This window comes from Dromiciops gliroides, chromosome 4 (genome assembly GCF_019393635.1).
Source record: "Dromiciops gliroides isolate mDroGli1 chromosome 4, mDroGli1.pri, whole genome shotgun sequence".
In the NCBI taxonomy this organism is placed as follows: Eukaryota; Metazoa; Chordata; class Mammalia; order Microbiotheria; family Microbiotheriidae; genus Dromiciops; species Dromiciops gliroides.
Genome location: NC_057864.1, coordinates 492,111,639 through 492,239,139, shown reverse-complemented (window position 1 = coordinate 492,239,139; position 127,501 = coordinate 492,111,639). Strand labels below are relative to the sequence as shown.

Below are 127,501 nucleotides of genomic sequence, written 5' to 3'. Positions count from 1 at the left end.
CGAACGGATTCCCGGTGCTCTCGGGGGCAGGACGTGGAGTGAAATTTCTGGGCAGGCTGGCTCCCAGAGGGGGGCCCTGCCTCGGCAGGTCCCCGCAGGGCCCCAGAGTCAGCTGCTGGAGCAACTGGCCCGGCCCACAGCGGGGCCCGGCTTCCCAGTGGGGCCTGCTCCCTGCCCCTTCCTTCTCGGCCGATCACATCCCGTGGGAGGCAGCAGGGCCCTAGGAGCCAGTTCCCAGGAGGGGAGAGGGGACCACTTCAGCATCAGCATCAGCTGGCAGAGCGGACCACCTGCCTGACCCAAGAACTCAGATGTGTGGCGGGCCTCTTCTCCACGGGGAGTTCATTTTGGTGTGTCCGTTGGAAAGATACCTTTGGGATGACGCCCCTAGCCCCAGCCTCGGAGAGACTGCACTGCCCTCCATTCCTTAGTGGTTTTCTATTACTCTAATTTCAGTCTGTAGGTAAACCTTCATTAAGCACCTGTTAAGCCAGGCATCGTGCTAAACCCTGGGGATGGACACAAAGGCAGAAGCAGGACCTGCAGGGAACTCACGATTCAATGAGGGAGACAAGCAGTGAATAAACCCGTGCAAAGGAGCCTTAGACAGGATCAATGAGAAGTGATGTACAGAGGGAAAGGCCCTGCAATTCAGAGGGATTGGAGGAGGCTTCCTGAGATTTTAGCTGGGGCAAGAAGGAAGCCTGGAAGCCAGGGACAAAATGAGGAGAGAGATGTTCGGGAAAGGGGACAACCAGAGGGAACGCCCAGAGATAGTGTCTGGTTTGAAGAACTGCAAGGAGGTCAGTGCCAGTGCATCATACTGGGGGAGAGGGAGGAAGGTGTAAAAAGACTGGAAAGGTGGGGGTGGAGCGGTCAGGAAGGGCCTTAAATGTCCAACAGGGTTTTACATTTGATCCGAGAGGAAATAGGGAGCCACTGAGTGTAAGACTTTAAGATTTGCAAACCATTTTTAAATGTAGTCTCATTGGAACCTCCTCCCAATCCCGGGAGAGGAAGAAGAAGAAGAAGAATAAACAAGAATAAACTTATATAGAAGCTGCCATGTGCCAGGCCCTGTGCTAGGTGTGTTGTAATTATTGTCTCCTTGAATCCTCACAATAATCCTGAGAGGTATTATCCCCATTTTAGAGATGAGGAAACCGAGGCTGAGAAAGTTTAAGTTTTCCAGGGTGACACAGCCAGTGGGTGTTTGAATTGGAATTGGGACTTGGGTCTTCCTGACTCCTAGCCCAGAGCTCTTACCCTGGTAAATGCATCAATGGTCACCAATATATGAAGGATCCAGAATGGATAGTACTTCAGAGAACTGAGAATCCAAAAGATGATGGAGTAGAAGTCATTCCCCAATTGAAAAATGGTCAAAGGATATGAACAGGCAGTTTTCTGATGAAGAAATCAAAGCTATCTATTCCCATATGAAAAAAATGCTCTAAATCACTATTGATTAGAGAAATGCAAATTAAAAAAACTCTAGGTACCATCTGACACCTATTAGATTGGCTAAAATGACAAAAAAGGAAAACAATAAATGTTGGAGAAGCTGTGGAAAAATTGGAACACTAATGCATTGTTGGTGGAGCTGTGAACTGGTCCAACCATTCTGGAGAGCAATTTTGAATTATGCCCAAAGGGCTATAAAGCTGTGCATACCCTTTAACCCAGCAATACCACTCTTGGGTCTTTTTCCCAAAAAGATCATGAAAAAGGGAAAAGGACCCACATGTACAAAAATATTCATAGCTGCTCTTTTTGTGGTGGCAAGGAATTGGAAGTTGAGGGGATGCCCATCAATTGGGGAATGGCTGGACAAGTTTTGGTATATGAATATAATGGAACGATGAGCAGGAGGAGTTCAGAGAAACCTGGAGGGTCTTACGTGAGCTGATGATGAGTGAGATGAACAGAACCAGGAGAAAATTGTGCACAGGATCAACAACATTGTGTGTTGATCAACTGTGATAGACTAGATTCTTCTCACCAATCCAATGGTGCAAGAAAGTTCCAAAGGACTCATGATGGAAAAGGCTCTCCAAATCCAGGGGAAAAAAGGAGGAACTGTGGAATATGGACACTGATTGGACCATACTATTTCTTTTGTTTTTGGTGCTGTTGTTTTTCTTTTTTGAGGTTTTCCCTTTTTGCTCTGATTCTTCTCACATAATGTGACTGATGCAGAAATATGTTTAAAGTTATATATATATATATATATATATATATATCCCATATCAGATTACCTGCTGTCTGGGGGAGGGGGGAGGGAGGAAGAAAAATTTGAAATTGGAAATCTTATCTAAACAAATGTTGAAAACTTAAATAAATAAATAATTTAATTAATTAATTAAAAAAAAAGATGATGGAGTAGAAAGATCCAAGAGACTGGAGCTGACCATGTTGTCAGCTCTGCCACCAGGTAACCCTGGGCAGGGCTTGAAGCTGTCTCTAAGGTCCTTTCAATCAATTGATCAATTGGACCTATAAACAGGTCCAGCTCTCCACGTATCCTTGATCCTCTCCCCTCTCCTCCCATCTTCTCCAACAGTCACCCCTACTGTCATCACCCTTGTGTAGTTTTCAGTCTCTTCCTGTTCACTGAATCCTGCCCTGATTCCTATAAACAAGCTTGTATCTCTCCCTTCTTCAAAAAAGAAGCGAAACGAACCTCTTCACTTGATTCTCCCACCCCCTCAAGCTATCATCCCATATCTCTCCTCACCTCAACTAAACTCCTTGAAAAAGATACATCAGGGCCTCCACTTCCTCATCCCTCTTGTCTTCTAAACCCTCTGAAGTCTGGCCGCCTCCTTCAGCTCTCACTTTCTCTTTAATTCTCTTAATTAAAGCCAAATTGAAGGACTTGTTCTCGATTGTCATCCTCCCTGACCTCTCTGTAGCCCTCTGACTACTGTCACAAGTAGGGTCTGACTTTCTCCCAAGTTTCCCTGGCAGGCTCATTGTCCAAGTCATGCCCACTAGCTCTGTGTGTTCTCCAATGCTCTGTCTTAGGCATTCTTCCCCACTTCTCTCACTTGGCTAACTCATCAGTTACCCTGGGTTCAATGATCATCTCTGAAGAGAACTGGGCTCCCAGATCTCCATTTCTCTTGTTTCTCTCCCAAGTTCCCACATCAGCTTCTGAAACCAAACACGTCCAAAGATGGGATTCTGTATGTGGGAGACATACTCCCCAAACTACTCCCCTCTCAAATTTCCCTAACACTGTAGAAGACACCACCAGCCTTCTGGGCCTCCAGGTTGGCACTCTTAGTGGCAAGGTCCAAGGTCAAGATAGCAAATGTCAGCACTGAGATTTGATCCCTCAATCCAGCAGCATTCTTTCCACCATCCTAGGCTGCCGCTTGTTGTATTCCATTGTTGCAAAGATGAACGCTGATTTCTCTTGGCACCCAAGTTACACTTGGGTACACTGACCTCTCTCAGCATCAGTTATATATGGTGCCTGCAGAAGCCCCAGCATCTTCTAAAAACAACAACAACAACAAACCAAACCGAAACCAAAAGGTAACGATTTTCTTTGTCATTTTGTCATTTTGTCATTTTGTTTGGAGCCTCTCACTCTGTAGACCCTCGGGAGACTCTTGTGTGCCATAAAAACTGTGGGGAGTTCCTAAATAGGGTGTTGAGGCCAACAGACAGAACTTGAAGAAGCATTGGTTGCCCCAACCACTGATCAAGTCTTCCTTGCTGTGTTCCTCTCATCGGCAGCCTTCCCCTCAACTCTGAGATGTAACATGCTACCAAGGCCTATCTAAGAACCGTGTCCTCGGTCTCCAGCTCTCCCGGTATGGGACATGCTGTTTCTTTTCAGCAGTAGCAGCTCCCAGCTCAGCCTAACTGCCCTTTGTTTTGTTTCTTTATTTCTTTATTTTATGCTGTATCAACTAGCTGGTAATTCTTCATAATCAGAACCCACTTGGATGATACTGGAAATTCGGTGGGATCAGCCCCTGCATCTTCCTGGAATTAATTGCTCGTGGTGTATTGTGAATAAAAGTGTCTTTGATAAACTTTAAATTAAAAACAAAACCCATACTTTTTTTCTTCCACAAACTGGGCGCTTCTCCACCCAATCAGGAGGTGATTTCTCTGCCCAGACCTTACCAGATTGCAGGGTGGATGCTGCTTTCCAGACAGCTACAATACCCTGTAAGGGAGGTGCCTCGAGGAGACTGGGGAGCACCCCAGGACACTTGGTAACTGGTGTCGCTGGTCGCAAGGAGCCCTTTGGCTGCACAGCCACAAATGGGGGTGAGCAGAAAGGCCCAGGGAACTTCTTCCCCCTCTCTTCATGCCATTCAATGACTCCTTCATTCACGGGGTCAGTGATGGGGGGCTCTGGGGTTTTCTCCCCTCTGTGGCCAGGGGACCCTGAGAATCAGGCCACTGTCCCCGGCCCTCGGCCTTTGCCATTGGCTGTTTCGAGGGGAGGGAGAGGAGCCAACCTGCCTGAAGCCTCTGCTGGGGGGGGATAGGTGGTCAGGCCATTTTGTGGCACATCCAGATCAGCTTCCTTGCAGCCCCCCCCACCACTAAACCAGCAGAGAATGGTCAGAAGTCTCTACAGATCACCATCTGTGATGACACCCAGCCCTGAACAGGCCAGGGACGGGAGGGTTCAAACTCTAAGGGCCTCTGAAATCATCTCCCCTAAAGCCCTTCATTTCATAATAAAGAAACTACCCATAGGGCAGGGTGTCTTGCTTAAGGTTACACACTGAGCAGAAGGCAGAACTCGCACCCAAGCCCGGCTGGGAATCCAGGCCTCTTTCCGCACCCCAGGCTGCCTTGCACTGCTGGGAGCTCTGGGGCTAGATGCCCCTTGGTGCTCAAGACCTTGGAGCTCCCCTTCAGCTCCTTTACCTGACCCACCTCCAGAAGGGGGATTGACCTCCCTGCAGAGGAAAATCCTGCTTGCATTTCATCTATAAAACCGTGAGCCCAAGACAGGAACCAGACACTGCCCGGGGCCTGCCCAGAAAAGGCCTGCTCTGTGTCTCTGGGGGGGGCGGGGGGGTTGCTGTCCTGTAGATCAGAGGGTCTGCTGAGCAGGCTTGCTTTCATGTAATAGCATCCAAACAAGGAAGGGCCCTGAGTGTTGGAGAGAAGTTGCAGTTTGTGCATCTGCAGCAGCCTTGGACCCTGCACTGTTGTTTTCACACCTAAATGTTCTCCCTGAGTGTCCCTCCTCCTTCTCTTCTTCCTCTTCCTTCTCCTCCTCCCTCTTCTTTCTCATCCTCCCCCTCCTCTTCCTCTTCTTCTTCTTCCTCTTCTTCTTCCTCCTCTTCTTCTTCCTCCTCCTCTTCTTCCTCCTCCTCTTCTTCCTCCTCCTCTTCTTCTTCTTCTTCTTCTTCTTCTTCTTCTTCTTCTTCTTCTTCTTCTTCTTCTTCTTCTCTCTCTCTCTCTCTCTCTCTCTCTCTCTCTCTCTCTCTCTCTCTCTTTCTCTCGCCTTCTCTCCTCCCCCCTGCTCTCTTTCTCCCTCTCCCTCTCTCTCCCTCTCTCCCCTCTCCCTCTCTCTCTTCCCCCCTGTCTCTGGCAAATGAGAGACTGGTACACCCCACAGATGCCTTTAGGATTTGAAACCAAACAAAGCAGAAGTGGCAATGATTAAAGGCACCATAGGCCATCCTTTCAGCTTGAGTATGGAAGGAAAATTCCCATAGTCATTTTATTTAAAGCTCCCCAGAGGCCTTCAGTGTAATATTTCTGCACTGCCCTGGGATCCAGGGAGGTGTCAGCAGAGGGACCCGCAAATCCTTCAATTAGGGCCATAAATCAGGAGAGAACATGCAGCAGGATGAATCCACTGAGAAGGGGGCTGGCATTCACAGCGGGCCTGAGCCAGTCTGAGCCACGATTCGTGCATTCAGTGGACGGCGGGGCAGCGTGCATCTCTTAGGTCTGTAGCTGCTGATGCTTGTGCGGAGGGCAGCACAGATTGAGGCATGGCAGCCACAGTACTCCGCCCCCCCCCTCACCCCCCAGCATCCAAGTTGGTTCTATGAGGTGAGGGAAACTCATTGCCACCTCCTCCAGGAGGCTTTCCCTGATTCCCACCCCTGCCCCAGTTAACAAAAAATGTCTTTTGCTTGGAAGATAAAAATATCTTTTCAAAGATCAAGGGAAGGAGACAAAGACAGATTTTTGTTTGAGAAAGGAAAAGGATGAATGATGCTATCTAGCATTTGTATTACGGGCCTCCTATGTGCCCAGCACTGCGCTAGGTGCTGGTGATACAAAGTCACGGTTCCTGCCCTCAAAGAGCTTACAGTTGAGTAAGGGAGATGCTATTCAGCCACGTGCGCGCACTGTGGGCAGAGGGTCAACGCTCAGGGGAGGCGCTGGCTACAAACAGCATCGCGGCTGCTGCTGCTCCCCCTCTCTCTTCCGGGGTGCTGGTTACCCTTCCTATGGGGCTCATCTGGAAATTTGATGAGTTTGCAATCTATGGATTTATCTAAATCGTCAGGGAGTATGTTCAAGGATCCCGGGCCTGCAGTGGAGACCTCCAGCCGCCATGACGGTGAGCCATGGATGACCGCAGTCTAGCCAGGGGCGAACCTAACGGAGCCTGGGGTGCTGTGCTCAGGCCGGGCCCACGCGGGAGGAAGGGCATCCAAAAGCCCAGGACAGCAGGATGGGGAAGGCTTCCGGCCCTGAGGCAGGAGACAAGGAGAGAGATCAGCGCGAATAGCGAAAGGACTGTCCCGTGGGGAGCTCTGAGACCTCGGGATCCACTCAGCTCCAGGGGCCAGAACTAGGGGTAAGCATTGCAAAGAGGCAAAGTTAGCTTCCTCCCCGTGCAAGTCATGCCAAAGTGGAAGGGCTCCAATGCTGTGGCCCGAGGGGCCCAGGCTGACTGAGGGCTCTGCCAGCGCAGCCCAAAGTCCTACCGATTCGCAGTCTGCAGGTCTGTCCTCAGCTGCAGGTGAGTGGAGATCAGAGCGACCACAGCAGCGCACGGTGTGTTGTTGGTGTCGTTCACACAATCTGTGATGACCCGTCAGCTGAGGGAGGAAGCACCTGGGACCCAGAACGGCCGGCTGGCTCATTAAAGTGATGCTAACCCCCTGCCCTTGCACATTCTGGGTGTTCTATAAGGCCCACAATAGCCTCAGTGTCATTAGGGCTTTGTGAAGTAGGGGAAAGAGCCAATCACTTGGGGGCAGAAGCTCTGGGTTCCAGTCCTACTACCTAGCTGTGTGCCCCGAGGCAAGTGGATTCATCTCTCTGGGCCTCAATGAAGTAGGGTCATGTTGGGGAAGGTCCAAAGTTTGGCCTCAGAGGCTGATTGGTTTTGGGTCACTCTTACCTTTGATTTCTGTGTTTCATAGAGGAGGAGAGGAGAATTCTGTTGCCCCTTTGCTGAGCTTCCTAGGAGGGCGCTATAGAACTCAAGGGCACCTCGGAAGTATTCAACGAAGGGCTTGGTGCTGGAATGGCCCTTGGGGCCCAGGAATTCAGCACCCCCATTTTACAACCAAGGAGAAGAGGCCCAAGCTCCTGAAGTGACTCCAGATCACCAATTTGAAGTTGACAAAGATCTCAAAGGCCAGATGGCCTGACCTCCTCATCTGACAGAAAGAGGAAACTGAGGCTCAGGGACTTGCCCAGGGTCACAAAGATAGTACATTACAGTGCTGGGATTTGAAGTAGTCTCGTTTTGTTGTTGTTTTGGGGTTTGTTTCCCCCCCATGTATGAGGATCTTGAGACCAAGGGGTTAGAGTGCCCCCCACCAAGGACATACCGTGACTTACAAAGAAAACCAGGCTAGAAGTGGGGTCTCTTCTGCTCTTTCTAGGAGACCAGAGGGCTTGTGTCCACTTTTCTATTCTGTCCCAGGCCTACCACATAGCAGTGTTCGGCAAATGTTTATTTTTTCTATTATCATAGCAAAGAAGTTCTAGCTTTCGCCAAAGTTAATATTTCTTTCTATGAAAGATTAATAATGCCTCATATTTATACAGCCACATTTTCCTCAGGAGGCCAAACAGAGGGGCTTACACACACCAGCTCATTAATCTTTATAATACCTGAGTGGCATAAGGAGGGTTTGGTTATGACACCGACTGAAAACGAGCATTCCTCTTGACCTGGAAGGGCTTTCTTCTGTCTTGGGGGGCACTTAGGCTATGTCTAAATGCCAAAGTAAACTGAAGGGCCCACTTGGACCAAAGGTGGAATTGGCTTCTAGGTAGACATGAAGTTGGGGTTAGATCAGAGGTGGGCAGCCGAGTGGATGGAGAGAGTTTTCTTCCAGAATTCCCATGGTTTCTTTGCATGGTAGTGGTCTCATATTTCTCCTAAACATCAGCATTCCTGTTGACCAAGGAATTGTGTGAAAATCAGTCATTCATGCCTCAATGAATGTTAGTTTTCTCAGTGTGGTGAAATAAAGGGATCATCTTGAACAATCTGCCTTTAATTTCATTTCCAGATAACAAAAAATGTCATTTGCCTGGAAAATAAAAATATCTTTTCAAAGATCAAGCGAAGGAGAAAAACACAGCTTTTTGTTTGAGAAAGGAAGAGGATGAATGATGATATCTAGCATTTGTATTGAGCTTTAAAGCTTGCAAAACTCTAAGTATTCCCTCCAGTCTTCAGTGGAGAAATTGGAGGTAAACAGAAGTGAATCGATTTTCCCAGGGTTGCATAGCTAGGGAAGCTCTGAGGCAGAATTTTAATTCAAGCCTTCCTTATTCCAAGTCCTGTGTTCTCTCCTGTGCTCTCTCACCTCTTTGCCTACAAACAAGGAAGAAAAAAGGGAAGAAGAGGGAAAAGAGCCTCCCTAAGCAAGAAGAAAGCAGATGAGAAGGAGGAAGAGGAAGGTGTAAGAAAATGAAGGGTGGGTAGGAAAGAAGAGGAGGAAGAGGAAAAAGAGAGAAATAGGGATTGTAAGAAGAGGAAAGAGAAGGGAGGAGAAAGGAAAAGAGAGAGGAATAGGGAGTGTAAGAAGAGGAAAGAGAAGGGAGGAAGATGGGAAGGAGTTATGGTTACTGAAGACTTCATTTAGATTCAGTTCCCATCCAAGGCTGGCCAGTGCCTTCCTGAAGCCAAGCACCACCCCAGGTACCCACAAGCTGACGCTGCCCAACACTGCTGGGTGTGAGAACAGAAGGTTTTGCTTTCCCACTTAGCAGTATAAAGCTTCAAAGTGGGCATTGGATGGCAGATTCTACGAGTACATTCTCTTATCAAGGCAATGTCCTGAATGAAGGGCATGGCCGATGGTTCCTTCTCTTTCCTCATTGCTGTCAGGGCACAGGGTCTGATTTTCCTTACATAGCATGTTACAGAACAATAATAATAATTTGACATTTAGAAGATGTTTTCAATTTGCAAAGCATCTTATGTACATATCCAATTTGAGTCTCACAACAGCCCAGTGAGGCAGGTACCACAGGCATTGTTATTCTCATATTACACATGAGGAAACTGAGGCCCAGTCCAGTATTTATTTCACTAGGCCACACACTGATCAAACTTGTAAAGCTATGTGAGAGGCAGGAAGGACCAAGGACAGCACAAAACTGAAAAGAAGCGCCTACTTTCATGGTTTCGTTCTAACATCCGAAGCACCCACATTTGCCTTCTGTGAAAGCATGTATCTGGGAAATGATCTGGAAATGATGGGATGGGTCAGTTGGGGGTCCACTGTTCTCTGCAAGAGAACAATACACAAGAAAAGCCCTTGCTGAATGCCATTTGCCTCAGTCATCCCCCAAATGGGCGGGTGTCCCAAGGAGGTTGAAGACAGACACAAAAACCCAATGATGGGTGCAACAGTCTCAGTGAAACAAGCATCTGCCTTTTGACTAGGAAACAGCTGAGAAAACTGTAGAACACCAATATCGCGAATGTTATTGTGAAGTAACAAGCACTGAATATCAGGAATTCGGATCTACATGGGACAGTTTGTATGAACTAACCCCAAGAAAAGTAAGCAGAGCCAAGTGTTCAGTCTATGCATTGACTACAACAGTGTAAATGGAAAGATGACTGAAAGGAAGTCAAACTGTGAGTCACTGAAAAGCCAGTGAATGTCGCAGAGAAAGGACAATGAAAGTCCCTCTCTCTTTTGGGTGGGGGAAGGGGACAATAAGTAAGGGCACAATCCTACATAACGCCGACAGATGCTGGTGCTGAACTTTCTGCTTAGTTGGAAGGAGAGATTTAGTTCAGGGGGGAGAGGAAATAATATCCCCCAAATGAGAGTGATATAAAAGAAAGACATCATTGAACCTTATGATTTTTTCAGGAGGATGACCAGATGTAAAATAAAAGAAGACCAAGGTTGAGTCCATCCAAAATCACTGTTTTACTCTCAACATCACCTCTTTGGAAATATACCCGGGCTGTTAGTAGAGCACAGTCACCTCCATGGAGTGTACTGAGAGAGGCCTTTTGTCTCAGCAGGCAGGAGACCAGTAGAGAATCGACAGAGTCAAAGCTTGCAGTGGGTTGATTTTAATTTTGTCCAAGGACATCGCATGTGTTTCTTATTACAATGCCTTAATGCCACACAGCTGCCAAATCAATACACCTAAGGTAGAGCCCCTGATCTGTCACCTCACCTACTCACAAATCTTCAATGAGTTCCTATTGCCTTAGGGTATAACACAAAGACCTCAGCCTGGGACCTAAAGCCTACAATATGGCTTCCTACAAAGGAAGGGACCTTTGCCTCCTGAATCATTCCGTTCTTCTCCCCCTGGCACACTCTCCATTGCGGTCAAACTAGAATTCTAGCTGTTCTGTTTGTGGAACATTAGATATCGATGCTGTTCCTTCACAAAAGAATCCCTTGATGCAAGGGCACCTGAGTCTGAATCCCAGTGCTGCGACTTTCTACATGTGTAACCTTGGGCAAGTCACTTCAGTTTCTGAGCCTCAGTTTCTTCGTCTGTAAAATGAAGGGATTAGACTAGATCAAAACTTCTTAAACTGTAACTAAACTTGGGGGTCGCAACAAATTTGGCAACAATAAAAGGTTCTATTCCTATTTTATATACCTACATATCCAAGGTCACATAAAAATTTGCGGGGTTAAAAGGGGTTGTGAGTAGAAAAAGTTGAAGAAGCCCTGGACCAGATGACCTCTGCAGACTCGCCTTTGATTTAATGATTTTTCCTGATCTCCCCCTCGTAGAATTCTTAGCTTCCTTTGGGGCACAGTTCAGGCACCGTCTTCTACATGAGAATTTCCCACTGCCTGCTCCTGCCTCTCTCTTGAAAATACTTTGTATATGTTACCCCTCCTCTAGCAACATTTTCACCCAGATCGGGAAAGACTACTGGCTAAAGTGTACTCAGACCATATAGGAAACTCTGAAATCCTTCTTGTTCTTAATAGGCTCGAAAGGGGCGGGGTTCTCCAGCTGGCCTGACCTGTGTCTTACAACTGACTCAGATGACCCTGGAGGAGAGAGTGAGGCTGATGACGTCACACAGCCCTGCCTCACTTAAATCCAATTCACTTTCAAGACAAGACATCACCTTCCTGATGTCATTTTTCCTTTTTGACAATGAAGAACAACAAAAGGCTTGAAAGGTACTTCCAGGAGAGATTCCATGCAGCCAATACAGAGGAGAAGGAAGAGGAAGGTCTAAAAAATTTTTTTAAAAAAGGAGGAAGTCCTGATTCCAGCCCCCCTGAGCTGGCAGAGAAAGGGAAGTGGGTAGTCTGATGTTGAGAGAGGGGAAGCTAATCCAAAAAGGAGAGTGAAAGGAGATTTTTCCCAAATAAGACTAGGGCAGGAGGCAATGAGCTCATTAGAGAGAGTTTCCTATAATTTTAATTGTATTGCACTGCCTATTGAAGCCCCAGCTTTGAACCCAGAGAAAGATTTAATGAGGAAACCAGCCAGGATTAATAAGAGGTGGCAAGTGGTATGGCTTTAGAAGCCCTGCACTCACATTGTAGAATCCTAGAGCCCAGAGCTGGAAGAGCCACCAGAGGCCACCTGGTCAAACCTGGGTCTCGTCAAGACTCTCCCATACCCACAGATGGTCCTCCAGCCTTGGGTAAAGACCTCCAGGGAAGGGAAATTCCCCATCCCACCTTTGGGTAGCTCAGATTGCTGGGAAACCTTTCCCCTTCCCTAACCTGAAATCCAGGTTGGATCCTTCTGTAGTTTCCATTCTAAAATAGTGAACAAGTCGGTGTGTCTGATTGTCTTCCACGTGAAAGCACCCGAGTCTCCTTTGTTTTAAAGATCCCAGCTCCTTCCTTCATACTGATATGGCATGAGCACTAGTGCCCTCATCCAAAGTGCCCCCTTCAGAGTCCCTCTAATTCATCTATGTCCTTCCTGAAATGTTGCATCCAGAACTGAGCTCAATTTTCCAGGTATGGTCTGACTTGGCCAGAAGACAGTGGGATTGCTACCTGCCTTCCTAGCCCTAGGAACTGCCTCGCAATTCACTCCAGCTATGAAATTATCTTTCGGGTTCCCTGATCACATGTCAGTGAGCTTGTAGCCCACTAAAACCCTCAGATTCTTTTCAGACAGATTACTGTCTAACCATGCCTCCCCATTTTACAGTTTTTAGAACCCTAGCATGAGAGCTTAAAATTTGTTGGTATGAAATACATCTTGTCAGCTCCATCTCAGTATTCTATTCTGTCGACAGCTTTTTGCTCCTTGACTTTGGATCTTCCACTGATACCCATACCTTCCAGCTTTGTGAACCCTGTTAATCTGACAAACTCACCTTTATGCCAACCAATGACAGGGCCTTCTGTAATTAAGAGAGGTGTGGAGGCAGCTAGGTGGCACAGTGGATAGAGCACCAGCCCTGGATTCAGGAGGACCTGAGTTCAAATCTGGCCTCAGGCACTTGACACTCACTAGCTGTGTAACCCTGGGCAAGTCACTTAACCCCAACTGCCTCACAAAAAAGAGGCATGACCCAGAAGATTGTGTGCCGTTGAGGGCACCACATTTTAGGAAGGGCATTGATATGCTGGAAACCGCTGGGGACATGTACTCTGAAGAGGAAGGACTTTTGAGGAACATGACAGTCACCATGTGGAGGAGAATAAGGGTCTTGGGCTACTCAGCCCCAGAGAGCAGAAGTAGGGGAAGGGAGTGGCCAGAGGTCGAAAAGAGGCAGATTTAGACTCAACATCAGAAGACATTTCCTAACAAGGAGAGGAGCTGTCTCCAACGGAATAGGGTTGACTTTATGAAGGATGGTTAGTTCTACTCCATGGCAGGTCTCTTCGAAGAGGCTGGATGCCCACTGGCCAGAGATGTTGCAGAAGTGATTATTGTTCAGGTCGGGTTGGGCTAGGGGGTCTCTGAGGTCCTTTTAAATTCTTATCTGTTTTAAGATTCTACAATGTTCAACCCCACAGGGCCCAGCCCAGAGTCCCTGCACACTCCATTTTCCCAGATGTCATTGGGTCATTCATCACAGCCTGGTGAGCTTGGTCATCTAACTCTTACCAAAGCCACCCAATGATGGTCTCCTTGGTAGAGTGCTGCATTGGGTTCAGAGGGTCGTGTTCTAATTCTGTCCCTTGTAATCTTGACTTTGAGGGAGTCTTTTATGGTGGAGGGGGGCTCTGCTTCATCACCTACATGACAAAGATTTAGAGGTGCTGTCCCTCCCAACTCTCCTAACTATGATCCCAGGACATCTAAGGTTGGTTCTGGTTCCAAAGGCTCGGTGGACAGTCTAGGGGCTCAGCAGGTCCATAGACCTGCCCATGAGCGCTGCTCCTAAGGAGGGTATCAGGCAAGCAGAGCCCAGCTCCAGTCCTCTGGGCGGCCCCAGACAAGAAAGGGGGTCCTCTGAGGAACAGACAATATTCCTTTTGTTTCCCTCGATTTCTTTCCCAAAGTTATTTTCTTTCCTCCATATGAAGTGACGATTTCTTTTTACAACAAGGGCCTGAACCCAGCCGAGAAATCCCCAAATAAACATCCAGCCATTCATGGAATTCCTGGACTCTTTCATTCTGTCTCCACTTATCAATCAGACCAGCCCAAATCGAGGAACCGTTTTCTCCTCTCGGGAAGACAAATCTATTTCCAAACATGTCCGGCCCAGGCCTGGTCAGAGGCTATTGTAGTCCCGATAACTTAAGAGGAGAGAGTGTCTCATTTTATAATTAATCAATATTGGCATTAATCGAGTGAAACAAAGCTGGCTTTCATTGCTTCGCTCAGTGGTCCATTTGGTGAAGCACTTAAGCCGGGGCCAGTCCAACATACACATATAACCCTTTTAATTACATCCTGTGAATTTATTTTTCCAGGGAGAAAGATTTCTCAGGGAAAAATGTCGATAAAAGTAACTTTAGAAGCCCTGTAATTTTGTGTGTGTTTCCTATAGGAAATCTGTTTAGTTTAAGTCCCAAGTTCGAACACAACTTCTTATAAAGCAAAGGGGGCTTTGAATGGAGCTGCTGACAGCCAGGGAGAGGCTCGCAGTCTTGGCGGAGCCTGGGGCGCTAGCTCCACTGGGACCACGCTGGGATTCAGCCTCTCGATCTGTTCCTGTTTGTTTGTCCTCCTTCCTTTGGCCTCAGAGAAGAAATGAGGAAATGGACCTCTTGCCCTTCTTTCAGAGGTGGGGACCTATGGGTGCAGAACATTGCATATGACATTATTCTATATATTCTATATATAGTGTATATATATATATTATATTATTATATGCATATTGCCAGACTTAGCTGATGTGCTGGTTAGTTTTCCTGAAATACATCTTCCCACCTCCCTCTTTTTATTCTTTGTTACGGTTCACTGGGGAGAGGGAAGGGGAGGATATACTCAGAAATTTAGGTGGTACAGGAAAAAATAGAAAAAAATTAAATGAAAAAAGAAAAACAAGGACTAGGTTTTGTCTTTCTTTAAAGAAGTTTTTCTTGCCTTTGGGGGCCTTAAAAATGACTTCCATTCAACTGAACAAGCATTAATTTGCTACATGCCTATGACAGACCAGTCACAAGTTGCTTTTAAATATTAAACATTGGATTTAAAGGTCCCAAGTCGGGGGTCACTTATGTGTACAGGTGTGTGCCTGTCTTTATGTGGGGACGGAGATTTCTCATCCTGCTCTGGAAACACGGTTGTCAATGGGACTGCTGGATCCTGACACCGATTTGAAGCACTCTATGGGGGTTGGATATTTAAAGACTGAGACATAAGGAGAAATTTTTATCCCAGGAAAAGAAAACACCAGAAACCAAATCCTGGGCAAGGGGCACCAAAGCTCTTAATTGTCGGAGGGGAGGGAGGAGAAGAGGAGAGGAGCTCAGCGCAGCCCAGCTGCTAGCTGCCTGTTGTGACTAATTAGTCTCCCTAATTATGAGCTAGCTCTCATTGATTCTTGTTCTGAGGGATCTCAGGTGAGCTCTGGGTCAGAGCTCTGGTCTCCTTGCCCTGGTTACTGCTCTATGGGAAGGGCACCTCCCAGGTACCCAGTCCCAAAAGAACTCTCTCATGAGAGGTCTTTGGGCTCGAGTCGTTCTGCAATGTGCTTCTTTTCCTCTAGGGCCCATCTCTTACCCTAACAGGCCACAGACACCAGTTTGGAAGGACCTCCGAGCTTGACAGTTTGTGTCATGGACTCCTCAGGCAGGCTGGTGAAGCTGATGGGTCCCTTCTCAGACTCACTCTTTCAAAGACATAAAATTAAGTACATGGCCTTATGAAGAAATTAATTATGGAAAATACAGTTATCTCTTTTTTTGTGGGGCAATGAGGGTTAAGTGACTTGCCCAGGGTCACACAGCTAGTAAGTGTCAAGTGTCTGAGGCTGGATTTGAACTCAGGTCCTCCTGAATCCAGGTCTAGTGCTTTATCTACCATGCCCCCTAGTTGCCCCCAAAATATTTTTAAAAGGTCCCTAGACTTTGCCCTCGAATCATCCCTTCACTTTACATCTGAGGCCAAGAGAGGCTTGGGCACAGTAAGGTTTACAGCGACTGCTTCTCACAGTGACCCTGGGACATTAAGTGTCATTGTCTTGATTTTACCGATGAGGACATTGAAGCGCACAGTGGTTAAGAGACTAGTCCCAGGCAACATAAATGGCGATCCATCAAAGAGCATCTGCTGAATGCCGGGCACCGCGTCGGGTGCTGAAGGCACAGAGAGAAAAGCCAAACAGACAACAATGACAAGCTCTGCTTTCAGGTGGCTCACGTTGTCTTGGAGGAGGGGGCAGGACACACACGTACATCTAGGGATGGACACGAATAGATCGAAAATAAAGGTGCAGCAATTTTCCCAGGGGGCGATGGGGGCCTCTCTCATTTCGAAGGGAAGAATGAAAGGAAACCAGAGACTCTGAGAAGGAGTGGGGAGGGGGGAGAAGAGCACCCAGGGGAGGGGAACAGCCCAGGCAAAGTCATGGTGATGGGAGAAGGCTGGGGGGGGGGCCCTGCCTTGGGGGTAGGAGACAGCTTTCGAAGGCCTGTAAGTGCTCGATGGAGGCGTTCCTGGCAGAGCCATAAGAGTCTCTTTTATACCACCTCAAGGTTGGCAAAGCAATTACAGACACGGGAGCAGAAAGGCACCTTAGAGGTTGCCTAGGTGAGCCCCTTGTTTCCCAAGGGCACAAACTGAGGAGCAGAGACACCAGGTGACTCACCTGACAGGGCCAGCAAGTAGGAGAGCGAGGATTTGAACCCAAGCCTTGTGACTCCAGATTCAGCATTCTTTCTACTTTAGCAGGCAGTATCCTTGTGATCTCATGTGAGGCTTCTGGAGTTCTGCATCTCCCTAATTCTAGGGAATGTGTCTGATCTATAATCATTTATCTAAGCATGATGCAAATCATGGGATGAGATCATCAGGGCTAGAAAGACCCATAGAGGGAAAGTCAGTAGAATATAGAGGGGAAAGTGCTAAATCTGGAGCCAGAGGACCTAGGTTCAAAACCTAGCTTTGTTAATGCTCCCTGTGAGACCTTGAGCAAGTCAGTTTCAACTCTCTGGGCCTCAGTTTCTTCACCTGTAAAATGGGGTGGGGGTAGAAATCTCTCTCAACTCTAAATCTGTGATCTCGCCAGGAGGAATGAGAGACCCAGATTCATACCCACGTCCCATGTCCCAAATTTAGTGTCCTTGCCAAAGTCTTGGCACTTGAACAGAGCTGAGGAGGGCTTTTTGTGCTTGGAGGGAAACGGCTTAAAAGCCCCCCTGGGGATATAGGAGGCTCAGGGAAGGATCTGGGCAGGGCCTGGCTGAGGAGGCTCTCATATGGAGCATGGCTGGGCACCTAGTGTCCTCAAATTTGGACCAGTGATTCTTGTTGTCTAGGGGCTGAGCCCTGTCATCCCTAAGCTCCTGAAGGACTCCAGTGCTGTCTGGGCCTGATGGACTCAGGGTCCTGGGCAGAGCTCCACTCACCACACCCTAGTTACGGATCTTTGCCTCCTTGATCTGAAGAAGAAAATGCCAGAAGCCTTAAAATACTTGGCATTCTAGAAGCCCAAACAAAGCATCTCTGGCCTGGGGCCACTAAGAATCTTGCCATGGGTATCAGCCACCAAGTTTCCGGCCGGGAAGAAACTCAGCTTGTGTCTCTACACCTCCTGGATAACACTTCCCTTCCCAGCTTTGCTTCTGGCTAGTCCATCTTCTTGTTTAGTCTTAAATACATTTTATTGGGTTTTTTGTTTTATTTTTACCTCACTAGCATTTTCCCCAGTGTCCTTCCCATGTAACAAAGAATACTTTTAAAGGAAAAAAGGAAAATAAATAAAGAAAAAAGGAAGAAGGGGGAAACAGTAGATAGCCTTTCTATGGATTGTTAAGGTGTGCAAAGCATATCATATATGCTAATTAATTTGATCAGACAAAAAAGAAACATACATTGAAAAAGACTGAAAATCTATAGAAAATTCCCCACAGGTGGACCTCCCACCTCTGTGAAGTCATGGGGGGAGGGGAGCTTGAGGGGAGGGAGGGGTGTCTTCTCTCTTATTGGGGGCCAGGCTTCTGTGTTGTTTTGCTGCATTCACTTTGGATAAGATGGTGCATTTGCTCTTTTTATTGACATGGTAGTTATCAGTCTTTTTTCTGATTCCTTCTCTCTGAATCAGATCATGTAAATTCATTGATGCTTTTCTAGGGACTTGGGAAATGCCATCTCTCCTTAATTAGATTCAACAAACATTTATTGGGTCCTTCTATGTGCAAGGTACTTTGCCAGGCATCAGGGAGATAAAGATGAACACCAGTGGCCTGGTAACTGGGCTTAAGGAACTTATAGCAAATTCTGGAAAGAATAAATGGAAGGAAATACCACTGGGCCTTAGACAACTGAGTGGCCAAACTCAGGTGACTGAAATGTTCATGGGGGTGGGGAGGCATTCACAGTGTTTGGGGCAATTGGGGCTGGTCTTGCAACTTCTTTGACTCCAGTACCTTGGAGAGCAATCTCTTCTTGGACTTCCATGGGCAAGTCAATCAATAAACAGGCAATTTATTCAGTGTCTACAGCGTGCCAGAAACTGGTGATACGAAGAATGAGTCCATCCTTATCTCCAAGAAACTCATATTCTTCCTTTTGGTGAAGACGGCAAGAACATCGATGCACAGAGCACGAATAGAGTTAATGAGGACAAACACATACTGGGAGACAAATCCAGCAGCTGGGGGAGTTGGATGGGCTTCATGCAGAAGCTAGTGCCTGAACTTCATCTTAAAGAAAGGGAGATGGTGGAGGGAAGGGGAAAAGGCCTTATAGCTATGGGAGAGGACCCGTACAAGGCAGAGGCGGCAGATAGAGTAGGAGGAGAAATGGAGAGGTCAGTTTGGGTGGAGGAGGGGGAGTAATGCTCACTGAGACAAGAAAGAAGAGTCGGGGCCAAGTTATTAGTGAGTCAGTCAATAAACATTTATCAAATACCTACTGTGCGCCAGGCACTGTGCTAAATGCTGGGACACAAAAAGAGGCAAAAGAAAGTCTCTGCCCTCAGCTCTAACGGGGAGACAAGCAGCACACAGGCATGTACAGAGTCGGCTACACACGGGGTAGATGGGAGATCATTAATGGGGGGAAGGTGCTTGGATGGACAGGGGCTGGCAAAGGCATCCTGTGGAAGGAGGGGTCTCTGTGGGAGGTCAGCAGGTAGAGCAGACCAGGAAGAACGTGCCAGGCATGGGGGCAGCTAGAGACAATGCCTGGAGCAGAGATGAAGCCTGGCTCCCTGGACCCAAGAGCTTCTTCAGGGAGTAAGGTAGAAACTGGGGGGGGGGGGCAGGTTATAAAGGACCAACCAGAGGGTTTCACATTTGATCCTGAAGGCCATCGGGAGTCACTGGAGTTTATTGGGAAGTGGGGTGACGTGGTCAGACCCCCTGCACTGTAGGGAAATCAGATGATGGACTTAAGCCACAAAACAGCCATTTCTGCAATACGTTAAGCTTCAGAGGTTTTGTTCGATATTCAGGTCACTCACCAAGAGAGGTACAAATCCCACCACAACTAGCCATCTGGCCTCTTCTCCATGTGCACCCAGGAGTACCAAGGGCTGAGCCTGGAGTCAGAGGATTGGGCTCAAACCCCAGTTCATGCACATTGTGGCCTTGGGTGAGTCACTCGACTCCTCTGAGACTCAGTTTCCTCATCTGTCAAATGAAGGGGGAGGCTTTACAAGAGCCCCCAGTTCTCTTCACCCAAATTCTCTTTGAGCTTTACATCTATTATTTAATCCAATCCCCTCGTTTTACATATGAGGAGACTGAGGGTTAGGGAAGCTGTGTGACTCATGGGGCAGACCTGGACTCCAGACTCAGCTTCTGCGTCTCCAAGATCCACAATACCCACTGCCTTCCTGTTACTACCTGCAGTTTAAGGATTTCAAGCTGTCAAATCTCTTTTTGAAAGAGAAGCCCACTATTTGTTTTGAAATTGTCCCAGAGACTCCATTCTCCATAATCCCTGGAAATAGGAAACAGACCAGAGGAACCCTGAATATGCGCCTCTGCCTCAGTAAGTGTTTTTAAATGGCTGGAAAGCTAAGGCTTAATTAAGCTCGCTGTGTCCATAGGGCCAAGAAGGCACCATCTGCTTGGGGCTCGATATTGGGTTAGTACCAAAGTGAGGGGCAGATTTCTGGCCCCCCACCTCTGTTCATCTGGGCCATGACAATGACATGGGATAACATGCTTCCTTTTTCAGTCATGCTAAATGTGTGACGGTCAGTCAAAAGGCTCCTCCTTGTTCTTGTTGAAACATGTCCCTTGCATCTGGGTCAGTCTTTTTGGTGGCCAGGTAGGATTCCCAAGAGTCCATTGTTTCTTGTGAAGAGAGGGGTTGGGCTTGGAAATTTATCTTCCTTGGAATGAGGTCCCTCAGTCCTACTTGTCTTCATGAACATGGGGAGGAACCCCATACAACAAGGTCTCCTCTTTTCCCTAAAAACCAGCCTCTTTTCTATGAGCCTCAGTTTACAGATGGGGAGAGTGGGATAAAGTGAAACCATTTCCCTAAGGAACAGAATCATAGTCCTACCCAAGCCCTACTTCTGCCTGCAACCACAAGCCCCAGGAATCTTTTTAAGGATACTTTGGACTAGAAGGCATTGTTGCAGAATGCAGAGAATTCTTGACTTTGAGTGAATACCTAAGTTCAAATCCTGCCTCTGGCCTTATATAACTATGTAAATTCTCAGAGCCTCAGTTTCCTCATCTGAAAAATAAGGAAGACATATCTGTGTGAGAAGCACTTTATAAAAGATAGAAGACCTGCCTTAGAATCAGAAAGACCTGAGTTCAGGACCAGGCTCTGCCCCATCTAGGCTGTGTGACCAGCATGAATCACTTTCCCTTTCTATCCCCCCAAGAAATCCTCTCATATTGAAAGATGAAGAAGAGGTATAGGGCAGCCTTGGTAAAAGGAGTCTTTTCACTGGGAGTTTCCACTCATGAAATCTCGGGTCCCTCCAGATTGTCCCTATACCACCCCCCAGATGGTCAGTTGGTGGTTGGACACAGTGACTTCACAAGGTGATTGGGAGGCCCAAATGAGATTCTGAACCAAAGCTGACTCCTCATTCTGCAGAAGTCCCAGAGTTCTTGTTTAGAGACTTTTAGAAACATGAGGTGCTGAATAAATGCTTGTTGATTGATTGACTGGCTGATGGCAGTCCAAGCAGAGACTGCTATCCAAGATAGTCAAAGAGGTTTCAAAACCAGTCCCATCTGCTTCTTCTTGCACCTTCCTAGTCTCACAGCATTGTAGTGATCTGGGTGATTAAGAGGCATTGTGGGATCTTGGAAAAGGTGCTGAATTCTGGACACAGAAGACCTGGCATTAAGTCCTGATTCTAAAATCAACTTAACTGTGTGATGTGGGATAAGTCATTTGGCCTCTCTTAGTCTTAGTTCAAACAGCCAATCCTGCAAGCTGTGCCTAGAGTGGAAGTCTGTGCACCAGGCACTGTGCCAGGGGCATCCAGAGACCAGAAGGAAGCCACCCTTGCCCTGCAGGGACTTCTATTCTTCCCAGTCAGCTTTCTCAGGGGTACAAGGAGAATAACGTTGTGACCTCCCTTGTAGGGTTGTCCTGAGGAAAGAATTCTGTAAACTGTGGAAATTTGTGTAAAGGTGAGTTATGATCACTTTGTCTCATTGCCTCTACTCAGGTCCAAGCCCCTCAAAGGCAGATTGGATCAATCCCTCATGTTGGGATCACTCTTCTCCTGTCGAGGCCATAGAAGGTTTCTATGAGACCACAGAGGCAAGTGGACCAACTCATGCCTGACTCCAACATCCCTGCCAAGGGACCATCCAATCTTTACACAGACTGGGGGGGGGCAAGGGGTAGGGGGCACAGGGAGAGGTACTGAGTCGGGGTTCAGAAAACCAGGGTTCAAGCCCCACTGCTGTAATTTACTAGCTGTGTGATTTTCAGCTTCTTCATCTGTCAAATGGCTTCTGATGTCCCTTCCAGCTTTCCATCAAGGATGCTTTCCTGTCTAGTGGTAGAGAACTCACTAACTCCCGAGGAAATCAATTTCATTTTTAGATAGCTCCTTAGCTAAGTGGTAAAGTGGATAGAGCACCAGGCCAGGAGCTGGGAAGACTTGAGCTCAAATTTGGCTTCACACACTTACTGGCTGTTTGGCCAAGGGTAAGTCATGTTACCCAGTTTGCTTCAGTTTCATCATCTGTAAAATGAGCTGAAGAAGAAAATGGCAAACCACTTCAATATCATTGCCTAGAAAACTCTCAAAAAGGATCATGAAGAGTCAGATATGACTGAACATGACTAAATGATAATTATTAGGAAGAGTTTCCTTAGGAAGTCAAAATCTGCCAGCACTCATCCATTGCTCCTAGTTCTGCCTTATGGAGCCTAGTAGAACAAAGCTAGCCCCTTCCAGGATTACCCTTCAAGTGGCAGAATTTCAGGCCCAGGCTGAGCTTTAAACAGTGTTTCACTTCTCAAAGGACGGTCTATACCTATGTTGCATTCTGAACAAGAGGTCAGAAAGCCAATTGTGCTCAGTTCGAAGCTCCTCGGATGACGAGGGCCTTGGTTCTACTTGGCCCCCCAAGGGAAGAACCTTGAACAGTGGATGAAAATTGTCAAGAAGTCAATTCACAGGGAATGTCAGGGAAAACATCTGAACAATTAGAGCTGTCCTCCAAAACGGCATGGTCTGCCCTGGGAGCTGGGAGGTTTCAAACAGAGGATGAGTGACCACGTGTTGGGTGGATTCCTTTTTTTATGTCTTGGGCTGGTCAGCCACTAAGTCCTTCCCAAGTCTCTAATTCTGTAATTCCCTCTCATCTAATCCAACAAATAATTGAGCATCTGCTACATGGAAGACACTTTGGTAAAGAGCCCCATGGGATGCAATGGCACAAATGAAATGCTGCCTGCCCTCAGGAAGCTTACATTCTCCTGGAGGAAGTGGGGCATGGGAGGGAGGGGGGGCTTGATGATACATCTTGTAAACAGATGTGGATGGAGAGGAAGAGAGTGTTAATAAGACTGGGATCTTGAAAGGGTCTTCACTTTTACTCTGCGGGATTGAAGCTATTTCCAAGCTCCCTGCCAAGTAATTCTGCCTTAAGACTGAAGTGCAGGGTGGGCCAAGTCCTTAATAAGCTTGGTGAGTGTTGGACACATCTATCTCTGAATAGAAATTGGCCCTGGGTTGCACCAGACTTTTGTGAGATCCCCAAAGGGATGTGAGCCCCCTAAGGGTGGCTCTAAACCAGATGCCTTGAAGCTAAAATAGGAAAGTTGGCAAATGCCTTTATTCCCAGATATTTGCTCCTAGACAGGCATATCCTGTAGGAAGGCTTTGGTGGCCCCAGACAGTGAGCATGACCTACAGCTGTCTCTTAGCTCCTTTCTAATTTCCCTAGACTATGCATTTTCTGGAAGGGAGAGAAAAAAGGATTCTGAATAGCAATTTCTCTTAGAGAAACAAGCTCACTTTAACCACCCTCCAGGAAGGGCAAGCCCACTTTGCGAGGAAGTGAGAAGAGGACAATGTCCCGGTATTTCCAGGACAAATTCTTGGCACATGTTGGCAGCAAGAAATAGGCGCAGAGTTCCCAGAAGGTGATCTATTGGCAATCTGCAGGGGATCCTGCATGATCACTTCCAGCACAATCCTCTTGCCATGTCCTGTCATTATGAAATAATCCATGGTCACCACTTCCACCAGAGAATCACTGACCCTCAGAAGGAGAAACACACAGGAAAGGAAGACCTTGGAATATGCTCTCCCCCCTCAAAAATGAGAGAAGATTGTGCTTTCACCCCTGGGATCCCAACTCATTTTGTGAGGATTAGTACTAATAATGAGAGATATTAGATCCTAGCAGTTCAATCAAGAACACTTTTAAGTGCTTCCTAAGTGTCCAACACTGTATCAGGCCCTGGGGTTACAAAGACAGAAATGAAACAGCCCCTGTGCGCAAGAAGCTCACATTCACGAGTATATAAACTGTATCCCTAGGGCTCCCTGAGCCCTTCTGCCCCTTAACACCTTGGGACATTCCAGACAAGCTTATGGAAGCATGAGAACATGCGTGAGGGAAGGATCCTTCCCCTTCTTACTTCAGAGAAGGGGCAGATCTCCTCAGACCCCATCCTGGTGGCTGTTTGTAGCATGCGATGCATGATGAATAGCGTCTTAGTTGGCCGTGACCTTGAACACTGTGGTTATACAAAAAGGGCAAAGATGGTTCTCTGAATTGTCTAGATGGTTTGGCAGAGGGTGCACTTCCCCTTCCAAGACACAAGCCTTGAGCTCACTGCCTTCTAGGCAAGCCTGTGCCTGGGATGGGGATTCTTTCCATTCATGCCTTCTTTCCTTGGGTACCAAGCTTTGTGAGATCTTGAAAGATGATGACTTGGGGTCTTCCCCTTCCTGAGCATATGAGGAGCAAGGTAGAGTTGACCAGAGCAGAAGCTGACAGACCACAAGGGAAAGCATATACCCCCCTTAGAGAGAGACAGACAGACAGACAGACAGACAGACACAGAGAGACAGAGACAGAGAGAGAATGGTTGGCTCAAGGTCACATAGCTAATGAATATCTATCTGAGCTATAATTCGAATGCAGTTCTTTCTGATTCTGAGTGCAGCACTTTATCCACTACACCACACTATTACTTATCTAAGCCTATGAAAAGTCAGTGGATGAATGTGTCAATGTGTCAATCAGAATGGATTTTGGAAGTGCTGTTTATAACCACTGACTCAATACAGATGCTGTCTTTTTTTTTTTTTGCATATTTCTCCCATTAGGCTATGAGCTCCTTGAGGGCAGGAACCTTTCTTTGCATCCCCTGTGCTAGGTACAATGCCTGACACATAGTAGACCCTTAATAAATGATTGTTGACTGATTGACTCACTATGGGCTAAAGAGAAGTCAGCACAGCTTTGTCAGGGAGAGGCTTTCTGGTCACTGTGCCTAAGTGGAAGTGAGTTGAGTGTTCAGTAGATGGCCCTAAGGAGCTGAAACTCACAAGATGGCAATACTCAAAAGCTCAGAAACCAAGAGACTGGTGTAGAGTGTCTCGGAAGAGATAGGACACCTAGCACAGAGAATAGAAAGAAGAGATTCACGATGACACTGAAAGGGAACAGCAGGCCTGCATTGCTGAAGGTGTGAGTTGTCCTTCATAAGTGTGTGGCTTGGCTACATGGATTCCTGGTATGTGTTCCTTCTTGCATGCTCTTTGGCCACAACTTTTCTACATGCATGTACTCTCCAGACAGGTTTAGTTCTCATGTGAGTTCTCTGTATATGTGCCCATTCTCTGGGTGACAACCCAGTCTGGTAACCTGTGGGAGAGTGAGTGCATCCTGTTTGTGCTTTTCTTGACACCTTATTTCCCATGCTGCTTGATTAAATGTCTTTTGTTTTAAATGAATGTATCTTCTGGCTATTTGGTCAACATTAACATATTGGTGGGGGCTCCTGAGTTATGGTTTTATATGGGTAACTACACAGTGCTTCTAGCATAGGAGAGTTTCTTCTGGTAACTCGTTTGTAAAATAAGGCCAATTATGAACAAATACGTTCAATTCCTAAGTAATTCATCTGCTTAACTTGAACTTCCAAAATTTTGTGATGATTAAAAAGTTTAAGAGACATAATTTCTGGGTAATTTAATCATTTTATTAATAATGCCAGCAGGTTATTAATAAAAGGATGGTCATTTGGCTATCTCTCTCAAACTAAAGACCCCTAATGGTGGTGGGGTCATATTTTCTATGCCCTTCAAAGAGGAGGTGTTTCTGCGGGATGCCTAATCACTTCTGGTTAATCAAATGGCAGGTGGGCTGTCTTGGGGTACATGACTTAGGTCACTCAAATCTTTGTTGTTGTTGATGTTTTGGTGAGGAAATGAGGGTTAAGTGACTTGCCCAGGGTCACAGAGCTAGTAAGTGTCAAGTGTCTGAGGCTGGACTTGAACTCAGGTCCTCCTGAATCCAGGGCTGGTGCTCTATCCACTGTGTCACCTGGCTGCCCCTAGGTCCCTCACATCTTGGTCAAAGAGATATCAGTTTCTGTGTCACCTGTTTTGATAATATGGAGAATCAATATTTTCTCAGTACCTGTCTGAGCAAATACAACAAGCAACAATATACCCAATTACCCAAACTTAGAATTTCTTTTACTGGCTGATTAGATCTTGCTTGGCTGAATCTTTAAGAAAGATTTCCCACATAAAAAAGGAAAATTAAACTGGAAAAGCCGACATAATGTTCACTAATGACCTTCCACCAGACTGTTCATTTGGATTATGTTTTGACTGATAGTTGTTCCTAGTTGGGGTCTTTGTAAATTTTATTTTAAAGAGACAGCGACCTTGTTTTTATTTTTAAAAAATGTCTTGTTTTCTTCCTTTTTAAACAAAGAGATTGATGCCGGGGAGTTTTTCCACTGTTATAAATGGAGGGTGTCAAGGAGCCATAAGTGCCCTTGTCCCCCCCCCCCCCCGAGTTTTTTGTTTTTATGTACTTTACTTTTTTTTTTTTTTTAAGTGAGGCAATTGGGGTTAAGTGACTTGCCCAGGGTCACACAGCTAGTAAGTGTTAAGTGTCTGAGGCCGGATTTGAACTCAGGTACTCCTGACTTCAGGGCCGGTGCTCTATCCACTGTGCCACCTAGCTGCCCCTGTACTTTACTTTTAAAATGTGAGTTTGTGTTCCTCTTTGTGGAACGTGAGCTTCAGTGTAAATAATTCCTTCCCAAATGGTCCCGTAGCTTTAACAAGGCAATGACAATTCCCATTCTGTTTAGTGGGAGTCCTCTAATGTTGCTCCTTAGATAAATTTGCAGTCTAGGTGGTTATTGTATAGCCTCCTTTCCCAGACTGTCTGGTCAGCCACTTCTCCCTCTGAAATACTTTTAAGAAAATCAGCTAAATAGAGACTTAAGTCTTTTTATCTGTGCCCATAGGAAACACAACTCTCTTGGTTTTGAAAACCTGAAACACACAAGGCCTGGTGTTTAGGAAATGAGCTGATGTCTCCTGAGGCTGGGAGGTGGTGGGGAATACTGTGGGTGCTTTCTCTTTAAAAGTACTCTTTAAACCCCTCCTCCTCTCACCCTCTGACCCCAGGAGCTGCCTACAGGTGACTGTAGGTTTGGAGAGAATGTGTAGATGAAAGTAAATCAGAATGAAATGCTAGATTTTTTGTAGATGCATTTGTCTGCTGTAATTTTTTAGCTATATAAAACTTACTATAACCATACAGTTCATTTCTGTTGTAAAAATCATTAAACCATTTCCCAAGTGTTTTAACATTGAAAAACCAAAAAAAAAAAAAAAGAGTTTACACACTGGTCAGTTTCTGGATGACGAAGTAGAAAAGGGGAAAAATCTTGGTCTTAACACAATGATTGGTTATTAAATACAAGAGAGAAATACTAATTTCTCACAATTTGGAGGTAATCACCCTCCTCAATTCCCTTATCATAAGTGCTCTAAAAGGGCAAATGACTCTACCAAAGAAAAGAACATTGGACCAGCCATCTGAGGGCCCCAATTTTAATGCCACTACTAACCCTGATGTCTCCGTGACTATGAACAAGCATTTTAAGATTCCTGAGCCTTGGTTCCCTCATTCATAAAGTGAAAGCATGGGGTTCAATGACACCCCAAGGCTCCTTCAGATTGGAATTCTTTGAATTTAGGATTTGGCTGGTCCACCATCCCGTATGCCCGCATTTGTCCAGAAGGAGGCATCTTTATGCTGCATCATCCCTGTTCTTTCTCTGACCTCACTCCTTTTCACAAAGGCAGCCATTTGAAAGAAAGCCCTAGACTAAGGGTAAATAGTATACTTTTAATAAAACTAGAAGAGTTTCCGGGTTTTGGGTTCCCATGCTACATTAGGCAGGACCCTGAGCAGTCACAGAGTGGACCCGTAAGTAGTTGATGGGCGACAGTACAGGAGACATGGGATCTTTTGAACTAATTCAAGTTTCTCCTAGACCCTCATCATCCTCACGGAAGCTCAAGACAAAAGAGAACATATGAGAAAAGATTGTGCTTTTTAGCCAAGCATGCAGCTCCAGATGTGAAGTCCATATTGCTGGGAAAGGAAGAAAAGATACACTCACCTAGACCCTAGCTTCTTCAACTGTGGGTTTCGACCCCGTATGGGATTATGTAACTGAATGCAGGGGTTGTGGAAAATTTGGCAACAGTCAAAGATTATGTATACCTATTTTATATACCTATATACCCAGGATTGTGTAAAAATTTCTCTGGAGAAAAGGGGTCATGAGTGGAAAAAGTTTCAGAAGCCCTGAGGTAGACAACTACATCCATTGAATGAATCCTAGTAATCGAGGTTGTAATGGATATTAAAGCTTGATCCCTTCACAGAATTCTGGGTTAATTCAGAATTGGTTCCCAAATAGGAAGAGTAACATAGTGGAAAAGGAAACTGAGGGGATGTGGATTTAATGTGATGAAGAAGCATTAGGTGATCATCCTGGTGTCTGGGAACATCCCTGGAGACCATGAAAACTTAGATAAACTGATACAGAGCATAAGCAGAACCAAGAGAACAACTTGAAGGGTGTGGGGACCAATTTTTAATCAGGGAGTGTTAGCTAAGCAGCTCGCCGCAATATTGGGCAAGAAAGGAGACCGGTAGGCTCCCTCAAAACAGAACAGGATTATTTTAACAAGAATGAACTTAAAAAAAAAAACACAAACAGGATCAAGGGAAAGGAAATAAAACGGGGAAAGGGAAATTAGACAACCTGAATAACACCACCGCCCAGGAATCAGCTGAGAACATGAAGCAGACCTCCTGTCCTGCCAGCGTCCAGCTAAAATGCCCAATTCTCCTCCCCCAATCCCAGAAAAACCCCACACAGCCCCCAGCTAATTGGCTGGCTGCTCTGACAGTCACATGACTGCCCTCACTAGGCTTCCAATCTTTATAAGTTTGCCAGGCCCATGTGGGCATTGTCGAGTGGTGATGTCATGAGGTGCCAGTGCCATGGCAATGACTACAACCAGTGGGTGGAGCACTGTGGGGTTTTTGGAGCCCCAGGCCAGTGCGCACCGAGGCATAAAAACCTCAAATAACAATTCTTTACAAGGGTTTGAAGCCAACGAAGACCCAGAGAACAGGTCATGAAATGTGCCTTCCCTCCCACGCTAGTATGGTGTTTAAAATCTAAATTGTGGTCGCCTTAAATCAGAAGCTTCAGCACCAGTCTTTAGGCATTAAACATTTATTAAAGCATAGAGGTATTCACAAGGAGTTAAGAAAAAGATGTCCTACCTAGTCTAGAGTTCCAACCTGCTTGGGTTCTTCCTGAAGTCCTCCTCCATGAGCCTGCTTTAATCAGGAACTCTCCAGCAACTGATTGTGGAAGCTTTTTATAGGTTGGAACAGAGGTGGTCCTTACACACTGCTTCAAGCTGATTGGTTGGCATCATCCGAACCATTGGTTCTGAAGGTGTTCTCAAGGTGTGATTATAATCCAGTTAACTTGAAGTAGGCTAATCAGCAGTTAATCACTCTCACTTGATTCAATCAGTCTAGATTAATCTCCAGGTGGGTCTTTGAGTATCTGCTAAATCTCATTATTTCATCATACTAGAGAGGTGGGGGGACTTGCTCAGGTGGGATATTGCATATATTGCCATAAATTTTCACCATTTGAGATGGTTTTCTTAACTATATTTTTTTGTCACAAGGGAAAATTCAATCTGAATCAGGAGTAGAAAGGTACTGTAATGTCATGAAAAAATGACGTCAATAAAAGGTGTTTTCTAAAAAAAACCAGAATTCGTGGTGGTCGTGGACAGAGCTAAATCCACTCCAAATGGAATAGGAGTAGGACATTTTAAGGAGAGGGCAACATTCCACCTTGAGATTCCAAAACATTCCAAATTGATGGTCCTTGAATTCCGAAACACCGACCAGGGCTGGGGATATAAAGATGAAACAAACAAAAGCAAATGAACCAATGAATGAGGCTCCTGCCCTCAAGGACTTGACATTCTATTGGGGAGAACAGAGTGCTCTTCACCAGAACTGGGGGAGACAGAATCCCAGTAGACGATGGGGTCTCAGTGATTAGAGCTGGAAAGGACACTAGAGCCATCTAATCCAGCCTCTTCTTTCTCAACTCAATCAGACCCAATTGAGTGCCTGATACTGTGCATGGCTGGGGGTGGGGGTGGGGGGACTTCTCACTGCAGACCCACTAAGGTTCTTTCCAGGGCCATGAAGGGTCAGCAAACCCCACAGGCCCAAGACAATTCACGGATAATGGAGGAAGGGTCATCCAAAAGCAGACACTCCAAATTTCCAACCCCTGGAAATAAAGACCTCCACATTTTAGCCAAGAATATCGACCTCCCTGGGCCAGACCCAGCAGCTAGCGAAGCGCCAGCTATCTCGTTCAAAGGAAATGAATAATGGGAAGGCCTCTCTGCCTCGTTCTTTCCACCTGTCCTCTCCTCGCCCTCCCTCAGTGGTCTTTCCCTTTTCTCTCAATATTCCAGCTGGGTTCCTTGCATGGAAAGCTTCAGTTCAGCCATTTACATCTTGGCAGGTCATTCCTATTGTCCTCAGCTCAAAGGAACCAAGTGCTGAAATGGAAATGCTCAGAACGGAATCTCAGGCTCATTCTCTTGAGTCACGTGATCCACCCAGCTGCGTCCTCTCGTCCTTCCCCCCTCCTGAGGACACCCCCACATCAGATGGCTGCCTCAAGCTGCCACATTCAGGATGGAACTGACTGACACAAACAGAAACCAGGGAGTTTTTGTCCAATCTGGAAAAAAACAAAAACAAAAAAATGGCACCACCCAAGGGATCAAAATGTGAAAAGAACCCAGGAGGCCTACGGTCAAGCGGAAACACGCCGGGTCTGGGGGAAAAGGACTTGGGTTCAAATTCCAGCCCTGTCACTTAATACCTCGGGGACCTCCCGCAAACCCTTCTGATCACAGAGCTAGAGTCGTGAGGGAGTGCGGAGATCGCCTTGCCGACACCTTATCATCTTTTATAATTGAGGAAATGTAGGCCCACTTTGGCCAGGTGGCTTCCCAAGGTCACAGAGGGCAGGCAGTGGCAAGGATAGGATTTGGACTGTGGTGTTCTGACTCCAAACCCTCTGTCCACTGCACCATATTGCGCCAGGCTCCTTCCTGGCCGTAGCTCCCTCATCTGTAAACTCAAGGACAGGAAAGCAATATGGAAACTGTCCAGAGAAGCCCCGTGTGTTTGGATGTTACCTCTGCCTTCCAGGTCAGAAAGCCTCCTGCCAGCTCTAAAGCCACGATCTGGTGCCTCGACACCAGTTAGCTTCCCCATCTGGGAAGGGTGAGGACTGGGCCAGACAGACTTGAAGGGTCAGCCAGAGCTGCCATCCTACCCACGGTCTCTCATCGAAACCTCCAGGATCCTAGAAGAAATGCCAGGCGTGTATCCCGTGTGAGAGACTGACAAAAAAGGGGAGGGGGGAAATCAAAACGTCCTCCTCTTAGTCAAGTGATCAATGAAGGTCAGAGGGAGAGCCCTTTTCATCACCTTCCTCCCCGACCTCTGTCCCATCCACCTTCCCTTCTCATTGTCTCAGTTCTCAGGGAAAGATCGCGTCTCTTTGTGATCCCGTCTGCCCTTGGAAGAAGTGAAAATAGGAAAACTTTCCAGAGAAGAGCGGAAGCTGAGAGTCACCGACCTTGAGCCTCCTCATTGGCTGGCCAACACCCAAGGGCTTTCTCTGTACAGGTGGGAACATGGTGCCTCTCTCTGACTAGCTGACACGGCAGATTAGTACTTGATCTCTCCTTGGCCACTCGATTCTGGTTTCCAAGGAGTCACCCACCTTGGAGAGAGAAAAGAGAACCAAATGAAGAAAAAGATGGCTGAATTTGGAGCCAGAGGACCCTTCTAATCTCAGCTCTGCTGCCTCCTGCCGGCATGCCTTTGGGCTAATCACTTAAGCTCCTAGAACCTCTCTTTCCTTCTCCGTGTCCACTGAAGTACCTTAGAGCCTTAAATCCCTGCTCTCAGGGTCTCTCACGTAACTCCCGGTGTGACCTAGGAATCTCCCTTCTCCCCACGCCTCTTTTTCACCTTCTGTAAAATGAGACAGACCATGAGGCCTCTGAGGTCCCTCTGGTCAAGACCTCTCTTCCCAAGATTCTGCTGTTCACCAGTGGCTTAGGAATCAAAACTTCTCGGTCCAGCACGAGGTAATTTCCACGTTTGGCTTGAGACAGTCCAGCTCGACCTTGTTCCTCCTCCTCCTCTTTCTAGTTGCTGGGTCCCAAGCACAATCCCAAGCCCTTGCATGGATCCTAGTGAGGCAGTGGGGTGCCTGCTCCCCACCCTGGTAAACCAGCAGCCCGTGGGGTCCTGTCAGCAGTGGCGCCCTGTCGCTCATTCTGCTCTGCTAGCTGGGCTCCTCCATTGGAACCAGCTGGCTCCCTGAGGATGTGTTTGCTGAGTTAGTGAAGTGCGAGACCACCCCGAGACCCCACAAGCCCACGAGGAATGCTGCACATGACACTTGAGAAAGTGACATGCTCGACTCAGGAACAGATTTAATGCCCTCCCGGCCCGAACTTTTGATCAGTCGTAACACTGGATATAAAGCACAGCCCAGAGGAGCAGACGGCAGGGGCAGGACCCTACTGCCCCCCTTCCTTAATGTTTTTGGTTCCCAAAGGTCAGATCCCATTAACACGAATTTAACTTTACAGTCCTCAGGCTAAGCAAGGGAAACATGAAAACGTTCTCTTGTTTATGCTTTTGCAGAGAAAAGCTTCCATACTCTGGCCACCAAAGAGCAAAATTTTCCTTTACATTTTAAGCTCCCAGTGAGTCCTTGAACCATGAAGGTCTTTTCTGCTCAACTGGACCGCTTGCTGATCCCCACACTTGGCATTCAATTGTCCATTTCTACGCCTTTATGGGGGGAGGGGAATCTAGGTGGTGCAGGGAATAGAGAACCAGGCTCAGAATCAGAGAGAGCCATCTTCTTGAGTTCAAATGCAGCCTCAGACACTCACTGGTTGGGTGACCCTGGGCAAGTCACACAACCGTGTTTGCCTCAGTTCCCCATCTGTAAAATAAACTAGAGAAGGAAAAGGCAAACCACTCCAGTATCTGCCAAAAACCAAACCAACCAAATTGGTTCATAGAAAGTCAGACATGGCTGAAAAAATGGCTTAATAACAACAAAAAGCTTTTGCAGAGGCTGTGTCCCCCACACCTGGAAGGCATTCTCTCACCTCAGGATCTGTGACTTCAAGGACCATCATCTGTTCCCTTATTTGTCAGTACTTCCTCTTTCCTCCGGGTGCTTTGTATTTAATTACCTCTGCAGGTGCTGTGTTCTCGCCCACCTGAGGAGAATACCAACTCCCTGAAAACAGTTTCCCATTGGTCTCTGCATCCCCAGGATCTAGCACAGTGCCTGGCAAACAGCAGGTGCTTAATAAATGAGCGTTGGGGTGAATTGTATTAGTTACCAGAAGGAAAGAAGGTGATCACTATTGTTTTGAAATAGGCAGCCCTGTCTTTTAAATGTTTGGTCTTAACTGGGTGTGACGTGTCCAAACGAACCTCACTCATTCCTGTAACCCAGTAATCACAGCTGCAGACCAATCTGAAGGACTTGGGCTGGGCAGTCTCCAGCTGAGATGCACACCCGACTCATCGCTGCCGGGCAGAAATGTCTCCTTCCTTCAAAATTAAGCTCAGATGCCACCTGGACTGCCAAGCCTTCCCTGCTTCCATACTCTCCCCCCATACCCTTAGCAAAAAGGGTTCTCTGTCTCTGTATGTCTCTGTATCTGTATCTCTGTTTTCGTGTGTCTCCATCTCTGTCTGTATCTCTGTCTCTGCGTGTCTCTGTTTCTGTGTGTATCTCTGTCTCTGTGTGTCTCTGGGTCCACATCTCTGTCTCTGTATGTCTCCATCTCTGGGTGTCTCTGTATCTCTGTCTCTGTGTGTCTCCATCTCTGTCTGTATCTCCATCTCTGTTTCTGTGTGTATCTCTGTGTCTCTGTGTCTGAATCTCTGTCTCTGTATCTCTGTCTTTGTGCGTATCTCTGTCTGTGTGTCTCCATCTCTGTCTGTATCTCTGTCTCTCTGTTTCCATCTCTGTCTGTATCTCTGTCTCTGCGTTTCTCTGTTTCTGTGTGTCTCTGTCTCTCTCTCATTTAAAAATTTGAGTGAGGTATTGAAGGTGAGGCAGTTTTTAGCAGGTGGCTATTAGGGGGCCTTGGGTCTACTATACTCTACGGTACTCTACCATACTAGAAGCAGCTCAGGCACTACAGAGAGCACTGGCCCTTGAAGCAGGAAGACCTGCCTCAGAAGCCTGCTAGCTGTGTGACCCTGGGCAAGTCATTTCACTTCTGTCTCCCTCAGTTTCCTCACTTCTAAAACAGGGATAATAATAGCACCTCCCTCCTAGGCTTGTCATGAGGATCAGATGAGATGACACATGGAGAGTGCTCTGCAAACTTTAAACACCATAGAAATTCTAGCTACACTAATAATTCCAGTAATTAGAATCATCATCATTATTGTTGTTATTCTCAGCCTTATTTCCTTTCATTCCAAATATCATTATCCCAGTTTTACAGATGAGGAAACTGAGGCTCATTTGCATCACTAGCAAATGACAAAGGTGGGATTTGAATCCGGGTCTTTCTGACTCTAGGACCAGGACCGCACCTGCCATTCCAATCTTTCAGAAAGAGCTCACAGTGGGGCTACCCGCGCCCATTGATTTAGGCACCTACAACTTCCCATTTCCAGAGGCTCCAGAGGCACTGTGCATCAGAGCACATTCCAACAGTCACTGTTCTTAATGGGGACCTAGAATCAAGAATGAGGGGCTAGAATGCCCTGTTTAAGAAGGCAGGGAGGCCAGTGACACCACATCACTTCCCAGTTGAATGTAAGCTCCCTGAGGGCAGACTCTCTGTCTTTGTGTCCCCCTTGCTTAGCACAGTGCTAAGCATACAGTATGTGCTCAATAAATGCTTGGATTTAATAAAGTCCATTATTTTTTTCATAAAAGTATTTTATTATTTTCCAGTTACATGGAGAGATAGTTTTCAACATTTGTTTTTATAAGATTTCCAGTTTCAAATTTTTCTCCCTCCGTTTCCTCCCTCCTTCCTCCCCAAGACAGCAAGCAAGCAATCTGATATAGGTTTTATATATATATATATATATATGTGTGTGTGTGTGTGTGTGTGTGTGTATGCATGTATATGTACAATCACATTAAACATATTTCTGCATTAGTCATGTAATGAGAGAAGAATCAGAGCAAAAAGGAAAAACCTCAAAAAAGGAAAACAAAAAAATATAGAAATAGTATGGTTCAATCTGCATCTAGATTCCACAGTTCTTTTTTTTTCTGGATTTGTAGAGCATTTTCCATCATGAGTCCTTTGGAACTATCTTGGACCAATGTATTGCTGAGAAGAGTTGAGTCTATCACAGTTGATCAACACACAATGTTGTTGATCCTGTGTACAATGTTCTCTTGGTTCTGCTCATCTCACTCAGCATCAGTTCATGGAAGTCCTTCCAGATTTCTCTGAACTCCTCCTGCTCATCATTCCTTACGGCACAATAGAATTCCATTATATTCATATACCACAACTTGTTCAGCCATTCCTCAATTGATGGGCAACCCCTCAATTTCCAATTCCTTGCCACCATAAAAAGAGCAGTTATAAATATTTTTGTACATGTGGGTCCTTTTCCCTTTTTTATTATCTCCTTGGGAAAAAGACCTAGTAGTGGTATTGCTGGGTCAAAGGGTATGCACAGCTTTATAGCCCTTTGGGCATAATTGTTCTCCAGAATGGTTGGATCTGTTCACAGCTCCACCAATAATGCATTGGTGTTCCAATTTTTCCACAGCTTCTCCAACATTTATTATTTTCCTTTTTTTGTCATATTAGCCAATCTGATAGGTGTTAGGTGGTACCTCAGAGTTGCCTTAGTTTGCATTTCTCTAATCAATAGTGATTTAGAGCATTAATTAAATCCATTATTTCTATTTTCTGTGGATTCTAAGATCAGAGAATTACAGGAATCACTGGATGACAGAACATGGGAGCTAAAAGGAGCCTCCAGCATCTCCTGGTCCAACCCCCTCAGGCAGGCACATTGCCTCTTCTCACAGATGCACAAAGATAAGGGAGATGGGAGTCAAAGACACACAACTAGAGCTGGGTTGACCAATGTCTCAGCTCTGACAATCGAGTCTGCAAATGCCTGGGCACATGGGAAAGCTGGCAGCATCTCCTCTTCCAGAGTCACCAACCCAAACCAACCTAATGCCAAACTGAATGGTTTTGCTGTCACTGTTGTCTTCTCTCATGTGATTCCAAACCCACCAACTACATTATTTCCATAAGTTCTAATGACATTGTTTACTGAATTAATTACATTGCATTACTCAATAGCAAACTTCCAATTTTGGGTCTTTGTATTCCCCTCCCCAGTATGTGGGACATACACATATACATGTAACGGGGAAATGTCTAAAGTTGTCATGGACAGCCTTGAATCCAGCTGTTTCAGGACACTATAGGAGTCTCAGCAACCAGGGGAGACAGATGACAAAGGAAAGACTGTTCTCCCTACCCCATTTTTCTTTGTGAATTAGTCAATAACAGACTTAAAGTCATCCTGAGGGAATGTAATCCGAGTTCTGCAAGGGATTCAAAGGTTCATTTGTTTTTTTCCCCCATGAAGAAATTTTTTTTTGTTTTCATAGGATTTTAAATTCCAAATTTTCTCCCCTCCTCCCTTCCCTCCCCCTCCCCAAGATGGAAAGCAATTGGATATAGGTTATATATGTACAATCACATTAAACATATTGCTGCATTAGTCATATAGTAAAAGAAGAATCAGAACAAAATGGAAAAACCTCAAAAAAGAAGGGAAAAAACAGTGCCAAAGTAGAAACAGTATGGTTCAATCTGCATTCATAACCCACACTTTTTTTTCTGGATATTGAGAACATTTTTTTTTTTTGGTGAGGCCATTGAGGTTAAGTGACTTGCCCAGGGTCACACAGCTAGTAAGTGTCAAGGGTCTGAGGCCAGATTTAAACTCAGTTCCTCCTGAATCCAGGGCCGGTGCTCTATCCACCGCACCACCTAGCTGCTCCCTTAGTCTTTTCTTTTTAAAAAAGTATTATATTTTCCCCCAATTACATGTAAACAAATTTTTTTAATTTGTTTTTTATAATGGCGAATTCTAAATGATCTCCTTCCCTTCTCCCATCCCTGAAACAGTAAGCAACCTAGTATAGGTTATGCATGTACAATCATGGAAAACATTTCCATATTGGTCACTTTGTGAAAGAAAACTTGAAAGAAAAAAAGAAAGAAAGAAAGAGAAAGCAAGGGAGGAGAGAGAGAGACAGAGAGATCTGATGCTTCCATTGACATTCAGCCTCCCTGCCCCTTATTATTGATGATTCTAGGTCCCTATTAAGACAGGTGATTGTTGTAATGTGCCCTGATGCAAGGTGCCTCCAGGGTCCATAGAGATGGGGAGTCGTAGATGCCTAAATCAGTGGGCCCATGAGGCTCAGATCTATGAGCTCTTTCTGAAAGAGGGAATGGCAAGTGGAGTGCAAGACCCGGAGTCAGAAAGACCCGGATTCAAACCCCACTTTTGCCATTTGCTAGTGATGCAAATGAGCCTCAGTTTCTTCATCTGTAAAATTGGGATAATGATATCTGGAATGAAAGGAAATGAAAACGAGGGTGACAACAATAATGTTGATGGTCCTGATTACTATAATTACTAGTGTCACTAGAATTTCCATGGTGTTTAAGGTTTGCAGATGTGAGAACCAGGGCACCACCCCCTGCTGAGAAACACATTGTGAAATGACCTCTGGCATCTGGAAGCTGCCTGGTGTCCTGGAAGTCACCTCTATCCAAAGATGGCCTTTAAGTCATATCAACCAATGGACTTGAATGCTACCAGCCAATTAGCTTGGAGCTGTGTGTGGGGACTGTGCCTCTTCCAGTCCTGCAGGAAGCTTCCACACGAATGGACTGGGAAACTGGCTTTCTCGTGGCTGGAACAAGCTCGTGGTGGCAGAAGAAACAGGCCATGGTAGACAGGTTTCTTGTCTTTCTGAACTTCACGTGTTCTCTCTTGGATAGCTAGGTGAAGGTGGCTTTCCCTCTCTCTCTCTTTGCTAACCCCTAATATAATTTAGATAATGCTTAAAAGCCTAAACTGTTGCTGAATTTATCAGCAAATCTTCGTTAGTTCCTCCCCCCCTCAAACGGTAAAGACACACATTAGATTTTACACATCACACAGAGCACTCTCCATGTGTCATCTCATCTGATCCTCATGACAAGCCTAGGAGGGATGTGCTATTATTATCCCTGTTTTAGAAGTGAGGAAACTGAGGGAGACAGAAGTGAAGTGACTTGCCGAGGGTCACACAGCTAGCAGGCTTTTCAGGCAGGTCTTCTGAGGGCCTATCTCTCCACTGTGGTGCCTGAGCTGCTTCTAGTATGATGGAACATAGTAGATCAAAGGCCCCCCTGATACTCATCTGCTGAAAACCTGCCTCGCCTTCAATACCCAACTTAAATTCTTCCTGTTCTATGAATATTTCTGAAACTGACCCATTCAAGAGAGATCTCTTCTATCTTTCAGTTTTCTTTTACATTTAGCTTGTTGCTTAATACTAATTGGTTCACATAATTATTTACCCATTCTAGATTCTAGGCACCTTGAAGGTACAGCCCTTCACTGAGCACCATGCAGCAAGTAAACACATTTTAAGTAGTTGGGTGGGTGGATAGATGGGTGGAGGAACAAGTTGGGAGCTTAAAAATATACAGTGAATTATTTTGGCCACACATGTCATATCTACTATAGCCTCTCTACTCCCTCATTGTCACCTGACTAGATTACCATAGAAATTTCCTACATGATCTTCCAAAACACTTACTCTAGCCAACAATCCATTCTTTAGATAACTCCAACATTAATTTTCCTCATGGGCAAATTAGATCAGGTTACTTCTAAGCTCAAAATCTTCCAGTGGCTCCATATGGTCAATCAAATAACTCTCAGACTTCTGGGCTTGGCATTCAAGGCTTTCCAGAAGCTAGAGGCACTAGACTTTTCAGCACTGGGAAAGAACATATGACCGTCCTTCACGGTTCACACGCATTACGTTCCTGTCAAATTGGACTATGCTCAACTGCTTCTACATGGCCCATGCTAACCCTAGCCCTTCTGGGTCTTTGCTGATGCCATTCTCTCGGGCTGAAGTATCCCTCCTCTATCCCATATACATATATTGAAATTATATTCTTCCATCCCTCGGGCTGTAGCCTAAGACCATGTCTGATTTGAAGGCTTCCCTTTCCCCCACCCCCATTAGTAATCACCCATTAGCCTTTGGAAAGTTCTTGGTTTGTACTTACCCTGAGATTTTGAAAGATTGGTGCTTTCCAGAGGGTGGGGGAAGGGAAGAAGGAGTTATCCTAAAGGATGCACAGCATGAAACCTCCTTAGCTTGATCTATGAGGTTCATTAATTTACAATTTTTTTTTTGTGACTTGCCCAGGGTCACACAGCTAGTAAGTGTTAAGTGTCTGAGGCTAGATTTGAACACAGGTCCTCCTGAATCCAGGGCCAGTGCTTTATCCACTGTGCCACCTAGCTGCCCCCAAGGTTCATTAATTTTCAGTCAAATCCATTCATCCCTGGGTGGCTAGCTTCCTGGTGATGAGCTCTTGAACCTTGCCTCACCTATAAAATAAGGGTCTGGGCCCAGGAAGCCTCTAAGGTCCCTCCCAGCTTTAACTCACTTCACAAGACACATCTCAGGACCCCAGATCTAGAGCCGGGGAACCTCAGAGACATCGACCTCAACCATATCATTCTGCAGTTGAGGGAGACCAGGCTACCTGGCCAATAGCACCCAGATGGTGAGGAGAAGAGCAGAGATTTGGACCCAGGGCTTCCTGCTACAAATCTCGTGCCTCTCTCTCGGCCTCATCAGTTCCCAAGGACTCAATTGTCAGTCCTTTGCTCACAGTTCTCAAATCGACTTGTTTCTTCTCAGTCCTCTGCGGACCTCCAGCCTCATCTCTCCAACCACCGACTGAGCTAGATGATCTTCAACTCCCAGGTCCGAAGCTGAGCTCATGATCTTTCTACCTAAATCATGCCCATCTCGCAACTTTCCTGTTACTAGGGCAACGTCATCGTTTCCGTCTCAGGTTAGAAATCTAGGGGCCGTCCTTGACTCTCCATCTCTCGTCCCCTCCCCTTCCGATCTCTTATCAGGACCTGCCGATTTCACCTTTGCCCCATTTCTCCAATATGCCCCCTTCCCTCCTCTGACCCTGCCCCCACTCGAGTGCAGACCCTCATCCCCTTGGCTGAGGTGAGGTGAAATAAGCTGCCTTTGAGGAAGGCTTTAAAGGATGGGTAGAAACCCAGCAGCCCAGCATGTTGTAAAGGTGGCTTTCTATGTCAGTATTAACTGTCACCTCATCATCTCCATCATCAAATTAAGCTGCACATCGATACCAGTGAAACCAAGGACCTGAGTGGGGGTGGTGGGGGTGGTGGTAGTCTATATTCTATGGGAGAGGAAACACAGGCAGCAGCTTTTTGAAGTCTCTTTCTGGATGAATATCTGTTCTGGATTTTTCTCTCCCAGGTGTCCTGAATACAATGTCTCTGAGCTGCTCACCAGAAACCATCCTGCCCTCTTGAGACAAAGCTCCATCTGCTCATCTTCCTTTGCCTTTACTCTGAAGGATATTTGTGAGAGGTCGGAAGTCTTAGCGTATAGACTGCCTGTGTGGGATTTCAAGAGCAGCCCTTGCTTGGGGCCACCTTATGGCCCACGAGATGCCTCATACAACTCATCCTGAGCTCTTTTGTGCCCTCAGCCAGTGGAGGCAGGGTTTGTTTGCAAGACGAAAGGCACTTTGCTGGGAGAGCGACGGTGCTAGGTGGGGCTCTGTGGACCGAAATAAAGAGGGAAGTCCCAAAGGTCTGTTCTGGATGCCAGGGAGGAGGAGAGCAGCCGCCAGCAGGATCCACCAACCTATGTGAATTCTTTGATGGGGGAAAGAGCCAGGCTTCCTCCCGGTTCTGCTGGCAGACTGGCCTTCTCCACTGCATGAGTTAGAAGGATTTTATGCACTTTATGAAAACAAAACAAAGGCTTCCCAGAACTGTCAGGCCCCATTAGCTCTAAGGGGGCTTGACATGTCTGCCTGGATTCTCCAGCCCAAACCACCACGCTAATGCGCTTCCTGTGCAGGAGTGCCACCCACCCACCCACGGAGCCTGTGCCTGCCCCACACCAGGAGAAAGGCCGGCTTAGCAGGGCCAAAGAAAACCCCTGGTCCCTTTCCTGGGAGCTTTCCCTCCCTTTTAAGTTCTTGGCTTTATTTGTCTTCAGTAGTGGGTCCCCGGGATAGTTTTTATTCATAAAACCTCAGCTCAAACTAATATTTTCGTTCTCTCACTTGAAGGGAAGAGAGGATATGCTGATAGCAGTCGTGTCTAAATCAGGGGAAGAAATGGTTTTAACTTCATTCCACCCAACAAGCATTGAGAGCTTTCGATGTGCCAGGCATTGTACTGGGCATTAAAGAAGAAAACTGCTCCTGCCTTCAAGCACTTTGCAGTCTCCTTTAAGAGTGAGCACAGAGCCCGAAACTTAACTGTGGGAACTGGAACCTCCCAGGTGTGGGGAGTTCTCAGGCGAGCAGGCTTCCCCCAGGGATGCAGTCAAAGGGGACGCCCCCCATTACTGCCTGAAGGGCTTCCTAGAGCTCCAAATGGTTTGAGAGGCTTCTCAGCACCCAGGGAGAGCCTAGGGGTCTCTGGGGAGAGTTCAGGGCTTCCCCGGATCTGGGTGGGGAAAATGGCCTCTTCAGGGTCCCTAGCTTCTAGCTGGAATGGAGCATTGCCTTCAATGACAAAGGGAAAAATGGCTGTGAGAAAGGGCCCGTCATCCCAGGCTACCAAAGGGGCCCAAGGTTAAGACCCAGATTCTTGGTGTCCAGATATTTTGTATTAACCCCAGGGTGCTCTGATAGAACATATTCCCCTCCTCGAAGGCAGCAGCCTGGCACCATTTCTCTGACTAGCTGGTGCCTGGCGCACAGTGGTGTTTAATGATTGCCTATCAATGGATGGTACTGAGCATCTAGGCAGCAGTTCTGAGGGCAGGGGGCCTAGGAGCCCCGCTGTGGCACAGTCTGTCTTATTCCATTAGGCACACACAGAATCCAGTGCGTGGCATCTCACAGAGTCACAGCGCACTGTCCTCAGAAACGATCCGACCCTGCTGGAAGCCCACGGAGTCCAAATGGGTACTGCCTTCAACTGGGGAATGCCTACACAAGAACCAGGGAACAGAGAGATGGACCAGGCAGGACAGGACAAGTGGGTGTGGAGAAATCCAGCCTTGGTTCTAGTGTGTGTCCGGTACCACAGCACCCCATGCCCTGCCCCAACCCCCTCCTCCCCAGCCTTAGAACGTCAGGTGACAGGATCTACAAGGATTCCACAACATCGGACTGAATCCAGAAAGATGAAACTCAATGGGCTTAAGTTGAAAGGTTCCAGTGGGGTGGGGGTGGAGACAATGACTAGGGTGGGGAAATGAATTCCCATTGTCGGTGGGCATGTCTGTGCATCAGAGCAAGCATGGAAGGAAGGCCCTGCAAGGTTCACATTTCACAGATTACCTGTTCTCAGGCATTAGAAGAGCGAGGGCCCTGCAATCCAAAGACCTCCTGAGCAGCTGGAGTCACATTTTATCCTGCTGACTGATTCTATAATTCTCCCCAGTAGTACACTAAACCTTGGACTTGTGAAACCCTTAGCTCTCCCGGGCCTTGAAGGGAAGAGCCAAAGAGGGGAACTCAGGCCACGGGTTGGGCTCCACAGCAAGGCGCCGTGTGCCACTTAAAAGGGGCTTCCAAAGCACTGAAAAAACTGAGTGCCCAGTATGGACGCAGCACAGTCACCATGAGCCATTGACAAATAAGTGGGTGTAACGATTGGAATGACGCCACCTGCTGGATACTTACTGTAGAAGAGTTCTTGGCGGGAGGAAGTGACGCAGACTAGTGGGAGGAGGAAGAGACTGGCGCTGACTCTGGGGCTCTTTCCTGAGGACGCTGGCGGAGAAGGGAGCTAGAAATGTGCTCTCCCTTTAATAGATAGAAATCTAGGCCTTTCTCTCTCTCTTTACCAAATTCTTATTCTCCTTAATAAATGCTTAAAAGTCTAACTCTTGCTAAAGCTTATAATTTATTGGCGACCACTCATTAGATATTTTAGACAGTTTAGCTAGAATTTTAGCCCTTGACAGATGGCGACCACGAAATTCTTCTTAAAGAGATAGTACCTCGTTTTGGCCCACCAGCCCGCATCGATTCTGACAAAGGCACACATTTCACTGATTCGATTTTATCCCAAATCTACTCTTTCTTGGGAGTGACTCCAAAATTCCACACGCCCTACCATCCACAAAGTTCAGGCCAAGTCGAACGTATGAATAAAGAGCTTAAGAGTATGATTGGCAAATTATGTACTGAAACCCATTTGAAATGGCCTGATGTTCTACCATTGGCATTATTCTATCTACGAAGTAGACCAAGAGGAGAACTTCATATATCTCCTTATGAAATGCTTTTTGGTCACCCTCCTATCCAAGCTAAAACTTTTTCCCCAGTTTATACATCACTGGTGGGAGGTGATACTTCTGTTGCTTCCTATATACAGGAATTACAGACCAGGCTACGTGAACTCCATGAGGCAGGAGCTGTGGTCCAGGCAGGACCATTAGACTTTTCATTGCATAACTTCAACCCAGGAGATAAAATATATGTAAAGAATTTTCAGAGAACCAGTGGAACTCAACCTGCCTGGGAAGGACCTTTTCAGGTATTATTGACAACTCCTACTGCCATTAAAATTGGTGAAAAAGACTCATGGATTCATTGCTCTCATATAAAGCCTGCACCATTCATAGGTGAAGAGATTTCAGATAGACCTGTAGGATTTTTGAATGTAGTGGGAGTCTCAGGAAAGAGCCAGAGAGTGGCAAAATTGAATCCTCGCATGGTATCTATGGGGCCCTTAACAGTAGAACATTCATTTTTACTCATGCCTGATGCCCCTGTAAATTTATTAGGTCGTGATCTCCTTTGCAAGCTTAGAGCAACCATATCTTGTGCTCCAGATGGGGCTGTCTCCCTACAATTGCCAGAGGATACTGTTCATTTATTACCAATTTTACTTACAGAAGCGCAAGGAACAGCAGGGGAGGTATCCAAAATCCCCTCTGACATTCCTGAGTCTTTATGGGCCTCATCCCCTAATGAGGTGGGGCTCCTTAAGTCTGCCATGCCTGTTACCTTTAAAGTTAAGGGGGGACCACCCCCCTCCATTCCACAGTATCCATTGTCTAGGGAAGCAATAGAAGGGATCACCCCTATAATTGAGGCTTTGAAAAGCCAGGGTATTATTATTCCATGTCATCACTCTCCATGCAATACTCCCATTTTGCCAGTTAAAAAACCCAAGCCTGGGCCAGATGGTAAACCTGTTTATCGTTTTGTGCAAGATCTTAGAGCGATTAATAATTATGTTATTCCTAGACATTCTATAGTCGCAAACCCGGCTACGATAATTTCATCGATTCCCTATGAATCTACATGTTTCACAGTGGTAGACCTCTGCTCTGCCTTTTTCTCCATACCAGTACATGAGGACTTCCAATATTTATTTGCTTTTACCTGGAAAAATAGACAGTGGACCTGGACTAGACTCCCACAGGGATTTGTAGACAGTCCCACATTATTTTCCCAAATTTTACAGCAGGATCTGGCCTCTATTACCTTTAAAGCCTCCACACTAGTACAATATGTAGATGACTTACTTTTGGCCTCTCCTAATGCTGAAATTTGTCAGGAAGATAGCCGTCACTTACTGCTGGAGCTGCACAAGAGAGGACACAAGGTTTCCAAGACAAAGGTACAATGGTGTTTGCCCCAGGTAGAATATTTAGGATTTATTTTGGCTGCTGGAACTCGCTCTGTCTCTTCTAAGCGAGTCCAGGCCATTCAACAACTCTCTGCCCCCACTACTAAGAGGCAGTTGAGAGCCATTCTGGGAGCAGCCGGGTACTGTAGACAATGGATACCCTCTTTTGGTGAAATTACTAAACCCCTCATAGCTCTTACAAAAAGTTCTGTTCCAGACATTTTACAGTTGGATCCCCAGCATCTCTCAGCCATAAAAGAATTAAAACGGGCCTTGTTATCAGCACCTGCCCTAGGACTGCCAGATTATAGTAAGCCTTTCACTCTATTTGTGAGGAAGCAAAGGGGGGAAATGTGGTAAAATATGAAAGTTTTTAACAGTCGGTTAGGATAACTGAAAGACGCCAGTTTTTCAAGGACCACCCTTTTGGGGAGGAGATGAACAGTCCGCCTGCTGCGCATGTCAGACTGCCTGCCGGGTTTTTTGACTTCCAGGGTGGAGAGAAGGAGAGTAGCCTTTTTTGCCGGCTTGGCGGGACTCCTGGCGGCGCGGCACAGACGGTCTGACTCACTCCAAAGGTGGCCTTTTCGGTTTGGTGAGTTTTTATAAGGAATATAGACTAAGCCTAGATTTAAGATGATTTGTACTGTATTTCTATTTTCCTATCCTTCTAATCAACAACACCTTATATACAATAAAGGCTCTATCTAGAAAACCAGAAGCTTCTTCCATTTACTAGTCTGGGAGATAAATTAAGGGAAAAGTTAAGTAGGGGAGATTTATGATCTAATATCCAATTTTAAATCTCACATGGGCAGAGCATTTCCATCTTCCCACCCATTGATGGTTCAAATGAAGATCTCCAGGAGTGTTTATCCTTCAAGAAGGTAAAGGAATTTAAGTGGAAAAGGAGGCTTTAGCAATATGAAGAACAATAGGAATGTTGCCACATACACCCTTAAGACAACAGGAACCAGAGCGTGGGGTCTGCAGGACAAGAGCCAAGGGGGCATCTGCAGGCCCTCGTGTGGATGAATGGTCAGTTACCAGCTACCACAGGATTCCCTCAAAGCTCGCTGCACTTGCCACCAAACATTTGGGGTTTTTGCAAAGGCCACTTGAGTTCATCATACACATGCTTACAGGCACTCCAGTGGAAGAGGGACCAAGACTGCTGATGCCCAACTTGCCCGATTTTCTTTTCTTTTCTTTTTTTTTTTTTTTAGTGCGGCAATTGGGGTTAAGTGACTTGCCCAGGGTCACACAGCTAGTAAGTGTCAAGTATCTGAGGCCAGATTTGAACTCAGGTCCTCCTGAATCCAGGGCCGGTGCTCTATCCACTGCGCCACCTAGCTGCCCCCAGCCCAATTTTCTACAAAGAGTAGAACATTCCCTCCACTCTGAGCTCCGCTCCCAAATCCAGACTTCTTTCTCCACCATTTCCCAACAGCGTTCTCCCCTAGAAGACTCCTCTGCCCTCGGCCTTTCTCTGCTTAGTCTTCTCTTCTCAGAACCTGCCTGTTAAGGTTCTATCCCTCCCTGGGATGGGTCCCGACTCTGAAGACTTCTTCCTCCCTCATAGCTCTGGAAGGGCACCTCTCCCATCCAGATTTGGAGTTTGCTTTCATGTTATCTCCCCCATGAGATCGTTTTTGCTGTGATTTGTACGTGCAGCAGGTACCGTGGGGTCTTGCACCCCATGTCTTTTGTTTGTTGTTGCTGCGTCTGTGGCACCTGCATTTCAAGTCACTGTTTGTTAGACGTTGCTCTCCTCATTCAATTTCCAAGGGATGGTTTCATCTGTGATCTCAACCATCCACCAAGATGTTCCAAATGAGGCAGAGTCCAAGGGAAATGCATGAAGCACTTTCCGTGTTTTCCACACAGGCTGTGAGGCAGCCACAGCGGCCAACTTGCCGGTCCTCTCACAGGACCCTCCACCTCCCACCTCCCACCTTTGCCCTAGCTCTTCCTATGCCTGGGATGTCCTCCTTCCTCCTGTATAACCCTTCTTAAGGAGATCAGTGAGCACAGATAAGTGCCACAAGGCACAGAGTGCTGGACTCAGAATCAGGAGTCTCATCTCAGACTCCAGCTTGTGAGGGGCAGATAACATGGGAATATCTCAAATAACAAATCATGTGTAAATAGCATGAGATGATATACAAATCTTAAAACACTGGCTATCTTGCCCCTCCCGCTCCCCTTCCTCCCCACCATCATCAAGAACACGCTTACTTACCACCATCAGTGGGAAGCCTTTCGGAGAAGACCCAGGGAAGATGTGTCGAGTGGTTGCAAGTATTTGAGGGCTGATTACCAGTGGGAGAAAAATGAGGATTGAAGTGCTTGACCACAAAGGCCAGCCCCAGAAAAGGCCCCTCCTCATCTCAGCCCAGCAGACTCCAGTTTCCTTCAGGACGCCATCCAAGTGCTTTCTGCTCCTGATCCTGCAGTTGTTCCCTGGAAACGACTTTGAATTTACATTCTATATATTTTGCATAAACTTCTTTGTGGACAGATTGTTTCTCCCCAATAGAAAATAAATTGCCTGAGAACAGGGACTGTTTTTTTCCCTTGTATTTTCACTGCTTAGCACACAGCAGACATTTAACAAATGCTTGCTGAATGCAAGCATGCATGTCTGACCAAACAGAGGAAGCAGGAGCAATGGGCAGCTAATCCAAGCCCTTCATTTTGCCCATCAGAAAACTGGGGCCCAAAGAACTTGTCACGCCCCCCCCCCAGGGGATATGTGGCAGAGGCGAGATTTGAACCCACATCTTTTCCCTACTGATGCCACATCGTGTCCCTGACATCACTTGGCCTGTCCAGAGGATCACCACCTGTGTCAATACTCCCAGCAAGTTACGTGTGACCTTGGGAAAGATATTAATTCTCCTTGAGTTTCAGTTTCCTCATCTGTAGAACACGGGTATCGGAGTCAGTGACCCCCGAGGTCTCCTCCGGCTTGACCACGTGGGGATCCTCGCATTTTCATTCTATTCCATTTCTTCTCCCAGACTGAAATATCAGAGGGAAGGAAAGGCCCGAGGTGGCTCCAGAGAAGCATCCAGATTCCCCGTGGCTGGTTGCAGGACGGGCCCCTCTGCTGCTAGGCTCTCGGAAGGAAGGGGTCACAGTTGAGCTCAGGAAAGGGCAGGTGCCTTCGAGCAGACAGCAGAGCACCATGGGATGAAACTCGACCCGATCCAGCCTGATGCTGCCCTGGCAAAACCTACAAACTTATCCAAAGGGGGTAATTCAATTCACTGACATTCTTGGTCATTAAAATAATATTTACAAAAGAAGGTTTTGATGCTGCAAGTGTAAATGAATCAGAAGTCATTTGTTTTCCCTGAAACCATACCCATGCTTATAAACAGGGGAAAACACTTTGCAAACTAGGCTCCTCGTTGTTGCCAAATTCCAGCACGTTGGGGAAGTTGCCAGGTCTTGTTCTTCCTTTGTGTTCTCATAGACCAGCTCTCAAGTGTGAGGTGCAGAGCAAAGACTGGAAGTCAGGGAGGAAGCCAAAACTCGGGCCGGGGGTTCCACTGAGGATAACATCATGGAACGTAGGGCCACTTCCACATTGCCGGTAAGCTTCAAATCTGAGGACCCGGGTTCTAAACCTAGCTCTGCCATGTACTCCCTGGGTCTCGACCTGTTTATTAAGAGCCTACTATGTGCCAGGCTCTGGGCCGCAAGAAGGAATCAAACAGCCCCCACCCAAGAGCTTCCATCCTGTGGGAAGGTAAAAGGAGGGCTAAAGGGCCCAGGGTCTTCTCCAGACCCAGATCTATCACTGCCCAGGCTCCAGGCTCATTCTCCCAAGTCACACTTGGACTCTCAGGCTAAGGATTGTGGGTTTTAGTAGGGTTGCTCACGAGTTCCCATCTCGTGTGTTCACCAATATCACCTGATATTTCCCCAATATCATTTATCCAATGGACAGCCACAAGCTTTTACCAAGGGATATTTAGTGAGAAGGTAAAGCAAGGACCAAAGTATGACAAATGGTTCCAAGCCTGGGACACTACCCCAGGAGCAAATTGGGAGTCCAAGGGAAGTTGGATCCAAGCTTAGAGATCACACGGCAAAGGGGGCCTTTCCGGTCCTTCTTAGCCTCTCTATGACATTTAACACTGGTGACGCCTGTCTCTCCTCCCTGCGTTACCATGACCCTGCTGTCTCCTGACTTTCTTCCCACTTGTATGTCTGCTACCCAGCTTTCTTTGCAGGATCACCGTCCTTGTCCTGGTCCCCTGAGTGTGGGTGTGCCCTGGGGGAGGGACTTCTCTCTCTACATTTTCTCTTGGTCATCTCATCAGTTCCAATGGGCTCATCACCTCTGTAGACTACTCCTAGATCAACACATCCAGCTCTAGTCTGGCTCTAGTCTGCCTTCTGAACTCATCACCAACCACCCGTGGTGGGCACCTCCAGCTGGACGCCCCATAGGCAACTCAAACTCATCACGTCCAAGCAAATGTATTCTCTTTCTCTCTGACCCCCCCAACCCAACTCTAACTCTGCCACAGTCCTGCCTTCCCAATTTCCTCTTCATGGATCTCCACCCTTTCAGTCTTCCAGGTTTGCCAACTTGAAGCCTCTTCCATTCTCACCGTTCCCTCATTGCTCACATCGGATGCCAGGTCTCGTCAATTCTACCTTTCTCTGTCTCCCTCTTTCCACTAACATGGTCACCAGGTGACTTCAGGCCCCAATTCCCTCTTCTGGATCAGTGCAGTAAGCTCCTGGTTGGCTTCCTTTTATCCGGTCTCTCCTCCCTCTGACCCTCCCACACAGCTGCTGCCAAATGAGAGCACCAAGGTCTGACCGCCTCTCTGCGCTGCTCTAGAAACTCCAGGGGGTCCCTCTTGACTTGGGCAAAATGCAAATTCCTCCATTCCTCTCCTTGGATTGAAAGCTGTTTCTAATTTGGCCCCAGGCTCCTTTTCTAGGCTCATTCTATCTTCCTCCCCTCCATGCACTCCTTAATCCGCCCAGGCCAACCAGCTTCTGATCTCCAGCTTCTATCTGCAAACCTTTATACCCGCTGGCCCTTATACCTGGACAGCACCACCTCCTCACTGCAACCTTGGCCTGCATGCATTTTATTCTACTCACTGCTCCTTCTTTGCATTTGCTGTGTGTGTGTGTGTGTGTGTGTGTGTGTGTGTGTGTGTGTGTGCGCGCGCGCGCGTCTCTGCCCATCTCCTCCTGTCCTCTATTATTGCCTGGGTGTGTATCTATCATCAATCTCTCTCTTCCCCCACCTCCTCCTGTTACTTCTCCCCAACACTAGGTAAGCACCCTGAGGGTAGAAGCAGTTGCATCTTGGCCTCTCCACCTCTAGCACCTGCACAGTGCCGGGCACTAGTGGGACCTGAATAAATAGCTGTTGAATGAATCCAACAGAACATGATTAAGCCTCCTTCCGGATCTTCTAACACAGCTAAGAGCCCAGTCCCTTGGGTCGATCTTCCCCTAATACAGGCTGAAGGCCCTTTGCTCCCCTGTAAGCCCCCAGGGGCTCTCCAGCTTATTTATCTGAGTCTCCTTGAAGGCTGTGACCAGAACTGAACCTGAGCCTCGAGCTGCCATCTGAGCAAGGCCAAGAGCCTGAGGACTGTACCCCCCCCCACCCCCCTCCTTATTCCCGGGAGCTCCCGCCTGGATGCAGGGCAGACGGCCTCAGCTCTGCCACCCCCAGGCTCCTGCTTTAGCCTCACTGAGCTCTCATTCAGACAAATCTTGTCGCAGCTTATGAGGCTGCCTTGTTCCATTTGCCTGATGCTCCAGGGTCTTCTGAACCTTCTTCTGAGCCATCCCCCCTGAGCTTGTCACCTAATCCACCTGTACCAGCCACCCCGCAGAAAGCCCTGTGTGGCGGTGGCATCAGTCACCCGTCGCCACCATTGTCACCAACGCTGCCACCGTGACTATGGCTACTACTCCTACTCCAAGAAGCTTTTCTGACAATAACACGGCCCTCTACCCTCCCCGCACCATCAGCCTGAGTGCGGGCCGGTGCCATGTTGTATACCACTCCCTCCACCAAACCCCACAAATCCAAACCAGACACAGAGCATCTTGTGGACAGTTTATTTGGCAAAGTTTAACCTGTGGGTACTTCAGGTTCATTTCACCCCCAAGAGACAGAACCGACTCATCATCCATCCAACCACACCGAACCCTGACAAGGCCTTGCTGGGGGTCACTGAGTCAGCTCCGTGTGGGCCAATGTCAGCTGGTCACGATTTCCCTAAAAAGCTGCTGGCTGAGAAAGCACGAGCGGCTGAGAAGTTGATGTCCATCTCACTCACACTCTTTCCCAGACTCACCCTTTGGGACACCAAGTCACTTTTCGTGTAAATCCCTGGAAGGTGTGATTTCAAAATTCACTGAAAACTTAAGAAGTTTTTCATTGGGGAAAGCATTTAGGTGATCTCATTTGTGTATCTTTTCCAAATATTAAACAAGACAAGGACTTAATCAGTATGCATTGAGAAAAAATAATCATCGGAACTGACACCCAAGAACATCATTAATGGTCTTAGAACTTCTGATAAATGCTTGTCCGTCTTAGAGGAAACTTCATTTAATGCAGAGAAGGGCAATGTCATTGTAGTAATGTGTAAAACAATTTCCCTGAACTTTTTGTACAAGAACAAAGTAAAATACATGAATTTCCAAAAAGATAATTCAATTCTCATAAATAATGTTTCCAAGGTGGAACTGAACTGTACAACTCATACACTTCATAGAAAAAATAGGTGATTGTTTTTAATGAATTATATAGAAAAGAAAAATAAATGTTATGATACAATTTTTGAGACCTTACTTTGTACAAATGTTTACGCACATACAGTATAGTGGCCATCCTTTCTACACAGAAATTCTGGTCCTATTTACAGATTCATAGAAGGCATAAAAGGCATCTTGTCCCAAAGCATGACAGGGGTCATCTTAGCGCGGCTTCATCATGCCATCCAGTGTAGAAGAGGCCATAAGCAGATGTGAAAAGCTGCTCAGCACGCAGGAGGGAATAAAGCAGGGAAGAGCTAGCTCACGAGAAGGTGAAGATTCTCTAGGGGAGGGGGCTCCAAAGCCTCCACTCTGAAAGACGGTTCCCTGAGATCTTCCATCCAGATTGCTGCAGGACAGCTTTAGTGCATGGCTTAACTGCCAGCGCCACTGGGCAAACTCAACAGTGCCATCGGGAGTCATTCCTAAGGGAGTCAACCTTGGATCAGATAATGGTAACGAGTAAACAGGGCTGTCTTCAGTGCACATACATAATGACCTCAGCAATCAGAAATTTAGCAATGGAACTAAGCAGGAGATAGAAGCGAAAACCAGTAAGTATATCTCCAAACACAGTGAAATCCTTTATCCGGTAACTTAAAGACTTTTCTAAGCTTCTCCAATGCCACAGGTAAATGCAAAACCTAATATAAATTATATAAAAAGATAGGCTTTTCTGGATAGTGTTTTCTGGAAACAGTAATACAGCGGTACTGAACAATAAATGTGTCTACTTTGGTCTTCTCTCTGCAGTCACTATAAAGCTCCTTTTTGGATTTTGTGACCCCCCCCCCACCCCAAACAAACAAACCAGCAAAGGAAAGGCACCAGAACGCCACTGGGGCCTGGTAAGACCGAGTTCTTTCCTGAACTCGGAGGATGGGAAGGGCGGCCTTACAGAGAGTCGCCTGTTTCCGTCGGGCCTGGTCAGTGGCGATGTATACATATGGGAGAGAAGAGAGTGGACTCAAATGATTTCATGTTGGGAATCTGATAGCCAGAAAAATGTGAAATTGGAAAAAAAAAACCATTAACTTAAAGACATGCAAGGAACCAATAGGAAAATAGAACAGGGGAGTATCTTCAGCTGGAATTAGGTGAGAAGCATGAAGACAGACGAGTATTGAGAAGAACACGTGCACTTATATTAACCTTTCCAAATGCAGACACAAACAGGAATTCGTCTTCAGCGTTTTCAAGGCCTTTTTCTTCTTTTTATAAAGTGACTATTCATTTAGCCTGGCAGCACATTTCTCGGTGCTTGACGTGTGAGAATCCCCAGGACTCATAGGGCGCAATTTAATAAATCTGGGACCTGGTCTCAGATGATGAAAATGACGTAGTCATTTGTTGTCACAAAGTGTCCTTTGCACACCTCCCCAGAGGGGCTGGCCAGGCAAGCGTGCCAGGGAAGGAAGCCTGCAGGTGCGCCAAGGGCAGCCGGCCGTCACTAGCAAACCCTCACGGCCCAACGGCCAGGTCGTCATCCTGGCGGCTCCTTCACGTGGTTGGCCGATGACGTGATTTCTTAGCAGACTGTGAGTGCTGAAAGGACGCGGCTTTCCATCACGCACACGTCTTTCCCTTTGATTTGAAGGGGTTGCTTTGGGGCCTTCACCACCGTGAGCTGATGCTGATGCTATAGACCATTTTCTGGATCTTCTCCTCATTCTTCAGAATGTTGGCCTTCACTGCACAAATCTTATCTTGCTGGTCCTTAATCAGCTGTTCCAGCTCGACTAGTTCCGCCTTGAGTGGCTCCACCGCACAGTCTGTGATGCTAAGTGGAGACAGGAATGGGTCAGTATTGACTGGAGGCACTTGCCTGGTGTTTCCTGTTCAAGCCCCTAAGGATTGATGGTTTATCTAACCTATCACTTTAATGCTGAAGGGAGAAACATAAACAAAGATATGATTGACATCAGTTCCAAACTCCCCCCATGAGAGAAAACTTGGTCTTTATTCAAGCAGATTCAAAGGCCAAACACTACGCTAACAATAGAGAGGTTTCTGAAAATCAGAATATTCCTTATATTTATGGACTCAAAGTTTGAAAAGATATCCAAAATGGACAGAAATCAGAGAACTGTTGGGCAGAAAATGAATCAGATGAAGAGGAAGGAACTAGACGTGGGTGAGATACTTATCAGGCCCCAGCCCACACTGACTGAATGTCCCCAAATCTCAGGTAACTTTGTGTAAAGGAGGCAACAGAGAGACTTTACACTATAACAAAATCTTTTTAACTGATTTTTTTACAACTCAGCATTCCCAAACTACAAAATACATTTTGATTTAGTAGATTAAAAACCAAAACGAGATTTGTGAAATTAATGGGATCAATGAAAGAGAAAATTAACCTTCCCACAGAAAGTCAATTCTTTTCAGGATAAATCAGGGATGACGTGAAGTGGGACAAAAATGGCAGATCTTTGTTCCCTCCTCACCTTCACCTCTCCATTGAGCTTCCCCCAGGGGCTAATGCTGGCGCAGTCTCCCCAGTCATTATCTTGTCACGACCCTGTGCATATTTTATATTCACCTCCTGGGCACAGCTTGTTTTCCCACAAGGGAATGTAAGCTCCCTGAGGGCAGGACTGTTCACTGATGCTTCTCCACCCTCCATGCCAGCACAGAATGAATGAGGCTGCAGTCAGAACCAGCTTTAACTGGTGGGAAGGAAGGATTGGGGCAGACCTCAGGACAAGACTCACCTGACCAAACATCCTAACCAGTGGCCACTGAGCTTTGGGGAGAGGGAGCTCCCCAGCGCCCCCACCAGCGACTCTGCCCACGGGCTCCTCTGGCTTCCCCCACATGAGCCTACATCCCCCTCTGCATTGTGAACCTCATGCCTGTCAAACTGCTCTCAGCTGTGACAAGCCCGGAAGTATCACCGGTCCCTCCCGCCATCACTCCCCCAGGCTCCGTCTGATTCTATGAGCGGGGTGCCCAGTGACCAGGGCAGGGGGACCTCACCAATCTTCCTGACACTATGGCCATATTGTCCAAGATCATACGACCTTGTTTGGCTTCCAAGTCCCAGGCTGACTCCTGCTGAGTCACAACGTCCCCAGACATTTGTCCCACAAGCCTGTGTCTACTGCCCACAACTTCCACCTACGAAGATGATTTTTTTGAACCCGTGGACAGAACTTCAAAGTCATCTCTAGTAAATTCCATCCCCGATCTCCAGTCTCCTCGGGCAGCTGATTTCTTCACACCCCCTCACTCACCAGCCCTCAATCTCTTCCTACTGGGGTCTCTCCTATGCCTATGAACATTCTCAAACCACCCCCCCAACCTTTAGAAGACCCAAGAAAAGGCACCTGACCCAAGGGTCCCTTCCTCTCTCTAGCCGACTGCCCCTGCAGCCTGGCTTCCCAAAGGGGCCTCTTCCCAGTTCTGAGCCTTCCTGAGCTCCCTGACGCCTGTGATGCTGCTGGCTCTGTCCTTCCCTCCCTCTGGAACCCTTGCTCTGCCCTGGGTTTAACATTTCGCCCTCCTCAGTTCTCCATCTCCTTGTCTGCCTCGCATGCCGGACCCTCACTAAGCCCGGTGTCCCTGGCGGCTCTGCCCTGGGCTCCTTACTCTTTTTGCTCTGCACCCTCCCTCTCAGTGAGCTCGCCAGCTCCCCTGGGCTTCCTGACCATGACTCTCAGATCTGTCCGTCTGGCCTCCGCATCACCAGAGATGAGAAGCTCATCCTTCCCCTCCACTCATGCAGTCATGCAGTCATACATCCAAAGAAAAGGGGAATTTCAGGAGGGAAACCACACTTAGCAGCCAGATGACAGAGAAGAGAAGCCCATGGTCAGGCCGGTGAGCAGCCTCGCGGAGAGCAGTCTGCCTCCCAGTCAGAGAGCCTGGGTTTGGATCTCACTGCTGACACTTACTCTCCAGGTGACCTCGGGTGGTCCTCATCAAGGTAAAATGAGAGGGTCGGGCCAGATCACCCAAGGTCTTTTGCAGCTCTAGGTCAAGGACACCACGGTGTGTTGGGAGAGTAGTTGGAGATTTGGACCATTTTTAAGCAGGAACAGAGAATGCCACAGGTTACGGACCTGAGACACTAGTGGTTAAGGCCACTGTATGATGAAGAACGTGGGATCACGATTCCCAAACCTACCAGAAGAGCCAGCCTTGCTCCAGGCACATGAGCAGATTTCACCACACTATTAATACTAACAAAGGCTTTCAAACAGTTCCCTAACCTATACCTCAGTTTTGTTCAGGCTGCTTCCCCCACAGCGGGAGATTTTAAATGGCTCCAAAGCTCTGGGAGTTTTGACATATTATTTAAAAAGCGGCTTGTCCACCATTTCAAATGCCATTCTGTGGGTCAATATGGACGGAAGGCTGTTTTTAGTTCCCAGGATGCAGCGCTCCTGCCCTCCCCACCCCCTGTGCCCGGGTCCCTAGGCCCTGCCCGCCCCTCACCTCTGCTCCTTCTGCAGGGCCTCCGCGTGCTGCTTGTTCTCCAAGTGCCACACCTGCAGCTCATTCTGCATAGCATCCATGTCCTCCTGGATGTAGTCCATGATCTTCCCCAGGGGAAGGGCGCTGCGACACAGCGTCTGAATCGACGTCCGGAGCTTCTCAATCTCCTTGGACACAATGTCCTTTTCCTTCTTCCAGGCTGCTTCCAACAGAAGCGGTCTGTCCTAGGAAAGTTAAAAAAAACCTGGGTATGAGTAGATGAAAATAAAAAACAAACTCCCAACACAAAGTGTGGTGTGAACACGTGAACAAGAAGGGCTTTGGAGACCTCGAGGAATCCGGTAGGTGCAGATCCAGCCTGCCAAAGGCGTGAGTGGCTCTCCTGTGGACAGGTGCACATAACGCATGCGCCAGATGCACCTGTGACTCCATAGTGTGGGTGTCTACCCACCGAAGCCCTGGCACCATCTGACTCCAGGGCGCCTTGTAGATGGAGCTTGGTGCCAGTGGGAGAAAAGACCCCAGCGCCCGAGAAATCCCAGTGAGTTCGAACCTGGCTCCCTTAGCCCCCTGACACAGGTTCACAGGGCGTGGGGCTGGAGAGAAGCCCACAAGTCAAACCCTTCATTTTATAAGGAGGCCTAGAGAGGTCGGGAGACCCGCCCTAGAGGCAGAACTTGGAGCAGGATCTGAGAACTAGAGCTAGATGGGAACAGAGACCACTGAGGCCAATCCCCTCATTTCACAGATGAGGCACAGAATGGTTAAGTGGCTCATGCAGCTTATAAGTGAATTCAGGTCTGACTCCAGGTCCAGTGCTCTATCCACCACACCACTGAATTTCAACCCAGATTTTTTTATTTTCAATGCAGGGTTCCTTCCTCTCATCCTCACCTCACTCTCACAATATGAATATCCTTTGAGGGTCGTTTTTAGAGCAAAGGGTGCTGTACAGCTGAGAAGGTGAAGGGTACCTGACCTTCCACCTCCTCTCTTTCCTGCCTTGTTCAATAATGGTGCATTTGATAAAAAAAACCATCACTTCATTCTGGAGAGCAATTTGGAACTCTGCGCAAAGGCTACATACCCTCTGATCCAGCAATACCACTGCCAGGTTTGTATCCCAAAGACATCCCTCAAGAGATAAAAAGACCTATTTGTACAAAAATTTCTAGCAGCTCTTTTTGTGGAGGCTAAGAACTGGAAATCAAAGGGATGCCCATGGATTGGGGAATGGCTAAACGAGCTGCAGTATATGATGGTGATGAAATATTATTGTGCTATAAAAAATGACAAGTAAGATGATTTCAGAAAGGCCTGGAGAGACTCATCTGAACGGATGGATAGTGAAGTGAGCAGAACCAAGAGAACACTGTTCACAGATAGGGAAGAGGGGAGCATGGAAAAGAGGGATAAAACTTAGAACTCAAAACTATAAATAAAAATGTTTGTTATTAAAAATAAATTGGGGGTAGCTAGGCGACACAGTAGATAGAGCACCGGCCCTGGAGTCAGGAGTACCTGAGTTCAAATCCAGCCTCAGACACTTAACACTTACTAGCTGTATAACCCTGAGCAAGTCACTTGACCCCAATTGCCTCACACAATCAATCAATCAATCAATCAATCAATCAATCAATAAAAATAAATTGGAATTTAGCAAGTGGAAGCAAATATCAAAAAACAATAAAACAAAGTCAAAAGAATTAAAAAATAGAATACAATATGAAATATCTCATTGGAAAATAGATCTAGGAGAGATAATTTAAGAATTATTGGACTACTTGAAAGTCATGATCAAAAAAAGAAGCTAAACATCAGCTTTTAAGAAATTATCCTGGAAAACTGGCCTGATATTCTAGGAGAAGGAATAAAATAGGAATTGAAGGAATCTACTTTTCACTTCCTGAAAGAGATGAATGAAATGAAATGAAAACTCCGAGGAATATTATAGCCAAATTCCAGAGCTTCCAGGTCAAGGAGAAAATATTGCAGGCAGACAGAAAACACAGAGTCACAGAAGGGATAACATAAGATTTAGCAGCTTTTACATTAACAGATCCGGGAACTTGGAGTATGATATTCTGGAGGGCAAAGGAGCTAGACTTACAACTGAGAATCACCTACTCAGAAAAACTGAGTATAATCCTTCAGGGGAAAAAATAGATATTTCATAAATAGAGGACCTTCAGGTAGTCCTGATGAAAAGACCAGAACCAAATAGAAAATCTGAGTTTCAAATACAACACTCAAGAGAAACAGAAAGATAAACAGAAAGGAGAAATCATAAAGGATTCAATAAGGTTTCCATTCCTACATGGGAAAATGATCCTTGTAACTCCCAAGAACTTTCTCATTATAAGTAGTTGGAAGGAGTATATATAGACAGGGGGCACAGGTGAGAGTTGAGTATGATGGAATGATAATCTAAAAGTAAATGTAAGGGGTAAGAGGAAAGGAAAGGTAGAATGGGGTAAATTATCTCACATAAAAGAGCTTTTACAATGGAGGGGAAGATGGGGATGGTGGGCAGGAATGCTTGAACCTTAGGTTCATCAGAATTGGCTCAAAGAGAGAATAAGACACACACTCACTTGGTAACAGCAATCTATTTCACCTTACAGGAAAGTCGGAGGGGAAGGGGATAAGAGAAGTGAGGGAGGTAGTAGTAAAAGAAAGGAAGATTGGGGGAGGCAGCAGTCAAATGCAAAACACTTTTGAAAATGGAGAGAGTGAAAGGAAGGGGGAGAGAGAGAGGAGAAAGGGAGAGAGGAGAGAGAGAAGGAAAAATGGGGGGAAATAGGATAGAGGGAAATGCACCGTAATCATAACTGAAAAAAATGTTATAGCCAGTTTCTCTGATAATATAGGCCTCATTTCTCAAATATATAGAGAACTGAGTGAAATTTATAGGAATATAAACAATTTTCAGATAAAGTATATGGCTATCTGTAGACATATGAAAAAAATGTGCTAAATCACTACTGACTAGAGAAATGAAAATTAAAACTAATCTGAAATGGGGCCTTTATCAAAACACTGGCAGTAAAATTTGTTTCCCAGCTTTCTGTTTCCCTTCTAATTTTGGCTGCATTGTGAAGCCATGTCTGTCCTGACAAATCTTGAAGGTATATTCAGAAATTATCAAATATCTTTATTTTCCCTAATAAATTAGTCGATAGTAGGGGGGAAATGGCAGTGACCATACCTAACCTGACATTCAGTTTAAATGCACAAAATCTATTTTGCTGAACTTAAAGCAGACCATTTAGATTATCAATAGAAAATGAATTTTCCTTCCTCATTAACATCTCTCTCTTCCTCCCTCTTTTTCTCTTTCAACACAGACACACATAGACATAGACACACACACACACACACACACACACACACACACACACACACACACACTGCAACAACACTGCAGTCTGGTCTTCCAAGCTCTTTCCTTTGGAAGGACTATGAATATTTTCAGAGCTTCCTGAAATTCTCCCATATAACAATATATGCTAGGAAGCCAGTAACACCTTGATTTAACGCCCTCCCCAGGAGATCAATCAATTACTCTGAGCAGTTTCTCCAAGCTACACAAATACTGAGGTGGCAGAGCCTGTGGGTGTCTCCCAGGGACACAAACCTGCCCCTCCTTGTCCCCTCTTGCCCTCCTACCTGATCGGCTTTCTTTTCGGTGCCAGCTGTGGGCTGTTTATTCAGCTGTGTTTTCTGGCAGTGGGGCCTGCAGCCAAAAGCATTTTAGCAGCCTTTGGCTTACTGATGAATGCAGATATAGATTTAAGAAAAATACTTCTAAGATTTTTCAGCTGAAGCTTTACTTACTTTTGTTACCTAACACTACTTGCATTTTGCCACACACACAGTCCCTAAAAATGTCAGCATACGCACTTGCAGTGATTTTACAACTTACAATTAATTTAATAAGGAATCAGGAGCCAAAGAAATCAACAGTATTGGAGGCATTTTGTTGTTGTTTATTTCATCACATTTCTGAATCACTGCTTCTAGAGATAAAAGGTTAAAAACAGCAGCTTAACTGACTCTTTTGTTATTCAGCCCATACACTGTCTTTTGGAAGCAGGTGCTCTATTATGGGATGATTGCTAACTTCAAACTCAGACTGATTTGTAGAATTAGTAAAGATTCACTGAGATAAGTGTATTCTGCATTTTAAAAATTCAATATCTGAAAAAAAAATTTTGAGAAAAATAGATCAATGAAGAGTGATTATTTGTTGTACAAAGAGTTCACCATAAGGTTGTCTGAAAAAACAGGCATCTGTGGGGCAGTTAAAATAGGACCTGATTCGCGTAGCTCTTGGGAATAGCAGCACATCCTCTCTCTAAACTGAAGCCCACCTGTGCTTGAGGTACAAAGCCAAACCAAAGTCAGCCATGGAATACTGATGAAAAGCAAAGTCGAGCCCTTTTTATAAAGCATGGCAGTGTTACATCGATTCAGCACTCCCTGGCACTCACTGAGGCTCACAGAGTACAGTGACTCAGTCTTGTGAAAGGCTACCCTTCTGCAAAGTCTCACTAAAAATGCCTTCTTACTCTGTCCTGGAAAATGTGGTAGAGGATGGTGGTGGCTTGTCATCAGTCTAGAATATAGTACATCCATGGGACACATTGGCAGCTAGGTGGTGCCACAGTGCATAGTATGCCAGGCTTGGAGTCAGGAAGACTCATCTTCCTGAGTTGAAATCTGGCCACAGACTGTGTGACCCTGGGCAAGTCACTGAACCCTGTTTGCCTCAGTTTTGTCATCTGTTAAATGAGCTGGGGAAGGAAATGGCAAACGATTCCAGTATTTTTGCCAAGAAATCCCCAAATAAGATGATGAAGAACTGGACACAACTAAATCATTGAACAATAGGACATCCACACGTTTTCCCCTCATAGCATCTCTCTTAATCTACTAGTACATAGAGGACTCTCATGGTAGTTCAGGGGCCATGTCATACTTTGCAAGTAATTTGCTACCACAAAGAATACCTGGGGCCATCAAAGACAGGGCACTCAGACACTACCAAGACAGACTAAGGAGAAGTCGTCTGACTGCACGTTACTTTCTGGACCTGTCTTTATAACTGGGAGAAATGCTTCAGTTTTAAATCACTAAGAATACTGACAACTCCTTTGACGACAGACGGTTCTAAGTGCTAGTGCTGGTTTCTTGGTTTACAAACATATTTTAGCCATATTTTAGTCTATTCACCGCATCAAAAGCCATAGCCAACCCCTACTTGAAGTCTAAGAATTAATCTACTATTTTTATACAAAAGGGCAAAGATCACATCTATTGGTCCATCGTGCTCCCTTTTAGCTTTTTTAAAAAAAGAGGTAACAAGGGGAAAAACATTTTCTGGGGACTTATGGATAGCAAAGTCTTCTTTCCTCATGAGTCACTTAAGTAAATGCAACATTATCTCAGGGCACTAAGAAAATGCACTTACTTAAGAACTGAGAGTGGTCTAACAACATTAACAAATGGGTCAGTGCTTTCCTGTCAGGAAGGAAAGAAGGACACAAGCTTTATTAAGTCCCTACTATATGCCAGACACCATACTAAGTACTTCATAAATATTATTTCATCCTCATGAAAACCCTGAGAAGTAGTGGTATTATAATTCCCATTTTACATTCTGAGGAAACTGAGGCAAAGGGTAAGTGACTCACCCAGAGTCACATAACTAGTAAGGGCCTGAGGCTAGATTTGAAATCTGACTTCAAGTCCAGGGCTCTGTGCACTGTGGCAGCAACCATGGATATAAAGGATAGAGCACTGGCCACAGTGTCGGGGAGAACTGAATTCAAATCCTGCTTCTAGCTTCCACTTAGCCATCTATAAGATGGGGATCATCCCATCTGTATTGTAGGAGGAACCAACCAACCAAGCCCATTAAGTGCCAAGCACTGTGGTAAGTGCTGGGGCAGGAACAACTCCCATTCATAAGACACTGACCTTCTGAATGAGGGATCTGTATATTCGCAGAGAATGCAATGCAGGCTGTAGGTAAAAGGACTGTGCCATGAGCTGCCCAGGTGTGGGCCGGGGATGTCAATATCAGCAAGGTAGAGAGCGTGCAAACCAGGGCCCAAGTGCCTGTTAGGGCCTAAGGTTAGGGAAGGCCTTGGGGGCCTGGGGCCCCCCAGTGGAGATCTTCAAGCCAACAGGGATGGCTACGTGCTGGGTATGAAATAGAGGGGCTCTTCTTCAGGCTGGGGTTCCTCTCAAGTTCCCTCCAACTGTGACTGTGGCTTATTAAAAAGTAGTGACAACTACTCCTGTGAAAATAGCATGGTCTGTCACTGAAAAATCAGTTATGTCTAATTTAAAGTTTACCCCTGTTTGAAACAAAAACTATGAATAACAAGTATGCACTTCAAAAAAAAACTGTCTTGACTTTAAAATTAGCTTTTCAGAAAATGGTAAGTGTTATGAAGTTTAAAGCATTATTTCTTAAAGGATGTTTTAAAATTTAAAAAACAAAATAAGTTGAAGATCCCTTATTCAAAATGGAATGTGCACTTCCCAGCCCTGAGTAGAATACAGAGCACACACCTGGGCAGCCCTTAGCATCTGGGGACAGCAACCAAATACATATTGAAGTCTTTTCAGACTCTTGCTGAAGATGGCTCACCGCAAGAGCAAAGGCAATGGAAAGTGGGTATATTTTTAGGCCAGCTGCCTGTTTGACCTGCAAGATATACTGATTCTTCAAAAGGCACTTTCATCATTTTAAAGATGCTGCCTTTAAATCATACCAACTTTGATAATAGCCATACACATATAACTCTTAAGCCGCAATCCCCTCCAAACCTGTAAGTGCGTGTGCTCACGTGTTTGTGTGCATGTGTGTGTAAAGCAAAACCAACTGAAGACCAATGTGATTTGTTTATGAAAGACTAAATCAAAGCCTCGTTGGTTCTTACACTCGGGACTGATTTGAAGTTTTCCGTGTCTAAAGAGAAACAACGTTGCTTTTGAATTGCTAGATAAATATTTTCCCTACATATTTCCCTCTAGTTTGGAACACTCAAATGTACTTTTCACACACTGAGCTAAGATGCCTTAGCCGTTCAAATAATCACCACACACAAAAGAGCTATCTCTCTGGACCCAGCCCTCAGCTCCGATGCTTCTGCTGGTAAAGCCAGCATGAGTGTAGATGAAATGAGGCACTGACTTGTACCTAAATTAGAGATCTGCAGGTCTGGCAATGTAGAGTCAAGGGACTGCCATTTAAAATCACTGCATTTGACCCTCAGTGGGTTTATGACTCCAGAAAGGTTTTCACAAGACCCTGAAGAAAAAGAATTCTCTAAGCTTGTAAAGATCCTTTACCCATTAAACAGAATTGACTAGCAATTTCCTCATGGTGTCAACAGTACAGTCCTAGAAAATAATGTTCAAGGGTAAAATCTGGTTTGGTCTTATGCACTGACTGGCCCAGTGATAGGCCACAGGATACAGCATTCATCCATCCATCCATCCATCCATCCATCCATCCATCCATCCATCCATCCATCCATCCATCCATCCATCCATCCATCCACCTGTCTGTCCAGCCATCCAATCAAGTGGGTAAGAGTGCTGGACTTTGGAGTCTAGTTGTATGGCCAAGAGTACTCACATGGGAGGATCATGGACTGGGAGTTGGAAAGGACCTTAGTGATCATCCATTTTAACCTCTTCATTTTATTGCTAAGGAAACTGAGGCCAGACTGGTTTGGTGACTTGCCCCAAATCACACAGGAAGAAAGAAGAAAAGAGAGGGTCCAAAGCTGGGCCTTTGGATCCCACCCATGGCTCCTTCCCGTCTCAGTCTCAGTTTCCTTTCCTGTAAAAGAGGCACCCACACATACACTCCAGAGCTCGCAGGCTTGTCGTGAGGAAAGAGCCCACGGAGATCACAGTTCTGCCAGCATCTCTGCCAGGGCTGGAATTAATGGGATTGGGCAAGGTGAATCTGATGTGCATGGAAGGCCGTGCCTGTGTCCTCTTGGTGACTGGCGGTTGGGGAAGCTGGGAGCACAGACTTTCTTCCTCTTCCCCCAACCTCTTCTTTCCTCAAGGCTGGCGCTGGTGGGTCTCCAAAGTGGCCCAGCAGTCATGAAGGGTAGGGGGCTTATTGGAGCCTCCAGAATCCAGTTTGTCTGGGCTCCTAATGAGGCTTCCCTCAACCTGCCCTTAACTGTGTCAGAGGCTGGGAGGTTTAGTTACTTGTGTCCTGGGGTTAAGGAGACAAGAGGCTTGTGAGGGTCTCCAGAATGACTTGCTCTTCTCACTTTATCAGTGGAGTGAGAGCTCTCAGGCTCCTAGTTATCGCAATGTTCAGCTTCCCCTTGGACTTCCTGCCATTCCATCCTCAACTCCAGGAAGCAGATTGGTCACTGACGATGTTCCCTTCTCCTTACTTTACACCTGAAAGTAGTGTACTCAGAGTGGGATAATTTAAAGGAGTCTTCCCTGTTTCAAAGGCAAAAAATTGGAACATGAAACCATTAAAAATGATGTGAGACTACGTGTGATTAGGTTCTCCAATGAATGGTAGAGATTGTAAGTGCCCAAGGGAGTTCCAAGAAAAGAGGAATTCGTGGGCATAGAAGGAGTAATGGGCGGGGTGAGACTTGGGTTTGGCCCTGAAGAAAGGACAAAGAGGAGGAAGAAATCTGAGTTGGCTCGACTTTCCCCTCTAATATTTCTTTCATGGCACCTGTGACTGTGCAGCATCCATCACAATCCTTTGTTTCAGGGCCAGGTTGGACTCAACTCGACTGCTGCTGAATGAGATCTGCATTATGTTAGAAATCTCTGCTGGAGACTCAGGAACATTCTTTGAAGATGGATCTTAGCTCTTCCTTATTCTTAGGTAAAAAAAAAAAAAAGAATGAAGGAAGGAAGGAGGGAGTGGGGGGAGGGACGAAGGAAGGGAGGGACGAAGGAAGGAAGGAGGGAGTGGGGGGGAGGGAGGGAGGCAGGAAGGAAGGAAGGGAGGAGGGAAGGAGGGAGGGAGGGAGGGACGAAGGAAGGAAGGAGGGAGTGGGGGGGAGGGAGGGAGGGACGAAGGAAGGAAGGAGGGAGTGGGGGGGAGGGAGGGAGGGAGGAAGGGAGGGACGAAGGAAGGAAGGAAGGAAGAAGGGAGTGGGGGGGAGGGAGGGAGGGAGGAAGGAAGAAAGGGAGGGAAGGAGGGAGGAAGGAGGGAAGGAGGGAGGGGGGGAGGGAGGGAGGGAGGAAGGAAGGAAGGAAGGAAGGAAGGAAGGAAGGAAGGAAGGAAGGAAGGAAGGAAGGAAGGAAGGAAGGAAGGAAGGAAGGAAGGAAGGAAAGAAGTCGGTCTAGTATCTCACCTAAATTTCCAGCTTATTCCCAGTTAGCTCTATTCCTCCTTGTCTTATCTTCACCAAAGCCAGTAATAAAAAGCTTGTTCCTGTGCTAGCCTTTCATCTGGAGCTGAAGCCTGTTCCGGTGAGCCCCTCCCAGCCCCAGGCCCATCCTCTCCAGACTTTTAAAGTTTCCACTAGACCAAGTAAGCGGAATTTCGGGGGCTTCATTAACCTTTTGTCAGAGGGGCTGTTTCCAGAGCCCTCAATCATTGCTATTGCCTCCTCTGGACCGGTCAGTTTTCCACTTCATGCGTCACCTGTGGGGCCTGTGATGGAATACAGAACTCCAATAAAGCCCTAACCAATGCTGACTCTGAAAGGGGAGTACCAAACCAAGTGTTGTGACATTCTTGGCTATCTACAATTATCTCCAGGGAGGAATCCAAAATTCTCAAGAAATTCTCCAAAGAAGTGGAGATAAAATCCAAGTCCCATCATAATTCACATTCCCTATGACTTCATGGCCAAGAGGGATGAAAGGATCATGGGATCACGATTTAGAGCTGAAGAGATACTGGAGGGCATGCAGTCCAAGCACCTCATTTTGGAGATGAGACTGAGGCCCCCAGATGTGAAATGAGCTGCCCAAGATCACACAGCTACACAGCGAGAGCTGATGCACAGGGTTCACTCTCAGGCCGGCTGTCTGTAACCCCAGTCCTCCTCTCACTCTCTGTCTGAAATGGAAACCCAACCTAGCAGATATGTTTCTAATTCCCTAATTAATGCTGTGGGCCTTTTCAGCGTACTGCTGCTGCCACTGCCCCCCCCCCCCATCCCAGGATGTACATTTGTAGCATGTTGCATGTTAGATATTCTCAGAATTGGAGACTTCTTTTTTTACATGCTTAATTTGCAAATAGTGACCAAGGACTTACAGACTGCCTTGGGGAATGGGGGCTCCCTTGGAAACCAAAGGATTGCTGGCAATGATAGGAGTTGCCAAACCCAATAAGCTCTTACTGGGCAGCTCTCCTGAGGCTGAGAAAATGACCGAGCACAGACCCCCAGCACATTAGAGTGCAGTGATGGTTTAGTAAGTGGCAGGCAGCCCTGAAGACCTAGGGGGTATTTCAGAATATGTGCAAGGGAACAGGGAAATGTGTGGCTGGCCTATGGTTGCTCTGTCCAGTGCTCTGAGCTGCTCTGTGTGGGGCCAAACCCGAGCACCACGTAGCCCCTCTGGGCCATGGTTCTCACAGGTTTGCCCTGGCCCACACTGGCTGGCTAGGATTTCTTGGACATGAAGGAAGCCAGATAACAAGACCATCCTTAAACTTCTCTCCCATGCTTTACAGGTGACTCCTCATGCTAAGAGACAGTGTGGTACTGTGGCTAGAGAGCCAGGCAAACAAGGGTCAAGTCACCGACCTTCTCTAGGCTCTGGCCCGAACCTCCCTCATCTGGGTGTCTCTGTCCCAATGACAGAAGAGGACCCATCCCTGTCTTTGTCTTTCAAGGCTGTATGTGATGAATAAAGATGAAAGTCTGAGGGAAAAGCACGTGGCAAACACCCTCTGACATCATGAAACATGAAGGAAGGGCCCCTGGTGACATCGAGAACTGCCATTTCAGGTCAGAGGCTGGAGGAATGGTCAGCATCAATCTCACATTAGAAGACAGTGTGAAGATGGGAAGACACTGAGCATAATTATCACAGCTCCAAACAGACTAATTTAAACAAGCTACTGAATTAAAAAAAAATGAGGACTTTGATGCTACCATTTCTGGGAGAAGTAAAACTGATGTGCAGTTGGGCTGTCAGATAAAGAGGCCCAAAGAGCCCTGGGATCTCCTGAACCACGGAAAGTAACACGTTTGGAAGAGGCGGAACCGTGGCAGGCAGAGAAGGCCGACGACTCTTTAGTATGCAAATTCACTGCAAAATACTGTGGAGAACGACGTCTGGTCAGGGCCACTGTCACCTCACAAAGTATCAAGAGAAAGCCGAGGGGAAAATGAGCCTGCAGAGAGCTGGGCATGAGATCCCACAAAGCTGAAACACTTGGAGCATCCATAGGTGAGACAGGAGAGGCACAAAACAAGTGCAAAAGGGAACAGATCTGCCACAGCTTCCACAGATCTGTTCTCATCAACTCTCATGGCAGACCGGCCACATGGGTACTCTACCATTCAACATATTCTGTGAGAAAGAAGAGTGGCTGACAGAAAAGAAAAACCTGACCTGAGACCCAAAGAACAGAAAAGAACCCACGTGGTAAAGTGCACTTGAACTTAAAAAGAGATGATCACAAAGATAACCCATAGGTGTCCATTCTCTTATCCACAGAAAACTTTCACATCATCTTGTTATTAGAATGAACAAGGTGATTTCACATGGTTGAGCACAACCTTCACAGGTGAAAGAACGGGACATTTTCTAGATTTCAATACATTCCATGCACTTTTCGTTGGACTTTCTTGCTTTTGTTTCTTCCAGCTCTTTATTCCTTTATCATTAAATATTTAAGTGGCAGCCATGCAGTACAGTTTGTGCCAAATACAATGGCCACCAAACATGTCTTTTCTTTTTCTCCTCAATAAGCTGAGCAATCTTTCTCTTCTCCCACCCATTTCCCCAGCCTAAAATGACCTCTCCCTTCTTCCAATCATTCTAGCGAGCCTACCTTCTATTTTACTGATTCTTGAGGGAGGCCGCTGATTCCCAGGAAAATGGTAGCTTCCTGTGGGCAGGGGTCTTATCCTTTTTCAGTCTACGATGGGGCCTGGACTACAGCAAGCACTTAGCAAAATGACTGCCACCCCAATTAGAACACAGTAGCCTCCTTTTGTACAATGTAGCAGCAGCTTCCCCCCTTTTAAACCAAGTGTGGATAGGCTGCAACTCGGAATTCTCTCTATAGCAAGTGGCTTTGGTCACTATCACTTTCATTCCTAAAATCTATGCAATGGCAGATACTTTAAGAACAAAGACCAAAAGGACAAGCTCCTGGAGGCTCTGTCTGGGGATGTAACACCACAGTCTTCTTCAGTGTCCCTGCAGTTTAGCTACAACACGCCATGTGCGGTGCTTGGCAAGGGGGGGAGAGCCAACGGTAAGGAAGGAAGGCATAGTCCTTGTCCTCTCCAGTAAGGGGATGTTGTTGCTACATGAACGTTCCTCCCCGCTTCTGCAAAGCTGTGTACTTGCTAACTCAGCTGTCCAATAGGGTTTCCCAAGTGAGAAGGTCCATCAAGTCTCCAGCATCGTGCCTGCCCCCATGCCCTTCCCTGAGCTGAGAATCTCCTCTTGCCCTCCTTCCCTTAGGAAATCCTACCCATGCTTCAAGAGCCAGCTCAAATGCCCCTGCCTCCTCCTTGGAGCTTTCACGCACTTCACAAGATTGATTATTACCACCATTATCTGTGGGCGTCTTACCAGCCCTGCTCGAAGAGAAACTTCCTAAAGAACGGGACTAGGCTTTATTCATGGTTACATCGCCTCAGAACCAACACATCCCATATAATAGACTTCATGTCTGTAGAAGCCAGCCCTCCCTGGGGTTCCCTAGGGCTGTTCTGGTGACCCAGCACACCCAGGCAGGCTCCTGCCATGCCTCACTTTACACCCCGGCTATCTTTGCTCCAGCAGCCTCGCCTCTGTACACACACAGTCTCTGCCTCGTCACCCCCTTTCTGGTTTGGAACCAAGATCCAAAACATTCTGCCCCCCCCCCATCCCTCTCTGTCTTCTCCTCTGCACCCCACCCTCCCCCACTCTCTGAACAAGTCTTTGCTGTGGCCAGAGTGAATCTATGCTGGCCAGCCCTGTGCCTTCCCACTGCCCTTTGGGAGGTCTTCGATTGAATTCTTAAGAGGGACCTTTGTTTCAGGGAGGAGTGCCCCGAGGAGGAGGCAGCAACAAAAGCCCTGGACAGCTCCCTCTCCTGGCCTGGTGAACTCTGGGCCCAGCTTTCTGTCCCTGCCCTGTATGATGTCAGTCCAAGGCCGAGGTAGCAGTGGACCACAGGGCCAGATTACGGAATGAGGATGCCAGCCAGAGGGCTTTGCCTCTGGTTTGTAGTACCTCCTAAAGTGGTATTACCAGTGCAAACAAGGCTTATGTGAACCTCGAGATTCTCATTTGAAGCCTCGTGACAGTGAATCGAGAAAAACCAACTCAAGCAAACAGCCAGGCCAGCGGTAGGAAGGCTGAAGCCAGAACGTATATGCTTTTGTTTCATGTATAATGTCTATCTCTAATGCTCCACTTGAGGAGCCTACTATATGACATACAGCCACATAAAGAACTACGGCTCCCAGAAACCAAAGTGCACTTGGAACTTTTATAGAAATGAATTCTTTACTCACGAGAATGAAAATCGTACAGTGAAGGGGGCTTCGGGGATTAATGAACAGCTGAAAAACATTCACTAAGCACATATTTGGTGCCGAGGAAGTCCTGCACTCACACCAGCGGCCCTGACTGACCAGACCCGGTGCGTGTGAACCGAGCTCTTCTGGGCGGGACTTTGGGTCCAAACAGGATGCTTCCATTCCCTCACGGAGGGGCCAAGTGAGCAGATGTCAAATCTGCTAGGGCCAAGACTGCCCAGCAAACGGACACCAGAAAGCCAGCGGCTCTAAATCAACAAGGTTAGGTTGGGTGGGCAAGAGAAGGGAAGAGGACAAATGAGGTGGGGGAGGCCAGAGGGCCGCCCCCATCTCCCGCCGGTAGAGCGGTCTCTTTGCCACCTTAAATATCATAGCACTTTTAATCTTTCCTCTTGGCCATTTCCAATTCTTCAATCATTTCCACTGGTTTCCATGGGCCCATCTCCAAATTCTCCACACCTATCGAGTCACTTAGCCTCCAATTTGACCCAATTATTTGATTGATATAGAATAAGTCAATGTTAGAGTCAGTGAGAGAGTGATTTCAAGTTGCTTCCTGTTGATATATATTAGCATGAATGTTGCCAGTTTGCGCTGTACTGGTGACTGATGGACTGGGCCTAGGTTTCTCTTTGGTCATGGTCCATCATTCTCTAAACAATATTCCCTAAGCTCACCACTGGACCACTGGGCCCTTCCTGCCCATTTCCTTATGCGCCGTCTTTCTTTTGGTTCCTGCCTACCTGAGCTTCCAAATTTCAATGTGAAGAAATTTCATACCAATTAGGCTTAATATAATTTGACATTTTTCTCCTAGTTTCACTTCTAACTAAGAATAACTGTGGACCATCCCTTATGTTATAACACAGAACCTTGTCATCAGGAGAGCCTGGAGAAGGGGGTGACAAGATAACTACAATGAACGTCAATGAAAAAATCTGGAAGGAAGCTGCCTACTGAGAAATCCTAGGGATGAAGCTCAGCCCCTAAGAGCAGATAAAGAAACACACAGCTGCCTCCTCTCCTTTCAGCAGTGGGGACCTATGGCTTCTGAGCACAGCATGCACTACTCAGGCTAGCAGACCTGACACTCCTGATGGGACAGGCCTCAGGCCTGGAAGGTGACTCAACACAGATCAAACTAGCAACCTAAGACCATCACAGTCTTACCCAGGGATCCGCAGGGGCCTCTGAGTAAAATTTAGCAATAAGACAAGAGAGATGGAAGAATTTGGGAAACATGACTGCCCAAGTCTGAAAGTACGATATTGTAGAGAGAGTCCTTAGACTTTGGTTAGAACCCTGGGTATCTGACGCAAGAGCAGATGGATTTGTAACTAGGCCCAACACTTCATCCTTCCAAAGCTGGAAAAAGCAAAAGGAGAACTTGCTATTCTAGAACAGCAGCTACAGGAGGGAAGCAGCTGGTGACACAGGGACCAGGAACCTGAGACAAATGACTCCCATACAACAGACACGTGGCAGAAGCCACAGGTCCACCTGCATGGGGGACCTGGTGTGACCCAAGAGGGATGATGAAATGCTGAAACAGCCAAGCAGGACTTGTCTGGAGAGGAGGGGGCTGCCCAAAGGGACCAAAGCACCTGCCTGGGAAGTTCACTGACCAGCTCAGTTAGATAAAAAGCCAACCCTTTCCAGACAGCGGGAGCTTCTCACATCTCTGAGAATGAACAAAAAACCCCAAGTCCTAAGAGAACTAATGCCCAGGATAAATGTGAAGGAACTGTATCCGCCACTAAAAAAGTACAGGGGATGGGGGGACAGAGGGAGGAAGAGTGGTGAGGATGATCAAAGGAGAGCTAGGCGCCCTGCCCAGGTATCAGGGGATGAGGACGGCTGCTAACAAAGCTCTGTGAGCTGGAGATAATAAGGGCACCTCCTCCCAGAGCTGCTGTCAAGACCAACTGAGGAAGTGCAGGAATGCAGCCATCGATCAATCATCAAGTGTTTCTGAGGCCTTTTGAAGGGAGGCCAAATAGCAGCTCGCAGCCCTCAGGGAGTTATCAGCCCCCAAAGACAACTAACTGCAGCCGGGGACACAGGAAAGACTGGGAGATGTAAGCGGCAGCATCACTGGGGACCTCTGAGGGATGCTGGCTAAGGGATAGGTGCCTGTGACCTTTCAAAAGAGCAAAACCAATGATAACAGCTGCCACACATCGACATCACACTGAAAGACTGACAAAGTGCTTTACCAACATGGTCTCCATTTCACAGACAGAGAGAAGAAAATGACTTGTCTCAGGCCACTACACTAGTAAAGAGCTGGGGACTTCCTGAAGTCCAGCCTTCTCTCCACTGCAGCCACTGGCTGTCTCTGTAATTTGCGGGCAAATGGGAGTGGCTTCTATTCCTGGCAAAAAGCTACTATTAAAGGGCAGCTAGGTGGCCCAATGGATACAGCACTGGCCCTGGAGTCAAGAGGAACTGAGTTCAAATCTGGCCTCAGGCACTTGACACTTATTAGCTGTGTGACCCCGGGCAAGTCAATTAACCCTCATTGCCCAGCAAAAAAAACCCAAACAACAACAAAAAAGCTATTATTATGCCTGATTATTACAGGATAATTGTCTGAGATTGTAGAAAGTAAAACAGAGATCCTGGCAAGCCAGCCCTAGAACATCAGAGCAGAAGGACCTTGCATGACAGACCTGGATTTCAGCAGAGGATTTGTTTGTAGACAAGATGGGGAGAGATGGGTGAGACTAATATAGGTAGAAAAAGCTGAAGTTCTAGGGCCCCCAAGTAACCATCCGTGGGCCAATGGCAACTTTGAGTGAAAATTATGGCAGGGTGTCCCAGGGTTGCTTAATGCTTGCTATTGATGAAATACCTTCAGAGAAGACCCAATGACAGGCGTGTCAAACATGCACATGACATGATGCTGGGAGGGAGAGAAGACACCCTGGATGACAGCTTGGCTCTCCAAAGTGCCAAAAGGCTGGAATAATGGGCCAAGCCTATGGAAATGCCAGCTGAGAGGAAGGAACTAGGTTACAGTGGGTTTCCAAAAGTCTGATTTGCCAGTGCTAGGTGGCATAGGTGTAGCTGGGCAGTAGCTTTTGGGGGGGAGCGGAGAGACTTCTGATGGGTTAGTCAGTGGCAAGCTAATAATCTGTCAGGGAGTAAAGTCTTAAGTATAGGAGGTGATCATCACCCACTGAATTGTGTGCCCTGATCAGGCACATCTCAAGACCTAGGTATAGTGAGAAGAATTACATTTTAAGGATACTGTCAACCTGGAGAGCTAGCTGTGAGTCTAGGACACCGAAGGACCTCAAAATCACGACATTCAAGAATGAATTAAAGGAATTTGAGATATTTACCCAGAAGAAGAGAGGACTGTGGTTTTTTTTGGGGGGGGGTAGGGGGAATTTCTAGTCTTCAAATATTTGAAGGATTGTTACTTAGAAGAACAAAACTTGTTCTCTTGGGCCCCAAAGTCAAGGACTACTAAAAAAAATGGGTCTCTATTACAGAAGGAAAATTGAGGCTGAATGTCAGGAAAAACTCCCTAGAAATCAGTGCTTTCTCTGAGTAGAATGGGTGGAGGTGCTGGGCCTGGTCACGTGTGAGGGATGTCACCAAGGGGCTTCTGGCTGGGGTGAAGGATGAACTAAACAGCACAGCCCCCCAGTCCCTGAGAACCCACAAGGCCTTGAGAGAAGGTATCTGGAAACGGACTTCACACTGACTTGGGGAGTATTTCAGCACCCTTCCCTTTGCCACCCTTTTTAGAAAAACGAGCACTGTATAGAGAAGATAAGGGTTTCAAAGAGAGGTAGTCCTCTTAGACCCAAGCCCAAGCCCTGATCTATGCCGGGGCCACAGAACCCTTCCTCACCGGGCGAACACTAACTTGTCCTGGTGTCTCTGCCTACAGTAGCTAACTGGGAGCCCCCACGGGTGCAGAGCCCATGAAAGCAGAGTGGCTGATGGGTAGGCCAGCACCCGCCTGGCTGTCCTCCCTGACACCAGACTGGCTCCTCTAAGCCAGGAGCCCATCCCAGAAGGCGTTTGAAGGGCCTTTCTTTTGAAAGTGCAGCCCAGAGACTCACAAGCAAATGAAGGGAAGGCACTTCTGACACCCTTCCCTTGGTTCTGCCAGAAGATTGGCTGGAGGGGATCAAGTACCAGGCAAAATGGAGAGAAAAGTCCTTCCAGACATCATGGACGAAGGGTGTCCTCACCAGGGGCCCAGGCCAGCCCAGGATGGAGAGAGGTGCGGAGTGTGGTTCAACAGCAACCCCTTGTGGCAAGACTGAGGAACAGCAACTGGGGAAGCAAGAGCCTACAGGGCTTCCATTCTAAGCATGAAGGGAACTTCAAGGGGGGGGGGGGCGGGGAAGAGGAGTCAGTGTGGGCCTGTGATGTCATCAGCATAGGCGGATCCGCCACCTCAGGGGAGCCATTCATCCTCATGTTCATTTCTATGAACATACAGAAACGCCAGCATCTATAGTGTACTTGCTAACGTTTTCAAAGGCCTTTACCTCATTTGATCCTCCTAACAGCCCGGGAGGTCGGTGCTATTGATATTCTCATTTAAAAGATGAAGAAACAAGCAGACAAGAGATTAAGCGACTTGCTTAGGGTCACAGAGTAAGCAAGCATCTGAGACTAAATTTGAACCCAGGTCTTCCTGGTGCCAGGCCTGGCACGCTATGCACTGAGCCAACTGGGGCTTCTAACACAACTTGGTTTCCGCCATGCCCCAACTATTTCTCCAGTCTCAGTAGTCCCCTCCACACTCTCCATGTCCGAGACTTACTAGCTTTCTTTATGATTCTCACCCCTCCACCCCCATCTGTTCAATGCCTTCTCTTTTAAAGATAACCAGGAATCCACTGTCTGCATCTTTAAAGGGGAGGGCACTGTGTCTGGCACACAGTAGGCACCATCACTGCCTCGCCCTCTTCTCTATACTCCTCTCAACCTGCCCCCACCTCGAGGGCCAGAGACGGACCCCTCTGCTTATCTCTGGCCTCCTGTCCTCAGGGACCACTGCTGACCCCTGGGCTCATTCAGGGGAGACCCCACGGCCGCTGGGACCTTCCAGCTCTAGGTCCAGAACCCTAAGGCCCAGAACCTCCCCGGTTCCTCACCTGTTAGTCCTGATGGCCCCCGTCTAGTTCTCAATCTAGAACCTCGCAATAGTATGAGCTTTCACAAGGCGACACGAAGGCGTCCGGTTCTACTCTGAAGTCAGGTTTGCGATATTCAGTGAGTATCCTAAGGTCATCAAAGTAGGGACCCAGTGATGGAGGCAAGGAGACCACTGGGGCAGGAGCTGGTCAATGAGGCTGCTCCAATGATCAATCCCTGAGTGAGCACTCCCACACCCAGGCCAGTGGGCACTGGCTGGCCAATACTGCCATGAGGAGGTGCCCCAAACCTGGCTTCTCCCCCAGGGAAGCTCCATGACTCCTTACCCACAAATGGATGAGTAGGTGGCACCAGCCTGCATCTCACCCCCAGGTAGAGAGGAACACACAGAGAGAGGCAGTGACGGGGATGCTGGCCGTGGCTTGCAGGAGAGAGCCAGGGCCAAAGGAGAGTTACTCCATATGGAGAAGGGAAGAAACGCCCGCGGGATGCCCACAGTCACAGCGCATGTGTCCAGCTTTGGGAATCACAAATGAAGGAAAGCAGGTGTGGCCACAGTCTTTCTGAGTGCTCTGTTTTACAGCCAACGAATAAATTACCTTCTCTGTAGACTGCTGAAGTTTTTCGTAATCTTTCTTGGTCTCTAAGATCTTTTTGACGAGGCCACCTGTTGAAAATCAATAGTGTCAAGTGTGCGAAGCCCTTTCCATACATTATCTCAGCCTTTAAGATCCACATCTTACAGAGGCAGAAACTGGAGCTCAGACGGTAATGTGACTCATACATGGTCAAGGAAGGGAGAGCAAGAGGTAGGAAGTAGGCATGGAGCTTGGGTCTTCCTGACCCCAAACCCCCTCTTCTCAGCACGCGGCCACACTGTTCTGTGGTCCTTGCCCTAAAGAGACAAGTGGATGACCTGAGCCTAAGCTCCGAGTCCAGATTTCTCAGTGCTGGCAACACTTGGGGCAGGGGCCATCTCTGCTCCTCTGAGGTCTGACCTGGGCCTCCTGTTCCTCCCTTTCTATGCTTACTGGTGAGCACCATTGCCCTGGGCTCCTCTGCTCTGGTACGCAGAGGACAACCAAACCCCTTAGGAGATGCCAGGGACGGAAACCCTAGCCCCTAGTCTTGACAACGGTCCCTCGGTGACCGGGAGCTTCATCTTTCATCTCTTCCCACGATTGCTCCCTGTGGGGCAACCACCTTCTCTCCCTCTCCCCCTATTCATACAACACATAACTGCCTACGAAAACTGATGCCCAGCCTCCCAGCCTGGCCCTGCCTTTCACCACCTGCTCTGGCTGTCCTACAGGGGGAGCCAGCATGCTCCCTGATGCCCCTTAGCACTTCCAGCAATCCCCTCCAGTCCCATCCCTCAGCAAAGTGCTCCCCCTCTGAAGGTCTCCATTATTTAGGGTGCCTGCTGAAAGCCAGGCCCTTGGCCTTCTCTTTGATCTGAAGTTCAGCCTGGGCATGCCTTCCTCTCCTCAATGCCAGCCTATAGAGGCTCCCCTCCCCCCCTCCCTTGTCCTCAGTTTCCCTAAGTCCAGTGCCCTCTCTCCTCCTGAATCCCACCACAGCTCCAAATAGGGAGCTCCCCACGACCCAGAAATGTGTCCTTTCCTAATTAAAAGTGGCCACTACTCTCGCCCTAAGCTCCTCACATTCTCCCTCTCCACATGGGAGAACCTGCCCACTGTCAGCTCCCATAGGTTCCCTGTGATCTCTGTGGTGATGATGCCCAGACCCATATATCCAACCTCAGTCTCTCGCAAAGCTTCGCTCCTACATGACTTAATGATGGGGAATGAGTACTCCTTCGGCACCTCATGGGTGCCAGCACGGAGCTCAGCACTGTACAAAGTGTCATCCCCTTGGATCCTCACAACCACCCTAGGAGAGATGCTACCATGACCCCTGTCTTACAGTTGAGGAAAGCGAGGCAGAGAAAGGTGAAATGACTTGCCCAGGGTCCTACAGGGAGTGTAAGTCTCTCTCTCTGACTCCCGGCCTGGCCTTCACTCACTTCTGTCCTTCCGCCCTTGGCTCAGCCCCTATCTAAGCCATGCTTCTCTAATCCCATTATTAGTCCACAGCCCTCAAATTCTCAAATGCTCTTGTGCTCTTCCATCTTTCAGTCTTGTTTTCTTTCTCCCAGAAAGAAAGGTCTCGGAGGAGGCACTGGCCCCTTCCTTCCCTCCACACGGCGCACGGTTAGGGACCAGGAGGGTGACCTTCTGGCTGAGCTCACAAGGTGGTGAGTTCTAACCAATGGTCCATTCCTCTTTATTCTGTTAGAGCCAGCTAAATAAAAACTAGAAGACAAGGTGAGGCGAGCCAAGGCTTGCTGAATGAGTCTTATGACCCCAGAACAGCGGTCCACAAGAGACTCAGCACCTTGGGCAGCCCCCTGAGTACACCTCTCAACTACACGTGTGTCCAGGGAAGTCTCTCTTAGGTTGGGGAAAACTCGGCCTTCTGCTGGGAGTCTCAACACTGAGTGCGCAGCCTGCAGCCCTGCCTGCCAGGCTGCCTCGTGGCTGTCTTCTTTCAAAGTTTCCTTCTCAGTCCCTAAAATGTCAGGGCCACCCTCCTGATACCTGGGGGCCTCCTAAGGGGAGGCCAATGCTGCAGCCCAAACTGTGGTCACATGCTTTGGGTTTGGGGACAAGGTGGGGGGTGGGCTTCCTCAACTCAAACCCTTGTCCGTACAAGTGACTCTGGCTCTTTCTTATAGCTGGTCTCCCTGACTCAGTGAAATATTTCATAGCCAAAAAACGGTAGTGAGAGGACCTGAGAAATGGTGCGTGCTGGCAGAGTGTACTGTGTGGAAAGCACTGTGCTGGGCTAACAACGGGCCTCTTCCCCAGGAGCTGGCATTCTAGTGCCGAACTCATTTCACAGGTGAGGCAGCAAAGATGTGGGTTCAGTTCAAAAGTGGGGCGCAGGGGGGCGGCTAGGTGGTGCGGTGGATAAAGCACCGGCCCTGGAGTCAGGAGGACCTGAGTTCAAATCTGACCTCAGACATTTGACACTTACTAGCTATGTGACCCTGGGCAAGTCACTTAACCCCAATTGCCTCACTAAAAAAATAAATAAATAAATAAAAAAGTGGGGCGCAGGGACATAAGGCAGATTTCCTGACTCCCAGCCTAGGGCTGCTTCCCCCACAGACAGCAGAGAAGTGACAGGACCTAGGCACCAGCGTCCTGGATTTGGGTCTGGGAGAAGCCCCCATTCCCACCTCCATGTGACCAGGGCAAAGTCTTTCTGAAGAGATTTATCTTCCTTTGTAAAAGGGGGAATCACACTCTCTCCTTCACAAGGCTCTCATGGGGTCCTAATGAGCCAATGTGAATGCCCAGCACCTGTTCAAGGCCCACATAAAGACCAGGGATCAGCCTCCTCTTCATCAACTCCTGGTATGAAGGCTACCCTTCCTGATGACTACCAGAGACAGGACGACCCGGTCACTGTGTGACCTGAGCCAAGGAGTCAGCGGTAAAAAGAGGTGCTTTAAAAACTGTGTATCTGTCACAATTAGAAAAGCCAGCAAAGAAACATGGCTGAGTTTGAAAAGAAAAGAGAAGTGTAGGGAGAGAGGAAGGAGGAAGAAAGAGGCAGGGCAAAGGAAGCAGGGGGCAGGGGGCCAGGCCCATAGATGTAGAGCTTCAGATAGCAGGCTCTTTCTGTGGCGTTGGTGCTTGCTAACTTGTCTGCATCGGTCTGACTCGGGGCCAAGGGTCCGGGCAGCATCTTATGGCTTATTTTGTCTGTTTATTTGATGGCCGTTAAACCTTTAACTTGAAAAGTTGAAGGAAATAATGAAAATAAGTCAGAACTCACCATGCTTCTCGTCTTCTTCTAATTCGACTGCTGGTGGCTGGACAAAAACACAAACTATGTTAGGTTTTGCTGCCTTTTTGGCATCTCACCTATCCGAGAAACCCAAAGATACAAATAACACTAAAAGCCTTGGAAAGGAACTCCAAAATTAGAAAAAAATCTGGTCAAACCAATAAAAATCAAATCAAAAGGCAGAAATACTACTTGTGCAGCTGGGACAGAGAAACAAAGCTCCCCGAGGTCTTGGCTTCACAAACCGTGTCCATTTCTGGCATCTCTGAGAGCTGGGGGGCAGCCTCCACCACAAACTGGCTGTCCTCCTCGTCGTCCGAATTCTGGGAATCGATAATCACATTGGAGACCATCTTACCACTGCCTGTCCTAAAGGCAAAGAGAAAATCCGGTGAGTCGGGATTGAAAATCAGCCATTTTCTTTAAGAAATAGGAAATATCAGGAATGCTGGGCTTCTGGAGCTAGTTAATGACACTAGTCTCTTTCAAGTCTGGCCTCAGGCTTTTATTTATGTGGAAGGGAGAGAGTCCCCTCACCACTGTCTTCCTTCTCTGCAGAACCAGGATCACAGAAACACCTACTGAACAGGCTGGTTGTGAAGAGAAAGATGATGAAGGAATATTTGTCAAGTGCTTCTCTCACCTTAAAGCGCGCTACGAATGCTGAGAGATCAGAATCTCTGTTTATCTTTCAGAACTCAGAGTGAATGCTGTTGTAGACACACCAGCTAAGATAGCAGGATGCAGACTGCAGTTGTGAAACCAACTTAGAAATATAGGCTATCCTTAGAGTTAGAAATTCACTTTCATCTCATTGTTTGGATCATTATATTTATTTCCAAGGTAGCATTATGTCTACAGGTGGGGAGGTGGGGGGGTGAGCAGGTACAACGGATAGAGTGCTGGGCCTGGAGTCAGGAAGACCAGAGTTCAAATGCTGCTTCAGATACTCACTAATTTAGTTGTGTGACCCCAGGCAAGTCACTTAAGCTCTGCCTGCCTGTTTCTTCATTTGTAAAATGAGGATGATAACACTTACTTTACAGGTTTCTTGTAAGGATCAAATGAGATAACATATGCAGATCTTCAAAACCCTTCAAGTGCCATGACTGCTGTTGCTGTTGTCCCTACTACCACCACCACCACCACCACTACTACCACTACTCCTCTGCTGTTGTTCAGTTTTCAATCATGTCCAACTCTTTGTGACCCTATTTGGGGTTATCTGGGTAGAGATACTGGAGTAGTTTGCCATTTCCTTTTCCAACTCATTTTATTTCTCCTCTTCCTCTTCCTATTTTGCAAATCTTGCAAAAGATGCTGGCCAAAAGTCATACAAGTTTGAAGTGACCTTTATGGGCCCGTAGTTCTTTCCAATTCAATCTGTAGGGTCTAACAATATTGAGATGTAATTATATCATATTTATATTAAGACTTGCAAAGGAATCTGGCTTGAGTAAACCTTGCATCATTTTTCAATTTTTCTCACTGAATTATTTATTAAGAAGACCCTTTGGAGATGGGAATATAAGAGTTGATTTAAGTTTGAAAACAAAGTCAAGATTACTATGCCCCAGACTTCTCATTAAATAATAAATGTACATCGGAGGAATTGTGCAGGGATCATGTGTTGATAAAAAGAGTGATATTTAATGAAAATACAATTCTTTCTCCATTTTCCCCATGTGGTTTGCTTTGCATTGAGGTCGATACCAGGGCTTCTTAAACTTTTTCCACTTGGAACCCCTTTTTACCAGAGAAATTTTTACATAGCCCCAGGTATACAGGCATATGTAACCTTTTCCTGTTGCCAAAGATTTTGAGTCATGTAACCGGAGTTGCAACTCCCAGTTTAAGAAGCTTTGGTCTATGCCAATGATCTGTGCCAATGTCAACTACTGCAGCTTTGGAGGAGGCTGGGATTATTTGCCAAAAAGCCCTAAGTCATGACATACCTAACATCAGACTGATGGATCAGTCTGACTTCCTGAAACAAAATGATGATTCCTGGTAATGTTTTTCCTAAGTGTTAAAGGTCATGGGAGGAGACTAAATTTGATTGAATTCAAACCAAGAAGAATGAAGTCTCTAATTCATGGAATCCACTCCTTATCATGTTGTGTAACATGTTTCCACATGTAAATAAGGGTTTCTCACCAACTGGAGACATGCTAGCATTGTGCCTATACACAGGCTTTTGCTGTGGCATGGAGAAACACTACCAGTAAAAAGCAATGGGAGGTGCTAGACAGTCTTACAAGGCATTTATCATTGCCACAGATATCTCTTCTCCCTCACTTTGACATCACTAGATGCATAACTTAGTCTGCTAATTACTCTGCCCTGTGGAGCTGAATGGCTTAGAGAAAACAAAGTTATCTCTAAGCCAGTGAAATGAAATTAAGTCAAGGGTGTCTTGTGGAACAAATAATTAATAGCAAAAAACATATTATAAAGAAAAGTCAACAAGTAAGGAGAATTTCTCTTTGGCACCAACTTGATTTACCCATTTTGTAAATACTAGGTTGGAACACCAGGTGCTCAGGAGTATGTACAATTAAAGAGCTGGTGGCATTTTGGGTCATTTTTCTGGAGAGAAGATCTGGAACATGTGTTCAAATCCACCTCACCTGTCACCTGTGAGAACATCGTTTAAGAAGGGCCTACACAATGAGATGGAGGAAAGCTAATCACTGTTAGACTGGACTAGACGCCATCATTCCCAGCATTCTTATGGGAAGGCAATTTCAGATTGATGAATTCAACTCTGATCAATCACCACCCTATAAAGAGTTACCTAAAGGGAGGAAATGTTTATGAATGACAGCCTTCAGAGTTATCTTTTCAATTGTCCAGAGACAGAAGAATTCCTCCAAAATGCATCAAACAAAATTAACTGCAATTTGCTTTCATTGCAAGAAGAAGCAGTGACACTCCCCTAGTACTTTAATCTGATAAGCCCTTTCCTCACAAACAGCTGTGCCTGCAGTCCCTCGGCCCATAGTTCTCACCTCTCCGGAACCAAGACTTCAGCACTTTCTTGTCGCTTGATTCGAGGTGGGGCTGGTCGGGCACTGCCAGGGCGGGGCATTCTTCTAAAAACAAACACGTAGGAAGAACCCAACGGTTACTCATTTTAAAATAGAGAGTAAGAAGAAAAAATCGCCTTCATCAGTACTGTGTACCCGCAGATGGAGCCGGCCACATCCTACAGAACACCCACTGGAAAGGCAGCTAGGGGACTGCGGCCCAGGACGGAGGCTGGAGTGGAGAAGACCTGAGTTCAGACACTTACTGGACAAGCCACTTCACCTCTGCCTGCCTAGGTTTCTTCAGTTGTGAAATAGGGATGATGATAATTACAGCTCCTATGTTAAAGGGAAGACACACACACACACACATGCACACGCACACACGCACATACATACACAAGCCTTGAAGCTTAATAGATATTGTAACTAAGCATTAGGAGTGGAGGAGCCTAAAGTAAGGAGCCTTCCCAATGGGCTCCCAACAGCAGGTAAGCCCCCAGCTACCTGCCAACGTATTATAATCCAATAACTAGAGACCACCCCAAGTTCCGTAACACTTTTCTCAACACGCTCAGACTTGGGAATCATCTCCACAGAAAGGAATGCCATGTGTTTGTAGGGATATGGCCTGATCCGTATCAAATAAGCAATTTTCATAAATGCCAGAACACACTGAGGGCACCAGACTCTGGTTCTAGTTTCTGTGGCACAACAATGAGCAGAGCTGACAGGACGAAAAGAAAAACCACCTACCTCTGAGGGATGCCAGCTGCAAGTTCATTGGGCATTTCAGTATTTTCTGACATCACCGGCTTCTCTTGGGTAACTATTCCGACTTCTCCTTCTAAACACATAAAGATACAATCAGGAAAACCGAAAGGAACTCACCCTATTCATGCAGGCCAATTTACAGTCACTGCCAATAGGTTACGAAGGAAGATCAAGACTTCAGAAAGGATACAACCGACCAGCATTAGAAGAGAGACAAGACAGCCCATGTTTTAAAGACCACTGAGGTCCAACTGTCAGCCTTGTCACGAATTTATGATTTGTGTTTCTAAACATGCATTCTTCTAACTAAGGAGAAGGGAAAAGGAAGAGAAAGGAGAGGGAATAAGCGTTTATTAAGTGCCTACTATGTGCTGGGCACTGTGCTAAGCACTTCCTAAAACTATCTCATTTGAAAGGAAAAGGAATGGAAACACTAGTTATGTGGAGAAGGCATAAGAACGAGCAGGGATCAGGACTGCCCCCATCCCCAATCACACACACATGTGAGGAACAATTATCTTGGGGGGGAACCACTGTTCTCCCCTTCTTTCTTGGTCCTTTCTTCTCCCGACTCCAACATCCAGTTCTCCTTGAAGGTAAGATTCATTTTGGTCAGGTCCGTCCAAACCACACCCACGTGTAGACTGCTCTGATCAGCTTGGGCGGGGTCTTTATTCTTTCTCTGATGTCATTTTTACCAAGAGTTGAGTGACCCAAGTCACATATTCCCAGACTTCATTTGAATGTGATATACCTCCGATCATTTCACCCAATTGGATGTTATCACTGTGTGATGGATCTCCTACAGTTAGAAGGGTATAAGCTGTGACCCCGCTGCCTGAGAGAGATGCCCACTGACCATCCTTTTATTAATAACCTGCCAGTCTATTGACAAAATGATTAAATTACCCAGAAGCTATGCCTCTCCCATTTTAATCGTCACAGAAGTACAATGCTAACTGACACCAAAAATGAATTTAAATTAAATGAATATTGAATAAAACTTCACTATGGATTCCCATAGTGGGAAATAGGCCTACCCCCACCAAGAACACCACAGGACTGAGGAGCTAACTCACTAGGGAGAATAGGAAAGGGAATTCTTCAGCAACCTGCCCACAGTCCATGCTATTTACCTCTTGCCCATGGTCAAGTAATTGTTATCAATGTTCCAGTGCAGCTTGGTCTTATTCCAAAGGGAGCAGCCATCTGCTTGTCAAGTTAGCAGGGACAAGATGGTCCCTGAGCAAAACCCCAAAGGCTTTGAGGTTAAAACAGCAAAGAGCATAAATCAGAAGAGCCTACAGGGGAATCCTGACTGGAGGAAAGAAACACAGAAGGGACTGTTAATACTATACTAATTATTCTAATAATAAATGGATAAAATGAGATTTCCTATCTGTATACAGAGGCATGCATGTGTGTACACATGAATAACCAACTGCCAGCCATCCCGAGTTTGGAGGTTTGCCAAGTACCTCACATAGGCCATCTCTTGCCCATATTTTCATCGAGGGAATAGCAGGTCCCTCGGAGGTAGAGGAACAAGGGGCACTGGTGGTATCAGAAGAGAGCTCATGTAGTGAGAGTCAAAGGAAGAAGGGACAGGCTGTGGCTGTTGGAGACTTGCCTACTCAAACAGCTGAGGCAGCTACTTGTCCACCTGATCCCCACACAAGGAGGGCCTGCTAACTGCCTGGGATACACTCCTAAGACTCCCCAAACTAGACGATCAGTGCCTCCTGTGCTTGATTCTCAAGGGGATAAATGATATTCCCAGAAGAAAGGAAAGTACCAAGACCCCGGAGAGACCGCCAACTTACAAGGAGTGCTTTTCACTGCTGCCTACGATGCGGATGCAGGGTCATCAGGAGACTGAGACGGCTTCAGGAAGTAGCAAGGAAATCAGTGTCTGAGAAGAGGATTTGCATTTCTATAGCTTATATTAAAATACAGGAATTCATCTTCCCAGTCAGTGAGGTTCCCTGATTCTTCTCACTACCTCACTAAGACACTCAATCAGTTGCCATATCCAATCAACTGGACATTTGCCACCTCTCCTCACTGGCCTCACTTTTCCACACCAAAAGGCCAAGGGGAACTTCTACTCCAAACGTGATCCAGACCAACAAGCACCTGGTGACTCTAGGAGAAAGGATGGAAACACATCGGGCCAAAGTGACCGCTCTCCATTGTAGGGTTCATGACGAGGGAAAAGAAAGGTAAGAGTAGGCTGAAACACATCCTCGGTTTGGGGAAGGAAATCGTGCAGCGTTCAGAGTGACTTGGCAAGGATCCTATTGCCCAGACTCTTAAGATGAGTGAGATTGAAGGCTTTCAAGAAGGAAATGCTAAAAATGACAACAGAAACCATTTCACTGGAGGAGGTAAGGAATCTGAAAGCAAGTCTAAAGAGACTAACGTGGATGAAGCCGCTTTGTTAGACAAAGGGAGACTCACTTAAACTAATGGTTACTAAACACAGTAGCATCATCCTCCAAGCCTAATGTCGCCAAGAGAGAGAGAGAGGAAAGATGACCTGATTCAAATCCCACCTTTGACGTGTACTGTCTGTAGGGCCCCAGATAAGCGTTCCTCAGCCTCTCAGCGCTCCCAAGAAATCGTCTAAGATCCAAGTTGCAGAAAAAGCACCGATCTACCATGATGAAAGTAGTGTCCTTACTGAGAATCCCCTACACTAATGAAATCTCAGGAATGGACCAAAGCAATAGTAATAATAGCACATACTAACAATTATTATTAACAACACTGTGTCCCAAGCCCTCAGGTGCATCATTTGCTGCAGTTATCAATGAAGGCCAAGGTCTGCACTATGAAGGACAGAATGATGATGGAGACAAATAGTCTGACTTGGATTTTATTATTTTCTGCAAAGGAGGATGATCTTTGGATGAGGAAGGAAAGAATAAACCAAGATAAAACAGGAGAAACTCAGAGAGTCTCACTTCCCTTGAAGTCAAGTTGCCAGGTTTGGCAGAACAATATCCCAAGGCGTTGGAAAGGGAGTGACCGAGTGACGGGCAGTGATCTCTGACAACATGGGGAATGGAAGAGGTGCCCCAAGACTAAGAAGGACAAGGAGTGTTCCAATTAAAAAAAGAAAAGGAACAGAAAGGAGACAGAGTCTGAAAACTCCATGAGCTTAGTTTTGATTTCTGGCACAATTCTAGGGGCTGTCTTATTAATGGGACAATTAGCGACGATCGAACTCCAATAAACAAGCGTGACAACATCAAGACCAAGTCAAGTATGCCCAAGAGAGGAAGAAAGGTCCCAGGAAGGTAAAATATGGAGAAAAATACATTTCTGGATGGCAAAGAACTAGAAACAAAGCAGCCGCCTAATGAATGGGAGAGAGCCAAGCAAACTAGGAGTGTGAAGGATTATCGGTGAGCTCTAATGATGAACAAGAAGAATCTGAAGCAGCGCAGGGAAACTCCTATGAATCGCTGGAAAGCAAAGTGAGCAAAACCAGGACAATAATCTGGTGACGAGCATTTTATCAGGGGCCTACTGTGCGCCAGGCACAATGACACAGACAGAGACAGGGAGGGAGGGAGAGGGAGGGAGGGAAGGAGAGGGAGGGGGGGAGAGAGAGAGAGAGAGAGAGAGAGAGAGAGAGAGAGACACTGTAAAAGAAAAGCAGAACAACACCCTGTGTGTTTAGAATGAATGGCTGAACTCAGCTACAGAGAGGGATGAGACACTGGGCCCCTCCCTTAATCAGAAGTGTGTGTGTGTGTGTGTGGGGGGGGGGTTATAGGTGTGGAGTTTCATATACACCCTGACAGACTTACTTGATGTGGAGGGGTTAATTCCCCTCCCCCTTTTCTGATATTCTTTGCTATAAGGGGAGAAGAGGAGGAATGTATTTGGGAAGTGAAGGTGAAGTAAAAACAAGGGATATGAATAAAATTGATAAAATCTCAATTTATAAAAGAGCAGACAGTGCCAGACAAATTTCAATTCCTATTTAAACTAGACATGGGAAAGGTGCAGATAGGCTTTCCCAAGATTTTTGCAAGGAATTCAGCCCAACGTCTCCCATCATCTACATGGACAGTGTGGAAGTGTGCTCAGCGGTGACAGCCATATCCCAACATTCACGGGCAATCACAGAGAGCAGTCGTTTTATCGGCCTGAGCACAGAATACACAACACAAAAGAGCAACAGCTCAGCGACTTACACCATGACACTGCGATTCAAACCCCATTGAAAAAGGTGAGAAACTAGCAGCAATGAGTGTCATTAGCATCATCCAGAGCCCAGGAGGCAAGGCCTTCGGAGGGCCGCAAAGGACAGGGAATTCCAATACTTCTTCACCCACCAGTCATTTAGTACGCCTCTACAACAGTTCACAAACCAGTGAATATCACTGAAAAATAGTAGGAGAGTCATTTGTCCTGATACTGGATCCATGGGAACTCCACTCAAAAAAGGAGGAGGAGGAGGAAGAGGAGAAAAGAAGAAGGCTGAGAGAGCTAACAGCATTTCAAGTTTGGCAGAGCACCTCGCCTTATCTCACTGGACCCTCACAACAACCCTGTGAGGTAGGTAATATTGTTATCTCCACCTTACAGATGGTCAAGTTTCGGCTTAGAAAAGTTAAATGACTTGCCTAGGGTATGTGTAAGAGGGAAGATTTGAAGCCAGGTCTTCTTGACTCCAAGCCCAAAACACTAACAACTGTGCCGCACGCTGCCTCTCCAAATTCAGGATAGGTCACGGTAAAATGAAATCGATGTCGGTCAATCAAAGAATAGTCTTTAATGGGAAAATGCTGACTCAGAGAAGGCTCTTAGGTGGGGCACCTCAGGCATCAGCCCTTGTGCCTGACAATCATAGAATTTTATAGTTTTATAGTCGTGGTCACTGGGTCAAAGCTAGGCCCAAATTAGAACAACGGTCAAGCAGCCCCCATGGGAAGGCCTCTGAGGAGGGGGCGCCTCTCTGTCCTCAGGGGATGGCCCAATCCATTTCTGGATCTGGCTCCCCCAATCACTCTCAAAGTTCACAGGATCTCGACTCCCAGCTTGCTCCTTTCCAACCGGTACCCATGGCTTCTGGTGCTGCCCTTTGGGCTCCTTACGGGTCACGTCTGACAACCCTTCCCCCACTTGCAGGCAGCTGCTCCACATGGCTCCTCTCAGTGTTACTTCCTCTGTGGTCGGCACAAACATTATTTGCCAACGTTCTTGCATTTACTTAGCTCTGTGTATGTTGCATTCCCCAACACAACGAAAGCTCCAGAAGGGTGGGCACTTTCTGGGTTGGTATTTGTATGCCCCGGATCAGCACAGGGTCTTCCATATTCATAAATGCATAAGACCTTGGGCTGCACTAAGTTCGGGGTGTGTGCTGGGCAGACTCCCCCTCCCTTTGCCCGCTATAGTTCCTGATCTGATCCCCTGCCTCCCGTTTCTCGTGTTTCCAGCCCAGCCACGTGCTCTCTGCTGCCAAATGGATTTTCCTGCAGTGCAGGTCTGCACCCCTGGTACAAAGCAGGCACTTAACACACGCTTACTGACTGACTGGCTGATTCTGGGAACATTTTGGGAATGGAACTGAAGATCTGAAGAGCACCCAGAGGACAGCAACCAGATGGGTTGGTGGCTCTGGGTCTTGGAGGACAGACACACATGGCTCCCTTGAAGGAACTGCGAATGTTTATCCTAGAAAGGACTTATAACGCAGGGGAGTTGGATGGGATGTGGATTGGGAGACAGAGGAGAGGGCAGAATACTTGTTTTCTGGATGACCGTGTTGGAGGGGATTCCACTCATCTTTCTCTGGCTCTAGTGGAAGGACTTGACCCAATGAAGGGTACTACAAAGAGGCAGATTTCATCTTGGAGTTAGGACAAATTCCTCACCATTATAGGGAGTCAAAGTGGAAGGGGCTGGTCGGGGAGGGAGTTTAGGTCATCTTCCCTGGAGGGAGGTCTTACACCAAAGGCTAGAAAATAATTTTAGGAGAATGCTCTTGAGGGCATCCCTGCCCAACTTCGGGTGGGGCTAAGTGGCCTCTGGAAGCCCTTCCAATTTTAGGACTGAATTCCTCCCAGTGGATGATTCTGAAGCCATGCCCATCACCTCGCTGGTCCTACTAAAGCACATAGTACATGGAAAGCATGCATACAGGGGACGTTAAAGTGGGTTTGCAACTACAGCACTGACTACAGGATGAAAAACGTCTTACCTGCATCACTAGTGGAATCACCTAAAAAGAAAATATAGTCACTTTTATTATCTCAACATTTCTGTGGTCTTCCAAAGGAAGCACCTGAGCGCAGTCCACTTTCAGATACCCTCCTGACTCCTCACTATGGTTGGACTCATCCAGGAAAAGAATCATCTTTACCTTTTTGCCTCCTCTCTTCTCTTTTTTCGCTGTTACTCAAAGGCAGTCAGAGAATCATTTCCATGATTGAAAATTCAAATGTAGTCATTTAAAAAAACTCAACGAATAAGAGTTTGAAAACTCAACTCTGTGTGTGTGTGTGTGTATAGTTTCCATTTCTTTCCTATTTTATGTATTTCAGTGTTCAAAGGAAACATACAAACTTTGCTTCCTGCTTAGGCAAAAAGGCAAGAAACCATAATATGAAAGAAATTTGGGGGCTGACTGCTCCAGTTCTGGAACCCAAAGTTGCCAAAATTTTTTTAAAAAATAAGAGGTGAAATAAAATCCATTTTTATCTCATCTCTCTGACCTGGCAAATCTTTTTTCCACATATCAGTAGAGGATGAAGAGAGAGAGGCTTTTTTTTTTTTTTGGTAAGCTCAGTATCTTATATTTACATGAGTACATAAGGGACTTCTTCTACAAGGGACACTTTCTCTGTTAGTCACGGATGTTCTCTTTATTTTCAAGACTGCTTCAAGTAGTCATTGCCAACTTTTTTCAATATCTTTTAACCTTAAAAAATGCTGCAGGCGCCCCCCCCCACTCTCAGAGTTTGTCAATTAAGGAAACACCCAATGACAAAACACTTCTGTGAATATAGTACCATTCTAAGTGAATTAGTATTTCATTTGTTCTAAGAGCTTCCATGTACATGGAAGAATGGTCCAGGCCAGATGAGCAAGCTATGATTTATGCCATCTAGAAAAGGTATGTTTATTTGTCCAGCGGAGCTAGGCAGCAGATGTTGCTGGAGTAAAGCCCCCAAGGTCTGTCTGGGAGTGCCCCTTCCAAGCTTCCTCTAGGAACTTCAAACAACCATCCAGCCCCGCTCAGTGCACAGGTGTTCACAAGATCAAAGGCAATGTGCACTGGAAGAGGGAGTTTCCTCACCTGGGAGTCCCCCATTTGGAAGAACAGGATCTAACCCCAGCTCTAATCCCTGCCCCTCTTCTTCCTCCCTAGGAGTTTACCCATAAGCCCAGCTGGACCTTGCTTCCACAGACATACCAATGAACAGTAAGGAGGAGGCAGGAGCACTGTCCCTTCCCTTGTCCCATAACTGGCCATGGGTGCCTATCACAGCCGGTGCCACCACTGTGAGCCATGACTCAATGAGGGTCCAGGGATGACAAACCAGGCTGCCCTGGGACTGAGCAGCGCATGTACAACTACACTGTGCATGCAAGCGCACACAGAGGATAGAATCCAATGCTCTCATTAAAGTGGTAAAATGGACAGTTGGGCAAATTCCAATGAAAAAACGGCCTTCCGGCCTCACCCTGAGCAGCTGTCTCATTTGCCTTCAAATCAGGTGAAGTGTCAGGGGACAGCTGCAGCATTAACAATCATCCCATAGGGATCTGAAATTGTATGCCATGGACACTGGCTCATTTTTTTCTCCTTTCCAGAGGATGAAAATTGAGGTGTTGCTCTACCCTCACTGCTGCTGTTCATCATTATTAAAAAGGGAATACATGCTATCACTGCAAAGCTATTGCCTACAGAGAGAGGATGTAGCTGCATTACCAAGAAATAATGAATCACTTGGAAATAAAATCCAGAAAAATGTCCTTGAGAATTCACAATTTGGAACAGCCTGCTGTGGGTCTGCAGCTCAAAGGGCCCTCCTCAGAAGAGGCACCGCCCAGGGCAAGGGGTTCCTGGAGAACCCAAGCCAGGAACGCCTCTCTCAGCAGCGGTAACCTCCCAGGGGAGCCTCAACTCATTCCAGAACAGGTGCAGCCTGTTCCAGTTCTTACCTTTCATCTTGGCTGTCGGCTCTGGCTCAGGGTTTTCATGCCACACACTAGCTGGGCTGCCGTCTGAAACACTAGCTGAATTATTATTAGCTTCCTTTCTTCCTGACATAAAATAGTTTAGAATAGGCAATTAAGGCTGCAATCTGAAATTCAATCAATTCAATTGCAATTCTACCTGAATGCCCTAGTACTCTGCTACTCACTACTTAGTTACCTTAGGCTTCTCCTGGCGGGGAGAGATTGCCTGGAAATGTTCAGAGGCTTTGGCAAAGGACAGCTTCTGATGAGAGGTGGAGGGGACGCTTATCTTCCTTGGTTATGGCACAGGATGGCAAGCTGCTTGGCTGAACCTCTAGGCCCTGCTAACTACTTATGCTTAGTGGCCATCCCATATTTGCCTGTGGTTCCCATCCCCCAGCCCCATTTGTTTCCAGTTGGGATTTAGTCCCTCTCTCTTCCCACTGGGGCCTTGAGGGTGGGGCAGGGAGCTGAGGGGCAATTCTCGGTCTGGGGTGGGGCGGGGTAGGGAGGAGAAGAATGGAATCCTTTTAAAAGTTGGCACAGGTAAGTACTAGATAGATTGGATGGACCCGTGGTAGCAAACAGGTGAGCCAGCTGATGTCCCAAGGAAACAGCAGAAGGGAATGTTCCCAGGAACCAGCCCAAACAACATGGGAGGTCTGAGAATCTACAAAGATAGTCTGTTTAAAATCAGAAGCTATGGACACAAAATATGTAGATTGGCCAAATTCAGGGCTGGACAGCTCACTGATTCATTAACAACTCATATAGACTCAGAAAAATTGACAGACAGAAATATGATCCTAATTTATTTTTTCTTACCAAAAGCAGAATTTATATAATGTTTAAAATTTTTCTAAGAAATACTGAAAAGAAACTTTTGATACTTAACTGTTTTTGAATGTTCTACTTCAGAGTGCTATTAATTTATAAAATTAAATGAATACTATAAATATACCCATAATTATCTAGTGAGCTAAGAAGGCAGAGTAGCTTTAGGGCACAGAGCATGAATTAAGAAGAAAACACACTTTTAATTTCTCACTTTTTTTTCCTAACTGAAAAACTCAGCGGCGGGAGAGCAGACCTTTTCTTCTAGTACTGGGGACTACTCACTCTTCTCCTGTCCTAGTGGAATCGTTCAGCAGGGGTAGATCTGGGTCAGGTCTTATACCCCAAAGAGATCAGAGAAAGAGGAAAGGTCTTATTTGTACAAAAACCTTTATCCAAGCACACTGTGTGAGAAGCTAGAAACTGCTTATCAAGGGGAGATGAATGCCATCAAGTCACACTGTGCTCTAAGAAAGGAGGACAAGGCTGGTTTCAGAGATCTGGAAAGATCTGCATGGACTGATGGTGAGTGAAGCAAGCAGGAAGAGGACAGTTTAGACAGAAGGACAGTAACACAAATGTTATAAAAAGGCCAATTCTCAAAGGCCCCAAAAGATCTCATCACCATCACTATTACACAGCAATAATTAACCACGATTCCTGAGGGCTGATAAGAAAGCAGGCTGCCCCTGGCCACAAAAGGTGATGAGAAATGTATTTCTGGGTGTGACTGATGTGGAACATGCTTGTATAATGCAAGGGTTCTTCCTTCATTTCTTTTTTGTGGATGAGAGGAGAGGAGTAGGAAAAACAATCATGTTTGACAATAGGAAAATAATAATACAAACAATTTGAAAATGCTAAAAGAATACAAAAGCAATGCCACTACTAGTTCTATATCCCTGAGATCAAAAAAAAAGGGAAAAACACCTATTTACACAAAAATGTTTATTGCTCTTTTGCAAAGAATCGAAAGCTGAAATGGGAAAATTCCTCATCCACTGAGGAATGGCTGAACAAGTTGGGGTATATGATTGTGATGGAAAGCTGTTCAGTTGTTTCAGTCGTGTCTGACTCCCCATGACCCCATTTGGGGTTTCCTTCTCCAGCTTATTTTACAAATGAGGGAAACTGAGGCCAACAGGGTGAAGTGACTTGCTCAGGGTCACACAGCTAGTGAATGTCTGAGGCCGGATTTGAACTCCCAAAGATGAATCCATTGTACCACCTATTGTGCTTTCAGAGAGTATCAGAGCAGGATGCTTTCAGAAAAACCTGGGAAGACTTACATGAATTGATGCAAAGGGAAGCGAGCAGATCGAGAAGAATCATGTACACAATAAGGGTCATAGTATAATGATGATCAAGACAAGGATCTAAGATAAAGGATCAATGAGAGAGAATGCTCTCCATTCCAGAGGGAGAACAGGTGAACTCTGAGCACTAACTGAAACGCTTTCTAAACTTTATTTTTCTGGAGTTTTCTGGGTGTGTTTTCTTTGGCAGCATGGCTAATAGGGAAACGTTCTTATATGGCTTCACATGTATAATCGATATCATATTGCTTGCCTTTTCAAGAGATAGGAGAGAAATAGGAGGAAGGGAGAGGTTTTGGAACTCAACATTGTAAAAAATTAACATTAAAATTTTTACACATAATTGGGAACTATTTGGTGAAATAAATGAAAAATGTATTTTACAAAAGAACACCAAAGCAGACTCCAGCCTGACTCCCTCAGGCCCAGACCACTTCCTGGGCTGGAGGCCAACTTTGACACTCTCTGAGTGAAGCTCGGTTTCCTCATTAAAGGGGGGTGAGCACCTGCCCTACTTCCGTCACAGGGTTGTTTAAGGAAAGCGCTGGGTTCGACTTTGAGCCAGGACCATGAGCTTGTCCCTGTCTTAAACCGTCGTCGTCTGCCCCTGTGGCCCGGGCTCTGGATGCTGACTACACAAGAGGCAATGCTTGAAAATCTGTCTTGACCTTCCCACCGATGGGGAACTTGGCCCTTCTAGCAAGGAAGAGGCTATCATCACCAGGCAAATTCTCACGAAAAGACAGGTGGAGCCCCAAAGCCAGAGGAGGGCTCTTTATGCAGTGCTGCCTTCTGGGTTTTTGGAGAGTCGATAAGTCACAAGAACTACAAGTGTCAGGACAAAACCAAACCAAAAGAGTAACTGAAGGAATGCATGCTGTGCCGACTGCGTGCAGGAGGCAGCCTGCAGACAGACAGACGGCCTCTTGTGTAAGGATCTGCTACCAATTTTGAATCAGTAGGAAAGGGCTGAGGTCTTTTAGTCAGCAGCATTAAAAACACTAGACATTATTTGAAACTGCAAAGCAAAGGGGGAGGGGGATTCTCATTGACTTTAGATCCTGAAATGTAGGGGAGCCACGAGAGCTGTTTCCAAGCACCTGAAGGGCTTTCAGATGGAAGAGGGCACAACCTGGTTCTTTTTGGTCCCAAAGGAAGACTCTGAGAGTTGTCATAATGAGTTTGCCCAAAGGGGAAGAGGCTACTGGGGGAGGTCCTGAGCTCTGTGACATGGGGAATCTCAAAGAAAAAGCAGCAGGTTCACTGATGGGGGACAGAACAAGGAGGGGGGGCCCCAAGGCTTCTGAGGCCACTCCCTGCTCCCAGAGCCTCAGATCTTGTCATCAATGAAGAATGAAGCGTGGGGCCCAACATCTAAAACCCACCAGTACCTACTGCCTGGGCATCCCTTGGTGCTGCTCACTCACCTCTACACTGTGGGCCCCAGGGACTGGCCGGCCCAGGGTCATTGAAGCCACTTTTCCCCAGCATGCCCTGTGAATACCATCCACTTTGAACCCTGCCCTATTTAATGTCCCCTTCCTTATGATACCCCACAGCAGGAAAGGTACGTGCTCCTGTGACCCACTTGCCCTTCCAAAGGTTGTCAGATGCCAAGCCAACAAGCTGTCCAGGCTCACCCTACAAGGCAGAGGGTGCTTGAGAAGGCCCATAAAGGTTCCCTACGAAAGGGGTGGGGCTCTTTAAGCAATGACCTCCAGGGCCCTCTCTAAGAGCAGACAGAACGCTGGGGCCGTCCTTAAAAGGGCTGAGTTGGTGCCGAGCGGCGAGATTTCCTTACCTATCTCAGGTGACGCTGTCTGCTGCTCTGGCTCCTTAATCAGCCCAGCCATTGTTGGGTCTGAGATAGTCTTAGCCGAGACAACGGTGTCCTCCCTTCTTCCTGACATAAAACATTTCACACACAGTGTTAAGATGTGACTTAAGGTTTTCAAACAGAGGATTTGTTCATTTAATATCTAAATAAAGACAAAAACATGGTGCCCTAGTGAGTCACATCAATGAAAAGTGGTGCCGGGCAGTGTGGTTATGATTAGATGGGACGGACAATCTGCTCTGACACACTGGCTGTGACACTTCGCTCACCCTAGGGATCAGGACCCAATGACAAAAGTCATTAGCAGGCACACACCACTACAGTCCAGGGGCCCCCACCAGGCCGGGCCGAGGCTTGGTGCTGTATCATTACCCAGGCAGCTGTTCCCTGCTTGGAGCACTGCACACTCCTTGGCTTTAGCTCCAGAAAGGAGAAAGCTCTTGTGTGTCTGTTTGTTGGTTTTCAGGGAAAAGGCTGGTTTCAATGGTTCTGTATTCCTTTCTTCCTCATGTGGAAATATAAAATGTTGTTGTTATTGTTTTCTCAAAGCAGACCTGTGACCTGATCAGGAGGGAGCTCCTGGGGGGCTTCTGTTAGCAATGCAGGGTGGAGGCATCTCTTCTGCAACACCCATCCTTAAAGAGCTGCCAAGGGCACCAGGAGGCTAACTGGCCCAGGGCCACCCGATCAGCCACAGTCAGAGGTGGACCTAAACCCTCATCTTTCCAACCCTGAGGCCAGCCCTCTACCCATTGCACCAGGCTGCCCCTCACTCCAGTCGAGGCACATATTCAACATATAAACACAGAACTGTCTCGTGCCCACTGGGCACGCCACACCCATGTGCTAACTGAAAGGGGCGACCTACGAGTAAGCAAAGAAGAGGACATTCCCACAATGCCATGCTAGTGCTCATGGAGGCATCCGACCACCCACATTGCTAGCCAAGACAATGCCCCTGGCATCCACAGGCTCTGTGGGGCTTTTCCCATGTCCTACAGCACCTGGGCGCACAAACACATTTTTGGCCAGACATCTGCAGGAGCAGGACTCACACCATGCGGCTGCTATGACCATAGAAATTTGAGACAAAGTCAGGGGAAAAACGCACTAAAGGCACTGATGCTGGGGCCCTCCCAGTGCTGTCCAGGTCGTCCACAGTCCAGAAGTAAATAACTTCCTAGGACCAGACAAAATGCCTCACTTGTGCCTACAGGCTTCCTTCCTCCTGCCTGCCTCACCTCTACCACCCACTTTAGGGTCCCCCAACATCCTGGTCATCAGGCGGCTCCTAAGTCCCTTCTTGGCTCCCTCTTCCTCCCCAATTGACTTGGTGTGCATTTAATACATCTTAGGCTCATGCTTGTAAATTTGCCTGTTGGCTCCCTTAGAATGGATGCAAGGGCAAAGACCATCTCTCTCATCTTTAGAGACTCAGCAGTTGGCCAAGTGCTTGTACACAGTAAGTGCTTAATAGATGCTTGTTGACTGACCAATTCCTTACTTCATCAAAAGGAAAATCAAGTTTCCCTTCTAGCCCCTGCAGTTCTAGTCACTCCAAGTTCCATCTCTGTTTCCTGCCTGGAGCTTCAGGCCGCCCAGGCAAAGTTAAAGGAGGATGAAGAGACAGAGCCGAGTCACTGGCTACTTTGCAGTCAAGGATAAAGGCTGACACCAGTCAATGACCAGACAAGGTGTTATAGGTTTAGCGAGTTCAGTGCTGGCTGTCAATTACAGACAAAGCACTTCACTCCTCTGAGGATCATGGACTCGTTTACAATGTGGAGAGAATGGGGATGGGCAACTTCACAACCAAAACAGCACATCTGTGGTGCTGGCAAAATGGGTGTTTTCTTCTAAACAAAATGCTGCTTGTGCTTTTTCAGTGCCAGAACTCGGGGCAAGTGACAAGTGATATTCAACTCAAGTACTAAAGCTAAGTGGAAACTTATTCTTATTGGGAGATGTGGAACTCTTCGTCACCCACCCATCCATCCACCGGCCCTATGGGAAAAGCGCTGCGCTTGGCACTGAGGGAGAAGCAAAGATAAGGACAGCACAGTCCCTGTTCAGGGCAAGCAGAAAGTCCATTTGGGAAGGACCCTACTGACCACATGTATCTATTATAACTAGAGTAACGGCCCAGTGTGCAGGAGAGAGCCCGAGGGAGGCGCAGAGCTGGGCAAGGTCTGCTGGACAGTGACAAGACTGGCGTGCTCAGTCTAGCACCAGGACTCAGGCATTCAACGAGCACTTCTGATGCACTGACCATGTGCCAGCTCCTGGGCACATCAAGTGGAAAACAAAAGCCCCCATCTCACTGGGGGCAGGAACAGGGAAGAATAATATGGACCCAGGAAAGTCAATACAAAACCCACAGCCAGTATATCCCCAAGACTTTCTAGGGGAGAGGCCATCAGCCACTGGGGGGACTCAGACTGTGCCTTGTACAGGATGCACTTGAGCTGAGGTTGGGAGGAAGCTGGGGACTCCAGGAGGGGACAGGAGAGACAGAGCACCTGCAGGCACAGGGGCACATAGTGGGACATCATATATGGGCAACAGCAACAAGGCTGGTTTGGCTGGAAGCCAGAGGTCATGCAGGAACATAATGTGCAATCAGGAGGGAGAGCGTGAGGGACTTTCAAAGCCAAACAGAGAAAGCTGTATGTTTCTGGAGACAAGAGGGAGGTCCTGGAGCTTCCTTTGCTCTGGAATGACAACAAGGGGAACGTAGATAGTAAACAACATCCTGGTGGCCGTAGCTAGAAGTCAATGATATTTCATCAATGGTCCATTTGGGGTGTAGGGGTCATCCTGTCTATTATAATCATCATCATCATCATTGTTGTTGTTATTGTTGTTTAGTCATTCTGTCTTCTACAGACTCTCTCTCAGTTCCCTGAACTGAGGCTTTGTTAGCTAATGAGAATAGGATTCTTGTTGGTACTTTTGGCTAGCCATGTGCTTCTGGGGAAAGCAGGCTCTATAATAAAGCAGGGGGCGTTTGGAGATAGATCAAAGAATTGGTTGGTGAGCTCTGAGGGAATAGCTCATAGCCTCAGAAATATTAACAACATATGGAGAGGGACAGATGAGAAACCTGTAGTGAGACTTCATTTGTAACTATTTTAAGAAGTTCAAAGTTGGTCTATCACCTTTCATGCTAAAGCGAAGACCCCTGGGCAAAGGACAAGCAAAAGAGAAGTGTTCTAGACAGTGAAGGGGAGGCCCTGAGCTCACAGCTGAAGGCCACCTTCTCCGAGGAGCAGGAGGGAAGCTGAGACCGAGGCCAGCATTCCGGCAGCATCCAACACAAGTTAGAAGGCTAGACCCCAAACTCCCCAAAGCCCAGTCAGACTTGTATCAGTCTGATGGAAGCTTCCCATAACTTACACTCAGAGAATAATCTTTCTGGTTTGGGATACATTCTATACTCATCTCTGAGGGTCAACCCTGGCAAGGGGAGTCAGTGTATGTCCCGAAGCCTACTCCAAGCCGCTCAGCAGACGACCACAAATGCCCGTTCGGAGGAAGTTCAGCTTCAAACCTACAGGGCCAGTGTGTGGCAAGAGATGTGTCACTTGAATGAAGATTTCCTCCATAGGTTGTTATTCATTCCTTGACTCCCCCCACAGCACAGCACACCAACCACACCACCACATCACACAGCTCTGAAACTTATTCCTGCCGACAATACCCACTGAAGATAGCTCCTATTACATTCTGGCTGCTCAAGGCCAGAAAGCTCCTTTCTCATTAAAACCATCCCCCCCCACCGTGATGATTCCCAGAAAAGAATGGAACCCCCACCGAAGGCTATACACGGCGGTCATTTTTAAAGACTAGAACTCTCAAAGTACCTTCTGCTGGATTTTTGGACCTCCATCTCGATCCTTTGGCTGTCAGCGACCTAGATACTCGATTGGCAAGGTCGATCTTAAAGAAAAGACAAATGGAAACATTAGAAAAAAACAAAAAGAAACACTTATTTTACAACTGATTTTAAAAACACCCATTTGTCTTTGGGAGCATATAAGCAGCGAGGCATCGTCCCACTGGTCTGTCTAATCTCCTTCTATTGGAAGCAGGTCTCTCTTTGTTTAGTGCCACAAAAGAAAGTAGAACTATGACCCCCCTTAGCTAGGAACTGAATTAAGCTACTTAAGTAGGTGTATAGTCTGGGCATTTTGTATTATCATATACTTCTGTAATTCTACCCTTTTCCTACAAGAGCACAGCTGACTTTTCTTCAGTAAAAAGAGAAAAAGGACAAATCAGGAGTCCAAGCAAATGACTAGTTTTAATGTGCAAGGCATTCAAACCTCATGATGTTGGCAATTATTTCAAAAGACACATGGACATAAAGATGTGTTCATTATAATGGCACCTGTTTACTCCTTTCACCACTGGGACCCTAGTCAGAATCTTCAAATAAGAATAAGAGAATATAATATAACCTCCTTACTCAGTTTAAGGAAAGTCAGTCCAAATGATGGGGTTTTTTTAGACGTGTTATATTGTGGGACTAGGCTGGAGTTCCCGGGGCAAGCAAACTGTGTAAGCTTCCTGCTGGAGGAGGAGAGCCCACCCTTACACGCTGCTCAAAGCTCACTGGCCAGCGTCATTCACATCTATTGGTTTACTGGGTTCAAGGGCTGACCGGTTGATGTCAGAGTTCAGAGCCCTTCAGGGAGGTGTGGTTTTAATCCCTATTCAGAGCCCAAGGCCCAACCACATTTCCCCCAAAATTCTCTTGACTCGGAGCTGGCCCCCAAAAATGTCTGGCCAGGCTCTCTGGGTCACATAGAACCCCATAGACATCAGTCTATGTGTCTGTGACTAGAAAGAACTGCATGTGGACGCTGCAGTCACCTGGAACAGAACAGGAAGCAAAGGACTGGAAACCACTGGGGAAAGCCTCGTCCTGATAAAGCTTCCAGCTTCCTAATGCACTGCCATTCTTCCAGTGACGTGACCTCATTTTATTTTATGGAACGCCACAATCGCCAAAGCAAAATGGCAGGCATAAAAGGGTAATATCAGGGAAAGGCCCCATGATATGGCCTGCAGATGGCATCACTGCAAGAAATGTCATAAAAGATATCATCTGAAAAGGACATGGCCAGAAAGCCACATGCAGTAGCTGCTATAAAGGACCTAGATAGAGGAAAGAAGGTCTCCTCTTTGAAGAAAGGGGCAATCAGAGATTGAGGACAGAAAGTGGCTTTAGACACTGCCTAGATGACTCAGACAAGGAATGAGGGGAGAAGGGGGTGATTTTCCACACTAGAGGGAATATACTTATAAATGAGATCAAAGATGTACTGAATTAAAAGTCTTATGCATTTGAATGTTTGTACTGATGTTTATTAAGCTAACTTTGAAATCTTTTTTCTTTTTTTTAATTAATAAAGTATTTTATTTTTTTCCTGTTACATGTAAAGGTAGTTCTCAACTTTTGTTTATATAAGCTTTCCAATTTCAGATTTTTCTCCCTCCCTACCCTCCCTCCCCCCTCCCCTAGACAGCAGGTAATCTGATATAGGTTTTATATATGTGTGTGTGTGTGTGTGTGTGTGTGTGTGTATATATATATATATATACATATATATGTATACATGTATATACACACACACACCTAATAACATTAAACATATTTCTGCATTAGTCATGTTATAAGAGAAAAATCAGAGCCATGATGAAAAACCTCAAAATAGAAAAAACAGCACCAAAAACAAAAGAAATAGTATGGTTCAATCAGCATCTATACTCCACAGTTCTTTTTTTTCCCCCTAGATTTGGAGATCCTCACTTTGAAATCTTTTTAAAAGACATTAACTGGCTTATTTCTAGTCAAAGTGAATCTCTGAAGAACCAACAGAAGAAAGTACAGAACTAAAAGCACTGCCATCAACACCATCCGAACCATTACACCATTACAAAACAATGTTTCCTATGACTTCTCCATGGCTGGGCTGAATGACCAAGAACTCTGATGGCCACTGAGTCCACCCTGTGGCTGAAGGAGAATTCCCTCGACAACACAGACAATGGATGGTCAACAAGCCTTTGCTCAAAGACTCAAGGTTGAGGGGAACCAACTCCCTCCCCCAAGGAAGCCTTTGCTAAGAAGCTGTTCCTTCTATCAAGCCCAAATCGGCCTCTTGGCCACTTCCATCCCACACGGGAAGGGAGCGATGAGGTCATCTGGTCCTACGCTTCACTCCATTCCAAAATCTGCAACATAGTAGCCGTGATGGTCAATAGGCGAGTCTCTCCTTGAGCTCTTGGAATGATGGGAAAAGCACCACCTCCTAAGCTATGGAGACAGAAGAGCAGATCCTGGTCCTGCAACACAGGAACTAGGAGAGTTTGGGCAAATTATTTGGGCTTCATTTTCTCATCGTAAAAGGGAGGTGGTAACAAACCTCAAAGAAGGTTTGGTGCATACAGCGCTCTATAAATCACAATGTACTCATCAGCAGTCAGTAAACATTTATTAAGTGCCTACTGCATGTCAGGGACTGTGCCAAGTTGCTAGACCCATGCATGTGATTACTTCCTATTGACTAGCGGGCTGCCCATTCGACTTTGGCAGCGCCCTCATTCTCAGCGAGGAACTCCTGAGCCTGAGCTGGCCTGCTCACCGCCATCTACCCATCAGTAACAACTGCTCCTTCTGAAGCTTAAGGAACAAAACAAATCTTCCTTCTCCATAGAAGTCCTTCAGGGATGTGAAGGAGGCTGTTTTCCACCCTTGCAGCTTGACCACAGATAGGCAGAGGGAGCATTACAAAAGCTCCTGAGGAATACTTAAGATGGAAAGTGTGTTTGAGCATGAACTAAGGCAATCTTAAGCACACCATGGGCTTCCAAGGGCAGGGCAGTGTGGTGGTGAGGAGCCTGGGCTGAAGGCCCCTGGAGGGATCTTAGCTGATCTGCTCCTTCCTTCCTGTGGGTCCCAGGGCTTGTTTCTCCCCCACCTCTGCTCCTCAGCTCTCCTCATTTGTAGGAGAACATCAGACTAAATGATCTCTGAAGCTTCTTCTAGCTCTATGACGCCGTGACATGCCGAGGCTTCCCACTGCTTTCACAGGGGTCTAAAATACCTACCCCCATTCTGATGACAGGAATATTGTGAACGACAATGAGTCCCATCCCCAAAACCCCCTCTCCAAGTGTCCTTGCCCGGCTCCAATCCCAGCTTGCACAGGAGGCTTTCCCTCCAACTACCTGCCATTCACACTGTCTATATTCCTGGCACACAGTAGTAGTCGGCCTCCGCCAGTCGCAGATGACCACGGATCAGCACCCTGAAGAGCCACAGGCCACAGCGTGGCTGTGCAGTCCGATACCCGCAGCTCCTGAGTGACTTATAACCGGTAACTGCCGCATCCCGTGTTGTATCTACCCCATGAAGAGTAGCTGGAGTGTCCTCTCCAGGGTGCTGGCCTGGGCAGATCAATATGGAAAACAAGCTGTTGCCCATGCAGCAGGTTTTCTGTCTCTGCGACATTGGTGGATCCAAAGGAGAGGCAGAGCCAGTACAGTTTGGCACCAGTGCCGCCGCAGGAGATGCCAGAGGGATGTGATGTCCAACATCCAACTGCCTAAGGGACTCCGACTCCTGATTTTTCCTCAGGGTTAACTCCTGATGCCTTTCCCATATATGGGTATAGCCGCAAGGCAGTGGAGGTTTAAAAGCAGGGTTCCTTCCCCTAGGTGGGTTGCCTGCCAAGGCTAACGAGCCCCACCTTCCCGAAGCATCTGGTTTTAAGGCACCAGTGACTCGCCTTCGCCCCTTCTCCTTTTAGTACAAACAGTTCCGCCACAAGAAGGCCAAGAGTTGGGCTTCGGTTGTCAGAGGCTATTTGAGACGCACAACATTGGAGCACATACTGGCACACAGTAGGCACTCCATAAGTGCTTGTCGATGGAGTGTTGCTAAGATGGCCAGCTGCTAAATCTGGGGTCAGTATGAAATTCAACTCTGAGCTTACTCTTCCCAAATCAAATTTCCAAACAGTATCAAGCCAGTCAGAAGGTACCAAGGACACCAGAGATCTTGAATCCTTCCCCTGACTCCCTGACACTCTGCTACTAACATATGCACAACCTGGACAAGTCATCTCTCCAGGCCTCAGTCATTTTCTCTATAAAACAAGGATAACACCTCTCCACCCCCCCACCCTGCCCCTGGCCCCACCACCCCACTGCCTACATCTGCCATCTATGACAGGCTCTGACAACCCTGGACTGCCAGAACACACCCACTGATACAGGACTTTTCCCCTTTCTATTGCTAGTGAATCAGTGTCTGCCATGATCCACACATCTGGTCATTAGCAATTTTGTGCTAGCACATAACAGAGAACAAGGTTATTTTTTCCAAATCCTCAATTACAATAAAGAATTTTATTAGCACATTGAATGCATTCGATGCCACTGTTCTTTGTGCTCGAGAAGGCAAATGGATTCCCTTAAAGGCCACAGTGTGGAAAAGACCAAGCATCCAGAACACATTTCTAATGGTTCCGGTTAAAAATGAGAATAAAATGAGAATCTCATAAACTACCTAAGATTTTATGAATCAAACCGAACTTAATAGCATGGGAAGAATACTCAGCACAGATAGCGTGGGTTCCAGTGGATACAGCTCTCATCTCCACATGGACATGCTGCTGGTCAGTCCGGAAGGTGTGTTCACTTACAAGTCTGCAGGGAAGCTGTCAAACTGGAGGTCTTATGACCACGTATACAGTGGGGATTTAACGTCTTAGATGACTGTGATGCCATGTACGCAGTTTCAGCCTCCTTAAGTAATTAAGTCACAAGAACAAGTTCATCAGCTTTTTAGGGAAAGATGAACCACATTTCCATGCAGGGACTTAGCAGTCACAGCAAATGGTGCTCCAATCATACCTGCTCAATCAAGGGAGAAGCCATGCAAAGAAAAGGAGTCCCTTCTTTTATCCAGGTGGTCTGGAGAATGGGTCCAGTGTTCTGGAGGGCTCATCCACGAGCAAGAGCATCGAGTGGAGTTCTCCTTCCATCTGGCCCTCTGACAAGACATCCTCCATGGCAGGGAGCAGCCCCAGCTCCTCGAGTGACCACATTCTCTTCATTTTTGCATCCCCCTTGACATCAACAATCAGAGGGTCTCTGAAGACTGTTACCTCTGTGATTAAATTTGTAAGGCATCTCATACAAGCTTGGATACAAGGCTTGTAGGAGGATCCTGAAGGCTTCATTTTGCTCTACTAAGTTGAATGCTTTTTGTAATCAACAATAAACACGGCAAGACACTGTGCCCCCTCAGCTTCTACAACTGTGTGTCTGTAAAGATGTAAACCAGCTGTCAAGGCTCTTTTCGGAAAGCCTCCTTTCTGCCTTCTCATGTCGGCTTCATGGCTATATCTGATCCGTCATTAGACAACTAGTATAGAGAAGGGCCAATTCTATTTCACATACAACATGGCCTGATGAGATAGGATCTAAATGTGATAGTTCCTTTGTCACTGATGATGAAAATAACAAAGATATGGACAAATTTATTCCTCATCCCATTTATTTGCTGTTCATTTGCTAATTGTCCAAGGGTGGCATGACTCAACTGGGATGTAAATGAATCTCCTTCCTGTGTTTCCCCGTGCTTGTTTCTCAATTTCACTAAGGTTTACAATTTGCTGATACAGAATCTTCAAACTCAGCCACCTTCCTCTCTGTAGTATTTCATATAAAAGCTAGAGTCCTAAACCGGTATATCAATTCTGTGGCATCTCTTTTATACTACTTAAGCCCCTACAGAAAAATGGTACAATTCAGAATCAGCATCTCTGCATTCATCAATTTCCTATCTTCCGACATCTATGGTCCATCTGAATAAATGACACTGAAGAGGCTATAACTGTTCACAGGGTCTTCTCATCTGGAATCTTTCTATCAGTCTAATGTTGATTTTGACTTCTACTCTTAATTAGTGAAAGATGAGACTGCCCAGTCTCACCCTGGAAACAGTCCATTTCATTTTTTGTGATGGGGCCAACCATGTCCAGCACTGTATGACTCTCTTCCAGGAGAAAAAGTACTCAGATCCCCCAAAGAAATGATAGATGTGACTGCTAGACCATTATCAATTGTATCTACAGAATGAGAGGAGTGCTCTTCTTGAGAGTTTTTGCCAACTTTCAAAAGAGGGAAGAGAATCCTAGAGTCTGTAAGCTGGAAGCCAGTTATTCAATTCCCAAGAAAATTTGAGAATTGGCTATTAAGGAAATCACTAGTGAACCTCCAGAAAAAGGAATCAGCAGTGACAAGGAGTCATGGTTTCATCAAGAACAGGTCTAAACTACTTCCCTTCTTGACAAGATCACCAAACTGGTAGGGAGAAATGCTATAGGTATAGTTGGAGTAGATAAAGTATCTTGTGTTGTTCTTGGGGAAAAGATGGGGGAGATGTGAATGACACAATAGTACAATTAGATTCAGAAATGACTGAAAGGGTAGACTGAGTCGCAAAGTCTCCTAATCACCTTGGCTGGAATATACCAGGGGCTTGTGCTACTGAACTTTTTTTTCCCAATTATTTGGATAAAGGCATAGACCATATACTGATTAAATTTGCAGAGGACACAAAGCTGGAAGGAATAACTAACATCATAGAAAAAATGTAGTTAGGATACAGACAGAATAGGAGTTACTAACCAAACTGTGAAGTCAAAAACAAACAAGATCTGGCAACTAATTCTACTTGTGGAGTATGGGGGGGAGGGACTGAGCACAGAGCTGAGTTTGCAAAGCTGCTTGATGGACAGTGACACCCTCAGCAGAACTAGAAGAGTTTGGAAGTGGAATGGGGCTGGGAGGGTGGGCGGTAATGAGCTCTGCTTGAACATGTTGGGTCTGGGGGTGCCTTACGGTAGGTTTCCACTGGAAATGCCCAACAGGCAGCTGGACATGTGGAACTGGAGTTGGGGAAAGAGGTCTGGAAGTCACCTGCACAGGTGCACACAGTACATCACAGAGAGAAGACAAGAGGACTCTGGACAGAACCTCCTCCACATCAAGTAACATGACGCTAAAAAGCACATGAGACATGGAGGTCACTGGTCAGACTGCAGGGGCCTTTGAAAAGGGAGGAGAGGAGTGGAGGCAACAAGTGTGGAAGGGATGAGAGCATGGGCAGGTGGTAGAACTCAGGGAGGATCTAAAGGTGGGAGAGACAAGGAGTCAGTAGAGAGACAGAGGATAAAGATTAGAGAGGAAAGCTGACCACTGTGGGGAAGACAAGAAGGGAAAAAGTCACTGAAGCACTGGCTTTGGAGAGGGGATGGGCCACCTCTTCATTAGGGACTGAAGTAAAGGATGAAAAACTGGGAGATTACGTGAAAGGCTTTTGAGATACAGAGAAGGAGAGAAGAGGGAGTTCATGTGGCAAATGGATTCTATCTTCTCAGTAAAATAGGAGGTGAAGGAATGAGATTGGGGGCAGAAGTAGAAGAGGGAATAAAAGGTTTAGAGAAAACTTCTCTAGTGAAAAAGATAGAGAAACTATTCAGGAGAAGCAAAGGCATCACCGTGCAGAGGCTGAGGGCTCATTTGAGGCTACCTGACCTAAGTCTGTAGTGTACTGGGAGAACACGGCATGTGAGTGTGAGCAGTTGAAGAGATACAGCATCAACGTGGGACTCACTGAACACCAGAAAGCACAGACCAGAGTCTGGAGCCAGGCCTGCTCAGAATGGAAGCCACTGTTCTTTGTGTAAATTAAGGACTATCCAGGAATATCCTCCTGCTCTGTCAGCAGCCCTGAGGTTCAAATCTGAATGACATCAAATTCAAGCTCTGTAGCGGAGGAAAATCTCTGTGATCATTTAACAAAAGTAATAAAACTTGGCAAAAGGATTCAAAGTAAAAGCTTAAAATATCTGATTGTTTAAAGTTTCCTTTAAAAATAATTCATTTCTCTTTTGCTTTATGCTCTATTAAAGAGTAAAATGAGCTGGTGGGCCTGTGTGCGCTCGCTCTCTCTTACACACACACACACACACACACACACACACACACACACACACACACACACACACACACACACACACGCGCGCGCGCGCACACGCACGCACACGCACGCACGCACGCAGTTTCACTCTATGTTAACAAAGGCAGTTCTCCTCCAGTCATGAACTCCACTACATTTTCAGTGAGTCAATGTTTTACCTAATATATCAAAGAGCTTAAATTCATTTTTGCCATGCTTACCTCTTTGTCCATGTCCACTCTGGTGTCTTTCATAGATGACTCCGAGAATTTTTTTGACAAGTTCTCCACTGTGCCTGTAGCCTATAAAATGATTAAAAAACACTTTTTTTCTCTATGTTAGAATATTTAAATAACAACATCTAAGAAGACATCAAAACATTTAACATGACTTCTATACATAGAAAGATAATTATTTCTTCAGTGAGTGAGATCACACAACGTTAAGGTCTGGGTTTGTTGTTATTATTTTAAATGCTAACAGCAGAACCCAACAGAGGTTATCAATTTCCCTCATAAAAATTATACAATGTAGTTTAATACTTCCTTTTAAGATTTCTAACATGAACTGTTATAGTACTGGGGTACAGATTTGTCCCTAACTTCCTCGGGGTCCACACATAACAGCTACATTGTGCCCTTAACTCTTCAGCTAGTGCTTTTATTTTATTTTTTTGCGGGGCAATGAGGGTTAAGTGACTTGCCCAGGGTCACACAGCTAGTAAGTGTCAAGTGTCTGAGGCCAAATTTGAACTCAGGTCCTCCTGAATCCAGGGCCGGTGCTTTATCCACTGTGCCACCTAGCTGCCCCTGCACTCTTAACTCTTGACAGTGCTCTCACATTACAAGTATTTCAATCCATTAAGCACTATTGTGATCAAATGATACAAACCTGGCAAAGTTATATGTTCCCCTGAAATGTGAATGAAGAAATTCTTTATAATTTGGAAGACAAAAGATATTTCATTTAAGCTTCACCAAAGAAAGAAAGAAACAAAAACTCTTTGATAGGCCAAGTATTTTGCCTACAAGGAAATTAAGGTACAGGTCAAGTGGCTGACCTAAAGCCATTCTCTCAGGCAGATGGCTACGGAAGTGGGTTAAACACTCCAGCCTCCCGCTTTTTTCATGGGATGCCCCTGGTTCCCTTTTGCCATCGAGGCCGGCCAAGAGAGGACCATGTCTGAAGGCAGCAGAGTTGTTAAAAGAGATGATTTAAAAGCCCCAATCCTTTCTTTGATGGACTTCTCCCCAGTGAACAGAAGTCCTATATCTGTATTCCCTCTGAAATATTTCTTCAGTCCAGGTGTTCTGGAAATCGATTGTAATGAGGCAAAGACGGGGACTAAAATGCCTGTACCCACTGATCCAAAGATCCCTCTGCTGGCTATGTATACCCCAAGGAAGTCATGGACAAAAACAGTGTTCAACCCAAATTCATAGCAGCACTTTGAGTGGTCCCAAAGCACAGGACACTGAGTAGATGGCCATCAATCGAGTAATGGCTAAACAAACTATAGTATATGAACATAATGGATTATTAGTATGCTACGAGAAATGACAATAAGGAATAACAGAGAAGCATGAGAAGAGATCTGAACTGATGCCAAGTGAAATAAATAGAACAATATACACCATGACTACGATACCAAAGGAAAAGAACAAAACAATTGGAAACTGAATGCTGCGAAATGATAAATTATAATGGCCAAACCTGCCTCCCCCAGAGACCCCCAGCAGAGATATGAGCAAGCATTTCCCTCTTGTTTTGCAGGTGTGGAGCTCACTGGGTCTGGAATGCTGAACACAATGGCCGCGTTTGGGGTTATATTGGTTAGTTTGGCTGAACTACCCCTCCCCTCCCCTCTGCCCTTTTCCTTCTTTATTGTAAGGAATGGATCTCTAGGAGAAGGGAAATATAGATGATATAAAATCAAAAGATATCAATAAAATTTTATTTTAAAAATTCATTCAATCCTATTTAATTAAATGTTTAATTTGACCAAAATGTTTCTTAATGGATCCAAGTACTTCCAAACCAAGGTAGCATTCAAACTTAGACCTCCCACACCTACAGACTCTTCATTTTTAAGACCCTCTATGGCCTAAAGACATTTTATGAGACTAAGTTAGGAACTATAAATGAATAACCTCTCGCACTGTTGGCAATGACCTGGAATGAGATCATTTTTAAATTCTGAATTTGGAATGGTCCAATTTTGTGAACACATGATGTGCTGGAGAAAGCAGAGAAACCAGAAAAATGAGACTGAGGTGCCAAATCTTTCTTTGGTGTGTGTGAGAGCTTTGTGACCTCGGGAACGTCACTTGACCAGTCTGTGGTTCAAAGAAGGCAGCACATCCACTACTAATCTCACAGAGCATCCTTTAAAAATGCCATTTGACATGTTCACACATAACATGACTCAGTGCAATTCCCTAAATCAGGGCTTCTGAAACTTTTTTCACTCGCAACCCCTTTTTTCCTGAGAAATATTCACACAACAACGGGGCATAGGGTGTACAAAATGGGTAGCCATTAGCCTTAACCTGTGACTGTTGCCCAATTTTTCGTGACCCCCACATTCAGTTACCCACAGCTTTGCCCTAAATGAGCCACGCTGATGAGAATGCATCTTGCTTCTATCTAAACAACTATTCTCAACTGAAATGGCTAATGCAGGCAGCATGTTCTAGCTACAACAGGCCCAAGGTTAGTTTACAGAAAGAGATGCAGGGACCCTTTTAGCTATGTGGGAGTCAGGCCTTCATCTCGAGGCAATGGCCCGAGTCCTTACTTCAAAGGGCCTAAGAAAAACGTCTCTTTTCAATGCCATCCACTACAGTGCAGGGACTTGTTAACCATGTGTGAGGCAACCTCCTAAGGAGAGGTTAGAGAATGAGGAACATATGAAAGCAATTAGAAATTCTAAAAGTCATAATGGACCTCAGGTTTTTATAAAACATAACACTAGAACCTTTTTTCAAGGGGCATATGAAAGGAAATATTTGAAAGTAAAATTCTTAGTCCCTTGGGGGGTGCAGTAAAACCTTAATAAACAAGAACCTAACTAATAATTATCCTAAATTTTTTTAAACTGCTTCAATTTTAGGGAGAAAAAGGAAAAACACAGTAAGGGGAAAAATGATAGAAAAGCATTACTGAGGACTAAAATGAAGAAATAAGTCAACCAAAAGAAACCAAATCAATAAATCAACCAAATAAATTAGATTATGTCCCACAGTTAGTACGAATTCATGGAACCCCTTCTGCCTCCGATATCTACACAGGAGGTATAGAACCGCGTAAGCAACAAAGGGCCAGGGAACCAGAACATTTAGGTTCTGTGGAGATCCTGGCCCAAATTCCCATGTGAGCTTGGGCAGTTTCTCTGTCTAAGGAGATGTCAAAGATCCCTTCCAGCTCTCTCTGTAATTAGGTTACATCTCTACAAGAGGAACTGGTATTCAGAAAGATAATCTGGAGACAAGAGAGGAAATACCAAAATCCATTGTGTCTTTTGCATTGTACCTCCCAGGATAACAAGTCAAAATAGATGTCATTTTTATTTTTTTTTACCTCTTCTGTTTTCTGCTTAACAACAGCTAAGCTACATTAATTAGTCAAATGACCCCAATCTCCAAGACCCCCAGCTAAATACATTATTGTTATTTATGCCTTGTCTTTAAAAAATCCTCCTGATAGCCCAAGGCCAACTACATGTTCTTCACTAGTAGACCAAAGACAGCACAGACCACTGAAACCTTTTAGACGATATTGGGGCGGGGGAGAAGGACCTTTGGAGATGACTTAGTCCACAAGCTTCCTGAAGCTCAGGGACATTCTATAACTGGCCCCTGATAGTAGTCAGCCTTGGGGCTGGGGCTGGCAGCACTCAGACCTTCAAGTCAGAGATGAGAGAGAGATGAAGATCTATGGACCCTAGACACAAACTTAACACTGTGACAATGCCCTGGGCCCTGCAGCGCGTCAGACTGACTTGGCTCACCCCCTAGTCTTCACGAGCCTATTGCTGAATGCAGGACCAGGCACTGAACCAGTTCATGTGGGCTCATCCCAAGCCGAGGCCCAAAGGTGGCCAGGCCTGGGCAAGGGGCTCACCTTTTTTTCTGTTTTTTCCTGCTCCTTGATCTTTTCCTTCTCCTGTTCTCTTGAGTGCTCCCCATCTTTCAGCCGCTCTCTCCGTTTCTCCCTGTCCTTTTCTCTCCCCTTGTCTCGATCTCTCTCTCTCTCTTTCTCTCTGTCCCTTTCTTTCAACCGATCCTTTTCTTTCACCCCGTCATTCTTCCTGTCCTTCTCCTTGTCACGTTCTGACTCTCGGTCTTTGTTGCTTCTGTCTTTGTCTCTGCTCTTCTCTCTCTCGCGCTCCGGCTTAGCTCTGTTCTTATTTCGGTCTCTCTCCCCGTCTCTCACTTTGTCCCGGTCGGGATCTTTGTGCCTCTCCCGGTCATTCTCCTTGCTCTTCTCTCGTTCTCTGTCCCTGTCCTTTTCTCTCTGTTTGCTCTCTTCTTCTTTAGACTCTTCTCTTTGTTTGCGTTCTCGGCTTGTGCTTCTGTCTTTGATTTCAGAGTGCCTCCTGTCCTAAACAAGCAGAGAAATAATAAAAGTTAACAAATTCTAAGTGTGGAATTCTGTCAGATTCTCTGGCACCTCCCAAAGGTTCTGTTTGCACACAATGGGGGCTCCCGGTTTACCTCTTTCTCTTTCTGAATCCGTGGATCTTCCTCCTTAAACTCCTTATTATCAAGATCTTGGGATTTTGAAGTCAGTGCAGATTTCCCCTTCGTATCCCCCTTCTCTCCAGCGAGAACTCTTTTCACAGCATCATCGCTTGAGAGCTTCAGGTGCAAAAGGGAGGGAAATCAAAGGAAAAGATAAAATGAGAGTGTTAGCAAATCTGCCAGATACTCAAGGGAGCATCTACTATCAGTTGGGGAGCCTGGCCCGTGGCCAGCTCCAAAAGTGTAAAAGCCCACCTCCTTAACTCCCTGAGATGTCATGTGTAATCATGGATAGAGCCGAGTTCAAGTCCCACCTGACACCTATGACTTCACCTCCCAGCACTCTGGGAAACACCCTAAGTTGAAGAGAAGGGGCAAAGATGAGAAGCAAAGAAAGTTGAGAACAATAGCAAGTTTCTTTAGCCCCAAGGAAGATCGAGGGGCACCCTCAGAAGAGGATAACAACCTCAGGGCCCCTACATCCAAAGCTCCCAAGAAAAATATGAACTGGTCTCAGGCCATGGAAGTGCTCAAAAGGGATTTTGAAGAGAAAGTAGGAGACGTGGAAGGAAGATGTAGAGAGGTGCAGGAAAGAATGGGAAGAGAAATGAGAGCAATGCAGGAGAGCTATGAGAAAAAAGTCAACAGCTTGAAAAGCCAAATGGAAAAGGAGATAAAAAAATCTGTCTGATGAAAATTATTGCATAAGAACTGGGATTGAACAAATGGAAGCTAGTGACTTTATGAGAAACCAAGACACAGTAAAGCAAATCCAAATGAATAAAAAAAAAATAGAGGGCAATATGAAATATCTCCTTGGAAAAAAACAACTGACCTGGAAAACAGATCCAGGAGAGATAATTTGAAAATCATTGGACTACCTGAAAACCATGACCAAAGTAAGTTTAGACAGCATCTTCCAAGAGATTGTCAGGGAAAATTGCCCTGATATTCTAGAAGCAGAAGGCAAAATAGAAATAGAGTATGTTCTTTGTGGGGTAAACAGGGTGGGGTGTCTTATGTCTGGCACCAGATTTGGGCTTGGGGCCTCCTGGATTCAGGGCTGGTGCTTTGTCCACTGTGCCAGCTAGCTAACCCATGATGACATCTTTAAAATAGGGTTGAGGGGTAGGAACAATAGATGGGGGGAGGAGGAAGGACAGAAGTGGACTGGGGAGAGGTAGTTCACATGAAAGAAACAAGAAAAAAACTTATGGAGGGGAGGGGAAGAGTGGGAAGGAGTGGGGGAGTGAGTGAACCTTACTATCATCAGAATTGGCTCAAAGAGGGAATAACATACATACTCAAGTGGGTATAGTAATATATTTTTGACCTGAGGGAAAGTGGGAGGGGAGTGAGATAAGGGGATGGGGGAGAAGAGGGGAAGGAAGGAAGGAAGGAAGGAAGGAAGGAAGGAAGGAAGGAAGGAAGGAAGGAAGGAAGGAAGGAAGGAAGGAAGGAAGGAAGGAAGGAAAGAAGGAAGGAAGGAAGGAAGGAAGGAAAGAAGGAAAGAAGGAAGGAAGGAAGGGCAGATTGGGGGAGAGAGCAGTAAAAAGCAAAACACTTTCAAGGAAGGTGAAGATGTTCTGCAAAACTACACAAGTATGACATATTGAATTGCTTGATTTAAGAGGGAGGGAGGAAGAAAAATGTAGAACACAGAATTAGCTCAAAGAAAGACGGGAGGGCAGACCGGGGGAGGGGGCAGTCAGAAATAAAACACTTTTGAGGAGGAATTGGGTAAAAGAAGATAGAAAATAGAGTAAATATCATGAGAAGGGAATAGGATGGAGGGAAATAGTTGTGATGATTGATTATAATGGCAAAACGTATGGTACCTACTTTGCTGGGCTATTATCAAGAAAATTCTTTGTCAAGTTTAAGGTACTATGTTCAGGTTACGATGAACAGGATACTATCAGAAAAACCTAGAAAGACCTACATGAACTGAAGCAGAGAGAAATGTACTGTATACAACATAAAAGCAATAGTGTAAGATGATCTGCTTGCAAGCACGTTATTTTCAGCAAGGCAATGATCCAATATAACCCCAAAGGACTTATGAAAATTGCAACCCATCGAACTGATGGTATCTGAAAACAGATGGAAACACATTTAAATTTTTTTTCTTTGACAATTCCTTAATCTGAAATTTTGTTTTTTAACTGTTTCCTCTCACAACCTAGCTAATGTGGGAATGTTTTCCATGGCTACTTATGTATAACTTATATTGAATTGGTTGAGTTCTTGTGGGTGGGGGGTGGGAAGGGAGGGAGAAAGAGAAGTTGGAACACAAAGCTTTAAAAAAATTGATGTCAAAATTTGTTTTTATATATGTTTTAGAAAATAAAATTCTGAACAAGAAAAAAAATAGAAAAAGGCCCATGCTGCTGGTGTCTGCCTGGAGGCCCAGTTCCCGAGCTCTAGGTCGAGATCACTTACTCTATTAGCTTTAAGGACACTGACCCATCTCCAGGGAGGCCAGTGTAAATGGGAGCTGTCCCCCAAGCAAGACTCTGGGGATGGTGCTGAGTCCCCCCCTAAAGCTGTAAGAGCTTGGTGAGGCTGAGGCCACACAGCTGGCAAACAGTCTGCTCGATCACTCAGGAAACAAGCCACAGATGGATTCAGTCTGTGCTCTGTGTCAGGTCCCGTGCTTGGCACTGGGGAGACAAGGAAATGGTCCCTGGCCTCTAGGTGCTGCCATTTAATGGTATCTCATGGCAGAGCTATCCTGGGGGCACTGAGCCTCCCTCCTTCCCTCCTTGGCCTCTGATCAAGGAAGACAAACCTAGTAACTCAGACACCAGTGGGGCTGGGGGAGAGATCTCAGACAAAAGCAAAAGGCCTCTAGGCCCACACGCCAAGGTCAGTGGAGAGGAAAGAGGACACACACCCACAATCCAGTAGCCCTTGGCCTGAGGGTGCTGAACAGACTTCTCCTCTCTCTATTCCAAGGGTTTTAAGCAGTCTGGGGTCCTCTAGGACCAGCCCCAGCTCCTGAATCAATGTGGCGTCCAAAGCGGGAGAAAGGCTAGGGAAGTTAGCATCCAGGCACACACTGATCACAATGAACCTTCAGCAGAATTCCACCTGTCTCCAGAAAAAAACTGCATGGAAGCCACTGGGGATTGAGAAGACTCTCCCCTCCTCTGCAAGAAGGCATTCTAGCAGGGGGTGCCTATCTACATCTGGGTTACATTCTAAAACTTCTGGGTTTGAAGCAGCTGGCTAGTACAATGGTTAAAACACCAGACCTTGAGTCAACTAGACCTGAGTTCAAATGCTGCATGAGCCTGGGCAAATCGATAGCTCCTGTTTGCCTGTAAAATGGGGATAATTATAATAGCACCTTCCTCTCAAGACTGTTATGAGGCTCCAAGAATCCAGAATGACATGTCAGGTCACGGAACTCTTAATATTCTGCTCATGTTCCTGATGCTTCTATCTGAAGTTGGCCTGTAAAGTGCTTAGCCCAGTGGCCTTACACAGCAGGGTCTCACTACAGGCTTCTTTCCTTTGTCTCTTTTTCTGTTGGTTTGTTTCTTGTTGTTTTTTTGTTTGTTTTTGTGGGACAATGAGGGTTAAGTGACTCGTCCAGGGTCACACTGCTGGTAAGTGTCAAGTGTCTGAGGCTGGATTTGAACTCAGGTCCTCCTGACTCCAGAGCCAGTGCTCTATCTACTTCGCCACCCAGCTGCCCCATTCTTTGTGTCTTAAAAAAGAGAAATCATGGGAAGCTGCCTAGACAACAGGAGGAGAAGAAGGTGGGAGACACATTTGGTTTCTCTTCCTCAGCCAACTTCTATTCCATTCCCTTCTTCTCCTAACAGATCAACAGTGAGACCTAAATAGGCTCTGTCTGTCTTAACTGAGGTAACCGAGAAGAGGGAGGCCTGGCTCAGGTTTGCTAAGCCGAGGTTAACATTCTTTCCACCTAGTCTGCTAGGGTAACACGCAAAAGCACCTGATACGCCAGAGCCTCAGGCCAAAGTGGAACATTTGAAAAGTCCGGTTTACCCTCGGACCCCATTTCTTCTCCCTTACCTTTCTCCAGATTGTCCAAAATCCACCCCGCCCTGCCCCCAATCTGCCTTGACTTGAAAATCTCAAGGCTTCCCGCTGGCTAGCCCCAGAAAACTTTCATTTCTTGAGTGTGGCTATCAGGAAGGCCTTGCTCAGATTATCTGATTAAAATGACCGACACCAATTACAATGGCAAGCTTGGCCCCCGAGGAAAAAGAAGCAGCCTCTTCTCCCCTCTCTTCCATCTTTAGAAGGTGGGACCCAGAGGTATTTCACCTTTGGTGAAGAGGGGCAGAGCACAGTCAGCAACGGGAGTGACATGTAAGAGACACAGTCATCGAGAATGAAGAAGGAACTCACACGAAGATATGAGACTGCCTGGCATTTTAAACAGCAGCAACAATAGATATTTATGTAATGCTCTCAGTAGAGGAGATGAATCCCTAACTGGCAGAATTTTAGGAAGAGAGGTTTTTAAGAAAAGGCCTGCATGAGCTCCTTGGCTGATCTGAACCGCAGTTCTCTCCTCACCTCATCTAATGGGGAAGCAAAGCTGGGGAATCAGGGCCGCAGCCTCTCCACGCCCCGCACCTCCTTCCCCCAACCTCCAGCTTTGTAAATGATGCAAGAGAAGCAGAAACATCCCTCAGGGAACAAGGTGAAAGCCAGAATCGCAGAGTGAAAAGGGCCCCTGCCACACAGCAAACCCATAAGGCCTCGGAATTCTTCTTTAAGTCACGCTCACATTCCCGATGCTTCTGTTTTGACTTGGTCCTGAGTCTTACCTTATTGAGACAGCATTTTCCAATCGCCTGGAGTAGCTCGTTCGTTCTTTCTGGTTCATGTCCTGCCACAATTCGCGCTGGTTTCACCGATAACGGTTCTCCTGAAACCATGATCACAACATCTATGGTCTTCTGAAGGAAGCTAATTTTTGCATCTTTATCCTGAAAGATTGAAATTTAAAATGCAATATTTAAAGTCAAGATTTCCATCATCTTTAACATTCTACCAATAAAGTTCTCATCACGAATAAACATGGCTAATTTGAAGAGCACTTCACATTTAGAAATTGTAGATCTCTCTAAGTAAATAAAAATAATCCCCTTCAATTCATTCTAGGACTCCTAACATAAACCTTTGAAACACAAATCTCATTCCTAAGGAAACGCTAACAAGACGCTCTTCTCAGATGACCAAGGTCACCGTGAGTTAGTTAATACAACAGTACATAGTTCTTGAACAGATCCTGGAGATAGTCCAAGGGCCAAGGCCAACACTAGATGAAAGGAAAATGGCATGAGATCCGGCTGAGCTCCATTCTGCGGATAGTCCCAAGCTGCTCCTTGTCCCCCAAGCCTATCTTGTCAACCCAATAATGAATATCCTCCTGCTGCCACCATTGAGTTGTAGATCACAGCTGCCCGTGACATGAAAGACAAGAGTGAGCTGCCTGCTCTGCTCTATCGGCACTAGAGGGAGGTGGGTTCACCAGTGACATCCAGCGGGGGAGTCTTTAAGGCTACATTTAGTTTTTCCAAGTCTGTTTTCCCTTAATAATCAATAATAAATACATATGGAGGTGTTAAGGGTTAAAATTCTAGCTAAACTGTCTAAAATATCTAATGAGTGGTCACCAATAAATTATAAGCTTTAGCAAGAGTTAGACTTTTAAGCATTTATTAAGGAGAATAAGAATTTGGTAAAGAGAAAGGAAGGCCTAGATTCCTGTCTATTAAAGGGAGAGCACATTTCTAGCTCTGCTCTCCACCAGAGTCCTCAGGAAAAGACAGCGAGACCGAGCGCCAGTCTCTTCCTCCTCCCACTCGCCCGCGTCACTTCCTGACGCCAAAGAAAAGACTCCTGGTCTTGCCCTCAAAGACCTTCACTTCATGGGCGGAACTCTTCTACAGTAAGTCTCCAGCAGGGGGCGTCATTCCAATCGTTACAGAGGCATGAGTTTCATAAAAGCCAAAGACAGTAGTTTCCAAGTAGTGTACCAGAATAATGGTTTCAGCATGCCCAGAAAGCAGTCTTGCTGTTTTCATGACAATATACAATGATAAGATCATCAGCAAATCCATGATTTCATTAGCACTGGTGCTGCTGGAGTGGGAACACTCTCTACCAATGGAAACCTGACAACTCACTTAAGACTCAGCAGGCTAATCTTGGCATGTTGCCTGAGACTCTGGGAAGCAGAATGAGAGACAGTCCCATGGACAGTGAGGGTGACAGGTGGCTTCTGAAAGAGAGGCCATTGTGACTTCACATCCAGAACTGCTCCCCAAGTCATGCTCCCTCTTAAGTGATTGCATAGGGTGTGAAATCTGAACATAGATGGAGTTCCAGATAATTGAGATACGTTCTCCTAGGGTCTTTCTCTAAAGAAAAATACTTTCCCAATTGTTCTAACACTGCTCTTCTGTTTATACAACGAACCTCAGGAGATTTCATTACTACCTGGAATAAGGGCTCACTAATGAGGGGCCCAGGGACACGAACCATATAAAGTCAGTGTATGGGAAAGTAACACACAGCAGATTCTTTCAAAGAAAAGAACAAATATGGTTTCAGAGAGTTCCCCGCATCCAAAAGAAAAGTAAAATCAGTCATCTCTTTCACTGGTGTTATCTTAACAATCTCAGAACCAAAGGTAAAACCAAGTGTGTAAGGAGCCATTTTCACCATCTTATTGTCACTTTCCTCTCCAAAAAAGGGGAGAGTCATAGAATTTAAGTGTTTTCTCCAGATTAAAAAATCCACAAGATTTGAGAACAGCATTATCCTTCAGAAAATGGTTAGGGTTAGGGAGGAGGAAGAAAAATATTAACCGAAGCAGGGAGATGGTTTCAAACCTACCTTAACATTATCAGATTTCAGCTCAGAATCTGAGTAGAGACCCTTCATAAAACCAGTCATTCTAATTACCTTCAAAACATAAAGAAAAGGTCAATTATTAATATTACACTAGAAAGCATCATTAGTCTAGATTCAGTTAACAGGTTTAAGTAGAAACATCCAAAGCTTTAGGTCCTTCTAGGTCTATTTGCAACTGATAATCAAGAAACCCTTCCATCAAAGCCTCATGGCTGGTAGATCAACATTCAGCTTGAAGAAGAAAAAAGGCAGTTAGATTCATGAATGCAAAGTAGAAGTCTTCCATGAACAGATAGAGAATAAAGTAAGCAAAACTAGAAAAATAATATAAACAATAGCTACACTGTAAACTAAAAGAACCAAAGAAAAAAAAAGGATAGAGGGAAGGAAGGAAAGAAGGATGGATGGGAGGGAGAGAGGGAGGGAAGGAGGAGAAACTGAACACTGTAATTATAATGACCAAGCTTGGCCCCAGAGAAAGGTTGAGAAACCTTCCTCCCTCCCTTCACTGCAGAGGTGGGACCAGTGGGAACTGAATAGTGTATACACTATCAGACACCATTAATATAGTGGTCAGTTTACTGAATTGCTTTTCCCCCCTTTTTCTTTTTTAATCTCTGTCACAAAGGCTGGTTCAATAGAAAGAGGAAAGAAAGATATAATCAGGAAAAACATGTGATGTAAAAACAAAACAGAAGGGCCAGAGATAGGGACGGGACCTGTGATTTCACCGGTAAAGAAACTCCTTGTTAAGGACATGCCCCCTGCCAATGTTAAGTCTGCACCTTCTTGGCAACCGAAGAGTTGTAGAGAGCTGCCCAAAGCACTGAGGGTCTCACAGTCAGCAGGTGCTCCTGGCTTCAAGGCCAGCTCTTTTACCCACCATGCCAGACTGCCCCTCAAGACAAAAACAGAAAGCATCAGAAAGAATAAGATAAATAGAAACAAAACACCAAAAACTTTTTAGCCATTTTAAAAACTTCCCTCTGAAACTTTACATCGATTTTATCAAAAAGCCTTTGCAAGACTTCAATGGTCCCAGCATTTTAAAGGAGCTGACGGACAAATCAACCGGCCCCTGTGAGATGAAAACGCTCCCAGGGCAGGGGCAGAGTCCCCTGGAAACATCTGGAAACACATGGGCAAGAACTACTGGGGTCAAAAAGCCCAGGTGCTTTTCATCCAAGCTAACAGAGCCTGCAAATTTTCAAGGGCATTTTCTTTTGAGGGGATGCTAGAGCAGTTCAGACCTCAGATTCCATGGATACAGGGAATTTCCTGTGGGGAGAGTCACTCCACTAAGGCACTTGATCAGTTCATCTGAAATTTATATAGTCTCAGAAAGTTGGGGGTTTGGGGGGTGGAGGTAGGTACGGGGATAGAGGAAGTTAGGTGACTTGCCAATGGTCATAGAATTAATCTATGTTGGAGGCAAGACTTGAACCCAGGTCTTCCTGACTCCAAAGGCCTTTAACCAGAAAGTAAACAGATTCAATATTACCTAGGTAGATCGATAAATTCGGAAGACAGACAGAAGTCTATGGCCCCAGAAAGGCTGGGGCCAACAATCCCTCAAGTCTGACTCCTGGTCCTCCGTCACACAATGGAGTTGTCTTGCCTCCCTAGGAAGACTCAAATCTTCTATTTGTTTCTTTCTTCCTTCAGTCTCACTCCTCTACAACCTCAACCAATGAGCCCAAGAATGTCAGAATGGGAGCCCATGGACCTCAGAGGACCTGAGAGTTTAGAGATTATCCAAGGTTCTTGAGGCCAATCAGCACCTGAGCAAGACTGTCTCCTCAGCATAACACATCCACAAACAGACACCCAACCTTTTCTTGAAGGCACCTCACCTCCTACAAGGGAACCTGCCACTTCCCCAGGCAACCCACTCTACTGGGGAAAACCCCAGTTGTCTGGATGTTTATTCTTACATCAAATCTCACTTCTCCTCTTTGTCCCATCCCCAAATGGTCCGTAGGGCTGCCCCTCTGAGGCTAAGTAGGAAAAGGCTAATCCCTCACACAAGATAGTAAGTACTTCCCCTCCCCTCCCCTCCCCGCCCATTTTACAGAGGAGCATACCATGGCTAACAGAGTTGTGATGACTGGCTCAATTGTACAGAGTTAATGGCCAAGACAGGGTGAGTATCCAGAGCTCTCAATGGATAAGCAAAGAACCAGAGACAATGCAGGAGATTTTGCAGACAGCAATTCACAGAATGGAGAACAGGGGGAAGACTGGAAGACAGGGCAATATGAAGGTAAGGGACAAGAGGAAGAATCAAGGTTAACTACAAGGTTACAAACGGGAGGGACTGGGTGGGTGATGGTGGTATCAATGGAAATAATGAAGGCAGAAGCAGATGTAAGTTATTTTTTAAATACATGTAAATGGTGATATGAATAAGATTTAAATTCAATTTTATATATTAATGAATTAAATGTCATTTTGTTGTGTATTTTTTCAATTGATACTAATATGTTGTCTATACATTTTGCTTTAAAAAAAGGGGTCCTCATACTTGAAAAGGCTTGGAATCCTCAGGCTAGATGAGAGTCCAGTTAAATGATTTTGAACTGACTGAATGAACAAAGCCAACATAAATTAATGGATGGATCTATGTCAACTTAGGGTTGAGAACTGGTGGACAGTCTAGGCTGTTTACTGTCTGACGACTTAGATGAAGAAACAGATGGACCAATTATCAAACATGGAGAATGGGACATGTAGGGAATCCTCAGGAACTGCTAAACCTCTATTAGAATCCAGCTTGCATTCTTTAATTCTTTAACTGTGTTTTCCCAACAAACCAAGCAGCCCAGACTGTGGAGGAATATTTCTTTCTTTCTTTTTTTCTTTTTTGGAGGGTGGGACAATGAGGTTTAAGTGACTTGCCCAGGGTCACACAGCAAGTAAGTGTCAAGTGTCTGAAGCCGCATTTGAACTCAGGTCCTCCTGAATCCAGGACTGATGCTCTATCCACTGAGCCACCTAGCTGCCTTCTTAGGAATATTTCGATTTATCTTATCCCAGGCACTGCACAAAGTAGAAAACTTGCTCATCTTGCCAGGGTAAGTTCTTTGCTGGGGGCTGATGCTCAAGGATAGAATTCTACTTTCTTTCAGGCAAACAAAAAACTCTGTCTTCACTTTGTAGACTGCCTATTCCTATTTGTGATGGAAACACTAAACCTCGGCAATAAATAACACCTGGTGCTCAGACAGGTCACACTTCCTCTAATTAGCTCAAAGTATTTGAGTTGCCCTTAAATAGAATTCATGATTTTTCAGAATCAATTGGTTGGTTTCTCACAGATGTACATCTGTAAAGAAAGTTTGCACTCACAAGCACCAGAATATCGGGATTAACCAAGGAGTGCCAGAGCTAAGAGATGCCCTTAATCTGGTAGCTAAAGGCACCCCTCCTTCCCAGTCAGATTAGAGGAGTTTCGACAGGCCTGGCAGAGAGAGCAATCGGGAAACATGGTAGCTTCCCATGGCAACATGGACAAACCAAAGTGTCTTATCTACCGCAGCTGGGGAAGTTTTAAATCCCTTTCTAAGTAAGAGGCTAGAAAGTTTGAACCTTCAGCATTCAATGAATGGTCCTTGACCCTGATGTGAGAAAGGAGCCCCCGTATGAGCCCTTCTCAAAGTGAAGAAGCTGGAAGACCCTGGACACCACACAGAGGCACCAGCTCTAGCGACACTCAACAGCCACTGAGACAAAGCCACGGTTAAACCTCAAGAAGGGCCCGAGTATGTACGGGATGTCATGGGGGAGAGTCACCCCCTGGTTCTGCTGCGGGCAACTGACCGAAAAACACATTTGGTCTCAGGGAAGGAACAGCTTCCTCCTGGGCCTGTGCCAGCTCCCTCCTTGCATGCTCACCTCAAGCATGCCTCCTCCTCCTCCTCCTCCTCCCTCCCCCCCTTCTCCTCCCCCCCCTCCTCCCGAGGCCCTTCCGGAGCCTTCCCAGCTCCCCAAATACCCACTCTGAATCTCCCGCCCCCTTAGGGTCCCTTTCCAGTTCTCAGTCTATGACACAATCTCTAGGCCTCAGTTTCCCCGCATGTAATACTACCTCGGGCGCCGCTCCCCATCTAAATCCCATCCCCTGGAAGTCCGGACAGGTCCCAATGTCCCAGAGGCCCCGGGCCGTGTCTTCCTTCTCCTCCTATCGCTGGCGCCGAGCGCAGCGCCCGGCACACAGTAGGTGCCCGGCACACAGTAGGTGCTTGGCAGCTGCTGGCCTCCTCGCTCCCACCTAAAGCGGCAGGAGGTGGTGAGCCTCCCATCCCGGGAGGCTACCAGGCCCCTGGGGGTGACGTTGGGGGTAACGATGCCCGGCAGGGCGGGTACGGGGCTTGGAGCCGGGAAGATCCGGGTTCCAGTCCGACCCGGACCCACAGTCGGCACTTATTAGGCACCTACTCGATGCCGGGCACCACGCGCTCGGCGCGGGCAGGGGTCTCTGGCGCGGCTCCCGAGGTCGTGAGTGGCGATCTGTCCAGGGGCAGGGAGGACCCCGACGCGAAGGCGGCCCTCCCGCCCCCTTCCCCGCGCTCCTCGGCGCGGACGCCCAGGACCCCCCGGCCCGGCCCGCACCTCCGTGATGATGTCGTGAAGGTAGCGGAACGGGGGCTTGTTCAGCAGCTTCTCAGTCAGCGGCGGCTTCTTGATCACCTTCCCCAGCGCGTCCTGCGTGCGCTTCACCACCGAGGCGTTCATGGCGGCCCCGGCCCCGGCCCCGGCCCGGCCACCTCAGGCCGCCGCCCGGCCCCGCCGCTCCCGCCGCCACCGCCGCCGTCGCCGCGGAGCTCGCCGGCCCATCCCACAATGCACCGCGCTCTGCAACGGCGCCTGCGCGGACTCACAGCGTTCTGTCGCCAAGCGCGCGCCGCCCTAGCAACGGGCAACAAGCCGCCGCTGCCGCTGCTGGCGTCACGCCCCCGCTCCCTCACCGGCCAATCCGACCGGCTGTCTCAGATGTCCCCGCCCCCAGAGGCCATCCTCAATCGGCGGCCCGCCTCAGCCCTGGCCCCGCCCCCTGACGGCAACCTTGCCCCCAGCGGCCCGGCCCCACCCACCGTCTTCCTAGGCCCAACCACCAGAGTTCTAGCATCCCTGAGCGCTCCTCAGCTGCACGCTCCGCCCACCTCCTGTGTCCAGTCCCCAGCACCCTCTGCCCGCTGCCCTCCCGCTCCCCGTTAGCTCCGCCCCTCTCCATTCCCAGCCTTCTGGACCCGCCCACCGCCCTCCTCACTGCAACAGCCAGGATTCTGGCCCCGCCTCCAGGGCAGTCTGGTGGGAAGGGGTCACCCTCCTCTGGGCCCTTCTCTCTCCACCCTCCCTTCTCCTCTGCCTCCCTCCCCTGCCCCATTTCTCTTCTCACCCTTCCCTCTGGCACTCACTAGCTGTGTAACCCTGGGCAAGTCAACCCCAATTGCCTTAAACATCCTGATGTCTCTCTCACCTCTGGCCCTCCATGGCTCTGGAGGAGGGAGGGAGGCCAGTGATCTTGCACAGGGCTCCCTCCCTTAAATCCAATTCCCTGCAAGTCCTTACATCAGGACCTCAACCCCCTCCCCCCCCCCCGGGAAATGGCCACTGGCTGTCGGACCAAAGGACCAGGTCGGATGCCCCCTCTCTGATGTGTGCTCCCTGTGTGACCCTGGGCTTATTTTTGTAGAGATTCTTATTCTTTTAAGATTGTGTTTTAACTTGTATTAACATATGTTCTGATTTTTGACAAAAGTAATTGTATACTTAGTAAAAAAAAAGTTGTAACTTGAAATTATTGCATAATTGTATATTATATTCTGAGTCTAGGCACATTCAAATTTTTTGTGATCATTATTATCCTCAACATTTAAATCCATATTAGACTTGGATTATGGGAACTTATCATTTAATACATTAACTGCCTTCATTCTGAGTTATCAGATGCCAGTTGGCCAAAATGCCATCTAATCACAAGAGGAATACATACAAGAGCAGACATTGAACTGTCACAAAAGGGGAGATATGCACAAAGTCCAGGTACTTCACTGCTTTGGGAAAGGCCCAGAAAACGGCTATTGGCAAGAGTCGAAGTTGGATTTTCTTGGTTTAATTTTCCTCCACATGGCACCGGGTGGGGCTATGCCATCTCATTCGACACCTGACTTCAATCCTCCCTCCTATATGCCTGATGTCATGGACATCTCAATCCTATGCATCTGATTAAGCCTGACTAAGTTATTTCTCTATTCTTTTATGGTAATCCCCATAATTATCTCAGGTGTCATGATAAATACAATGTTGGATTTGGCCTTTACATCTGCCACCAATTATATTAGATTCTTTAATTTCTCATAATGGCATGAGGATAATTAGGCAGATGATGCAAAAAGCGATGAAACAAAGATAAAAATTATTTTCTAAATTAATATCACAATTGTCTTCTCAATTTATTCTCTACAAGGGGGAGTATAGTAATATTAAGTTTTAGAGAATGTTTTAATTTTTGTTTTTCTTATAGGTTTCATGTGTAACAACTAAAATTTTTGAATTTCCTTAGACATGTTTTGGAGAATTCTCATTGTTTGATTTGATTATTGACAAAGCTATTTAAAGTTATGTTAAGCTCAATTTTGTAGGAAAATTTCCCAGCTGATTACCAGCATCTGAAACACCTGAAAAACTTCCATTCCACAACTATACCCCGAGGACATCCCAAGAATCATCTAAGAAAAGACTTCCAAAGACTTAAATGGACATTTTCCTATTTTCCTTTTCCACATTGTATACACTGTTTATAATGTCTATTTACTAAAGGGGAGTGCCCCCTTTAGTTTTTTTCTGTTTGTAATGTCCACCTGCTGAAAGGGAAGCACCCCCTTTAGCCTTTATTAATGCGACGCTCAATTTCTTTTTTTCTCTTTTCATTCCCTTTACTTTGTGGGTTATAAGTATCTATAATGTTATTGCTTCATGTAAGGAAACAATGTTTCTTTGCATGAAACACAGGGGGGAGTTTGAGAATTGGACCGCCACCCCCTGCTGAGAGTGACATTGTGAGAACCAAGCCTGAAAAGAAAACATATGACTTAGCATCCAGAAGTGGCCTGGCATCCAGAAGTTACCACCTGTTAGTCATGTCAATCAGTGCTAGCAGCAAATTAGCTTGGAGCTGTGTGAGGATGGCCCTGATTCCTGTTTCACAGGGGGCTTCTGGGAGAAGTGGCTAAGGATCTGGGTCTTTTAATTCAGGAATAGGCTGTTGGCAGCAGGAACACTCTCTCTCACTCTTAGGTAGCTAGATGAAGGCTGTTCCCCACCCATCCCCCCCTCTGCTAACCCTTAATATACTTTAATAAATGCTTAATGCCCAAAGACTGGTGCTAAAGCTTCTAATTTAAGGCAACCACACATTAGATTTTTTAGATATCACAGTTAGAATTTTATGCTTTACAGATGTTCAAATTTTAAAAAGCAACATCCAAAGAATTCCCAGAAAGAAAACCATAGCATTATTGGCTTTTCAGACACCTGAGACAACAGAAATAAAAGAAAATGAGGACCAAAAAAACCCCAACAAAATGACAGCAAGATAGATCATTGAGACTTCTTTCTAAATGCACATGAAGGGGAAAAGGTGAAAGCAGAAATCAAAGCAAAGTGATGGTGAAGAAACAGGCTTAAAACATCATGGGCTAAATCTCACAGCACCCCACCTACAAGTGAATCAGTGCTTATTATGGGATTAAATTAAAAAATGAGAGGACACATAAAAGGGGTTAGGAGAGGAGATACATAGAAGGAAATATGTGCTCCATCCTAATCAAGTCAAAGTCCAGCCATAAGGGAAAATAGCTCCTGCACTTTCTCATGAAGAAGAGAAGCTACAGTAGAATGAGTGAGGAGACAAAGGGAGGGATTGAAAAAGGGAGACTGAAAGAGGAAAATCTTGTGTCAGTAGTGGGAGCTGGAGCCACTGATGAATATTCTCATAGGATAAACCAGATAGTATATAAAAGGAGATGTGGATCTGCAATGAATTTAATCAACAGGGATGTAGTACTTAAAGAGACCCACCTCAGAAGAAATGGAATCATAATACCTGGTACAATTAAAACCCAGAAGAATGAGAGGGCATGGAACCAGGGAAGAGATTTCAAGAAAAATGGGAAAAAATGAACAATGGAAGGACAAAGGTCTAGAATAGACAGAAAGGGAAGGTAAAAATAAATTAGAGAATGAGGGAAATAAATTATTTTTTTAGGTGCAGAAAAATGAAATTTTAAAAACTAAAAAAAATGAAGAGAATATAATCACATGAAAAAATGCTCTAGATCATTATTGATCAGAGAAATGCAAATTAGAACAACTCTGAGGTATCATCTTACACCTATAAGAAGGACAAATATAACAAAAATGGAAAATATTAAATGTTGGAGAGGATGTGGGAGAGCTGGGACAGTAATCCAGTGTTGGTGGAGTTGTGAAAAGATCTAACTATTCTGGAGAGCAATTTGGAACTATGCCCAAAGGGCTATAGAACTGGGCATACCCTGTGATCTATCAATGCCACTGCTAGGTTTATAACCCAATGACATCCCCAAAAAGAGAAAAAGATCTATTTGTACAAAAATATTTCTAGCAGCTCTTTTTGTGGTGGCTAAGAATTGGAAATCAAAGGAATGCCTATCAATTGAGGAATGGCTCAACAAGCTGTGGTATATGATGGTGATGAAATATTATTGTGCTA

At 46.3% G+C, this 127,501-nt stretch overlaps 1 protein-coding gene across 3 annotated transcripts; it reads right to left on the bottom strand.

Moving 5' to 3' along the window:
• Nucleotides 1-51,181: 51,181 nt before the first annotated feature.
• TRAF3IP1 (TRAF3 interacting protein 1) lies at nucleotides 51,182-123,528 on the bottom strand. Of its 3 annotated transcripts, XM_044003918.1 has the most exons (17): nucleotides 123,358-123,528; nucleotides 118,729-118,797; nucleotides 116,652-116,813; nucleotides 111,814-111,957; nucleotides 111,221-111,700; nucleotides 107,320-107,400; nucleotides 98,922-98,997; nucleotides 95,023-95,124; nucleotides 91,054-91,155; nucleotides 89,087-89,107; nucleotides 82,849-82,939; nucleotides 82,075-82,158; nucleotides 79,309-79,432; nucleotides 79,052-79,088; nucleotides 75,805-75,872; nucleotides 56,340-56,563; nucleotides 51,182-53,679 (listed from the first exon to the last, which is right to left on the bottom strand). In XM_044003918.1, exons 1-17 carry the CDS (start codon nucleotides 123,478-123,480, stop codon nucleotides 53,514-53,516), a joined length of 2,154 nt encoding a protein of 717 aa, XP_043859853.1. In that variant the 5' UTR covers nucleotides 123,481-123,528; the 3' UTR covers nucleotides 51,182-53,513. The 3 variants fall into 3 exon arrangements, with proteins under 3 accessions (XP_043859853.1, XP_043859854.1, XP_043859855.1); XM_044003919.1 differs by lacking the exon at nucleotides 91,054-91,155; XM_044003920.1 differs by lacking the exons at nucleotides 89,087-89,107; nucleotides 91,054-91,155.
• Nucleotides 123,529-127,501: the final 3,973 nt, after the last annotated feature.

Coding starts and splice junctions, on each gene's coding strand:
- TRAF3IP1 (XM_044003918.1), bottom strand. CDS start 123,480: ATGAACGCCTCGGTGGTGAAGCGCACGCAGGACGCGCTGGGGAAGGTG. Junction 56,564..75,804: donor TTCAGCAGTCTACAGAGAAG/GTAATTTATTCG, acceptor TAACTTTCCTAG/GACAGACCGCTTCTGTTGGA. Junction 53,680..56,339: donor GCCCTGCAGAAGGAGCAGAG/GTGAGGGGCGGG, acceptor GTCTCCACTTAG/CATCACAGACTGTGCGGTGG.